A 105,327-nucleotide genomic window follows, 5' to 3' on the forward strand; every position below is an offset into this window, starting at 1 on the left:
AAAGACTCATTTTTATTTTGGATTATGTGCAGTAAAAACTTTAAACTTTAGTGAAGTACAGTTCTTGGGATGTATTGCATGTGGATATTAGCATTATGGGATAAATTATAGGGCACAGGGCAGGATCTTCACCTTGACAAGATGAAGATGATGGGAAGAGAGAGGCATTTATGTTTACTCACTCAGCAGTCAGTCTGATATGTTCAACTGTCTGTCTGTAAAATAATCACACTTGGTTTGATAAATGCTCCAGCGTCGTTCACTAAATATGAAATAACAGTTGTATGTGTGTTTGCATTACCAGGAAGAAAAAGGTTTTACCTTAAAGGGGGGAAAATGGAAGGAGTGATTCACAGTTGCGCATCATGGAACCACTTTGACTGACAACTTGTCACTGTGTTGCAGTGTTTTATTGAAATGCTGGACAGTGCAGGTTTTTCAGATTCCTGTTAAACCACATGGCCATTTATTTCAGAACCTGCTCAAACAAAGATGCCCCAGGTGTTGCACAGGGGTGTCTCCTTGCACAGAAAACACTATATATAGAGAGACCATAAATTGTTGTAAAAGCCAGTGACTCCTCGCTGCAGCTGGAGGATCACAGAGGGACCTCTAAGACATCACAGGTACCGTGGTCACGCTTTTTCTCTTAAACTTTCTCACAGTGTTTCTTCACTGCAAATAGAACATGCAGTTTACATTCAGGCAACCGTGCCCTCTTGTTTATTCGGTATTTGTACATAACAGGACTGTTTGTCTTTTACAGAGATGAACTGGTTTTTGTGCCTGATAGCTGCAGGCCTTTGCCTGTGTTTGCAAACCTGTGTGCATGCTGGTGAGTGTGATTTCTATCAAAATAATTCAATTAAATACAGTTATTATAGATGTGTTTAAAGCAGTCTACAACGCTTATTTTGCCATTTAGATAAAAACAGAACATCATAAATCGACATATGAGTTTATACAATAGTATTTCGCAGTAACTACTGAATTGATACTATGCATTAAAGCATTACAGCTCAGTAATCTATTAACAACATCAATATTAAAAGAGAATGAGAAACCAGAGTGAGAGGTTCTGTGTAAGACAGAAGACAGCACACTGACTGAAAGGCGTTTTTTGCTTTCAGAGCCACGTCTGAGCAGAAGTGTGATTGAAAAAGCTGTGATTGAAGCCAAAGCCACAGTGGACTCAGCCTATGAGTACTCCAGGAGAGTGTGAGTGATCAAACCAGCTGAATGGTTTTGCAGTGATAGAAAAATAAATGACACAAAGTGAATGCTTTTAACATCAAACGTCTTGACACAACACAGGAGCATTGATCGCGTGAGGAGGAATGTAGTGAGTCCTGCAGACATCCTGCGCATCTTGAAGCAGCCTGTTGGGCCAACCCGTTCTGCTGTGCGTGCTGCTGACTACATGGATAATGCTGTCAAACTGATCAAGAGGTCTTTAGAAAGACGTCAGAAACGCTCCATCAATGCCACAGGTCGGTATCCAAAGCAGGTTCTTTGAATTTTTCACATAGGTGGCTTCAAGTCACAGCTAAGATGTCTATTCTTTGTCTCTGTTAATTAGATCTGATCTCTGAGGAGGATCTGCGGGTCATTGCAGATCTGACAGGCTGCTCCTCCCGACATCGTGTCCCCTCCTGCAAAACGACTCCAAATTTAGACTATTTTCGCACTGCAGCCAGCGTCTGCAACAACAGGTAACCCCAGTTCTCTGTCTATTTGTTTTATTTTATCGCTCAAATAATGATGTAGAACATTCCTTTTGAGAAATGGTGCCAGCATTGTCATGACTGGGACATGCTATGTATGTCACACCCAGTGAGTGAGACAAAGACAAAAGAAAAGAAAGGATTTTTTTTTTTTGCCTAGGAAAAACACCCGCTGGGGATCCGCCAACACACCCTTCACCCGCTGGCTCCCTGCTGAGTACCAAGATAAAATCTCACTGCCTAAAGGCTGGGACCCTAATCGCAAAATCGGGAAGCATCTCCTTCCTTTGGTACTATATCTTCAGATATATAAATAAATAAATAAGTACAGTGGAAAGGGGTAAGTCAATCATGTACAGAAAAGATAAGAGTTCTGAGCAGTATATGGAACAGAAAAATCTAATCACATCCGCAGTGATGCTTGAGGTATTTTCTTATCTTTACCACTTTTCACCAACAAGATGCTCACTGTCTGCGCCCTGTCCTCAGGTGAGGGAGGTGTCCAACCAAATTCTGCGCACAGCAAATTCTGATGTGGAGAGCGACCCACTCTACACTCACCTGGTGACGATCTTCGGCCAGTGGACTGACCACGACCTGACCTTCACGCCTCACTCTCCTGTCATTCGCTCATTCAGTAACGGTATTGACTGTGAACTGAGTTGTGAACGCACAGAGCCCTGCTTCCCCATTGAGGTCAGTGTTGTTGCATTGCACAAGAAAAGATATGAATACAAAAAGCACACACACACACACACACACACACACACACACACACACACACATACACTGGATGCTAACTGCTTCTTGCCATCCAAACAGATTCCCGAGCAAGATCCTCGCCTTGACAGAGACTTAGAGGGGTGCCTTCCCTTCTTTCGTTCCGCAGCAGCCTGTGGTTCTGGCAACACAGGCCATTTCTTTGGTGCAAGCACCGTCCGTCAGCAGATGAACTCTCTCACAGCTTTCATTGATGTGGGACAGGTGTACGGTGCAGAGGATATCAAGGCTCGCTTCTTACGCAACCTCACCACAGACATGGGCCTGTTGAGGGTCAACACAGAGTACACTGACAATGGCCGTGAGCTCCTGCCCTTCACTGACATGTATAGCAACATGTGTGCTACCCGAGCTCGTATTACAAATGACTTTAATGTTGAGGAAGTGCCCTGCTTCGTGGCTGGTGAGTGGCAGCAAGAACACTGATGTATTTTATGACACATTGTGGTTGTCATAGTTAGTACAGCTTGAGAAAACAACTTTCAATTGTTGGCATTAAGAAGCACCGGTGTGCTTTGTTCACCAGGTGACGAGCGTAGCAATGAAAACATCGCCCTGACCTCTTTACACACACTGTTCATGCGTGAGCACAACCGACTGGCAGGTGCCCTGGCTGAACTCAATTCTCACTGGGATGGAGAGAGACTCTACCAGGAAGCGCGCAAAATCATGGGAGGATACTTCCAGGTTAGAGAAATTTAAATTGCAGAATTGTTGGTATGTCTTGGCATGGTTCATTCACCTCAATTTTGTTTTTTGTCTCTCAGGTTATCACTTTCAGAGATTACTTACTCCACATTGTTGGTCCAGACGTCATTGCCAACCAGCTGTCCACCTACCCCGGTTATGATGAAAACGTGGACCCCAGCATCTCCAATGTGTTTGCCACAGCTGCCTACCGATTCGCTCACCTGATGGTTCAACCTTTCATCTTTCGTCTTGATGAGCATTACCGGGAGCACCAGGAATTCCCAAGCCCACTACTGCATGAAGCTTTCTTTGCACCGTGGAGAATCATCTTCGAAGGTATGTCCAAGATCTTCAACTTGTTAGTATTCAACTTAATGAAATCAATCAATCAATCATTTATGTCTTCTTACATTGATGGCTGCTGCTTTATAATTGTTCATGTCTCCGGAAGGTTCTGGTAATCTGTGGTTTGTGGCTATCTGGAAACATCCATGCCATGTCACAAAAAAAATCTCCATGAGATCCAGGGTGCCCTTCCTTACATTCCAAATATTATTAAGTGCCCACTGGGGTGGCCCAAAAATTGAGAAAAACATGCTGCAGTACCATATAGGCTGGCCTACATGATAGTAAACCTTCTGCAGGCTGAGGCCCTGCCCCTCACACAGCCACAGTCTGTCACTGTTTAGGAGTAATGTCTGGTACAGTGTGATGCAGTGTCTTGGGTGCTAAATGCAGCCTATTTAGTTCTTTTGGGTTCCATTTACGCTAACTTAAAATGACCTATTGGTACCAAGCAGGATGGTCAATCAGCAATAGCTAGAAATTGCAATGAGCTGCAGAGTGGGGTCATGACTTCATCAGTGGGATCAGCAGAAGTAACTTGAACTTGAAATGTTCCTTTTTCTTGTGTTCTTCAGGTGGTTTGGATCCAATCATCAGGGGCTTGGTGGGTCGTAGGGCCAAGCTGAACACGCAGGATCACATGATGCCTGATGAGATAAGGGAAAGGCTGTTTGAATTCTCCTCTGCCTTGGCCCTGGATCTGGCCTCTCTCAACATGCAGAGAGGCAGAGACCATGGACTACCAGGTGTGACTCTCATTTAGTCTTTCTATTTATTTCTGTCATGTATCTCTGGAAATGTTGTCTGCGTTTGAGCCTCTGCAGGCATTACCAATCATGAACCAACTCTTACACATGGCTACATTTTCACCGTGTGTCTTTTTAGGCTACAACAAATGGCGCAAGTTCTGCGGGCTGTCACAGCCACGAAATCGGAAACAGCTGTCAAAAGTGCTGAAAAATGATAAGCTGGCCAGGAGCCTGCTGAAGCTTTATGGCAAACCTTACAACATTGATGTGTGGCTGGGAGGAGTCGCTGAGCCGTTTGTCCGTGGAGGAAGAGTCGGACCCCTGTTTGCCTGCCTGATTGCCACTCAATTCCAGAAAATCCGCCAGGGAGACCGGTAAGCACTGCAATTGCATTACTGACTGATATGTACTAAACATGTGGAGGTAGCGGTGTTAGCTGAACTTTTAAACATTAATTGTCAATTTCAGACTTTGGTGGGAGAACAGGGGAGTCTTCACTGAGGCCCAGAGGGAGTCTCTGAGGGAGACTTCACTCGCCCGCATCATCTGTGACAACACTGGCATCACTGAGGTACCAGAGCAGCCCTTCCAGTACCAGCACAGGGGGACTGGTTACACTAAATGTAGGGACATCCCTGCCTTTGACCTCAGTCCATGGAGGGAGAATTCTCCCTAGCAATCCTCACTGCACTGGTCTTACTGAAGACAGCTACTTCTCAGGGCATCTGATTTTACTGTGTTATATGAGATCTTTTTTCATATTGCTGCTGACTCCTCAAAACATTATCCACACAACACTGCAACTTTTAAAACCTGTGTCATTGTTTAAACGTAGCATCTGCCTGCTTTGCTGTGTGGAATTTTCCTTTACTTACATTAAATATATAAATGAAAGGACAATTCTTTCGACATGGGTATTTTATTAACTGCTGGAAGTTTATGTGACTCCTTTAGGTGCTATATCAGTTGAAATATGATATTTTTTTAGTTCCTTTTATGACTCCAAATGAATGTGAACTACTTGATCATTTCTAAATAAGGTACATTACAAGGTGTGTATTTTTCAAGAAGACATGTGGAATATAATTTTGTTTGTTGTAAGAATTGACAATTTACATAATCTTAATGGTAATAAATGAGTGTTATGCGAATAAGTGTGACGCAGCATTTATTTTTATTACAAGATGCTTATGTTCAATTTTTTCTCTGGTGTTTTACTGTGCTTCACTGGACCAGGACAAAACACATGTACTACACAGCGAAGAGTTGATCCATTGTTCAACTTACATCTGATTTCTTTTTCCCAGTCTGAAACAGGTATGGCTGCCTAAATGCTACAGGGATGACATTAGCGTGTAGCTTGTGTTTGCTCCTCGTTTTCGTCCAATTCCACCGACTGACACGGTGATGTCCGCCTATGTATGCATGTACCAGATGTGACATACCCTTGTTTTTTTATCCATCACTGTCTCGTCATCGTCCTCTTAATTCACAGCAGGTACAAAGTGGCCCCGAACACCAGAACTGTAGGTTATTGAAGGATCTTCTATTTCTTGTCTGGTAATGACATTACTAACCATATTGCAATGACCTTGCTTAGTGCAGCGTGCCTCCCAGTGTACCTCACTGGAGTCAAATGTTTTGGTTTGGGGGTGGGAGGGTCGGACAGTCTTGTGGGCTGCCTTGATGAGCACAGTGGCACTGAAAACATTATATGTCACACAAGTTAAGCTGTTTATTCATTTTTCAAAATGTAATAGGATAGTTCTACAAATAGTTTAGTTTGTATTGTATACCAAACTGAAAGCCTCATGTCGAACAGATCAGTACAAATACATGTATTGTTACACCCCTAGCACCTCATTTTTCTCCAACTGTCTTCATCATTCTGTAACCATAACACATTAAATGTTGAGGATAACAAATTGTTACTCCTGACACCTAAAAAGAGGCAAAAATTGTCTGATGTTATCAGTAGGTGATTTGTATATTTCTGACAGGGGGACAAATATCTCACAGATTTGATTGTCAGAGACGTTATGCATGCAACTGGTCTGTGAGTTTCCTGGTCAGCTTAACTAGCTACAAATGCTTTGGGGTATGGCGTCCCTTCTTGCCCCCCATCAGCTCCTGGGCAGTCTGTGGCAGTACTTGGCACCGTCAGATGCACCTTTACATAACGTCCCATAGGTGCCCATAGGATTTAGATCAGGGGAACGAAAGGGCCAGTTAATGGCACCCATGCCTTCGTCATCCAGGAACTGCCTACACACTCTGGCCACATGAGGCCGGGCATTGTCCTGCACCAGGAGGAACCCAGGGCCCACTGCACCAGGAGGAACCCAGGGCCCACTGCACCAGCGTAAGGTCTGACAATCGCTCTGAGGATTTCACCTTTGTACCTAACAGCAGTCAGGGTATTGTTGGCTGTGACATGGAGGTCTGTGTGACTGTGTGACCCTTCAAGGATACGCCTCCCCAGACCATCACTGACCCACCGCCAAACCGATCATGCTGGATGATGTTACAGGCAGCATAACGTTCACCACGGCGTCTTCAGACTCCTTCCCATCACATGTGGTTAGTGTGAAGCTGCATCTGTGAAGAGAATGGGGCAGCACTAGCAGACCTGCCAATTCCGGTGTTCTCTGGTGAATGCCAATCAAGCTGCATGGTGCTGGACTGTGAGCACAGGTTGCACTTGAGGACGTTGGGCCCTCATGCCACCCTCATGGAGTCTGTTTCTGACAGTTTGGTCAGAAACATGCACACCAGTAACCTGCTGGAGGCCATTTTGTAGGGCTCTGGCAGTGCTTCTCCTGTTGCTCCTCACACAAAGGAGCAGATATTGGTCCTGCTGCTGGGTTGATGCCCTTCTACGGCCCTGTCCAGCTCTCCTCATGTAACAGCCAGTCTCCTGGTATCTCCTCTATGCTTCTGAGACTGTGCTGGGAGACACAGCAAACCTTCTTGCGACTGCACATATGCATGTGCCATCCTGGAGGAACTGGACCACCTGTGTAACCTGATTGGGCTGCAGGTACCGCCTCGTGTTACCAGTGATGACAAGGACACTAGCAGAACACAAAACTAGAGAAGAATCAGTCAGGAAGGATAAGGACAGAGCAACTGTCTGTGGCCACCACATGTAAAACCATTCCCTTTTTGGGAGTTGTCTTGCTTTTGCCTCTCCATTACACCTGTTGTCACTTTCATTTGCACCAAAGCAGTTGAAACTCATTTACAATCACTTGCGCTTCCTAAATGGACAGATTGATACCCCTGAAGTTTAACTGACTCAGTGTTACTGTGATGATTAAGTGTTCCCTACATTTTTTAAGCAGTGTATTTAGTACACCCACCTCATCAACTACCTCTACACCAATGCATTTGCTCAATTATATTAGATTTCTTAGAGAAGGGCATAGTAGGATAAATAAAATGGGCGTCTTGCTATCTGAATGAAACAAAGTTGAAGGTATTTTAAAAACCTAAAAGAACCAGGGCTTTGAGAAATATTCCAGTCCTGCACGCAGCATGGAATTTTGAGTCTTCAAATGTTGAATATTGCTGTAAATAACCAAATACTATATAAAACAAAGGCACCTTAATATCTACACATGAGATGTAACATAATACATCATGGCATTATTTTTGAGCAAACAGGCTACACTAAAACACTGAACCATATAAAAGGACAGAGGACTACAGCATGTTTAGAGTTTGTGGGAACTAATCCTCGGTGCTATGTGTCACTAATAATAAATTAGTCATGTTTAAATATATTGTCTCCTTGTGAGTAACAAAACAATATGTTCCCAGATGGCTCTCTGTCAACCACACCCTCATCAAAGTACACGGATTATGTTTAGGTCAGTTAATAAATCACACAAATTGTCAGTCTGCGGTGTGACATAGGCTCTGTTACCTTCAGGTGACCCAGTATTAAACACATTTTACTTTATAGTGTGTGTGTGTGTGTGAGGGAGAGAGACAGAGAGAGGGAGACAATAATTAATGACGGGCTGCAGTGACACTGAAAGGTCAAAAAGGCGCAGCCCGACAAACTCGTGTGATACGTGCAAGGCTACAGTTCATTAATGAAACGACATTTTCCCCTTTTGGCACAGAAAATAACAGAATTTGTCGGGAAATATTGCAAAATGAAATCTGATTATAGGCTAGAGAACGTGCCTTTATTTTTCAGGGTATTTGATGTAAGGTAGGATTTATATTCTTTATTTGTTTAGTATCCAATAAGCACTTTATTCATTAAAAAACTGGACTCCTTTAAACTTTTATCAGAATATCCAAAACCCGCAGCAATTTTAAATAATCCGATTACAAAGTGAGTTCATTCACCAAATCCTCAGGTGTTAGACACACCGTCTATGTCGCGTGTGAATAAAATATGACAGCCCTTTCTAAAGGGCTTTCTTGTCGCCGGTCACGCAGTGAGGAGTTTCGTCCATTGTGTTTGTCAGTGATTCCCGTAAATGTTTCCACTACAGGAAGTTGTGGACACGCAACATATCTTGTCGAGCTTCTTATTGTTTATTTGACATCCCGAAAACGCTACCGTAAAGTCCGCATCGATCAACTTGGATTATAATGAGTTACGTGATGAAGTGGAATGAAATGTAGAGATACACAATAGGTATTCACACAGGTTAATAACACAAAAAAATGTGAAAAACAATTTAAAAAAATAAAAACAAAAATCATTAGTTACTCAGAAAAACACAAAAGCTACAATAAAAAATAGAGTTAATGAAGTTACATAATGAGGAAAAAATGGGGAGTGTGTAGTCAGTTGTAAAAAAATAAAATAATAATCAGGTGCTCTTCAAGGATGGGGCAAAGAGTCACTTTAAGATAGGACTGTCCAGCTCACCCAGTGTAAAAGTCCATAGTACAAGCAGTACAAGCAGGCAGTCCAAAAAATGTATCTGTAGTTATAAAAAAACTTTATTAATACACGAATAACCAACGCGTTTTGACTAGAGAGTCTTCATCACACCCTGATGAAGCTCACCAGTCGTTGTTTATTAATCTTTAAATGAAATAACAGATAATTGGATGTAACGTCAAGTTATGCAAAGGCTGTATTTATAAATCTTATGTGTGAGAGCAGGGTCAGAAGAATCTCTTAAGGTGCAGCGATGGAGCGCTGGTCCAGCATTATTACATTTGATAGGCCTATAGAAATGTAGAATTCATTTACAAATAAAATAAGAAATAGAAAATAAATAAATAAAAATTGACAAGCAAACAAACAATGAAATAAATGCATGACAAATACAATAAAATAAAATAAAATAAAATCTCAACGCAAAATGTGTCACTATGTTTAAATATTCCTTGCAGCTTGCTCTTCTGTCTGATATTAACTTCTCCTCACTAATACAGAAAAATCGTCATGTAATTTAAAAACTTTTACATTATATATCAATGACATTAATCTTCAGTGAGAGGATGCACCTATTTTTTTCCTCACTGCTCTGTTCCGTAATTGGCACTTGAACTGGCTCAACGGGAATGCTGCCGCTGTGTAGGAGGAACTATGAGGAAAAGATAAGTTACTGGCAAAGTTCCTGGCAACCTGCAGCACCACCAGGACTATAAATAGGCTCGGCATTATTATGAGCAGTAGTTATAGGTTAATAGAGCTACTGAATGCTACGGGACGTTGGAGTACACGCTTCTTAAGGTTAGTGTTCTGTTAGATCATTTTTATTTTTCTGTATTACTGTCTTTTTTTTTACTCAAATGATAGGCCTACGGTTAATATGCTATAGTCAACATAATAATAATATATTAGATTGGATTATTTTACACGATTAAGTAGGCTATTTGTTAAAAAAATATCGGAAATATTATTTTAGTTAAAATCATTTGACCAGTGCGTTGCTGACTGGAGTTTTTTTTTTCCAGAGATGAACTGGTTTCTGTGCCTGACTGCTGCAGGTCTTTACCTGTGCTTACAATGCCAGGTGAATACTGGTGAGTACAAATAAAGTCACTGATTATTTGATTGATTTAAAATAATGTCACACTACTTAATTATCCTTTTGTTTTTTTTGCATGAAACTTGTCAGATCTCATTTAAAATCTTTAAATTTGTGAAGAAAAAATTAGCACTGGGTGAAGGTGTTGGTGATGACAAGACAAATGCGCTAGGGCAAGCAGTCGAATAAGAATAAAAAAAAAAAGCATAAGTTCATGCTTTAAGTTGGCAGTCTGAAAAGCAGCCGGGGCATTCTTATTGTAAGTAAATATAATTTATTAGGCCCAATGCATGGATGACCAATGTTTAAACGCGCTTGTCATCTGTTTTATATGAATAATTAAGGATTGCCTTGGATGCTTTTGATATGACTTCTACACTGAGTGAGCTGAGCAGTCAGTGTTTTTTATTCTTATATTTAAGTTCATGTTTGGTGCAACGATAGCTATTTTGTACAACATATAGCCTAATATTTTGCAATTAAGTATGAAACTTAAAAATGTCCACATCAAAAACATTGGAATTGAAAATGAACCAAAAAAAATAAAAAAATCAAATTAAAATGTTTCCTCTTCTTCTTTTTCATCCAGCATCCCATGTGAGCAGGGCTAACATTGAAAGAGCTGTGGTCGCTGCCAAGGCTGCGGTGGACTCAGCGTATGATTACTCCAGGAGCGTGTGAGTAGATACAAACCTGTTGAACTGCTGTTCAGTGACTAAAAAAAAATGCTGTAGAAGACATTGTGAATGAATCCATTCATGTGACCTCTCCACGCAACACAGGAGCATTGAACGCCTCAGGAGGAATGTAGTGAGTCCTGCAGACATCCTGCGCACCTTGAAGCAGCCTGTTGGGGCAACCCGTACCGCTGTGCGTGCTGCTGACTACATGGATTATACTGTTAAACTGATCACGAGCTCTTCGGAAAGACGTCGGAGACGCTCCATCAATGCCACAGGTGCGTTCAATAACTCTCTGAACTTTCTCCACAAACAAATGTGTTGCAGCTGCGTTGCTCATCGGTTGCTTCTCTTAACTAGATGTGCTCGATGATGAGGATCTGGCCTTCATCGCTGAGCTGACAGGCTGCTCCCCCCAACATCGTGTCCCTTCCTGCAGGACGACTGCCAATTTGGACAAGTTTCGCACTGCAAGCAGCGTCTGCAACAACGAGTGAGGCCACTTTTAAATCTTTAATCTCCTTTCACAAATAAAGAAACTGGAATAGGTGTGGACAACTGCGCAGCTATCTTTCATTTAGTGTTAACTGTGATGTCACTGATTTAGAGATTGGGTTTGGACATTTGCTGCATGTCGTTCCCTTATCCTTTTCGCGAGACTTCCTTTTGGTTAGTGCAAAGAGCCGTGGCAGTAACCACACACAAAACACAGAGAGGATAAAGACAATGTAGTGATGGATGTATCTTTCCTTGCCTAGAGAAAACACCCGCTGGGGATCCGCTAACACAGCTTTCACCCGCTGGCTCCCTGCTGAGTACCAGGATGAAATCTCACTGCCTAAAGGGTGGGACCGTACTCGCAACGTCCACGGACACATACTTCCCTTGGTAACATCATCTTTACTGTAGCTTTAGCCTACTTGTAGCTTTACAAATCATTCTCTCCAAATTGCTCACTGTCTGCGCCCTGTCCTCAGGTGAGGGAGGTGTCCAACCATATTATGCGCACAGCAAATTCTGATGTGGAGAGCGACCCACTCTACACTCACCTGGTGACGATCTTCGGCCAGTGGACTGACCACGACCTGACCTTCACGCCTCACTCTCCTGTCATTCGCTCATTCAGTAACGGTATTGACTGTGAAAGGAGCTGTGAACGCACAGAGCCCTGCTTCCCCATTGAGGTCAGTGTTGTTGCATTGCAAAAGAAAAGATATGAATATAAAAAGCACACACACACACACACGCGCACACACACACACACACACACACACACACACACACACACACACACACTGGATGCTAACTGCTTCTTGCCATCCAAACAGATTCCCGAGCAAGACCCCCGCTTTGGCAATAATTCAGACCACTGCATGCCCTTCTTCCGCTCATCAGCAGCCTGTGGTTCTGGCAACACAGGCCATTTCTTTGGTGCAAGCAACGTCCGTCAGCAGATGAACTCCCTCACAGCTTTCATTGATGTGGGTCAGGTGTACGGTGCAGACAATGTCAAAGCTCGCTTCTTACGCGACCTCACCACAAACAAGGGCCTGATGAGGGTCAACACAGCCTACACTGACAACGGACGTGAGCTCCTGCCCTTCGCCAGCTTAGTGAGCAACATGTGTGCCACCCGAGCTCGTATCACCAATGACGCTAATGCAGAGGAGGTGCCCTGCTTCGTGGCTGGTGAGGCACCAAGAACACTGATGTATTTCTAATGACACATTGTGGAGATTGCAGGAGTTAAAAGCACTGGTCTGCTTTGTCCCCCAGGTGACGAGCGTAGCAATGAGAACATCGCCCTGACCTCTTTACACACACTGTTCATGCGTGAGCACAACCGACTGGCACGTGCTCTGGCCGAACTCAATCCTCACTGGGATGGAGAGAGACTCTACCAGGAGGCGCGCAAAATCATGGGAGGATACTTCCAGGTTAGAGAGATAACAGAAATAAAAATTGCAGAATTGTTAGTTTGTCTTGGCATGGTTCAATTATCTCAATTTTCTTTTTTTGTCTCTCAGGTTATCACTTACAGAGATTACCTACTCCACATTGTTGGTCCAGACACCATGGCGAGGCAGCTGTCCATCTACCCCGGTTATGATGAAAATGTGGACCCCAGCATCTCCAATGTGTTTGCCACAGCTGCCTACCGATTCGCTCACCTGATGGTTCAGCCTTTCATCTTTCGTCTTGATGAGAATTACCAGGAACACCGTGATTACCCAAGCCCACTACTGCACAAAGCTTTCTTTGCACCGTGGAGAATCACCTTTGAAGGTATGCCCAAGATCTTCAATTTATCATTTGTCTTAATGGCATTGGTTGTATTGACCACTTTACCACCATATTGGACAGAAAGACTCCAGATCAGATACAACTGCTCCAAACTATGATATAGTAGCACTGTCCAGCACTCACCCATTTCAGGAATTCTGTGCTCATTTAGAATGGGGGAAATGTTGAATCAATAAAGGAACAGGTGAACATCAGTCAGGAGAGAATTCATGACTTATACCACTGGGGTGTGCATAATTTCCCTCTTAAGTCATGTAAATTCCACTTGAAATTGCTGCTCACTGATATCAACACTGATGTAACCCAATGTCCTGGGTGCTGTAGACAACCAGCTTATGAAGTTCATGTTCTTACCATATAAACACATAAGTTGATACCAAACAGGATGGACAATCAAACCTAAGCAACAGCAGCTAAAAACTACAATGAGCTGAGGAGAGGTTTCATGACTCAGCGGCATTAGCCTGAACTTAACATGTTCCTGTTCCTTGTGTTCTTCAGGTGGTTTGGATCCAATCATCAGGGGCTTGGTGGGTCGTAAGGCCAAGCTGAACACACAGGATCACATGATGCCTGATGAGCTGAGGGATAAGCTGTTCAAATTCTCTTCTGACTTGGCACTGGATCTAGCTTCTCTCAACATGCAGAGAGGCAGAGACCATGGATTACCAGGTATTTATACCTATGTGTTGTTTATGTGTAGAATGAATTTTGCCTACCTATCTTTGCAGGCTTTACAATCTGCACACTTAAAACTTGGCAACATTTTCACCCTGTACATCCCCTTTTTAGGCTACAATGCATGGCGCAGGTTCTGCGGGCTGACGCAGCCACGGAATCTAGCAGAACTGACTCAAGTGATGAACAGCTCTTATATGGCCCAAAAACTTTTGGATCAGTACGGCACACCTGAGAACATCGATGTGTGGCTGGGAGGAGTGGCTGAGCCATTTGTCCGTGGAGGAAGAGTCGGACCCCTGTTTGCCTGCCTGATTGCCACTCAGTTTGAGAAGATCCGCCAGGGAGACAGGTATGTTACATAACATTGCTAAAGATACGGAGGCATGTGTGTTACCTTCACGTTTACATTCAGAGTCCTTACCGAACTGTCCAATTGCAGACTCTGGTGGGAGAATGACGGAGTCTTCACTGAGGCCCAGAGGCAGTCCCTGAGGGACACATCACTTGCTCGGATCATCTGTGACAACACTGGTATCACTGAGGTACCAGACCAGCCCTTCCAGTACCGTCCTCGAGGATCCGGTTACACCAGGTGTGAGGACATCAGAACCTTTGACCTCAGTCCATGGAGGGAGAATAGTGAGTTGACATCCTGAAATCCTCCCTGACACAATTGCCCAAAGACAATCAGTGCCAAAATTGGAATATCTTGAAAATACTGACTTCTGCCTTGAATTTTCTCCAGCACAAGAACCAAATGGAAACCAAGGACCACCAGGACCCCCAGGTAAATCTACCACGTTTCCACAAATGCTTGAATTGCACTAAATATACACACTAAATGCATATCTTTAAAATGCTGCAATGGGAAGGTCACGTTGTTATAATTGTACTCATATGTTTTTTTGCTCACAGGACCCATGGGACCACGTGGCCCCCCTGGCCCTCCTAGCAGCGTTGCAAATGTTGCCTTCACTGTGAGACTGGGCAGCAACTACCCCAGTTCAGGTGGGCCCATCGTCTTCCATGAACCAATCTACAATGAACAACACAGCTATAACATCTGGACAGGGTATTTTACGTGTGAGCATCCAGGTGTGTATGAATTCAGCTTCCACTGCACCATCTACAATCGCGATGCCGTTGTGGATCTGAAGCGTAACGCAGAACTCATTCTGCACTCATTCACCACCCGTCAGAACGGTTACGTCACAGCCAGTGGCAGCACGTACATTAAGCTCAAGAGGGGAGACAGGGTTTTTCTGGAGACCAGCCAAGGTAGCAACGGTCTGACACGTGACAGCTACTTCTCAGGGCATTTCCTGTACACTGACTAGGGGCCTGAAGTGCTGCAGGAGGGGTGAGATCCTTTCCAGTTTGCACAGTGCAGTTCCTTGCATTGCACTAAAGGTTGCACAGGTTAATGAAGGCATATTTATAATACACTGATACATGCACTAGTAATTTAATAGAAAGGGCATTGTTTATTCTACATATTATTTTGTGAAAACTATTTGACTTAATGTGTGCTTTTTTTCTAATTATCTTTTAAATAAGTCATGTATTGCTTAATATTGTCTTTTCCTCTTTTCTGAAAAGTGTACAGTATGGTTGATTTTTTACAGCCCATGAAATAAATAAATGCAAATGAATGTAAACTATCATGTAATCTCCAAATAAGATACAGCTGCAAGAACTGTCTTTTAAAACCTTTCTATTTTTTTATTTTTTGGAGCACACTTTTGGTTTCCAGAATTTGAGTCTAAGTCATGTTAAGTTTGACATTAATAAAGGATTGTTGTACAGATTAACTACTGCCTCTGAATGACATTTATGATGATGAAAACAAATGTAAAAGGTTTGTTTGCAGACCCAGAAAACCACAGTTGATGATGTTCCTAAGTGGACCAGTAGATGGCAGTGACATACAATGTTTTAAGGACAGGAAGGCAGGCATAACCTGTTGTCTTGGATGAATAAGTGGTCTGTATACTGGACTTAATGGTTCTCAAGATGAACTGTTGATTTGTAGATATAGCTCATTCTGGAATCATGTAAAAAACAACAACATATGTAAAGCCTCCTTTAATCAGTGCTTTAAATGCAGTCTCAAGTAGTTTTAGTTAAAGCAAGAACAGTAATCAAAATTAGTTTATTGCATGGAGGTAAATTAGGAAAAATATCATCCAGAAAAGATAGCCTATTTCTTTATATTATATCTGCAATGTCTAAATTCACCACCTTTGTTCAGTACAGTGAGTTCTTTCACTAAGCTGGAGTGCGAGGCAATTCCTTTCTGCAAAGCACAGTTTTTGTTACAGTTATAACAAATCATGCTCTCATTCAGTGAACAAATGATTTACAGAATACCATAAAGATATCCGCCTCAAAACAGGTAAAAAGTTCAGCTAACAGATACAATGATGCAACAAGTTTAGGTGGGTTTTACCTGCAGTGCATCTCTGTTGCAACAAGCCAGGATGCAGTGTGAGTTATGATGTGGGAGTGAATCTGTGCTCAGCTCTTCATCACGAGGAGGTGAGACGTCCTCTTATATCTGGAGAACCAACAACACATTTCTATCATAGAACAATAAATATTGTGTTTACCAGTCTTAGTTCAGTGCAAACTATTGACTTATTGTAACGTCTGAGGGATTTCAGTACTTGTTCTGATGCTCATTGGCAGCACTGTGTACCATATAAGTGATATTTTTTTAGGAACTTGTCACACTCTGACTTAGATTTCAGCATTTTGGTATTGTGCATGCTGGCAGGGACGTATCACCAAATTCTGGCCCCCATGCACCAGCAGTCTCTGCGCCCCCTTTTCTGTCTTTCTTTACATTTTTGGAACCTGATTTCCCTTTCTTCGGAAAAGATATGACAATTTATGTCACTCACTTGGCTCTAGCTGCATTTTAAGACGAATCCTAGTTTGGGGGCGACTAAACCATTTCATGCCTTTTGTAAGGGGTGAGAGAAGCCTCAGAGAGCCTCCACTATTTTTAATACCAATTTATTCAGCCAAGTGAAGTAATGGCATTAATTACTTCACAATAAAAAATTGCTAACAAAACCAAACTTTTCACTTGCCCAAAGGGGTAAGTGGTTCAGGGGGCTCCTGAGCCAGTGCCTCTGCTTAAAGTTGCTGTTATTATTTTTGTCAAAGGAGATTCATGTCAGCAATAGAGCCCAAAAAGTCCTAAAAAAGGAAAACTGAAGGAGGAGTGTAAACACTGACTTTGAAGATGCCACAAGAGAGAAGCCATCATGAAACATTTTGAGTGTTTATCCCCTCAGTTTAACTTTGAGGATGGGGGTGGGGTTATTTTATTATCTTATAATCTGTCTATGGAGAGAAGACAAAGTTCTTTGTTTGTAATATGTTTTACATTTAAGAAGCTCCTGTCTAACAAACAGTATATTTAGTGTCTATTCAGTCTCTCTGCTGACACAATAAATAGCCTAACATTTGACAATTACAGTAAATGAAAGGGAGTCGAAATACAGTGAAGAAAGGTTGACTGTAATTTAAAAGGTACATTATTGTGATATTATTCACCCAATTTACCAGTAATCCAAAAATGTCAAATTTCATGAGCCTAAGGGAAAAGCCCTGCAGACTGTTATAGTAAAATGGGGGCTTAGAGTGATATAGTGATATTCATAACTAACTTTTGAACTTTCTGTATGTCATTTTTGACCTTATATTCCAGGCCTCTTTAGTAGCTGCTTTAGTTGTTTCTTTTCTTGAAGGAAATGATTTAACTCCAAATCACAGCAGGCCTTGTACAGAGATGAAACCAACTGTCTGGAGCAAATGATGCTTTTTGATATTAAGAAATGAGGCTAAAGGTGGTCACTCCGCTGTAATTGCGGATGCCGACACTCCCCAGGGGGATCTGCATCTATGCCTAAATCCTAAATAAGTAAACAAAAAAACCGAGCGCAATATATGGCGATCGATGGGAGACGTGGTGGGTCGCATTAGCTCTGTTGTTTTCTACACAGTGGAGAGGAGGGACGGGAACCAGCTGCTGCGTCTCCACACACACACACGCACACACACACACACACACACACACACACACACACACACACACCAGCGCACCACGCCCCTCCTGACCTCCGTGGACACAGTGCCATCCACAAAGAGTGGCTCTGGGTGTCCCATGGGAGCAGGGGAATGCTGGAGAGGACGAGCGGCACACGATACCCCATTGTTTGGTTTAGCAGTCACTGATTCCCCCTCCCTTCACCTCCTCCCCTAAAAAACACACAGGCTGACCGTCTCAGTGGGTTAAATTGATTAGAAAGACGTTTGTGGTTTGACTAATCCCCCATTTTCGCACCGGCTCTCCGCTTCACCAAATTAGAAAAGCCACACATCTAGACAGCAAAGTCCTGCGGGTTGTGATGATAATCACGGCCGGGCCTGTCGCACCTGTGGGACTGCAGAGAGGAGAAGAGTTGGTGTGCAGCATGAAGTCAACTGCAAAACACACATGATGCATGATGGGAGGAATTTATATTGACTTTGTCTGCTTAAAATATACAACTCTGAGCCTACTTGAGTTTCAAAATACTAAGATAGATAGATAGATAGATAGATAGATTCTCCATTAAAGGTTAAATAATTGTGATTAGTGTCTTCTTTGGCAAGAGATTAAATTTTCTTCTGATATGAATAAACCCAATCAATCAATCATCCTCCACATTGTGTAATAAAACAAAGGTTGTCAGAAACCTGTTTGATCACAATATAAAAATGTAGCCTACGTGATGACTCCAATGACTTATGCCACTGCCCAACATTACAGTCAGCTCAAAGGGTATGCTCAGGTATTTACCGCCCCATTCCTGATTAATTGAAGTGCACTTCAAGTCCAAAGTGAATAAATATTTTTGCAGAGGAACCGAAGCTTTGATCCCTGTGAATGTAGCTACACTTGAGTTTTTGGAGCAAGTCACTGACCCCAGTTTTGTGTCTGCACTGGCTGTAAACTTTCATGCGGCGCTTCTCTTTAATGAGAGCCAATAAATCCACACAGAGCGCATCTCTGTGCATTTCACTGGAGGAATTTTATAAAAGTGTGTCATCATATACAGATTTTTCATGGTTAAGTAGAGCTGTCAGTCATTTCAGGGGAAGTGTGTGAGGGACACGGCGACAGGGCGGAGACTCGGCAGCAGGATTCCCCAGGACTGCTCTCATAATTGGGGGAACATCTGACTTTGTCCCGCGCTGGCAGATGGTGGGTTGAGGCGGGATCCAAAGGGGGGAGATTTACATCCATTGTCTGGGCGTGCAAACTCCACACAGAGACAATAGTATCAGTAAGAGGCAAAGAAGCAGGGTTGGAGAAAAAAAAACCTTTCCTTTTCAAAGCCAGACGAACAGGAGCGGAAATTAATTTTTGGTCTCCAAGACTAAAAAGCTCCAAACCATGATAAATTTTCGTTTTATTGGGCCTAAACACAAAACACAAATCCATTTGAATTTAGGAATTATTTAAACAATTATATTATTAATATAAAATGCATAGCTTATGAATTTACATCGACAAAACCTGCAGAAATTGCGCACTTATTATTGTGGCTTTGAAATAATCCAAATCAACCCTTGAAGAAACTTTGACCATATCCAAAAATCTATTTCCCTACATATAGGCTAACTTGCAAAAATAACGCCTTTATGTCACCTCTTTTTATCAGTGTTATTTCTAACTTGTCTCATTGGGTTTCATAAGACAGTCCGTTGTATTGATTAAGAACTCATTTTGGGCACCGTCAGGCAGCGGTCCAAACGCCAATCAGAGCGCAGCCCTGTCCGCTGCTGGCGGAGATTGATGGACCAACCAGACGGCCATTGTTGCGACTGACACTGATGCGATGCCTCCTCAGCGGAATCACTGCGTTCAAAGGAGCAGACGGTCGAGCTGCTGAATGCGCGCCTGTCGAGAGCGCACTTGTGTTAGATTTGACTTGAATGAATAGACCAAACAGGATTTGTTGTATTCAGGGCAGCACGTACAGGAGAGTTTAAACACATATTCAACAAGTAATTTTCCAGATGGACACATATAGCCTACTGTAAATATATAAAAATGAAGGCTTTTGTTATTTGTCCACAATTTTGAGGTTGAATAATATAAATAATAGCCAGTTTATTGTAACACGCGCACTCACAAAGAGGGCCTTTCATTTCAGCCACACCATAAATAAGACATCCCTCACTTTTTAGCCCAGCTGATGTGAGCTTCTGCGTAAAAATGTGCAACATTATGTGTTTTCCCTTCATCATCACCCGGGTCCAACTTAATGTGTGAAAAGTTTGCTGTAAAAGTCATTGGTTGGATGCTGAATCTGGCAGAAGTCCAAACAACGGATGCACTTTACACCAATGAGAGCATCCATTTCAACAATCGGTCCCCCATATGGCACTAAGGCCCCTCCTCCACGCTCTATCCCGGCAGAGGGTCTCATTCATGCTTCTAGACAGCGGTTCACTGCGAGCTCCCTGGCCCTCGGATCAACTGTTTTGATCCGATCTGGCCCTCTGACAAAGGAAGACTTTCTGTACACTCATATTTGACAGAATATTCCCACACGGACTCGCTGTGAAGTGTGTGAGGAGTTGAGCCCACCGAGCAGGTGATCTTTTGCACTCAGAGGACGCTGGAGATCTGCGCTTGGACAATGCTCGCAATTAGTGGGGGAATATATCTCTTATCATCTTTTCAGCCTTAAAAGAAAGTGTGCGTGGATTTTTTTTAACTGAAGCGCTTTCTGAAACATCATCATAAAAGCGTCGGTCATTTATTTTTCATAGCTGTGGAGGAGCGCAGTGCCTTGGGGTGGACCTTCTGTTGTTTGCCAAAGTGCTTCAGCTCTCCAGCGCAGTTTTTTTTTAATTCCTTAAGTTCAAAAAAGTGCACCGAAACGCACAGGACAGGGCTTAAATGTTCGGGATCCAGGAACATCTGATACGAGAAGTGAGCGGATTAAAAGAGAGAAGTCTTGGAGAGGAGATGGATCCGGTCCGGTCGTGGGTGCGTAATGTCGGGGTTGTGGATGCGAACGTAGCGGCGCAAAGGTACAGTGCAAACCCAGCTGATCTGCTGACTTTTACCTTCTCACCAGTTCCTCTCATCAGTTGTGCTCAGGCAACTTGACTGCATTTATTTTCATAATCAGCATCATGAGCACAATAATGTGTGAATATTAAACATACAAACAGGCGTCCTTTAAAAAAAAGAGCTGCAAACTACTTGTTGCAAAAGATGACAGGAGTCTCCTTTAATAAAACTATTTGCCTCATAACTCATGAAACATCTATATGACAAAAGAACACTACGTATTTTATATATATATATATATATATATATATATATATATATATATATATATATATATTTTAGGGGATATAAAAATATGTGCACAAACGCAAAGAAGGCCCATATTACCAACATGTATAAACTAAAAATCAAAACTCCTACACTTAAACACAAAGTCACATGTAAGGAGCATTTCATCAGATAATTTACTCTTGTACAAACTTTTAGTTTACACAATTAAATCTGATATTATTTCTCAAAATATGTATGTGACTAAAGCTATATATAATTTTTCCCAGACCAGCTGTTTTAGTTGCAGCAGCTGGAAAAAAAATAAACTCAGCGGCCACACACTTTACATTTATGATTTCTCATCAGCTGGAGTAAAAGTTTTTTCTATTGTTGAATCATTTTGTTTCAACATTCCCCAAAATTTTCAATCATCATCTTCACATTTTTAATTTCTTTACCAGCACACACTCACACACATCAGTGTTCTCATCATGACTCGTTGTGACCAAAGTTTTAAAACAGTAACAGAAAAGTCAGTAAAAGCCAAAACACAAGTTTTAATAGACATAGAATATAAATAGCAATTATTAAGTGATTTAACAGTGGCGCAGTTCCTACTGTATTTTGTTATCTGGTATCATGGATTGATTAAATAATAATTACGTTAAATATAATTTTGAATATCATGTTGCTAATATTTCACTCAGAAGAAAGAAAGAAATCGTCGTAGGCAAATTCTCCCTCTGGCGTTTTTTGTTCTTAAAAGAAACGTTTAAGGGTGCCACGAAATAAATCCATAAACCACTCCAGTTTTGACTTACCGTCAAAGATATATAATGGTCCGTTTTAGACCGAAGTTAAATTAGCAGGAAAAACTGTGCAGAGCTGCAAACACAATATGCCTCAATCTTTATTTAAATTTTTACAGTCACAGCCTATTACACTAAGTAACATGTTTAACTAAGATGCTCCACCACAGATCCTAAAGTCAAAAGTGCTGATTCTGTTTGTTTGTTTGTTGTTGTTGTTGTTATTGTTTTAGTTTTCAAGCTGGAACATACATTTGCAACAAGTTTTGCTTTTCCTGTTTTTCATTTTTGCCTTAATTTTTGTGCACATTTCAAGGCCACAGTACTTTCTTCCAGACAATTAAAAAGAACTTAAAGTTATAGTTAAAACAAATTATTTATTAATTATGTGTTTGTTAGTTTTTTTTTTTTTTTTATTTTTCATTCTTGCAAATTATTTATAATTATTATATAGATAAACTGAAGGCCTTAACAATTAAACAAAAAAACTTAACTTAACTGCTAGGAAATTACATGATTTTATATACAAATTAAAAATATGAATAACTACCTTTATAGTGCAATTAATTAAAACATTTTTGAGATGCATATTAATTGAGTTTTCATGATTCACTGCAGGATGAGCAAAGTCTTCAGTTTTGTTTTATTCAGATTTCTTTAAGACATATTTTCAACAATGGATCATAAACTGATAGAGATAAGTTCTTTATATTTATCAGTGTAAATCACTTCAGTGCAGTATATTATAACACAATGTGAATGTCTGTGCAGCTGACTGTCTCTTCCTGTTCTGTCCTCAGTGGAGTTGCCTTGTCAAGAGCTCATTTTGAGAAGCAGCCGCCCTCAAATCTCCGCAAGTCCAACTTCTTCCACTTTGTCCTGGCGCTGTATGACAGACACGGCCAACCTGTGGAGGTGGAGAGGACTGCCTTTGTGGACTTTGTTGAGCATGACAAGGTGTGTTTCTGAACGCCTGTCTGCCTTCATGATTGTTTGAGGATATCATCAATTCACTGTATCATCTTTACACTTCTTTCAGGGAAATTTTTAAACACTCAAAACCATAAATCTGAAGCAGTGTTGTCTGAAAAACTGTGAATAACAACATCAGAGTGTATTAGTAATGTGCCGTATTTCAGCTGTAACCAGGTGCTCAACTTGATCTTCCCCATCCCCAGTAAAGCCAAGCATATCGAACAGCTGACGGCTACATGTTTACACAAGCTCTACCCTCAATGAGCTGATGATGTGGGATTGAAAAAGAATATCTAATGACTAATTAGCAGCTTGCCTCATTAGGAGGACATCACTACTTTTTAAAATGCAAATTATGCTTGCTCCTGTTAAGTTATACAGTGAACTAATCATCAAAGTCTCTTTTCCTTCATGCCCCCCCTCCCTTACTCTAAATACTGCTGTGGGGGGGAGCTGGATTCCTCAGGTTGGACAAGACCAAAATAAGGAAGGGTGCAGTGTGGAGACAGAGTTAGAAAGAGACTGCCTGGAGTGGGAGCCTTATGCCCAGTGTTGATGGATGTTTCTGCCTTGTGGTGAGGGGAGCGAGAGCCTCCTAAACTGGCAACAGATCTCCCCTGTGAGAAAGACAAGGGGACACCGTGCTGTCAGCTGAAGTTCAAGCATAGTTTTACTATGAATTTCACGGGCAGCGAGGGAGAGGCAGGGCGGCAGTGCAAACGCCAGGGCTGAAAGCTGTCAGTGTGCTCCCCTTTGTGCCACACAGGCCAGTGTAGAGTAATATGACGGCAGTGGAGGAGTTCATTTTCTGCATGGTTACCCTGGCATCTGTTTTTGCTTTGTAATTATGCAGAGGTAGAGCGATGGCACCGCGAAATAAATGTTCCTCTGTGTATATTCACAAAACTTATGAAGCCAGGCATCCATCTATCTCCTGATGTTAAGTCTCAATCTCACTTTTGATATTAACTTTGGAGCTCAGTTACTTTCCAGCTTATCTTCATGCATCTTAATTTCCCCCACTTCTTCTTCTTCTTCTTCTTCTTCTTCTTCGCAACTGTCTCCTCTTCCCAGTTTCTCTTCTTCCCCAACCTCCTCGTTTTCTCTCCTCCTCTCTCGCGCTCGTCTCTGTGATGCCAGCCTCCTGGGTTATTGGACCAGAGAGCATTCCTTTGAGACCACTTAGAAAGACCAGTAGAGGTAGAAGAAGAGAAAGAAAGAGGGGGAACAAGAGACAGAGAGGGGGGAGAAGAGGAAGAAGTGAGAGGCTAGTGGAGAGCCTGGGGGAGGGAGGGATAGCAGAAAGGAAGTTTTTCTGTCAAGGTCGACTGCTGCTCAGTCTCACATACAGTACTTTCCCCACTTTCCACACACACACATGCACATGCACATATAACGATGCCTGTGCTACCTTGTTGCAAGAAGGACCGCTGCATTTGATCTTAGGGTTTTAGGAGTTTGCATCAGACATGATAGTTCAACCTCTACAAAGAACGTCCAACTCAAGGTTAAGCGCGTAAAGGTCCCACATGGGCTCTGAGCCTACAACCCTCTGATCTCAATTCTGCTCCCATGGAAGGGCAAGCTGTAGGATTAAGAGAGACTCGTGCTTAGCACTGCATGGGGATGCTCAGCTTATCCGTGTCTCAAATGTGCTTAACTGCATGCTCTGCATTTGTCTGTGTGTCTGTCCTCTCTTTCCAAGGAGCAGACGGGAGAAAAGACCAACAACGGCACTCACTACAAGCTGCAGCTCCTCTACAGCAACGGTGAGTAGAGTCAAACACGAGTCCTCAGATTATGGGTTGATTCTTTGCCCTTTAAGGTGTCTAATTTGATCATTTAGACAATGGCGTTGTAGGGGGAGTTGAAAAAGGTCAGCAGTGACACCAGTGTGCCAACATGACACACACTGTGAGTAATCTACCTCCACATCCTCACCTCACCTCTCCTCTCTAAGCTCATAAATTACCTTCCGCTCTTCGTCTAATCACTGGGTTTGTACAATTCAACGTTCAGCTATGCGAGGAGCCACTTCTGGGCCCCGTGTATGGGAAAATGAGGTACATGTTGCCACCCCAACCCCCCCATCTCTTCCCCCCACAACTCCTCCAACCCCCCATGGTGCTTCCACATCAGATCGGGGGATACACAGAGAAATTTGGTTCCCATGAGCCACTGCTGCCCCTACTCTGCCATCGCAGTGGCACCCATGGGAGAGAAGATAAAAGACATGTTCCAGAGCAACCCCCTTATACACCCACCATACACACACACATGTACATACAAGCACACCAAAAGCACTTCCTCTACATCCCCTCCTCTCATCCCCTTCCCCCAAGCGATATCAAAGGCATCTCAATCGAGACTTTGATGAGAGGAACACATTTTGAAAGCAATACTCTCCAAAGTCTCTATAAAAAAAAAAATCCTCGGGTAATATGCTCTTCTCTCAAGAAGCAATTCATTACATGTCGTTTCCCTATCGTGTGTGATTTACAGCGGAGATTTTGAAGCATCCAGAGGTTCAGGTGTTTCTGGAAATCTCACTCAGAGACACCTGATTACACAGACGCAAAAGACAATGTTAAAAAAAAGAAGCACTCGCTTGTCAGTTAAACCCCCTTAACAAACTGATCAGGTGCTGTTTTACCTGTTGGTGTGTAACTCTAATCTCCAGTCAGTCATGTAAACTCTTTAGTTAACTGAGGAGCAACCAAAAAAAGAACAGTTTGACAAATCGTGAGAATGTGGTCATAAATTCAGGCCTGTGATGCGAACATGACTGATAATCATCAAACATCAAATAACTCTCAATCCCCTCAGAAACCATCAGAAGGAAAATACGGACTGCATGCCAATCTTATTCCTCCATGTGGCTGGACAGAGTTCAATGCTTTCTCTGTGAGCTTGTCCAGAGTACGAGATATAAAAAGATTGATGTCATAAATCTTTCCATTTTATTTTGAGAATCCTCGGCATCATGTACTTTTTTATTGACTGGTTAGAGGGGGTTTAGGAGTTTAAGTGCACTTTCAGTTGCTTCATTTATGGATATGTACGTAGTATTTTCCAATTAGAGTCGAGTTTCTAGCTTGATCCCCCCCCCCCCACTCCCTGTTTCCTTTTAACTTAGGCACTGAGCATAAGAGATCTTATATTTATTTATCTCATGCCTAAAATAACTTGTTCAAGTTTTTGTTAACAACCAATGTCTGTTTTCTTTTTGCAGGGGTTCGCACAGAGCAGGATCTTTACGCAAGACTTATTGACTCTGTCACTAAACAGGTTGGTAAACTCTCCTCATAGCCCCTCTCCAACGAAAATCACATTGTAACCATGATCATATGGTGTTTTTTATATACTGCAAAACATATTATGGGCAAAATAAGCACTCAACACCTTTGAATTGCAGTGTACCAATGACCTTGTTCACACTTTGTTTTAAAATTCATCTTGGTCAGTTGGATCACAGGTAGCAGACTGTTCTCATGCACTGTTCTTACGTATACCTACAAAAAGATATACACCAGAATCTGTATATAAACCACATAATCATGAGCTAGTAATTTATGTATAACCCTCGTAATTGGGAAGGCTCATGTGTCCAATGCGCTGACAGTGGTGATGAAGAAAGCAGTATAAAAAGTTCAAAAGTCCACATATAGAGACAGATTGGGGCATTGGATGGGTCAAACAAACAAATGACTTTTCCATAGGAGACTGATGTTCATGTCCCATGTGACACCAAGCGAACTTTAAGTTATTTTAAGGTACATCATCACCATGTTTCTTTTCCCAACCTAAGTAACTTTACTTTCCTAAACCAAAACCATGTCACTCTAATTGCCTAAACCTAATGTAACTTAACGTTATGTATGTTGCTTCATGGTAAGTAGGTAATTGTACGTTAAATACATAATGTGACGATGCCCAACCATGTTTCCTTCTCCTGAAGCTAATCTAACTTTATTTTCCTAAACCAAACTACCTAACTTAAGTACTCAACTTTAAATTCAGTATGTAATTGGATAATGCTCAACCACATTTCTTTTCTTAAACCTAACCTACATAACTTTACATTGAGTACTTAACATTATGTTAAGTATGTCACATGACGACACCATTCATGGGGCCATAATTTGTTAGATATCACATGAACTGTTGTATGAGGGTATGCTGCAACCAAGTGTCAACCTCCAGGGCTGAAAAATGAAACTAACACGAAATTGCATGTTAGAAACATGTTTGCAGCCTTATACGAAAAACAGTTTTGGTTTCTATAGCTAATTTCCCCGTTAATGACAGCTCTACTTTTGGTGAATTTTTCTATAACTCACCCATTTTATTAAGGCTTAAAGTTTCACATAATTAATGGTGGGCCACTTTCTTAAGATTCTTTTTTTTGGGGTCTTTTCCGCCTTTAATGGACAGGACAGAGTTGAGGGTGTGAGGTGTGGAGAGAGAGTGGGGGTACAACATGCAGCAAAGGGCTGCAAGGTGGAGTTGAACTCGCAACCGCTGCAGCGAGGCATCATCTCTATACATGGGGCACCGGCACTATCCACTAAGCTACTGATGCCCCGAGGGTGGGCCACTTTGAGTGACAGGCTGTCTGCTGATAGTGTCATTGACTTCTCAGTCAAAAACACCCCTCACTTCTCTACAGCGCCAACCTCCCACCCAAATATGATAGTCCGGGCTCCATAAAACCAAGATGGTGACAGCCAAAATGCCAAACCATTATTATTATATTATCACAAACATTATTTTTATAGTCTATGGTTGCAAGTGGGCAGTGCTAAATACAAGTGTAAATGACAACCAAGATGCATTCCGATACAATAACTCAACCCACTTGCTAAGTTGGTCTGGGTGTCGCATGACTGTCAATCATTCTGCTTAATGGACGGAGACATGTTGGATTCTTTTGTCGGCTGTATCTCCAGCTGTACCGACACATCCGCTAACATGACAGGCAAGAGTGTGGATGTAATAACTGTGCACGAGGCCCTTTGACCTCCTGGCATAAGTAACCGCAGCCATAACAAAATCTGAGCACAAGTGGTCAGCTGGAGATGCATGATAGACAAAGATGTGGACGGCGATATGTCTCAGCTGTCCACTAGTGCTCTGATCTACGAAACACATTTATTTTTTAAAAACCTAGTGTGAACATGGTCAATGACATGGATTCAGATAACCAGGGTTTTATACGTCACCCATCCAAGGACCCAATCCTGCAGGGAGAAGCCTGGTGTAGCTACACAACGCTACTTTGCAGGCTAAGTTTCGCTTTCACTTTAACTAGTCTTACCAAACACCAGCTACATATTATTAGCTGTCAACTTTTCTATTGTAGAGAGCAATGAGCCGAGTCAAGATGAGCAGGTACACTTGAGCTGTAGGTGAACGCCTGAAGGGTAGGTGGGGATATAGACAGGGATAATTTACAGTACAGGCCAAAAGTTTGGACACACCTTCTCATTCAATGCGTTTTCTTTATTTTCATGACTATTTACATTGTAGATTCTCACTGAAGGCATCAAAACTATGAATGAACACATGTGGAGTTATGTACTTAACAAAAAAAGGTGAAATAACTGAAAACATGTTTTATATTCTAGTTTCTTCAAAATAGCCACCCTTTGCTCTGATTACTGCTTTGCACACTCTTGGCATTCTCTCCATGAGCTTCAAGAGGTAGTCACCTGAAATGGTTTTCCAACAGTCTTGAAGGAGTTCCCAGAGGTGTTTAGCACTTGTTGGCCCCTTTGCCTTCACTCTGCGGTCCAGCTCACCCCAAACCATCTCGATTGGGTTCAGGTCCAGTGACTGTGGAGGCCAGGTCATCTGCCGCAGCACTCCATCACTCTCCTTCTTGGTCAAATAGCCCTTACACAGCCTGGAGGTGTGTTTGGGGTCATTGTCCTGTTGAAAAATAAATGATCGTCCAACTAAACGCAAACCGGATGGGATGGCATGTCGCTGCAGGATGCTGTGGTAGCCATGCTGGTTCAGTGTGCCTTCAATTTTGAATAAATCCCCAACAGTGTCACCAGCAAAACACCCCCACACCATCACACCTCCTCCTCCATGCTTCACAGTGGGAACCAGGCATGTGGAATCCATCCGTTCACCTTTTCTGCGTCTCACAAAGACACGGCGGTTGGAACCAAAGATCTCAAATTTGGACTCATCAGACCAAAGCACAGATTTCCACTGGTCTAATGTCCATTCCTTGTGTTTCTTGGCCCAAACAAATCTCTTCTGCTTGTTGCCTCTCCTTAGCAGTGGTTTCCTAGCAGCTATTTGACCATGAAGGCCTGATTGGCGCAGTCTCCTCTTAACAGTTGTTCTAGAGATGGGTCTGCTGCTAGAACTCTGTGTGGCATTCATCTGGTCTCTGATCTGAGCTGCTGTTAACTTGCCATTTCTGAGGCTGGTGACTCGGATGAACTTATCCTCAGAAGCAGAGGTGACTCTTGGTCTTCCTTTCCTGGGTCGGTCCTCATGTGTGCCAGTTTGGTTGTAGCGCTTGATGGTTTTTGCGACTCCACTTGGGGACACATTTAAAGTTTTTGCAATTTTCCGGACTGACTGACCTTCATTTCTTAAAGTAATGATGGCCACTCGTTTTTCTTTATTTAGCTGATTGGTTCTTGCCATAATATGAATTTTAACAGTTGTCCAATAGGGCTGTCGGCTGTGTATTAACCTGACTTCTGCACAACACAACTGATGGTCCCAACCCCATTGATAAAGCAAGAAATTCCACTAATTAACCCTGATAAGGCACATCTGTGAAGTGGAAACCATTTCAGGTGACTACCTCTTGAAGCTCATGGAGAGAATGCCAAGAGTGTGCAAAGCAGTAATCAGAGCAAAGGGTGGCTATTTTGAAGAAACTAGAATATAAAACATGTTTTCAGTTATTTCACCTTTTTTTGTTAAGTACATAACTCCACATGTGTTCATTCATAGTTTTGATGCCTTCAGTGAGAATCTACAATGTAAATAGTCATGAAAATAAAGAAAACGCATTGAATGAGAAGGTGTGTCCAAACTTTTGGCCTGTACTGTACATATTGATAGATCTGCAAATACTAAATGAGGCAAAGGTGCAGAGTTACATCTTGGACATTTTAAGACATGAAGGGATTCTTTTCAGGGGAAAGAAAACTTCTAAATATGTACTTTTGATAAATATAGATGAGTTTTTAGGAATTTAATCAATGTCTGGAGACGAACTCGGCTATGGAATTTATGGGTTTGCCTGATTCTTCATGAAACTGAATCTGTCCCTTTTTTCCTCCTCTCAGCCCATATCGTATGAGGGACAAAACAAGAATCCAGAAATGTGCAGAGTTCTGCTCACACATGAGGTTATGTGCAGGTACGTTTAATACACACTCACTCTCACTCAAACCTTCACCCACAGGGATGAAATCCAAATATCCATTACTCTCCTTCACTCTGCTTTGTCTCAGTCAGCTTGAAATGTGGTTTTGAGACGACGCTCGGGGCTCTACTTTTTTGAAAACAAGACTGTGGTTGAACTATAAGTCTAGGCTGTCTGTCATCATCCTTGTTACAGTGGTAACCCCCTGCTGCTTCCTGCTGTAACGCAGCATGTCCCTGGCCGGCTCCTGTTTCTTCCTGGAGCTCTTCACTCTCCTGTCTGGAATTTTGCAGCCAGACCACAGTTAACAGCAGATTGGGGGAACAATCCGCCTTTCCTTCATCAAAATGTAACTCTAGCACTCCTGTTTAGCCAAGACATCGTGTCTGAACATTGTCAACATCAGATGACAAGTGTAGGGGTTTTATTTCCAGTAGTCACAGCCAGTTCTACGAAGAGTTGTTTTAACAGTAGGTTTAAAGAATTTAGTCGTGGCTTAGGGATTAGACGTTTTGGCGAATGAAGGAAATTGGTGAGCGTGGGGTTATGGATGGAGAAGAAGCTGAAGAGAGTGGTCTGGAAGTGGGGCAGTGACCCAGGATTTGAGGGCAGCAGAGGGAAGATAGGGGGCTGGGACACGGGAGAGGGGCTAAGACGGAGTGGGGTTTGCCATTGTGTAGCCAGCAGATGCCCGAATGTGACTCACAGCTGGCTAATAACAGAGCCGAAGAGGCAGAGGGCAAGCGTCACAGCTGGGGAGTGAGGCCGTCTGACAGGGGGGCGGAGGGGGGCAGGGCAGGGCCAAGCTGGGACACGAGAGGGGTGAGGCGAGGTGTAGGGGTGGCAGATGGTTAGGGGTGGGGGCACTTTTGTTATGCAGTGAAGGGGACTTTGGGGAGGGGGGGGGGGCTGGGTGGCCAGCAGGCTCCTCGGACAGGACTGCTGACGAATGGTAGGATGTTGTGGGACGGTGTGTGTGTGTGTGTGTGTGTGTGTGTGTGTGTGTGTGTGTGTGTGTGTGTGCAATGAGGCTGTGTGGGGGTTGAGTTTGATTTCGAAATCAATGTGACAGATTGCCTGGCTGGCTTTTCACTTCTGAATGGTCTCTCACTGTTTGTAGGGTGTGTTGTTGTACCTTTTCTTCCTCTTTAATTCTTTTGTCTATTCTTCCCCTCCCCTCTCATGCCTCCTTTGTGTGCGCCTGGATCTTGGCCGACTGCAGGGCAGAGTAGTCTGGGCCTGTGGATGTGGAAGGGCCAGACAAATGACGGCTCCTCCTGTTTAATTTGTTTGTTTTTTCTTCCCTCTCACTGACTTTTTTTCCTCCTTTCTGTCTCTTTTAACTGCCCACTCAGCCGCTGTTGTGAGAAGAAAAGTTGCGGCAACCGAAACGAGACGCCCTCTGACCCAGTCATCATTGACAGGTAATGAGATCAAACCACGTCCCACACAGTGTCCACCGTCTCAAACAAGTACCTCTTCATACTTAATGTTGAGGTCGCCCTTTCTTTGTACACATGCACCAACAAAGTCACAAAGAAAGATGGAGAGCACAGGTTGATGTGAAAGTTGTTGTAGTGACATATCACCTATCAGCTGTTGCATTTACACGAACCAAGTAGAGGCCCAGTTACAACACATACATGTAAGTATGTGTTGGCTGGATGTATGTATACAGAAATGTTAATGTCTGTGTGTGTAGTTCACATATAAATGTTTATATTTACAACATAAATGTTTCTGCCATGTCAGTTTACACTGCATCACTGCACAGCCTAGTCACCAGACAGACATACACACATCAAAAGTGATATGAGTTGACTTTGTCATTGGGAGGTGGAGTGAATGGTGGATGGCGTGTCACCAAGGTGAGAAACCTGCAAAGCTGCAGACCACTGTTCAAGACCAACAGACAACAAAATTTTTGATTTAGCAAGACATTGCTGTGTTTCCAGCAACACTTTAGGTGACAAAAGTGGGTGTTTTTTGGCAACTTGCTGCTGTTTTTCCAGCAGAGATAATTGCAAGAAAGGTTTTTGTTTTTTTGATCAAGACAGACTGCGTTTCCTGCTGGAATAGTGGCATGAAAAGTTGTTTTTGCCGAGACATTGCGACATTTCCTGGCGGGATAGTTGCTCAAAAAGTGATCATTTCTTACAGAGACATTGCTATGTTTCCTGCTGAGGTAGTGGCATGAAAAGCAGCTGTTTTTTACTGAGAAATTGCTGCTCTTCCATTCAGGATTGTGCCCCCCAAACCGGGTACTCAAAGGCAGAACACGATGGGTTTTGTGCCTCAATCTAACCCCACATTAACCACCGTGTTATTGAAACATAAAGTTTCAATGTATCTGCTACTTTATAACGTGCAACTTTAACATGTTTGACAACATGTACAAGGCTAACATTTTTTTGGCAGTTGGGTTTAAAGGAGGCTGTAATTTAAAGTATAAAGAATCTGCGTCCATGTCTGTCGTCCATGTGTTTCTCTCTCTTCAGCTTTCTGTTTATCTGTTGCTCAGCCTGCTGGGATCTGGTTCAGTTTGGTCACTTATTACATTTAACAGCCGACATTGCACCTGAAACCTGCCAAAAGCATATTCACTTTTTATCAGAAGCATGTGGATCTGCCATACCACCAGACACACATGCAGTAAATGTTCACCCTGACAGCCAGTTATCAGGCTTAAAGGCGGATGACCCCCACAGTAATCAGCGTGTGTGAGGGCCTTCACGTCCGAGGGATTTTGGAGGTCTCGCGCTGTCTGCCTGGCATTAACCAGTGTGATGAATGCTCATAAGCAGACCGTATGTGGAATACTTTCTCTGTGATGTCATAGATAGACGCAACCTTCATCTCCTCTCCTCTCCACTCCCTCCTCTTCTCTTTCCTTCCTTCTTTCCTTCCCTACAACTGCCTGTCTAGAAAACACTCACTTCATATACGTCAAGGACCCTTTTCTCTCCCCTCCTCAGTTCAAGCTGGCTGGCTGTTGACAGTGTGTCTCAAAGGATCTCCGCTGAAGATAGTTTTCATATAACGGAAAAAATCGGGCTGTTGTCTTTTTGAATTTTCCCAGAATACCTTAGAGCAGCTGCTTTTCTCATTTACTGTAGCACATTACTCTCCCAATAACCCCCTCCGCACCCCTTTTATACTTCCTCCTAACATGGGTAAACCTCTTTCAAATTTGTTTGGAAGTAGCTTGGCATGCTGGTGAGGAAAGAGTGATCTGTATCTCTTTGTGACTCCTTGTGTGTGTGTGTGTGTGTGTGTGTGTGTGTGTGTGTGTGTGTGTGTGTGTGCAGGCTGGTGTGCGGCTGTGAGGATTGATTTAAATGGAATCATTGACCTACTGTACTCTTTAATCACACTGGGCATATCCCGTCCTGATGGGGGCTTCTCTCTCTTGACTGGCCTGCAAAATCCTCTCCTCAGGGAGCAGCCTATTAGCAGCCAGTTAATTTCTGATAAGCCAATGGAATTTTTGCATGGCCCTGTGCCCTTTTATCCCACCTTATGTGCACTCTCCTATTCGACTGTGTGCATGTACACCACACACTGAAAAAGTCCAAAGATTGGCAGATGTGTGTGTGTTTGTGTGTGTGTAGAGCATGTATATGCTGTTTGGATGTATATTTTCATGTGTGTATGGGATCCTTGCACGTTTATTTATGTATGTATATGGATGTATGTGCGATTGTCTATGTGTCTTTGTGACCCCTACGATGACCTTTTTCCCTAGTCACCGCTTGGGTCTTAAATTATTCATGTGTATGTGTGTGTGTGTGCAGCCTATGTGCATTTGTGCATGTGTGTGTGTGTGTGTGTGTGTGTGTGTGTGTGTGTGTTGAGGAGACGGTCTGTTTCTGTGGCTCCAGTAATCAGCCTCCTGCTCCCAGCCCCAACACCTGTTCTCCAATTAACATGCAGCGTGCTGGGGCCCACTCGCTGCTATCGCCCAGCCACTGCTTTCTATCCCTTTCTCTCTCTCTTTTCTCTCACTTTCAGCTCCACACTCCCTTCCTCCCCACCTCGCCTTGTATCTGTACTCCTGCACACCCCTCTCCCTCTTTCTGTCCGCTCTCACATGCTCCTACCGCGCGCTTACTTTTTCACTTCCTATTGCTTAATTCCCTCGCTCCTCTTCTTTTCCCCTCACGTTACCATCTCCTCCACCACCACCACCACCAACCCCCCTCTTTCCCTTTAGCCTGTCTAATTTTGCCATAATTAGGCGGTGTCATTAGGACACCTACCCAAGCACAAGGGAGTTTGCAATTCCCCAAACGGCCCAAACCCCCTCTTTTCTAATCTCCTTTCCATATTGTTTCAGTTTTCTCTCCCCCTTCTCCTGCTGCTGCTGAACCCCCGCCCCTCCACCTCCTCTTCTCCCTAATCCTGATTTGAGTGAAAGGAGAGAGAGGAGATCACAGCTGATCCATAGGGAGGGGTGAAGGGATAGAGGGTGGAGGGACTGGGGGATGAAGAGGGCAAGGGCAGTCGTTGACAAAGAGATGACTCTTCAGTTGCCTATGGGAGAGAATTATCTAATGCCCTGCTGCCTGCTGTGTCTAATAGTTTTACAATTGTCTAATCTTAACACTGGTGAACTGCCACACTCACAGGCCTGATGTGACTCCTCTGATGGGAGAGTGTCTTATCGTTGATTGATGGACTGGCATGTTCACTGATTGGTTCAATGATCGATCAGTGGTCAGATAGATAGATTGATTCCTTTTGGCTCATCACCATAAATCTTCACTAACTCTTCAAACTCAGGCTGTCATTGTTTTTAATACATTTATATTTTGGAGTTACATTTTTATTGTTGGTCGTGATATTTTTGTATCGTGGCAAAACACTCTCACTCCCAACTCATCAATTACAGACTTGATCAGTGGCCCTATAGGTCAAACTGTAACACTAGGTACCCCTCCAGCATCAGTTTTGGATTCCTGGGGGACAGCATGTCAAATTACTCTCATTTAAAAGCACTGTGTCTCTTCAAAATAAAACAAGAATTTAGGTTAAAAAAACAACAACCTTTGTTTTTAGGTTTACTTCCTAAGTGGTGTAGAAAAAACCCCATCATGTTTTGGCTTTAAAAAAATATGTTGGTTACTGATGTAATGTGACATCCCGCCACTTGTGTCACACACGTCACTACGTTGTTATTTAAACAACACAACTAACTTTGGGTTTTACGCAGGAAATGAACGGCCATCTCCTGGGTGAAAGTCCAGGGTTTGTTTGACCCATCCACCTCCTTTCCCACCTGCCCTATGCAGACTTTCTTGCTCTTAATACTATGGCAGTTGCTCGGGGTGACAAAAAAAGCCACCGCTTTTTGTGTCTTACACCGGCGCTAGAGTGTGTCTTGGTGCAGTATCTGACACCAAGGGCCATTGAACAAGCGTTTGGATTTGACAAGTTGGGAGTGTGGCAAGTTTTTTTTTTTTATAATTAGTACGGAAACAAATACAAATAAGAGGATGAGTTGTTTAGCCGTTTGTCAGCGAATATATTGACAACAATTTTGATAACCGATTTATTGTACGGGTCATTTAAGCAACAAAGCAAAAATGTTTGCTGGTTCTAGCTCCTCAAAAGTGATAATTTGTCCCTTTTCTCTGTTTTACACTTTTGAATTAAATCCAATTACCCTATCAGTAATCACCATATCAATTAAATGAAAAATATAATCTGCCCTATGTACAATACTGGTATTTTTCACCAGTATTGTACATATTGAACATTGTATTTCTTTGTTGTTCTCCCTGTAAAGCTCAACTTCTCCAAGAAGTATTAACCCAGGCAGATCTGTTAATGGTGGCATTATTGCCATGCTGACCTCTGACCTCCAAGAAACTATATTGGTTCTGGGCCAAAGCTGGCCTCTGTATTTATGAGTGAACCATGGTTTTACAATGGAGACAAGCAGATGTCAGTATTAGTATTAGACTGTGTGGTTTGAATGGGAGGGGTCAGCGCTCCATGTGAGTGTGTGCTTTTATATTTGGCTAAGAAGCTGAGATCAATAGTTGGTCATAAGGAGTGTGTGGAGGGATCCATCGTACGGCAAGAGCCTTGTGAGGTGGGGGGCGGGGGGTTGGAGAGGGGGTGATCAATGGCAAGCACTATCTCACTAATTGATCGTGTTTCCAAGAGGGGTCTTTTTTAACAAGCCGGCACTCAGAGAAAAGAGGAATAATCAATAGGAATTTTCCAATGTTGTCAATATGGCGCTTCCCTCCCCTAGAGTCAAAATGTGCTCACAAAGACTCGTACATTCTCGTGCATATCAGCCTTTGATTTTTGAATATTGAGCTAAAATCAAAACCTCCATCTAGATTAAAAGTACCATAGTTTTGTGTTTTCTTTTCTTTTCTTTTTTCATTCTGCTTTCTGAGCTGATCATTTTACTATATGATTAGTCCTGGGCTTGACTTCAGATGCTCGGCTCTAACAGGAATCCATTACTCTTAATCTCAGGTTGTGGGCTGTATTGATCTGTTTGTAGTCTTGGTTCTAGTTATGTGCATGTACCACAGCTTTGTTTTTTCAACTAGTCAGTGCAAGGTTTTGTTTTGTTTTTCAGTCCTAATCGATGGGTAGATAGCTTTAATTTCAGCTCAATTACAAAATTACCTGGCTCAGATATTATTTGTTGAGTCCTTATGCTGATGTTAACTCTCAAACCCATTTTTCCTGCAAACAAACATCTTCCTGTTTGGTAACGTACAGACACATGTGCACAGAGGGTCTCAGTTCTGCAGTGCAGTAAAACTGTAGGTCTTTTTTTGAATCTTTTTTTTACGGATTAACACTGTCTGGACAGTTTGACAATAAACTATTCAGATATCATTTGTTGGTGGTATGTAAATGTCTGTGGCGTCTCAGTCTGACCATCTGTTTCCATGTTAGTCCATCCACCTGCTTGCATCTGCATCTCTTAAACTAATTAAAAAATAACAGTATATGATGACACGGGCCACTGAATGATCTCTTTCACTAACAGCAGGACAGATACTTTCTCCTTGTACTGCTGCTGGTGGGGAACACCGGCCTCCTCATTCTTTAGCTTCAACCAAAAAGAAAATAGAAGCTTCAAGTCTTTGGGAAAGGAACATTAAACTATCAGCCAAAGAATAAATGCAGTAACATTTGTTGGACTGTGTCAGGGGTCGAATTCCTCCCCTTTCCCAGATGCATACTCACACACTGCCGCCAAGTCGCTCTGTTAGGTCATCATATATGCACTTGAGAGTTTTATGTGTGAGACAACAATGTCATTTTAGGAGATTGTTTCTCATACTCCCAATAAGAGATTCTCCTTTAGCTGTAAAGAGGAACTCGTACTGTAGCCTTCTCTGTTGATCCTGGCATGATGAACCTATACTCCCATTACCTTTATTACCACACATTCTTAAAGATGACTTGTCGAGAAGTCTTTTAAGAGGTGAAAATCCTGATGCGCTGTTCGATCTTGTAGCCAAGAAGTAACGAAAATCCAGTGAAATAGATTTGAGTTCATTACTTCCCTTCTCTTTGTTTTTATTATTTTACTCTGAAACAGGATGTTGAGGCGGGGCAGATCGTCAGTAAGGCGGACTTCATGTGAGAATTAGCTGAGAAGAAGACTCTAACATCCAACTTACAGAGGATGTGGAGGAGGTGCTTTTTTAATCCACCATTTGAGTCTCTGGCCGCAGAACGAGCTGCAGATGATGTTGGCAAAGTTGTTGCAAACTGACACTCACAGACCCACCTTCATGAAAACGCATTTTTTATTGAACTGGATATATAAGCATTTATGGAGAAACACTGTATTCTCATTAATGGCAGTATCAAAAAAAATCTGGCACTTGCTTGATGAGTATATAATAATACATTACAACCTATCTGGAGACAAACTGAAGGATGTGGTGTGTTTATTTAAGCAGGCTGAGCGTGCATTCATTTTTGTCATTTGTGAGCACTAACTTCACTTCATAGTGTGTGACTGTAGCATGAAGGGTGTTGCTATGGTAACCTGGAGTTTAATATACCTTACACATTATGTTGCAGTACACAGTATAACTTCAAAGAATAGCAAACTCAATCACCAGAATAAATGTTGACATGGTACATTTCTGCAAACTACAGATTGTACATTATTATGTAGCAGATATGTTGAAAGGTTTCAACAAGGCTGTGATTAATGTGGTCATGATCAGGCACAAAAAACACTTTGTTACGGTTTGAGAAAGATCACGTTTTGGCTTTAAATACCCAGTTTTGGTTTCCAATGTCTTGGTTAAAAAAAAAAAAAAAAGGCTTTTCGTGCCACTGTCCCCTGAGAAAAAGAAAATAGCAACGGGTGGCTACAAAACACCGACATTTGGAGGCTAAAAAGCTGCTGAAGATGCACCAATGACTCGTTTAAACAGAAGTTGTTGTAAGGGCCCAGACATACCACACCGACATCAGAGAACAATTGGAGATGAAGGCCAACTGTTGTGTCACCTCACGTCATCTCTGTCTCCAGCCAAAATTTGCACCTGAACTCACAGCAGAGACTACAGCCAATGGCCAACTACCACATATGTTTTACACCTGCATGTGAGGAAATAACTCTCCAGGCAGCAGTAGTCAGTACTCGTCATTAAAAAAGGGAAACTGGAAGACCAACAAGACAGATTCAAGATGCTAGTTAGCCAGTTAGCACATTAACTATACTACTTGATGCTAAAAGACCGAATGATATGTCCACTAGCGAACAATTACACAAACAACTATGAACCGTTTCTGCTAAAGTGCTTAATGGCTAAAAGAAGAAACCTTACCTAATGTAACAAGTTTGCTTTGCTCTCACGTCCCCTTGACATTGGCCGTTTGTTTTCTATCCTTACTTCATTTTTCTTCTCATGCACTGAGCTGAGCTGCCAATCAGAATGATTTCATCACCTATTGGTTTGTGAACTGTCATTTCGAAGCCTCAATTTTGGCATTTTGTCTGTTGCCATCTTGGTTTTTTGGAGCCAGAAGTGACCATATTTGGATGAAAGGCTAGCAGTGTGGAGAAGCAAGGGGTGAATGTGACTCAGAGACAACCTGATCTCACAGAAATACGTGAAATGACCACGACCTATTAACACCGCATTCCAGGTTGGATGAACTGCAGTTTTTGGCACTTCTGCATGGGCTTCATTTTACACCCTCTGAGGTTGCCGCTTGGTCAGGGCCCTTATTTGTGAATATCCTCCAGCCAATCACAAACAGATATTTTATACTGTACTATGTTACACTGAATATTATACTGACCATAGTAAAAGCAAACTCAGTCGTTGGGATTCACTCCACAGACTGATCGGGTTGTAATATTGCTGGATTGCTCTCACAACCTGAAACATTCCTCTGATACTGATATTATTATGTATGCATAAATTACCTGTGTGCCACTCATACATTCATGCACAGACACAAAGTCAGACACACTGGTCCCTTCAGTCCGCTGTCACAGGTCTATCCCTGGTGGGGTAGTACTGTCCAGTCCCTCCAGACCCCCTGTCAGCGAGCCTCTCAGGCAGGGGGCCAGGCAGCGTGGCGACAGGGCCCTGAGGCTCCAGTGCACACCGCCTCACACAGTGGAGCGGCACACAGGCTGGACCACTGAGCAGCTGGCACAGGACCACGGGGATGGCTCCTCCCTTGGGGCAATGCAAGGGGGAGAATGACACAAAGACAGACAGGGAGAGACGATGCAATGTCTAGAATATCAAATCTACTGACAGGTACCGCCTCAAACAGTAAGAGCCTCACTCAGAGTTAGACTGGTGAAAATGAGTTCAGGGACCTTTTGTGGGGCCCGAGCTTTCTGCGACGTGCTCTCACGTGAACTGGGAAGATCCCGGACTCTAGTGTGCACAGGAAGTGTATAATGAGTGGTAGGTTATGAGCCGAGTTTGTGTTTGGTCACCTCTGCTCTGCTCCGGCCAGTGTTAGCTGTTGTGGCTTGAACTCTGACACGAGGAGTAGGCCTGGTTTGTTTTCTCAGAGAGAGCCTACAGAGGGGGCAATCGGAAACAGAGAGCAGTGGGGAAATGTTTTGAGAGGAAATGGGAATGGACTACCAATGGGCTAATGTGGAGGAACAGCAGGGGGACATTTAGAGTGGGTGGGATGCAGAGGGAGTGAAGGGGGGGCAAATTAGAAGTTTTGAGTTGCAGCTCATTGGCACTCTGAAAGGCCTCACACTCTCAGAGTAGCTGGGGCAAACCCTCTCATTTGTCTGGCCTCTAATAGGGTTCACCTTTGGTTGAGCGGTGTAGAGATTAAGTAGGGGCACTCAGAGGATCAGAAGGGGGCAGATTAGTGTGATTTAGAGGTACTTCACATCGCAGGCAAGTGAGCGGTATGTGGTTATGTGTGTGCGTGTGTGATTTGTATTTGTGGGTTTATTTTTCATGTGAAATTCCTGCATTTGCCATTTATTTTGTAAGGGGATCTTGTATCAGCATAATCAGGATCTCATGTGTGTGTGTGTGGGTGTGGAGTCAGAGGCCAGTTAGCAGTGGTATTTAGGAACAAGGGCTGTTTTCTTTGGCTGGATGCTGCCGCTGTGGGTGGAGCTGTTAGGGTGTGTGTATGTGTGTGTGTGTGATGGGGATAGGGCTGTTACGGTCTTAAATTTCACTAATGACTTAACAATGCCCCCTGGTGCTGAGCCGGCCCCGCTGGCCACCTTGTTTGTTTGTTTGTCTATTTATCTGGAATCTGGACAGACTATATGTCTCCCAGGAGTTAGATTTCTCTACAAATTCTCCAGCCTTTCACTTTTTGAGAACATTCTTCAACACTTATATTTACACATGTGCAGTATCTCTTAAATTAAATGTGATTAAGTGTCCTTATTGGCTTATGCTTGAGGCAATAGTTGTCCCTCCTGAGGGACATGGAAAAAGGCAAGGGTTTCATTTAGATACTGTTTTCATACAATAGATCTGCATTTTTAAAACTTATATTTGCACTTTAAAGCAGCAGTTGGTAACTTTTATAATTGCACTATGTTCACACAGCACTAAATGAGACAAATAATCTGTGGAAAAATCCTCTTCCTCTCCCTACTCTATTGCGTTGTAGCACTTCTGATGGTCGTACTGCACGAGAATGAAAACAAGGACTCTCTAATGCAGCTGTCAATTGTGTCAGTCGCACTTCCGATACCTTGGTCAAACTGTCAAACTAGGCTGCGCTGATCAAATATGAATCAAGATTCTGTTACTGCATTGCCCATTTCTTGCCTCAAATATTTACAGAAACATATTTTAGTGTACTGTTTAGCTGTAAAATGAGAAAGCTTATCCTGCCGCTGGGCGCTGCTTGGTGCCTCGGTTGACTGTTTCCAACATGGCAGCTGGGTCACAAACTTTCTCATTTTACAGCTAAACAGAACACTTAAATATGTTTCTGAAAACATTTATATATATGTCATCATCTAAATGTCAGTGTCAGGGTGTATTTTAGCTGGTCTTTTGAACTGTTTGTAGTTGCACCGCTTTTTTTTATGGTTCTCTTTTGGCATTTTTTAATAATGATTTCAGTTGTTCTTTTATCTCAGACATGTTAGGATGTTACATACCTTGACATGTTTCGGCAGAAACTTCCGCCTTCCTCAGAAGTGGTTGTCAGCGTGACCATATCAGCTGATTGACGCGTCACAACCACCACCAAGTGACACTTATGAGGAAGGCGTAAGTTTTCGCCAAAACATGTCAAGGTATGTAACATCCTAACATGTCTGAGATAAAAGAACAGATAAAATCATTATCAGAAACTAAAGACATAATGAACACCATTGAACTAGCATTTTTCAATGTACTTTTTAGTTTTCTTTGTTTTAATTTCATTTGATATTTTTTTGTTTCATATTATTTGTTTTTGAGTTGAATATTTTGTAATTTGGTCCATATGTTGTCTGACTGTAACTTATGTTGCTGCCTGTCTTGGCAATGACACTCTTGAAAAAGATTTTTTAACTCACAAGGTATTTCTGGTTAAACAAAAGTTAAATTAACAAAATTAAATGTGAGGCAAGAAACAGGCAATGCAGAATCTTGATTCACATTTGATCAGCATTGCCTCATTTTACAGTTTGACCGCACTTTAAGGAGAAATTGACATGACTGGCAGCTGCGTTGGAGACTCCGCGGCTCTGACTGGTTGTTTTTGGTGCACTAGGGTCAATTCTAGCAAATGCCATTAGAGAAAATAGGAGGAGGATGAGGGACACAGATTAGTTTAGTGTACTTCCTCCAGAATATAATGACACTTTTAGCAAATACGACACAAAGCTATTCTTATAAATGTTACCAACTGCAGCTCTAATGGCACCATGCTAACAGAAGAGTAAGGCACAGAGTGTGTGATAGATTTGTGCACTGAATTGAAGTATATGAAGTTGAAGCAAAGCAGAAATTATCGCTACCTCTTTTGTGTTTTGCTGGCTGAATCATTAATGCAACAGATGCTGTGTTTTCCTCATCATAGAGGGAAAGTTAAAGGAAAACAGAAACAGCAAATGCACTGTCACTATAATCTTTTGGATGCATGTATAAGTGTGTGTGTGTGTGTGTGTGTGTGTGTGTGTGTGTGTAATGGTCCTGATGAATCTGTCAGGGCTGAGAGCAGGGGGTGATGTGACTGCTGACAGGCTCCCAGCAGGCATGCTGAGAGCCCCAACAGTCAGCGTGCCCTCCCTTCAGCCTCCCCACCGCCTGGCTCCCCTTCTCCTCTCCCAGTCCTCAGCTCCACACATTTGCTGTGTATTAGGCACGGACAGTAAATTACAGCACCCTGGACCTCGGAGTGATTCCATTCCCATCTCTTCACACGTTCTTCCTCGTCTCCTCCTGCAGCACCATTATCCAGTTCACCTTCTCCTGCGTCTGTCTATCTTCCCTCCTTTTTCTCTCGTTTTGATCTGTTTCCCTCCCTCTGTCTGTCATATTCGTCCTGGCTCTTCGACTCCCTCAACCCTGTCAGATTTCTCTACCCTTTCTGTCTTTCTCTCACTTCTGCTATACTTCCCATCCTCCGTTCTTCTATTGTGTCACGCTACACAGCGTTCCCTCCCTTACACATCCCCTCCGCTCCCCCTTTACTTTCTTACAAGCAGGTCCCTGTTGTCTAGGCTTCACAGGTTTCTCTGCCGCTTCTCTCGCTTTCTTTCGTCCTCCTTCCTATCCCTCTCTCCCGCCCTCTCCTTCTCTCCCCCCTCGTTGCCCCCCCCCCCCCCTTCTCTCTCTTTCTGGAAACAGATGTTGTTTGTCAGATCTTATCATTACTGGCTAATTAAGAAGACATCTCTTCTCCTTCTGTTGTTGCTTCTCTTTCCTCTCCTCTCCCTCTCAGTGGCATCCATCCCAGATTCATTGTTCTTCTCTGAGAGAGGTTCAGGTCGAGCTTTGATATACACGTGTTATTGGTAAATCTGATTAGCGTCTGATTGATTGAAAGGGTATTGAGACTGCAGGATTAGTGTTGGTGTATTGCAGATGACCTTCTGGTATGTTTGAAATCTATTCAGCTGTAGAGGGTGCTCCGTGTCTCCATTTGACAGTTGAGAGTATATTTTGAATCCTTGTCCCTCAGGACACACCAAGCATGCTGGGAGAGGTGAGGCCACTGATGGGACTTCTATTCCCCGTCCTGGTTGTGAATTCATGTTCTCCAGACTCTGAATATCTATCCATATCCATCTATTTGGCAGGCTGACCGCGGTCCCATGTGGCTAAGCTTTGTATGCAATCTATGCTTTTGGCTTAGCTCGGGAGACTGAAACATTAATTCATTTTAAATTGTCGAGATGCACATTTAGCAGCTAGCGAGCGGGTATGCAGTAAAACACTTTAGCACCCAGGAGAAACCTCATTGAAACACTTGAGTGCCTCTTGTGTACCCTTCCCATCATTCCGCTTTCCTCCCCTCAGCCCTTTTTTCCTCGCAGCGCCGCCGCCGTGCCTCAGTCAGTTTTGCGGTGGCAAGCCTGAAGGTTTTACAGCGCTACCAAGCTCTATAAATCAGCACTAGTGGTTTAAATGTTTGGCTTTGTCACAGTTCTCAAGTTTAGAGGCGGGGTGGGCTGGAGCTGAGGTTGCAGGGGTGAAGCCAGCCTAATGGAGAAGAGGCCAAGAGGGGCACAGCCAGTCCACCAGGCAAATTTATACAGAGCTGAGTCCCCCCCGTGCTCGCTGTCTGCCTGAAACTATACCTGGAATCCATTTACCTGCTGATTCTCTTACCACCAGTCAAAGAAGACTGGGTTTTTTTAATTGTCTGAAATATTGCAGCTTTTTTAGCTGAGTTCACTGATATCAAAACAGTACTTTTTCAGATTCCTTACTTATAGGCATGTAATATTTTTTTATTTAGCAAACTCATAAACCTCTCAAATATGACCGTGACTGCCTCCAGCAAATGCATGACACTTTTCATCCCAATTGCTCTTCAGTAAACATCACTATCATCAAATCTACCACTGAACTGTTCAAATGCATGAGAATGTACATAATAAGCAAGGTGTTGTGTTTTTCCCAGGGGGAGTGACAGTTGAACTGTCTGGCTGCACACACGGAGAGGGAGTGAGTCCACGAACATAAATCTTCAAATGTAATATCTCTTTTTAAACACTTAAACCTTCAAGCGGAGTGTAAAACTTTTGCCGCTTCGTGTGTCTTCTTGACGGAAATTGCCAAACTAAATGTGTCCCCTCACAACATGGTTCCTGTATCGTGTTAATACAAAACAAATCAATATTCATGGAAATAAATCACATAAATAATATGTGTAGATATCAAATAGCAACATAAATCATAATTATGGCAGTTAAAGTTACATTTTGTCCACACACAAGCAGCCAGACAAGAACTTTGCAAGATTATTGTTCAGTTTAATATAGGCAAATTATTATGTAGGCCTGAATCAGTAATTGTCTGAATATGCAAACAACTTAAAAACAACTTTTGGTTGTTTACTGTTTTTGATACTATGTGCAGCAGTCAATACCAAAAGAGTTATTACTCAGCCCCTCAGATGAATGAACTGGTATTTTGCCAGCAGTGGAAGTAACTAAGTACATTTACTCAGCTACCGTGCTTATTTGCAATTTTGAGGTACTTGTACTTTGAGTATTTAGATTTTTTTCTATTATATACTTCTGCTACATTTTGTAGTCATTTTACATTTTACTCAAAGACTGTCTAGAAACAATAGACATAGCCGCCATGACATCACCCATTTGTTTGTGGAGTTGATATATTTGACCATATTTGGGCGAGAAGGTGGAGCTGGATCTGACCTTAGACCGCTACCTCACAGATAGCCTGTTGCACAAAGTGGCCACGCCCTTACATAATGCATAAGTTAAAGCAGTAATGACATTTAAATGAGTTGTATAAAAACTGAAAATTCACCCCCTGTACAGTTGTCATGAATGGGGGAAATTAGCTGATTCTACTCCACTATCTTTATGTGAAATGTGTAGTTACGTTAAAGATGAAGATTTGTACAGCCATAACACAAAATTATTCATCCATTCACCTGCGTAATTAGTACTTTTACGTACATGAAAGATCTGAATACTTTCCACCACTGTACTGTACTTGGCTGGTTTAAGGTGCATGTCAGCATGTGGGCACAGATGGTGCTTGAAGTCATACAGGATAAGTGCTGATGTCACTGAGAGGCTATTAGACATCAGGGTAATGTGGTGACCATTCGTTTGCTAAATGGTAGATGGAAGTTTCAACTGGGACAATCTTGTAAAAGTGTAGAAAAGCTGTTCAGCTGTTCTATTGATGACTGGATGTGCGTTATACAAGCTGTTACAAAATGGTAGAAATGGAGTCAGTGTGGCTGCGAGATGTTTGCTGTTGAAAGGCAAGCGAAGCTGATGCCACAGATATCCCTGTATGTTTTAGGACAAGAGGGGGGGAGGTTGACTGGGAGGTTGGTGTGAAAGGTCCTGTGGTGGTATGCGACAGAGGGGGTATCAGTTCGTGGAGGGTTTTCTGTGCCCCATTAGCAGTGTCAAAGGTCATGTGCCCCGGGTGTTAACCCTGGTGACCAGTCTAGCTTCCAGTCTGCCAGGGGACCCGGGTCCAGGGGTATTTATTACTACCCCCCCACCTCCTTGCTTCATCCCCCAAACACAGCTCTCCCCATGGAGGAAAACAAAACACCTCCATCCCTCCCCCCCAGCCGTTCCTCGGCCTGGGTACATGTACTAATTGGATGCATATCCATACACTGATGCGTGATGACCCATCTGTAGATTTGTGCCTTGCTGTGTAACATTCTTAGGTCAACACTGGTTTATCCAAATCCAAGCACATAGCTGTGAGCCGAAGTGTGTTTTTATCCCATTACTTACATGTTTTATTAAAAATCAGCTTGCACGTACAAACATATGACTTTTAGCCGTTTGTTTTTGAGGCATCATTTTTGCTAATGTGTAAAATTTTTGCATGATTGATTGTGCACACATGGTTGCCTGCAAGACGGTATTTGTCTTTGTTTATTTTCCTGTGAAATCACGCGTGAATGTGTGTGTGGTTTGTACGGCCAGCATGTGACACATGCATGCATACGTGCACGTATCGGGGCCTGCTGTATGAGTTAGTGCTCTCAGTGTGTGAGTGTGGCAGAGGAAGGCCCTCAGCATGTCAGTATGTTTTAATGCTTCACATCTGGTTTCCTAATTTTCCTCCCACCCTTGCAGCCCTCCCCTCAGCTCCCCTCCACCGCGATGTCAGGACACTGTTTTGTTTTTTCAAGCGAGCGGGGGGGTGATGAAGGGGATGTCTGATGAGTGATGGCCCTGAATACAGGACATCAACATTCTCCCTCTCTTCCTCTGTCTTTGCCTCCCCTGTTTTCCATCTATCTGTTTCTCTATTGCTCTGTCTCTCGTATTTCTTGCAATCAATGGCTATTGAGCATTATGGAGGGGATTAGAGCTACATGGATGAGGAGGAGCAGCTCCCTCTTCTTTGCTGAGCAGCAGGGCATCCACGTCCGCTGAACAAAAAATATGACCTCCTCCTCATTCTTTTCCTTAAATTTTCCCCTCCCATATTTTTGTATTAAAGCATAAATTTGTCGTCTTTGGTGCAGTAACCCCAAAAACTGGAAGGCCAAAGCCAAATCCCAGAAAAGGAGATGAGTGGAGAAAGTTTTCTAGCTGTGCTGCTTCTTGAACTCTGTGTTAAAGCCTTTTTGCATCACATGCTTCAAGAGCTGCTGCGACCAGTAAACCTTCATTTACAATGAGCACAGAGGGCGATGTGTTTTATGTCTATGTGAAAAGGCAGTTTATGTCAACAGCGATTAGTGCTGATGAATGGCTATGAAAATTTTTGTTAGGGGTCCTGTGCTTCTTAGGTGCTCGTTGCATGATTAAGGCCATATGTAACACTCAGTGTGTAACACTTATGCGTAACAGATGCTCGAACGGACTGAGAAACGTGAAACTAAGGGTCTGTGTCGAGGGGTGAAATATTTACAAAAACTGAATTTCTGCTATTGTCTCCAGTGCCGTGACTTGCTGGTTGGTCGTTGAACTAGTTTAAGTTAAGCATGTTGTCACCATTGGGATGGCTGCCTCACGCTGCGAGGCCTGTGTTTAGTCTTGGGAACTGAAGCAGATGCAGACAAAGGGGATTGAAGGCCTTGACAGAGATGCAGAAGTGAAGACAGAAAAAAAAACAGACTCCCTGTGGTGCTGCAGTGGAAAATGATCCCAAGGTTTAAGACTTGGGTCTATGTTTTGTTTGTGTTTCCTGTCTTAAGTGTGTCTGTGGAGGGTAGATGTTGTGGAAGACACTGCTGACTACAGATAAGACTTTCAAATGCTTTTTAAATTTGTCATTGAACAAAAATCACAAGGAGTTTGTGCTTATCAAGTTTCAGTGTGATATCAGTTAGTAATCTAATGTCACAGGAGAATATTCTTCTAAAATAAGAGAATAATGTTTTGGCTTGTGCAACAAATTATTTATCATTATATCTGACAGGGTAAAAGTTGAAAGGGGTTTCCCAATAGCTTTATTTACACTATGTTCCTCACTTAGCAGCGTATTAAACAAACAGAATCACCATTTTACACCTGCTCTATGAAACAGAATATTCTGTGAATGTAAAGAACAAGGCACACATTAAATATAAACACATTTAAGCTAGTGGAGTTTTTTGAAAATAGTCTTTCTCTACAATTTCCATGTGACATGAACATCACCTCCAATTCTTTACATGTTCTCCTCATCTCTTCCCTCTGGATGGGGAGGTGTGTGGGTGTATTACATTACCAAAACAAAAACAAACAACAGCAATATTAAACTTTTGCAACCACAATAGAGGAGGGGATAAAAAACAGAGGGTCCTCGACTTCTTATTAATTATGCAAGATTAGTCTAATTATAATTCAGCAAATGAATGTGTGGCAGAAGGTGCGAGGCGACGGGGCTGGGAGATTTGCATGTTAAGTGGGCAGGGGGAAGCGGCTAATGCATGCTAATATATGCGTCAATGTCTCGCTTTAATTTCAGCATTTGCAGCTGTGTGCGTCCGAACTGAGGGGGGTGAAAAGTTGACTCAATGGGTTTTTGGAAGGGGGGGCAAAGGTGGGGGTGTCGGTGTATTAGAGTGTGCATGCATGCATGTGAATGTGTGTTTCTGTGTGTGTGTGTGTCTGTGTGTGTGTGTGTGTGTGTGAGGCATCTGGTGTCATACAAACAGCGAATGATGAGAAGAAGTCAACAAACAAGGTCAAGAACCCTCAGAAAGTGCACAAAGCCTGAGATGGATGTAGACAACCCCTCAATTAGGGTTGTGATATTGCTATCTGAGGCATCACTGTAGTCAGTCAGTCAAATGAAAGATGACTGCTGGTTAGATGAAAATTAAAGAAGTTAGTATTTCACTGCTGGAAAGATGCTCGGTTCATGAAACTGGGCTGTCCACGCAGTAGAAAGATGCAAATACATTTGAAATTGGTGCTAAATGACAAGAGAAAGCAGTCAAAAAGGGCTGTAGCATTTGCTTTTGCTCAAAAGGGAGAAAATCTACGACTACCAGAATGCATTGCACCCAGATGGACCAATAAACACTTCCACTAGTGGGTGATGTAATGCGAGCTTGACAGTTTTTTTCCACAGGACACAATATGGCGGCTGGCTGGTAACAAACAATCTGAAATTACAGTAAAACAGTGAACTAAAATGTGTTTCTGTAAACATTTCAGGTGAAACAGGCAGAATCTTGGCTCATATTTTATCAGCACTGCTTAGTTTTAATGTTTGATCTCAGATTGGGATTGGGATTTTTTTTTAGCCTTCGTTTTCACAATACAGTAAACAGTATGGCGCCCGCTTCTTGCTCACAAATTCTCGCATTACAGCCAAACAGTGCACTGAAACATGTTTCTGAAGACATTTTAGGTGTGAAATAGGCAATACAGTATCAGAATCCATGGTTATCCAGAGTGCCACACTCTTCGAGCAGCAGAGCATGCCCTGGGCACTCGTTAATTCATTTAGAAATAGAATGCTCCATTTCTTTGAACAACAGCACTCTCATTTTAGTGTCAGATTGGAATTTACAAATGCACCTTTTGTCAGTACTGCCTAGTTTTACCATTTGGTCTGTGTTTGGGAGAGCGGGTTGGCTCTCTTCATCTGCTTCTATACTCTTTAACCCATAGTGGTGGGCATAGGAAAATGCCCCAGTTTAGCAGAGAGGAGCAGGGAGATGGCTGCTGGTGAGATGGAATGAATTTTAAATCCATGCATGCTACCCACTATGTTACGATACAAAGCTGGTTGAAAATCACTAAAGTATCTTTTTAAGTGGCCAACAAGCAAGTGGCTAGGGAACTATTGTGGCTAAACCACAGCCAGACCATGGACATAGGTACTGAAACCAAAAACGCGGTCCCTGTGCTGACTTCCCTCCTTATAAATCACAGCGAGAGCCTTTAAAAATGAACCATAATGTAAGAATCATTGCCAGGATAAAACATACATACAGCATAACCCCCAAAGGAGGCAGTAAAATGAAACAGAACACTTTTGAATATGGCCCTTTTTCAGAGGCAGGAAACAAACTGTATAACTTTCCTCATGCAGCGTACTGTATATATAGTGCTTTTAAATCATGTTAAACTGATACTGTCATGGTGTCCAACAGACACATGTAAGGAAAAGTCAGACTGATGAGGGAAAAAAAGAAAAAAGGAAATGGGAGAGGCACAAATGTGTACTTGTACATGTTTCCACCCAAAAGTGGGGTCTAGCGCAGCTTTAAGGTTGGAGGTCCGAGCTCTCACTGATAAATTATAATCGCCCTTTGCCAACAACAATATTGATTGTCCTCCAACGAAATAGCTCAAATCAAGAAATATTGGACACACTGTTGGAACTGAGAGCTAGTTTGAAGCCAGGTCCTGTTCGCATGGGAGGAAGCTGGAGCGAGTGATGGAAGAATAGCGAGTAAAAGCTGTCAGAATGAGGGAGAGATTAGTATTCGATGGGAGGGTTCAGGGCTGTGGGGCCAATATGAAGTTCCTCTCCAAACAAGCGCTCTCCATTAAGATGACTTATATTTGCAGAGAGCACGGTGTGGGTGGGATTGGAGCTAACCATGTAGCCCAAAAACTGCTGCCTCCCTCTGCAGCATTTTTCTCCAGCACTGTTGTTGTTTGTTTAATTGGAACATTAATGGATGTGTTTTTCATTGGCAAGACAGAGCTGTGTTCTCTACAGAGTGAAGTGGACATCTGGTTTGAGGGCTGTATATTTGCCAGTTGCCATAATTCTACCACAACGCTGCATCACTTCCAGGCTCATTTTTCTTTTCTTTTGATTTAACACACATCCTCTGCCTAATTTCTCTTCAGTGTGAGATTTGTGTGGATCCTCTCAGCCTCGTCTGCACCTGCCCTCTTTATATACTTTCCTGCATCTCACCTTGCCAAGTCTCCCTCCTCGCTGTATTTCAGTGATGGAATGTGTTCTTGTTGTTGCCTTCCCTCTTTCCCATCGCTGTCTTTGCCTCTCAGCATGGGGACTTTGGGATTGCGGCAGAGCTGTGTTGCCATGGCAGCGGGCTGTGTTGCCGAACTGTGTACACCTGGGATTTGGAGTCTCTCTCCGTAGTCTCCCTCTCTCCTATTTATTCCACCTTTCTCTCAGGTTTTCTTTGGTGTAGCAGAGGCTATCAGCACCCCGCTCTCTCTCTGCTTCTCTCAGTCTCCACAGCCTATCACCCTCAAAAGTACACTCACATACGTAATGAGACACATATACTTGAAAACAAAATTCATGTCCATACCAGTGCCTGTGCCTCTATCACTGCCTTCCTCTTTCCACCTCCTCATTTCACTTTCTCTGTAGTTGTCTCTACTTCGTTCCCTCTCCATTCCCATGTGGGGGTTCAAATACGGCATTGCGGGATACCACGGTCCCCTGAGTCCCCTGCATACATCACTGTCTCTAGTTTACTTTGAAACACAGCAGCGCTTTTCACTGGACTGTGCTTCAAATTCTCATCACTTGATTTAAAGTGTAATAACATTGACTTTAATACTAAGCTAAACAGCTGGGATTGATGTCAACGCTCTAATCATATAGATAAGCACACACAGGGACACACACACCATCTATAAGACGTGTCTCTGAAAAATAATGACTGTCTCTTCTGACTGCCAGCATAGCAAATAATCATATACACGACTCTTTCATGTGATTTCTTCGTCGCTGATGTACAAACATGTGTCCTCTTGTTTACCTTTGCAGGTTTTTCTTGAAGTTTTTCCTGAAATGTAACCAGAATTGTCTGAAGACAGCAGGAAACCCGAGGGATATGAGGAGATTCCAGGTACGTAAAAGACGGAAAAAGAAAAGCATGTATGTGTGTGCTTGTGTGTGAGTGGGACATGTGGAACTGAATTTAGGAAAAAATATTTTACAGTCATGCAAAATATACCCCCTTCATGCCCCTCCATGTTAATAGAACGCTTCAATAATTAATTTCTTGTCTGTTCCTAGTAGAGTTTATGTCACAAACTCTTACATAGTAAAGCTCTCGAAAAGATTTTCCAGTGGAAGACATGGAGGAGGGAGTTAGAGGTGAAAGTTAAAAATCAATAAGGAGTCGGAGAGACGGAAAGACTTGAATGAAAAGGAGGTAGATATGTGGGAGACTTGGTCGTTGGGGTGCTGGGGTGCAGGAAATAGGTTGAGGTGTTTCAGGAAGTTGTCAAGAATTGAGTGATTGGCTCCAGATGGAGGAGGTCATGCTCCGTGACCCAGGAAGTGGTCACAGGGGACACTCCCGCCCCACTTCCTCTGCCGTCTTTCAGCACTAGCGGCCCCTGTCTGGCATTCTCCTTCTCCCAGCAAAACCCTCCGTCCCTTCCCCTTCTTACGTGCTCCCTCTGTCTTCCACCATGTTTGCTTTAACTCCTGCGATGTGACACATGCTGAGAAGTTATGAGCACACGGGGCGCTCCAAGACTCTCATCTCTGGGTTAAAAGGTGATCAGAGCCGGACAGGAGTCTGCTGCTTGATCGATAATTTACAGTTATTTTCCTTTAGGTTCACCTCCCTTTCCACCGCCTATAGCACATATGCTTTTTCTCCTTTTCTTTCTTATGTTCCCTCACCTGCAAAATTACTGCCATGTGTTTATTTCCAAGGGAGTGCCAGGTTTTATCTTTGCTGTCTGATTGTCTAAAAATGCATATTATAAATAGTTATTGTTTACTATGTAACTGGAGATGACATTTCCTCACTGACTCATTCCCTCTAACTCTCAAAAACACGCTCTTAAACACAAACTCATTATCACATTCAGAAATAGTATCACATCTACACTCATAAATATCCACAGAGAAAAACCTACAAGTATCCTCTCATTAATTATATGTGTGTCGTCCATGCGAGGCAGATGTGGGAAGGGACACACACATGCTGCGGCCAGAAAATCAAATTAGGGCCACCATATATCATCCACTGCTTTAACGGCCGGCAAAAATGGGAGATCTGGTCCATATGTTTGGTGTCATTGAAGGATCAGGAGGAGACAGCAATGAGTCTGCTGCATGCTGTATGAATCAAAAAGTTAGGCAAGAGGCAGTGGAGAGGCCATATGGAGACCTGATGGAGGAGTGGAGGGGTGTATGAGCAGTGTCATCACCAGAATGCAGACATATTATGAAGAGCCCGGCGATGTCACATTACCTATTGAGAAATATTACCATCACCTGTACGCCGAAACAAATTGTCGCTCAGGGATTTTTTGCTGTTGTAACCGGAGATTGTGACTCGCAGCGTGCTGTCTAAGTCATGCACACACACTCATGTATCTTCCTCCTCTTATACTTTCAGGTGGTCTTGTCCAGCACTGTGAGTGTAGACGGCCATGTCCTGGCGGTGTCCGACAACATGTTCGTCCACAACAACTCAAAGCACGGTCGGAGGGCCCGCAGGCTGGAGCCAGGCGAGTCTGTGGAGAATACGATGGAATATGGTGAGACGCTGACACTACAACACTACAGTGTCACACCCCATTCATCTTTTATCTTGTTTTATTACATGTCTACTTCATCATTCACACTCAGAGACATATACTGTTACAGCAGGTACTTGAGTTGCTTAATGTCCATTCATAATCACCGTGATATATCAAACATAACCAGTGGTGCTACTGAGGTCATTAACTGAGCTAATTAATACATTAATTAAATACAGACTTGTCTTCACATAAAGCAAAGATGATAATAAAATCTTACCTTAAATCAATTTCTTTAAGCATGACACACACACATTTATCCCTGAACCAAGAAATACACAATAAATTGTGCTGGAAAGTTCTGTAACTTCATGATTTTACTCAAATACTGTACTCTACTCAGGTATCTAATAGTTCAGTACAATTGTCTGATCACACTTCAGTAGTTTTACTTAAGATCTGAATGCAGGACTGAGTATTTATACTCTTGGTAGTTTAACTTAAAGTGACAGTTCACCTCAAAATAAAAAAAAAACATATTTTTCCTTTTACCTGTAGTGTTATTTATCAACCTAGATTGTTTTGGTGTGAGTTGCCGAGTGTTGGAAATATCCACTGTAGATGGCACTCAGCTTGTGGTGCTCAAAGTGCCAAAAAATACTTAAAAGCAATGTCTCTTTCCAGAAATTATGACCCGGTTACCCAAGATAATCCACAGACCTTGTTGTGAGCAGTTTCATTTAGAAACTATTTTCCAAACTACACCCGCCAACCGTAAATGTGCATAAGAAAAGCTGCTTCTACTGCCAGCTCACCCAGAACCACTGAGCTAGCTACTTTTACAGCTCAGCCTCATACCTCCAGGAACGCTTTAAATTTTCCCCAGTGGCCACTTGTGGTATTACAGTGAAAAAAATCCTCTTCAATCCATAGACCACCATTATAAAGGAGACGTCTATAAACGTGTTCACAAGACGCCGCAAACTGCAAGTGAGTTTTCGATCCATGATGGTTTCATATTTGTAAAACTTAGAAAATAGTTCCCACATGAAACTGCTCACAATAAGGTCTCTGCATTATCAAACATATGTTTTTCAAGCATACTTTATTGTTGCTTTAAGCTAAGTGCCATCTAGTTACATTATATTGGAGACAAGGCAGACATCTCTACGGCTGATACCTCCAACACTCCACAGCTCACACCAAAATAATCTAGACAAAAAAATAGCACTCCAGGAAAAATGTGTGATTTGATTTTTGGGGTGAACTGCCCCTTTAAATAAAGGATTGGAATACTTTTTCTACCTTTGTGCCCTTGTACTCTGCACACCATATTCTACTGCAGCTTTTTCCCACTGTATATGATTACAGGTCATGTGATGTTTGACCTACATTTGATATGGATGAGATTCTGTTCTTCATGCAGTTTGTGTTGTTATTCATGGATAAAAGCCACATAAATAAAATTAAGTATCCATGAAATAGTATTAGCATTTTAGTTTTGGCCTGAACAATGTCTAAAGTAAACAGATTTGAAGCACACTCTATCCACTCATCTTTTAATTTGTGTAACCCTGTGTTGGAGCCCTCAGAGTTACTCTTGCTCTGCTCTCTTGTCCAGCCACCCCGTGTATCAAAGCCATCAGCCCCAGTGAGGGCTGGACCACCGGCGGGGCCATGGTCATCGTCATCGGGGAGAACTTCTTTGACGGGCTGCAGGTGGTGTTTGGCAGCATGCTTGTGTGGAGTGAGGTAGGAATTGTCTCCAAAACATCTCACTAATGATGGTACACTCTGAAGCGTATTTTGAAATGATATATATAGCATATGGCTTGTCTCATTATTTAGATGATTAATGGGCAGTCTACACAAATTAATCTTTCCACAGTATTGTGTTAGCCTAAATATTTACAAGGTGTGGTGGGGGGGATAATTTGTTGCTGTTTAGTGACACAATTTCTGTCTTGTTCCTCAGCTGATCACACCGCATGCTATCCGTGTCCAGACACCTCCTCGACACATCCCCGGGGTCGTGGAGGTCACACTGTCTTATAAATCCAAACAGTTCTGCAAGGGAGCACCTGGACGCTTCATCTACACAGGTATGTAGACAACACATTGTACACTTTGCTTAGATTTCACAATGGCACCTGGATTTTCAATGGTTTTTAGGGTCTTTAAGCATAAGAATTTAATGAACTCCCTTCAAGATTTTATTTGTAATATATGTTTCTTTTCTTCTTCTATTTCAGCCCTAAATGAGCCAACTATAGACTATGGTTTCCAGCGCCTTCAAAAGGTCATTCCCCGACATCCTGGTGACCCAGAGAAACTAGCCAAGGTTAGTGACTCCTATAGAAAAGACTTAAACATGGTCATGATGATTTTTCAAGGAACCCTGCACACCACACTCCTATCAAGATGTTAATGTAATAAAATCTGTTCTTTGCAGGAGATCCTCCTGAAGAGAGCGGCAGATCTCGTGGAGGCCCTGTACGGAAATCCACACAGTAATCAGGTGAACAGCAACAGCTTTGGAACACTATCCCAAATACCTTAAAATTACATATTTGTGTATATAAAACATGCAGATATGTAGAAGACTACTCCAGTAATTTTGCATGTTTTAGCCCATTAAATATTAATGGTGTATGCGCTACATTACTGCTGACCATTTTCCAAAGCATACCATTAATGTATAAACTGGCTTCCTACTTCCGAGGCAGCCACTGGTTTTCCATTCATTTCAGTAATTTAATTGCAGAGTGAAACCAGCATGATAATACAGTTCAAAGCAGATAATAAGTTACTCAGTGTTATCCCTGTTTTCTACTGCATGATTCAGCTTGACTCGACTCACTTTGGGTACCAGGACTTCTCTCTATTTCATTTTCCACGGAGGATAGAACCCCCTTGGTGTAGGCAGGATTCTCAGCTGATTGCCATAGCAACGCTGCGTGAAACTGCCATGACAACATCCTCAATGCAACACTCGCTGAATTCTTTAATCGGCAACCAAACAGTCTACACTTCGTCAATTGTAGTGTATGTAGTGTAGAGTCTTAAAATCTGGATTGACTTTAAAAATGAAAAAAATAGCTGTCATTATGGAAGGTAACTTGGCTATTTTAAAATGTTAGATATGTGCACAATGTCTCGTGTTGTGTGACAATTCGGTTGGTCGATTGGTTTGGCTCACTTAGAACCTCGACCAGTGTGGTACCAAAAAAATGCTAGGTACTATCCACAGCTTTTGCTGATGTAAAACCAAAAAAGAGCGAGTTAAAGTAGAGCCATGCTGTACAATGCAGTGGAAATGTGGCATTAGTTTGTCCGAAAGCTTCAACATCTGAGATTTGACTCAGCTGCCAAAATGTGAAGTGGACTAATTGGACATACTGTAGCTCAGACATACTCGACTTTGGAGATTTTTTAAAGCTCACCTGCTCCCTGTGATATCTTGACAGTCTAAAAAATGCATCACCTGGCCTCTCTCTATATCTGTGACACTGCCAGTCATCGCTAATTTCCATGTCATTGTATCTCCTGTAGGACATGCTGCTGAAACGTGCGGCAGACATCGCCGAGGCACTCTACAGTGTTCCCCGTCCTCACAGTCAGCTGCAGGCGCTGCCCAGCTCACCGGCCCACGGCAGTGTCATGGGCCTGGGCTCCTATCCTTCTCAGTTAGGCGTCAGCATCGGGGAGCATGGGCAGAGCAGCCAAGGTGAGCAAAATGAAACCAATTACTACTTACCTTTTTTCCTCCACTAATGAAGCTCAGAGCTGACCCAACCTTTTTATTTTTCACTTCAGGTTACATTCGAAATTCCAGCAGTTTGTCTCCAAGGGGTTACCCATCAGCCTCCACTCCTCAGCAGTCAAGCTACGGGGGCAGCGGAGGGATGACCGGAGGCTATGGGACAGTTCCCATGACCAGTCTAGGAGTACCTGGCTCTCCTGGTTTCAGCAGTGCCTCCCCCACAGGCTCTCCCTACAGTAAGACTGTATAATGATCTAATACATAGAGTGCTGCAGGGATGATGTTTTTTTGTGGGTCAGCCTGGACGTTAGCATCACCCTGGTTCCCTTGACAAAAAGCCAATGGGATTTTTAAATTGGATTTTGGATTACTGCAGAAAATCAGTTCTGTGGCAAACAAAAGTTTATGCTACTTACACATTTTGTTCAGCAACATAATTTTCTCAAATTAAAAGCACTTTTCTGATTCTTTTAAAACCTAAATACAATAAATGTTAATGTTAGGCTATAAACAAACTGAACTATGGTCATTTAATGTCGCCACACAACAAGGCTGTGAAGCTGTGTTCGGTATGATGACATTCTATAGTCTCATTTAGCAACTGCCTTTTTTAAGACATGTAAAAGCCTAAAAATTCACAAGTGGAGTATTTACTGACATGTTGTAGAGCACAATGTTAGAGTCTCTTAAGATTGTGTTAACCACAGACCTTACTTTAAGCATCTAACCAAAAATTAATTTAAAAAACCCACTGACTTCAAGACAAGAGAACCGCAAGTGCAAAAACAAATTTCTGGGTTTTATGACTCATTCCTGCAGCACCCTATTTGTGTACTAATAAACCTCACATATCTGAGTCCGCTGTGATGTTCAGACTTTAGACTGACTGTCGCTCTCTCCTCCACAGTAATGCCCTCCAGCCCCACTATACCTGGGAGCTCCAGCTCCTCATCGTCTCTCTTGCCTTTCTCCTCCTTCCCGTCTGCTGCTAAACAGAAGAGTGCTTTTGCTCCCGTCCTCAGGCCCCAGGGCTCTCCCTCCCCTGCCTGCCCTGCCTCAGGGGGGAACAGCTTCAGAGGTAGCCATCCAACTCACTATTTGACCCCCCTGTCTGAACTCACGAATGCAGTCTAACCCCTTGTACTAACCGCTCGAAAGCTTTGACTGAACAAGACAGGGGAAAAAAAGTTGCTGGATGTACAATAATGCAAGACCTGATTGATTAGAATCATAGATTTTGTATATTTTTTTCTCTCCAGCGATGACGGGCCTGGTTGTTCCCCCGATGTAGCAAAGCACCCGCCCCAATCTACCCCAGACCACTGCTTCACTTAGCCCCTCTTTTGGCATTAAGAGGGAAGGGAGAATGGAAAATTGATCACTAGTGACCATGTATAAGTTTCCCTCCTGAGCCCCAACGCCATTTCTTAGTCTCGTTTTCATCCAGGTGGATGAAACAGGACGGGATACGAAAATGTCCAAAGACCAGCCATCTACTCCAGAGGCAGAGCACATTACTTCACCCACAACTACAGACAGATAAAGCTCCTTAGCTAACAGCACCAGACTGGACCATATATCGCTGCGTGTGTCATAAAGTGTCTGCATTTTTGAAAGGAAACAAACTCAAGCTTTGAAAGCATCTGTATTTACCTCTGGCCCGCAACCACATGCAGTATCTATTCTTCAACAGCCTGCCCGAACCTCGGCCAGAGACGTACGGGATGCGTTTGCGAGAGCACTGACGGACAACTCTGGTATAATGTTGCAGCTCTAAGAAGCAGGGTGCTATTTGTCTGAGTATGGACACCTTAAATGGCATGTGTGTACACTGTCTGTGAGTTAGCGAGAGGTTTTTTTGTAGTAGACTTTTTTGAAGAAAATTTACATTCCAGAAAAATAGACCCTTTATTTTTTGTTCTGATCTCTACGGTTTTACAAGGGAGAACTCTTTGTCTCAATGGTTATTACGAAAGGAATTCATATATTGATTTATTTAAGAACAAGCAATTTAACTTATTATAGGTAGTTTAGGGAATAATATAAACGTGTTTTTATAAAGTGGTCCTTTTCCAACTTTTACTGAAATGAAGTTATCTCAACAATTGCTAATTAATTTGCTAAATGATCATAGGGAATTGCCTTTTTTTGGGTGGAGAAGATAAGCTCTAACACACTCTTTTGGAATAAAACGTCCCCAGTTTTCAGGTTCTTGCATAACAGAAATCTGAATGTTATGCCGGCATCTACAGGAGGGTATGGTCCTTGTGTAAAGGGGAAATGTTAGTTAGCCTTATCCTTTTTAATTTCACTTATAATGCATGCTTTGTCACATCGATGCCCTGATATTATTTCATTCCACGTTGCAAAGTTGAATTTACATGACTATAACTTATAGATTTTACAGCTTCATTTTAAATGTCTCAACCCAGTACAGGTCTCTAGTCACTATGCAGTACAGGAAACGAAAGCACAAACTGCTCAATTGAAAAGAACAGGGCGTATTAGGTGTTCATTAACCCACATCATGCTGTTCTTACTCACTGATTTCTATCATCACAACACAAACTTCATTCTCAGGACGTGAAAAACAAAGAACACAAAGAGTAGATGACATTTTTGCAAATTTTGTTTTTAGAGTTTGGTTAATTTTATTTATTTAAAAAAATTATTAGCAATTTAATATTATGTTTTTTGAAGCCATCTTTCTTTGAAACGGTACAAAAAATGGTGCAAATGTGATTTGTATATCTCAAGGTGTAATTATATTTTGTGCTCCAAATAAAACAAATAAGAAAAAAGTCACAAATGTTGTTTTAAGTTATTTGTAGAGTAAGTACGTCTTTCCTCACACACACACTCACACACACACACAATTTCCTGGACATAAAGATTTTCCTCCACATCTGAGGGTTGTGCTGGATCTATTTCTGAATGTGCCCATCACCTGTGTGCTCGTGCAGCTTGCTACACTGTTTTGTATACATAGCTGATGAGCCGCAGCATCTTAATTGTGATGCGAGCGTTAAAGACTGAGTAGAGCATGTCAAGATAAACAACAACACCCCCCCCCCCCCCACCCCCCCACCCCCAATCTCTCTCCTCTTCAATAAGCCTGCTTTTCTCTGAGGACCGAGCCTCTGGGGGCCCGAGTGAGAACCACATGAGTCTCCCTCCAACGTGGCCTCCTCCTCTCTGTCTCTTTCTCTCTCTTAAAACACACACACGCCTAGACATGTGCCTCACTACTGCCTTGTTTTCCGGTCTTTGTTTGGTACTGCTTCATCCCGTCTTTCTTTCTCTCCTCTCTTTTGCTCCCCTGAAATGGCCCTTCTCTGCTAATGTAATTAGCACTGGTAAAGAAGGGCAGTTAATTACCCACTCTATTTTGATCGGGTAATTAATGTTATGCCAGGAAACAGCAACTGTTTCATTAACATAGCGCTCAAAGCAGTGAGGGGGCAGGGTAGCACCCAGTGGATGCACGTCTGTGTGTGTGTGTGTGTTTGTATGATACATGTATGGACAAACAGTGTATCAACAACTCAGCTCGGAGACAGTGAGAGACATGTGGACTTCAAACAGCTGCTGACACTGTCTGAAATCTGACCCCAGCAGTGAGTCACTGTTTCTCTCTGAGCTGTCTTTGTCACCATCAAGTGGCACGTGTCAAAAAAAAGCTCAGACTGCTGCCTCTTCCTTCTTCTCCTCCTCATCTCTCTCTCTCTCTCTTTTGATATGCTGTTAATTTGACAAGTTAAAGTTAGCTTTGTTCCCAGCACCTCAGCATTCATCTTGCTGAGTGCTCCTTCTGCCCAGTGGTGCAAGAGCCATATGCTTCTCTTCCACATGACTGTTTTGTTGTTGCTGTTGTCGAGGCTGCGGCGCAGCGCCATTTACCGTCTTCTGATCACAGTTTGGATAAAGACAGGATGAGATGCCACCTGCCACCGAGTCGTTCCACATCACACTGCGTGCTCAGCTTCAAAAAGCACATCAAGCTGCTGGGCATATGAGAGCAAACACCATGTCATCTTTCATTATCGACACTGCTTAAGTACTGATGTGCTTCCATGTTTAAGTTACAGTATTGTCTGTCTAACAATACAGGGAGCATATAGCACCAAATACACCCTTCCCCTCCTGCCTCTCAAGGGATGTGTTTGTGTTTATATACCCAATTAGCCCTCCGGCCACAGCATGGCCATGCATTAGGCTGACATTAGCCCCGGGTGTATGCATCGCCTGTGTGTGTGTGTGTGTGTGTGTGTGTGTGTGTAAAATACAGTGCACCCCTTTTTCATTTGAGGCACAATTTCAGGGGTGTTCGTGCCTTATTAGGCAGACGGAGGCAGAGCTTGACAGGGGTGGCCCACTGTTTTGTCAAATAGATTGGTAGATTGGCTTCCACACACCCAGCCGGTGTCCTTTGCCTTTGGCCCGTCAGTAAAACCTGCATTGTTGCCCATTAGACCACTGGACCCCTGATTCCCTTTTTCAAAATGAATCCCCCACCCTTTCTGCCATTCCCTTGGGTGTCAGTAGAGTGGGGTGGCAGATGGGACAGACACAGAGCTGCCCCATGAGACCCCCCCACCCCCCACCCCCACACCACCCCCCCAACAAAATACACACACATATATACACACATGTAAACACACACAGCCACATTCACATATAGGGGCACACATAGGCTCAGACATGCATGCATGCACATATGCATAAGTGCACACATACACACACAGAGACACACGCACACACAACAGCAGCAGCAGCAACACATAGCTCCCCTGCCCCCCCACAAACACAAACCTCATCTGTCAGCCTGCTGCTTTTGTCCAGACCGCAGGAGTATGTTCTGTGAACACAGAGTGACGTCTCTGTCCCTGCCTCTCAATCTGTGCTCCGTGTACCTGTGTGTGTGTGTGTGTGTGTGTGTGTGTGTGTGTGAGGGAGAGACAGAGCTGCACAGTAACAGCTGCACAGGGTGAGACGTGTAACTAGAGTGATGCTTCCGAGATAAATTACATTTTAAAAGTCACTGAATGTGTTCCTCCTGTTTCTGATCCTGTGTGGAAACTTTTATCAAACCTAATGACTTTTATCATTTTAAATATGTGAATTCTTTATCATCCAGGTAGATGTAAAGGCTCATCACTTATTTTTATAATATTGACTTTATGCACATTAATAAAGACAGTGAAAGACACAGATATTATGCATGTTGCATGTTTCTGATCATAAGTTAACATACAGACTCCTGCATGCATGTAAACTGTCAACAGCATTAGTCAGAGGAGAGCGGAGTCATTTTGCAAGTGTTTCCATTTCCTAAAAGAAATGTGTGAACAGGTGCTCAAATTTAGACTGCACTTTAAAAAAAAAAATCAATTTAAAGTATATTTTTTAGCCCAGAATAATGTGTCCCAACGGACCCAACCCACTGTCCCAGGGATGCTGAATTTTGGATACAAGCACTCCTTGTACATTTTACAAAATTGTGCCTTTCATGTTTGGGTTAGGCTGTAAAACGCTTAATAAACTGTTCAATAAATCTGTGTTTAAATTAATTTTTAAGGTGTTTTTTTAAAGAATGTGCTTCCTTCGTTTGAGTATCATTTGCTGTATTTAAGCCATGCCGTGTGACAATGTTCTGTTATTATTGTATGTAATGTTTATGCTCTGTACCAGGTGGTATGGTCATGAGTCAAATAAATGAAATGAACTTACATTGTTGGCAAACAGCTGCATCTATTAAGAGATAAGATTATTTCATAACTGTTAAAGTGGTCTGTGAGTAATAGGTTATTTCATGCACAAAATGTCCCAACTGACCCCGCTCTCCCCTCATTAAGTGGTGTCTGTTGTGCAGATATATACTATACAATATTATAGGCCTACTATACTATGCTATATACCTAACTGTCTCTTTTGGTTTCACTATGTCTTAGGTGTGCCTTGTTAGTACATTTTCCAAACATCCTCCTCTTTATAAAATATGCAGTGTGCATGCTGTATTGCAGGATAGATGTTTTTGCCAGTAGAGAAGACTTTTTATGTCACGATCTCTCTCCTCCTTTGGGTATAATATTGACAATTAGCCAGATCAGAGGACTGGGGATGTAATTTGGGCCAAACGCACGTATTGGCTGTTTGTGCGCGCGCCGGTGTGAGGTGAGAAGGCCCCACACTGGTGATTAATTACAGCCAGGCCGCGTGACAAAGGTGGGAGTTCTCCCGGTGCTGTCTGCTGCCGACACGGAGGGAAACCCAGCCTGGCTAATTGACCCGGCTTCTGTAAGGCCATCCATCAACCGTGGCCCGAGTGGCCCCGTAAGAAACACATTATTCAGAGGTAAGTTAGTTAACCAACTAGCGCTCCACCATTCATTAATGGTATTAGCTGCTCTCCTGTCTGTCTCCGCGAGCCTGCGCGTCCTCAAAGCTGCGCTTCAGTAAATGAATTTAGCAGGCAGCAAATCCAAAAGCAGGCTTGTGGAAAGTTTTATTTTGTGTTTCGTGCTCGTTTTGATTGATGTTTTCATAACTTGTGACCCTTTTGGCGGTGAAATGCAGCTAAGGCAGCTGCAGGCCCAGAGTGAACAGCAAACGCCATTTTGAGTCTCATGGTAGGCTATTTTGAAACATCAACTAGTATATCATTAAAATGATCTTTCTCCACACCATTTATTAAACAAGTGCCAGGAGCAGTATTATTGTTTTTAAATAGAAGTCCTGGATGCAGAAATTTAAGTCTAAAATTAACTTTATGACAGATTTCCATCTGCTTAGACAAAAACAAGATTGTATGACTCAGCAATTATTTAATTAGATTTTTGTAGAATGGTCTAGACAGCAGGGGAGTCCTTATTTCCTGAAAGTGGAGGCATTTGATGTCTCTAAATGGACATCCACTCCAGATAGAAACCAAAATACATGACCCTTGTCATAGGTGATGATGTGCTGTTGATCTGTTACTCAAAGCCCCATCAAAAACACCCTTGTAATCATAGGCTTATATTTCATGGGGGACAAAGGGGACACATCCCTTGTTAATATTCAGAACATTTGCATTTGTGCTCCACAGTAAAAACATGAAAGTAGCTGAATACTTTTGACAAAAATAGACATTTACACCATGAATTGATGCAGAAAACGCACAAACTGGTGCATTAAAATTCATCAGAATGCAAGAAATTAAGTGTTTGATGCACACAATTTCCAAACAGAGGAGCCCCAAACCTCCTGTTTCATATGTGTTCCCTCAAACAAATCTTTCACCCTCTCTTGCAGTGAAAGCCCTCCATCTTACCTAAGTGGCAAATAACCAGTCTTTCCGATGGACTGCTATTAATGCTGTTGAAGTAGGCTAACCCTAAAAATCTCCGAAACCATTACCACACATCAGCCGGTGCCGTAGCTGTCAGTCTTGTCTGTTATTGGATTTCTCTTCCCTCTCCTTTGCAAACCTATAGACTGAACAGGAGAGACAGGTACAGCAGTGTCCAGATCAGCTGTCAGAGCACTGTCTGGGTGGTGCGGTTATGGCTAAGTGAAAGGTGGAGGAGGCCTGAGGTCTCTGCTCTACACACTTGGTCAAGGCCCACATGTGCTTTCACTTGACTTCCTCACGAAATATCCCTCCAGATACCTCACAGGAGAAGAGGAGAAGACATATGGAGACACACATTAGAGGACGTTTTGGTGCAAGCGGGGAGAAATGATTTCTCATCCCCAGAAGGTGACTTATCATACTGGAGTCTCTCCACAAATATCCGTCCTCCTCCCTCCCTGCGAGTGCTGTGGAGGCAGAGAGTAATTGCAGCTGGGTCACATCTAGTTGTCACAGTTGACCCTTTGCCAATGAAGTTATAGCTCTGCGTGCGTGCATGCGCGTGTATGTGTGTGTGTCTCTGCAGATGCGTTGCAGCTTTTTATCGCTGCTTTAAACAGATGTGAGTTGTCTTCAAACCAAAATTTATCTTCAGACTTTTAATGGCAACTTTTTTGTAATTTTCAAATTTCAGTGGGTGCATCAGTGCTGCTCATGATCATTCATGCAAACTGTGGCTCCTGTGTGTCTGAGGCAGCCCCATAGCGCCACCTACTTGTAAAAGAGCAAATCTTTCCTCTCCCCTGAGCTCCAGTGTTCTTCACTAGAATAATTTTGACTATAAGAGACAGCGAACATACAGCATCTCTTTTAGTTACAATATTTTTCTCAGCATGATTTGTTGCAGGCAGCATCAATTGGGTTCGTATGTCAAATTCTGTCACATGCCAGCGGTGGCAACACTGTGACAACAACCACAAACAACCGTTTTATATGTCTCACCGTCCTCTGTATACCAGCATCCATAAATATGCAGGAGGATATCTAATCAAATAAATCCATTCATTAGGAGAGCTGCTGGTATTTCTGCTTTTGCATTAATTACATAGTCATTACCATATCAATTAGAAAAATCAGAGATCATGTAATTAAGGTTTAACCAAAAGCACCTGCTGCCTCTGAGCTCTGTTGTGGTCTATGTGTGTATGTGTGTTTGTGTGTGTGCGTGTGTGTGTGTGTGTGTGTGTGTGCGTGAGTGCGTGCGTCAGTCCTAATCTAATCTCTGGCCTTTGACAGGACTCCCCTTCATCAATCCTGAGCTGTCGGAATTTAGCTTCTTTTTTTGTGTGTTTTGTTTTGTTTTTGTTTATAAGGGTGGGTAGCGGCAGTGGTGGAGGGGGCGTCATGCAAAGTGTTGTCATGGCGATCAAATTGATTGGCAGCGACGCCTGATTAGAAAGGAAGAATAGGAGACAGGTGGAAGGAGGCGGGCTGTACATCTAAGGGAACAGATTGGGACAAAGTGAGGAGTCGCTGGGTGTCAGGAGGGGAGTCACTGTCTGTTTTGACTCTGGTTATACCTTGTAATTACTCTAACGGTCCACAGAGGGTATTCCAGTATTCTGAGGTTTCAGAGGTTGAAACAGTAAAGCCAGATATTCTCGTATTTTGCTTTGATGTAATTAAACTGAATCAAATATTTCAGAAATTTGCTCCAGTGACAGATTAACAAGTTTCCGAGGCTCTGACCGCAGAGGGACGATGTGTGAATGGAGGTGTTTTGCAATGTTGGTTCGCCACCTGTGAGGAAAAGATGAGTGGAGCTGAGAGGAGGATGGAATAATTCTTTTAATGAAGGGGTCAGAGGAAGCCATGTGTAAGGAATCATGGGAAGAAAAATACACAGAGGAAAAGGGACGGAGCAGGAGAGGAGATGAGGAATGAGAGGAGGGAGGAGCAAGGGGAAGGGAATGGGACTCAGGGGGACTGACACCAGCCTCCGGCCTCCTCCTCCCCTGCACTTCCTGTTCCATTTCCTTTCTTCTCTTAATTCTCCCTCTTTGCCTTTTTAACTCTTACCTGTTTTCACCATTGAGGTCAGCTCCACACCAACATGAACACAGGCCTGGTCAGATAAGTTCAAAAGGCTAAGAGAAAAAAACAACAGTTCAGGAAATCTAATAAATATACTTATGAAACAATATAGGTCACAATTTTGCACGTTTTAGCCCCAAAGCTATTTATCTTATTTGTAGCTTATGAATAAGACTTAGCATTACAGCTGATATTTCCTGAAGCATTTAGTTTTTTGTTTTTCTAGGAAGGGCTGGGTGATATGGAAAAAATCTGATTATATTTTTGATCAAATACCTCTATTTTATATTGCAACAGTTTGAACAGTTGAAGGGTGGGCTATTGATGCTTTCACAAAAATTTACACAGTGAAATTATGGATAAATAATCATCAGTAATGTGGATATAATGACTAAGTGCGTAAAGATAAATAATAGAACAGCTAGAATAGTCTGGTAGGTTCAGAAAAATACATTATTTTACTGTAATGAAGCCTTTAAATCCAGGAAAAGACAATTTCCAAAATTTAAGACAATATCCAGTCTCATGTCATGTGATATTGATATAATATAAATATATTGTCCCTCTCTGTTTCCAGGGAAGCCATTGCTTTTCAAGGGTCTAATTATAGGGATATCAAAAATTTATAACACTGTTTTGCACAAATTTGAGGAACCGTCATATTGCATTTCACTGAAATCATACTCTCATGATTTCATGTGACAAATAAATTGATTGTTTGAATGATTGAAAATATGTCCCTGGTTAGTATTTATGTGAAGTCCAACATCGCACAGTCATAAAGTCAGATTTTTTAAACGCAAGAAATGCAAGTTATCTATCTCAGTAGTTCTCAAACTATTAACCCCTTTGAAACTGATGTTTCAGATGTTTAGCATCTGTCACTAAATTTGCAGCAAACCCAATTTTTTGTCACATTAAGATGGCATTGTATTTGCATTGAACTGCGTCTTGTGGTAAATTGCACGTACAATTTAGAGATATAATTATGCCGGGAATTATGCATGACTAATATTTTTTAAATGATCATAAAAAAAACCCAACTCACGTAGCCCCTGCAGTACTCAAAAGTACCCCTAGGGGTAAGCGTATCCCAATTTGAGGAGCACTTAGAGTATCTGAACTTGAGGACAAATGTGCAAGTTGATTTTGACAAGCAGCCAGTCTAAAACTTGGTGTGCTTCATTTAAATTAATGTAATTACATTTTTTAGTGAACGGATTAAAACATCCACCATATGGTTCATTCATGAAAACAAAACCTGTCCTATTGTTTGGGTTTTAAAAAGCATTGAATGTGTTAGATTGATGGTGATTGAACACCAGCCCTCAGCACACATAAAACTGTCCATCTGATGTCTGCAGTGATCCTGTGCCCTGATCAGACAACCTTCGTGTCCACATCGTCTCTCACTGTGTGTGTCAGCTCAGGATTAAGGTAATAAATCTTTTCCCCCCTCCTGTCCCCTTTTAACCTTTCTCATAACATTCCTTTATCCTCACATCCCATACCCTAATTGTAGTTTAGTGCTGTGAAAACAGACCAGTCACCAGGATAAAATGTTGGCATTGTGTGTTTCTGCAAATGCTACATTTGTAGGTTTCATACATATTATGCAGATCAGAGTACATGTATGTGAGCTGAGCTTCTCATCAGGGTGAGGAGGGGCTGGTGGATGCTATGACACTTAGGTGAGATGGCTGCAAAGTAGAAGATGGCGACAGACAACTGTTCAAGACCATTAAAAGTGTATGTTTTTAAATGATAGTTCAGGGCATTTGTTGCGATAAATCCGGGTATTTTAGGCCATTTTTCTGACCTTAACCACAGCCTTGTCACAACATAAAGATGAAAATTAAAACAACTAAATGTAAAGTTTTAACATATGTACCAGGTTTGCAGAAAAATGCAATGCCAACATTTTTTTCTGGCGACTGGGTTGGTGAGAAACACTGGTTCTCTACATTATTGACTCTAAATGATAACATCTCAGATTTTTTGGTATTATTGAGCTGAAAGAAAGAGATTCATAAATATCATGTCACCAAAAATAGTACCTTTCTTACCATAAAAACATGAAACCAAAACATTATACACTTTTTCTGTTTTTTTTTTTTACCTTTTTGTTAATCAGCCCTATTTTAACACCAGGGCTCCTGAGGCAAAGTCTGAGAGCAGTCAAGGGTTTTTCTGATGGCATACAGTAGGTAAACAACTGCTAATAAGAAATGACAAAAGATGATATATAGAGACAGCTGTGCAGTAATAAATAATTCAATTTATTAATCCCCTTTGTAGAATTTCTGCCCATCAGTCAGCACCCAAGAGTTATCACTAGCTTTGCTGTATGTAGAAGTGACATACACTATGTCACCACTAGATGGCAGAAGTAAACTGGATATAAAGTCTGCCCCTCAGCTGTTGCAGCTCCATGTTTTGAGTAGCACGCTCAGCTTCCTCTTCATGTTTATCCTCTGAATGTTCATTCATTGGTCAGGCACTACAGTATGTGGAAAAATGCTCCACTTAATATTTTGGGCATCACACTCTGAGTCACTCAGAGCTATTTTTTCCTCTTTGTGTTGTTCTCCAGAGATCTTTCAACACTGACAGTAGTTTGTTGGACACTTTGATTGATGAAATAGTGCCAGTGTTCCTCCAGCGATACAAATAGTGTTTTTAGTAACACTTTGCCTGCACGACTGAACCTGCAGCTGCTGTACTTCACACTTCACAGATGGCAGCTTCTGTTATTTGTGGTCAGAGATTCACCTTAATGATTTACAAAGATGAGGCATTTCAATTGAGGAGCTATTTTTGTGACTCTAATGAAGAAATGCTGCAGACTCATCACATCTCTTCCTCACAGTGAAAGAGGCAGTTATGTAATTGTTACAATCATTAGGCGAGCCTCCTTTAAACAGCCAGTTGAGAACAAAGTGTTGCTTTGCCTACACACGGCTGTGCTGTGCTTTGACAGATCCGCTGTACACAACAGCAGCGATTGTCAATCTGCCTAAGGCCATTGTCATTCCCAGCTGGTGTGACGGTGAAATTCACTGCTGACTCTGCGGCTTTGAGACTACTCTGAACTGCTGTTCACACCAGCAAGCTGGTGATGGTGCAGCGTCAGTAACACTCGTGGCATATTTACACTGAGCTCTGGTCTACATACTTTACACATAGAGATACATACATACAGATACATACCCTAGAATACAGAGCCAAATCAGATGAGCCCTTTAGATGAGGTGGCAGGTTGCCTGAGCCGCAGCACAGTGTGGACATGAAGCCTGCCCTTGGTTTGTTACCTGCCATATGGCTTTCCCAATCAGTGCTCTCTCTGCTGGTGCGGCGCCAACAGAGAGAGGGAGAGCGACGCAGAGAGACAGGGAGAGAAATCTTTCTGAAGGAGCATTTCAGGTCTCTGAGCTAACCTGCTCTATCCTCCCTTCACGCTCTACTAGCCAAGTGTTAGTAGGGGAAAGATTACCACAAAAAATCCACCAGACATTACACTTACTGAGAGTGTACAAAATACCAAGAGCTACCCTAAATACAGTACAATTAATGCAGCAAATATTAGTTTAGTGAACTTTATTACATTGAAAATAAGCTGGTCTCTGTCAGAGAGGTGTTGATTTTAACTTTTTGTTCATTTATGAGTATGTAGTTTGTGGTGTTGTATTGGATTACATCATGCTCTTAATAGATATTAGTTAAAATTCTCACCTCCTGTAAAGATGTGGACCTGTTTAGCAAGCTAAGTCTGTCTTGATCCAGGTTGGACCCCTTTTGCCCTCAGAACTGCGTTAATTCTTTGTGGCATAGATTCAACAAGGTGCTGGAAACATTCCTCAGAGATTTTGGTCCATATTGACATGATTGCATCACGCAGTTGCTGCAGACTTGTGGGCTGCACATCCATGATGTGAATCTCCTGTTCCACCACATCCCAAAGTCGCTCTATTGGATTGAGATCTGGTGACTGTGGAGGCCATTGGAGTACAGTGAACTCATTGTCATGTTCAAGAAACCAGTTTGAGATGATTTGAGCTTTGTGACATGGTGCGTTATCCTGCTGGAAGTAGCCATCAGAAGATGGGTACACTGTGGTCATAAAGGGATGGACACGGTCAGCAACAATACTCAGGTAGGCTGTGGTGTTTCAACCATGCTCAGTTGGTACTAAGGGGCCCAACCTGTGCCAAGTAAATATCCCCCACACCATTACACCACCACCAGCAGCCTGAACTCTTGATACAAGGCAGGATGGATCCATGCTTTCATGTTGTTTGAGCCAAATTTTGACCCTGACCCAGAAATCCAGACTCATCAAACCAGGCAACGTTTTTCCAAACTTCAGTTGTCCAATTTTGGTGAGCCTATGTGAATTGTAGCCTCAGTTTCCTGTTGTTAGCTGCCTGTTGTTTTTTGCAGAGATGGTCTTCTGCATACCTTGGTTGTAATGAGTGGTTATTTGAGTTACGGTTGCCTTTCTATCATCTTGACCCAGTCTGGCCATTCTCCTCTGACCTCTGGCATCAACAAGGCATTATTGTCCAGAGAACTGCTGCTCACTGGATATTTTCTCTTTCCCAGACCATCGTCTGTAAACCCTAGAGATGGTTGTGTGTGAAAATCCCAGTAGATCAGCAGTTTGTGAAATACTCAGAGCAGCCCGTCTGGCACCAACAACCATGCCACATTCAAAGTCACTAAAATCACCTGTCTTCACTTCAGCAGGTCGTCTTGAACATGTCTGCATGCCTAAGTACGTGCCTTTTTTTGGTCATGTTGTGTGCCTTTGAGACCATTTTGTGTCTCTTTGTGGTTGTTTTAAATCTCTGTGGTCTTTTTGTGTCTCTTTGTGGTAATTTTGAGTCTTGTCGGTATGTGTTAATTTAAGTGGTCCTGAAACATAAGGCCCCTGGGCCTGTGCTTGGGAGGCCCTTTTAGTAATCCATCCATGGTCCCATGGGTTTAAACATAGCTACCTAGCCTGACCAAGGGAGTACACTGCATATTCTCTTCTACAAATTCATCCCTCAGTTAGTTGTTGATGAATTGTTTAGTCAATAAAATGTCAGAAAAAAAAATCTGTACATCTGACAAGATGGAATTAGCAAATGTTTGTCATTGTTGCTTGATAAATAGCTTCCATAATTGCTTATCAAAACTGTAGTTTTTGTCCATTGACTGTCCATTCTGTACATAGTGTCGGCAATAATTAAATACAAATTTTAGTGTTCATGTTCACATGGGATTAGTTTCCTCCTGTCTATTTAGACACGTGATTATATCTGAAGGGTGCGCTCTCTTATCAGAGCAGCACTGAGCTGTGCAGTCCTGTGGTGTTGCTCTGAGTTGGCTATGTGCTGCAGTGCAGTGTTGAGCTCTGCTGTGCATGTACACTCACTCACAGTACTGCAAGATGAGCCTACGGGGGGCACTGTGATCCACGGTGTAATCATTATTATGGATTAGTCCTCATGCTACCACACTTGTTGTGTTTGTCCTGTTAGTCCTGTAAATTTTGCCCTGTAAGATATCAGTGATGTTGGTTGTTGTAACTGGTGAATTTCTCTATTATGTTGGTTGATTCAAGGCTCCTAAATGAACACATTTCAACAGCAGGTTGCTACCAGGACCCCTCATGTTCGACTGTAAAGTCGTGCAGTGAATATTCCTGTCCCTCCGTTGCAGTACTCCCTATTGATCAATAGAGAGTGCTGTCTGACCTCTGTTTTTCCCCTACTCCATGTTTATTGCCTTTCCAATTGATCTTCTGTGACGACCAACCATAATCTGTTTCACGTGGTTAAAAGGGCAGTATTATGATCCTTTGATCCACTTAAAAATCACAAAACGGTCCTCAGTGTTCATCCATACTGTAGAAGCACAAATACAGCAAGGGTTTTTGTTCATCCCATCATCTCATTTTGGCTGATAGTGACTAACACTGCTGCTAAAATAACTCTATAAGCCACAGTTGATGGTGCAGAGGATGGCCTGCAGAATACTGTATCTCACTGTAGGCTGTGGACCTCTGCCAGCAAACACACCAGAGACTCTCTAAAATCCTGAGGTGGATTCAACATGAGCAGCATAGTAAAAACCAGCAGCATCTGCTGTATCTGTACACAAGCTACTGTTGCAGCTGATGTGTTAATATGACTGATGCAAAGCAATAAGATGCATTATTAGCTTTCCTGTCATTATGACTAACTGATTTAATGAAATGTTTGAGAAGTATTCTCCAGACCTGTGTGTCCATGTGACCGGTCCCCGATGATGAGGATGACTAAATTAGAGCAGGAAATGAGAATACTGTCCCAGGAGTTTCACCTGTGGTGTGGGTGTAAATTAGTGTAAAGCTGACATTTACTTTCAAGAATGACTGGCCAGAAAGTCCAGTCCAAGGACAGTGTACTTCTCACTTGTTAACACACACACACTTGACCTGCCGAATGTGGTATTTCTAGAGATGGAAACTTATTATCTGCTTCCAGCAAAGCGTTACTGTTTCAGTTTCAAGCTCGAGCATGTCAGTAAATGTCACAGCAAAATTTCCGGTGTTGCATGGTATTAGTTTGGGCATCTTTGAGTTGGTTGATGTCAAAGAGGGATGGGTGAGGTTTCTACACTGAAGCAGTTGATTGGACTCTACACTTGTTAAGGGTTAATTGAACTTCCGGTCCTTTCAGTTGACTCCGGATTGTTGTAGATACAACAGGCCCTTTTCACAGCAGAGTTGGAAAAGCACAGTTGTAACATTAAAGATGGGTCCGTTCGATACCGGCTCTGACTTTGTAAGGTAGTCCTTTATTTACTTTTTAAAATTTTCATTATTTACCCATGTGATAATATCAAATGGTGAATAAAATGCCCCAGGTATGACGTTTTTCTGTAGGCCGACACGAAAGTTAGCTCACACTGGTTCCAGCGTCAAAAAGCCTATGGTTTTTCTATTGGATTTTGGATTATTGCCAAAAGTAAGCTCTGTGGCAAACACTCATTTATGATACTTAAATGTTTTGTTCAACAAGATAATTTCCATAAATAAACACTGCTTTCATGATCATAGAAGGCTATAAACAAACTACACTGCGGTTGCATGACCTAACGTTGCCGCCATAACAAGGCACCTACAGTAATATTGAAGCACTTATGAAGGTTAGGCGGCATCAGGTTTCAGAAACAAGTTAAACAATGAGGAGCAACTTCATGTAAAATGCTGCTTCAGAGGCTTTTATACCCTGACCAGAATACAGTTCTCTGTTTTAAAAAAAAAAAAAAAAAAAAAATCAATGTATACTTCCATCCATCCATCCATCCATTAGGGCCGTAACGGTACATGTATTTGTGTCGAACCGTTCGGTACGCGACTTTCGGTTCGGCACGACCCTGTACCGAATTATTGGGCGCAGAATATTATTTTATTTTATTTTAATTCCGTTTTTGCGAGCCCAACCATTTAAAATATCTAGTTCCCCGACGGACATAATTGAGTGACGGACCGAGTCCCGTAAATCTCCGCTTTCACTTTGTGCAGCGCATTCTCGCATTTTGACAACATGGCAAGTGAGCCTGACGAACCTGAAGACCCACCCGCAAACCTTAAGTCCTCTGTTTGGGAACACTTTGGTTTCAGGTAAAATACGAAGATGGAAATAAACAAGTTGACAAGACAAAAGCAGTGTGCCGACACTGCAGAACAGCGGTCGGGTATGTACTTGGAAACATGTCTAACATGCTAACGCATCTAAAGCGACACCACCCGAGTTTGAACGTTAACCGGCACGACTAGAAAAAGCAATCTGGTGCAAACTACGATATCGTCGTCGTTTAAAAAGAAAGAGCATTTCCCTGACCATCGCGCTAAAGAAATAATCAACGCCACTGGAGTTGAGTAAAATTGTTTAAGCTGCACTTTAGATATAAGCATGTTTTGTTTACTGCACTTTAACAAAGTGGGAAAGCTAAGTAAGTTCCTAGTAAAACTGAATCTGAGCAGGCTTTAAAGCTGACCAGCTGCACTATACTTTTTATTTTAACTGAGTAAAACTGTTAAAGCAGAAATGTATATTTATATTTTTCATTCAAAAAATGTGTTAAAAAAACAGCAGGATTTTATTTTTCACTTTTATATTTCTATTTTCATTCAAACAATGTGAAAAAGCAGGATTTTATATATATTTGTTTCATTCAAAAATTGTGTAAAAAGAGTTAACTGCTGTGGTGGTATGTTTTAATAAGGTTACCAATAAGTAAAAGATATTTAATAGTTGTCTATTTTTTCCATTACTGTACCGAAAAAAAACAAACCGTGACTTGTGTACCGAACCGAGATTTTTGTGTACCGTTACACCCCTACCATCCATCCATCCATCCATCCATTTTTTATCCACTTTGCTGCGTCTGGGTCGCGGGGGCAACAGGCTGAGCAAAGTACCCCAGATGTCCCTTACCCCAGCGTTACTTTGCAGCTCCTCCTGGGGGATCCCAAGGCATTCCTAGGCCAGATGACATATACAATCGGTCCAGCATATTCTGGGTCTACCCCAAGTCCTCCTACTAGCTGGAGATGCCCAGAACACCCCTAATGGCAGGCGACCAGGAGGCATCCTGATCAGATGCCTGAACCACCTCAGCTGACCCTTTTTGACATGAAGGAGCTGCGGCTCTACTCCGAGCTCTACTCTGGATGTCTGAGCTCCTCACCCTATCTCTAAGGCTGAGCCAGCCACCCTCTGGAGGAAACTTAATTTGGCTGCTTGTATCCACAATCTCATTCTTTCAGTCATCACCCAGAGCTCATGAGAGTTGGGACATAGACGGACCAGTAAATCGAAACCTTTGCCTTCTGGCTCAGCTCCCTCTTCACCACGACAATCAAACACAGTGCCCACATCACTGCAGATGCCATGCTAAACTGCCTATTCATCTCAGGCTCCATTTTACCCTCACACATGAACAAGACCCTGAGATACCTGAACTCCTTTGCTTGGGGCTGTAGCTCTGTCCCAGCCCAGAGGGGGCAATCCACTGTTTTCAAGCAGGGAAACATGGCCTCAGATTTGGAGGTGCTGACTCTCATCTCGCACATCGCTGCAAACTGCCCCAGTGCGTGCTGGAGGTCACCATGTGCTGAAGCCAACAGAACCACATCATCTGTAAAAAGCAGAAATGTAATTCTGAGGTCCCCAAACCAGACCCCTTCCTCCCCTCGGCTCTGCATTGAGATTCTGGCCATAAATGTCACAAACAGAATCTGTGACAAGGGACTTCCCTGGCGGAAGCCAACACTCACTGAGAACGTGTTTGACTTCACGTCGAGTATGTGGACACAGCTCTCACTTTGGTCATACCTTATTGGATGGCTTGTATCAACAACCTCTTACCCTGTAATCCCACAATACCCCCCAGAAGACCCCCTGAAGAACGCAGTTGTACGCTTTCTCTGAGTCCACAAAAAACATGTAGACTGGATGGGCAAACCCCAATGACCCCTTCAGCAGCCCTGTAAGGGTGAAGAGCTGGTCCTCCTGAATCTGGAGTTTGACAGTCAGTTGGGGCCTCCTTTCCAGCACCCTGGAGTAAACTTTCCCAGGGAAGCTGAACAGTGTGATAGCCCGATAATTGCCGCACACCCTCTGATCCCCTTTTTTTGAAAATGGAAACCACTACCCTGGTATGCCAATCCACAGGCACTGTACCCAACCTCCACACGACACTGAAAAGGCGTGTTAGTCAAGATAGCTTAACGATGTCCATAGCCTTCAGCATCTCAGGGTGAATCTCATCCACACCTGGCGCCTTGCTGCCAGGGAGCTTTTTGACTACCTCAGCAACTTCCGCCAGCAATATGGACGAGAGTTCAGACTGAGTGGGACTGAGAGACCTGCCCTCCCCACGGAGGACGTAATGGCTGGGTTCAGGAGTTCAACAAAGTCCTCCTTTCACCACTCAATGATACCCCCAGTCCTTCTCCATATCCTCCCTGAACTTTTTGCTTCACTGACCACCACAGCTGCAGCCTTTCTGGCTGACCAGTACCCGACTGCTCCTTCAGGAGACCCCTCGGCTTAATTCAGCTTGATGGCCTCTTTCACCACTAGGGTCCACCAGCGGGTTGTTAGGTTGTTGCCACGACAGACACCGACAACCTTCTGACCACAACTCTCAGCCACTACCTCCAGAATTTAGGCTTTGATCATGGACCACTCGCCTTCCATTTTCCCAACCTCCTCTGGGAAGCACAAAAAAATCTTCTGGAGATGGGAGTTGAAGACACCACTTACTACATTGTTGTGGAAAAACTTCTTATCCCCTGCCAGGGACCCAGCTTCTTAGCTGCATGTGATGAACTATTTAAATCCTACCTAATGTTCAGTCTGTCCTATGAAGACTCCCTTGCCCACAGATGTACACCTTTGTGCAGACAGTAACAGAACAGTGACCTTTGAACAACGGCTGAGACCCATGGTGTCATAAGCTGCAGGCAGAACGTCTCAACTAGAGGTAAGGGATGTATGTTAAGGAAGTTTTGGTATTTCATTAGTCAGACCTTGCATAAAAACAGCCAGTAGGTGATATCTAAATTAAGAACTTGTTGTTTCTATCTCAGCTCGAGGTTTAAGCTTATTTAGGCACACACTTGACAGTTTTTAGTTTTCTCTGGTTTCAGTTTTTCTCCTGCCAGGTTTTATATATGAGCAGCAGTTCTGAGCAGGAGCGAAACAGGCTGAAAGTGCTTGTTTTTCCACTGAGATGCTCATTTTGTTATTCTAAACATCTAATAACATGGAAAGGATCATTACGGAGAGAGACAGTTTTTTAAAAAATAAGATCTGTTTTGTTTTAGCAGAAACAGGCTCGAAATCTCTTTCACCAAACTCACCATACTTCATTTACATGAACAATAATTTTATCATTGTATAACATACTTCACTTAATAAAACTCACAAACAAATTGGTTTGGCTTACCACTGTTTCAACAATCACAAACTCTGGTTAGGTTGAAATAAACCCTCAATTCAGCCAGTTAGATGTGAAGGTATGCTGGCTTTATACATGATCAAATTACTGTTTATTTAAATGTATCCTGATGAAGTTGGCAATTGCGATTTCAGGGCTGTTGCTGGTTAAAGAAAAAGGATCTTACTCTTTAACAAAAAAAATCTTTCTCTGTTGGGCTGTAGGCAAGCCACATTTTTTGCACCCTCACATTAATTGTTTTCAATGTAGACACTCGGCAGGTGCACTCAAGCGCCAGAGAAACGCCGTCACAGTGTGCACGCTTTCCCAAGTGCCTATTTTTCAGGGCACGATGGTCCTGTGATAACCTGAGCTCAATTTTGGAATGCAGCAGGGTGAACTGCATGTCATGTGATGAGGAACAACCAATCACAGCCAGCAGATATTTTCCTTCTTCCGTAAATATCAGTCCATGGTAAATCTGAAGGAGAGGTTAATTATTGTAGTGCAGGGCTACTCAGAGCTTTACATCTGTCCCACAGACAATATTTTTGGCCTAATACACACTTACAATATAACACCTTGAAGAACATTAGCTCTGCACTCAGGATTTCTGGTAAGTAGGCTATGATACGGTACTGGTTAGGGTTGCATAGCAACCCGCATGCAACCTGCCTCCACGCCCTTGAAAGTTGGCACACAGAAGAGCCCAGTGCCCAACCTCATGTTTTCCAGGCAGATAAAGATGTAGCACATGTACGTCCCCTTTGTGTCCTGTCTATAATGTTGTAAGACACCTATTATTATAATCTGAGCCTGACAGTGGCAAAAACAAACCCTTTTAGTGCCTCTGCCGGCTGCAGCGGTCTTTTCAGTAGTGGACCACTTTCAGTTATTGTTGTTACCATTAGTCACTTAAACACAAAAACATGGGAAAACAGGGTCCAGGTTAACCCTCACACATACGCTATCTTATCATTGGGAGACATTACCATAAAAATACTTAACATGGACCAATAAAACCATTTAGTCTGAGTTAAGTGGATAGTAGTGAGAGGTTGGCAATATTGCTAAAGTCAGCATCCATAAAGACATTTACTCAGCTAACTGGGTAAAGCTGAATGAGATTGAGGGAATTCAGTGAAGGTGATATACCAGTGTCCTCTGACATAACTGAGATACCTAAGGTAGACACTGTTATTATCTTTGCTGTCGATAAGCTTTTGATTGACCATTTTGAACATAAAAATTGTCATGCCTATATGGTAAAGTATTAGACAGAGAGCCATCAAAGCCAACACTGCAGATTTACAAACTTTTGATTTACAAAGTTCATATGATTCAGATGGTGGCCAGTCTAAAATGTTTTAAAATCATGTCTACATCCTTCATTCTGATTTTCTTTGATTTTATAAATGTATCTCCAGGACAGACTTGAAAAACTGAATCCTTTCAGTCCTTAGTATGAAAATACCGGCCTTACACCAAAGGACTTTTTGAGGGATCTGACCCAGCAACCAGCACTTATTTTTGTGAGAAACCATAATTTTTTAAATGGTCTGCTCCTTCTAAATAGCACAGCTTATAAATGGAGGCTGGTTGCGAGTTCAGGTGAAACTAAAGCTGATAAAAAGTAGATGTCAGATTGAAAAGAATAATGTCGACATATGATGCAGTTTACATTGTGATTCTAGAGTTATGTGTTTTTGTGGACATGTAAAGAGTTGTCAATGTTTCATGTTTCTAATGCTTGTTTGGCATATTATTTTCCTCCATCTAGCTGTAGTCTAGCAAATAGTGACCCTGCAAGAGTCTTAGTCTCTGCAAAATCTTATAGTCGGTGACTAAAATCTCACATTGTCTTTAGATGTGAGAGGATGTCAGAAATAAGTCTTTTAGTCGTTTAAAGGTCCTCTAGTGTATGAAAGGCACAAGTTGTTTTGTTAAATATTTGGTCGTCAGAATTACTTCTTTAAGTCAGCTTCAGTAAGTTTGCTGGAGAAAATCAGGCATGTGAAGTAATTTTTAGAATGTAGTTTAACTTCTTGGTGGTAAATAATAAAAAGTATTCAGTACATGTTACCATTTCGGTTGTAAAGGGGGAATCAAGGGGTTAACACCTTAAGTGCTGTTGATGCTTACACTTAAAACGTGCAGTGACACTGAATGCTGAAAACTTAATTTAACAGTTCATAAACACTGGGCCAGTGTGAGCTTTAACTCCATTGGAATTGAAAGTATTTTTCTGTATACACTTAAGCAGTCACATGACTGTCTGTGTCTCTATTCAGAGGGTCTGGATTTGGTAGTGAGGTTACATACAGTATGCTCCCATGTGTTCAATAGGCTGCCTCTTCCTTCTCCTTTCACTGTGGTGAGTTTGCATGTGGGTCTGCAACGGTGTGTATGTGTGGCTCTGTCGTGTCCCGTTCACTGTTTTTTGAGGAGCACTGGAGCGGCTAATATGCTGGCGGGTGCTGGCCGTCACACTGAAGAGAAACTCGGGCAGTAGCTGTGTGTTTCTGTCTCCCCCCAGGTCCACACAACCTGTCCCTTTGTGTCCCAGGCAGGACCACCCCAGGGACAGTCAATATACAATGGGTGCACTCTGAAACACAAAACAAGGCTTATGTGTTTTTGCTTATGTGTTTTTTTTTTAAGTACATTCCAGTGGTTTAGCATGCTTAGGGAAAAATTTGTATGAAGATTATTTTATACATTGGTGCATGTTAAAGGGACAGTTTACCCCCAAATTGAAAATACACATTTTTCCTCTGTGTGCTTTTTATTTATCTACATTTCTTTGATGTGAGTTGCTGAGTGGTCGAGATATTGGCCATTGAGATGTCTGCCTTCTCTACATTATAATGGAACAAGATGGTACTCAGCTTGTGGTGCTCAAAGCACCATAAAAATACATTTGAAAATCTCAACAGCAATATCTCTTTCGAGAAATCATGACCTGGTTACTCAAGATAATCCAATTTCCATTTTCCTGAACATGTGAAAAAAGTTCATTGTTGACCTTGGCAGCAGCAGTTTTTATGCCAACACAGATAAGAAGTCTTTGAAGTACTCAGAATTAATAGAAATTTAACATCTAAATATCATGTTGGACAAACTTCATCTGCCAACAAAGATGATTTGATTCCATTAAAAGACCCTGAAGCCTATTTTACCAAAGCCACTTCTGAGCACTGTTGATATTCTGATCTCTAATGGAAGCAATGTCACGTTTTTCAAATGATAGGTACCCACAAATTGCTAGTAAAAGTCCCACAGGGTTCTAGCATGTGGTTGCATGTATGGCATTTGTTTTGATTAGTGAAACCTGTCAAAAATGAACAGGAGAGGAAGTGGTTTCATATGGCTGTGAGGGTATGGATGTTTTCTTACCCTGGTTGTGATGTTTATTACATCTTCAGTAGTATCTGCTGCCTTACCTTTGACACAGAGTTAAGAGTCCATTTGCTGGCTTGAGTAGCTCGGTCTTCGTCTTTGCTTTCTGTGGTGCGGCAGCTTTCAGTGTTGATATGCTATTACTTATGATGTACAACCAATCAAAGTATTGTGAGCAGGACATTGAGCAAGGCAAAAGAGGGGCTGCATCAGAGCCAAATAAGGGCATTTTTCAGTGAATTATCGGGCCCAATTTGGGCCCAGTGGTAATGACGGTAGTTTCACATAAGTGCAGTGTTGCGATGATGCAGTTGTCGTCACAGCCCTATTCAGTGGGTGAAACTGACCCCAGAACAGCCACTAAATCATCTATTCAAATGTTTTTTCCAAGGTCAAATTATATCAAATTGAATAAACTGGGATGTTGGTTGAATGGTGGGTTGAACTCCTAGTTAGATGTAATTGGTTGTAGCTGTTGTCAGGTTATAGACATTTGTTGAAAGTTCCAAATGTGTAAATTTATTATCGAGGCATACTTTATATTGCTACCGTCACTCTCCCAAAGCCAAACTTAGTTTTTAGATTAATTTACTAGTCAGTGGTTTCCATAAAATTTCAGTATGGCACATTAATTTCAAGTTAAAGCATTAATACATCACAGTAATGCAGCTGCAGTCATTGAGTACTTGAAAAACATGTGTTACCTCTCCCAGTGACAGCGTACCAGCTCCGAACTGTGGTTGGGAACACACTGTCTTATTAACATTAATTTTAGCTTGGCTCGTTATTAGCTGGTAACTAGCTTCTAGCGCTCCGAACCACCCTGCAGAAGGAAGGATGGCGAGGTTTTAGGATGCCGTAAAAGTAATACCGTTCACAACAGTGGCTTTATTGCAGTCTTCACCACAATACAATAAACATGGCCTTCTCATGCGGTTAAGGTGTAGCCCTGAGCTTATCTAGACACTTAATTCTACTGCTATCATCACTCTTTGCCGCCTGCCATCTTCACTGTGACACCCCGAGAGAGCTGCTTCCCTCCATATACACGATGAGGTGCACATCACACCCTCACAGGTTACCCACAAATCCACTGCCCTTTAAGGGGTAAAAGGGTGAGCCGGTAACACATTTCTTTGTTTCTGCATCCATGAAAAGGTTTGACGGTAGGCAGCCAAAAAGCACAGAGTCAAACAGGGATTGAATCTGGTGGTTTGAATTTATTAAACCATCGCTTCTAACTATTAGGCTATCATGTTTCTTGTTAGTATGTGATGGGTGTGGAACGCTCTCTTCTCTCAGATGATCCAGCTACTATAAGAGGTCCTACAGGCTGTGTTAAGATCCACCGTAAAACTGCCCCTCCATTAGCAGAGCAAGAGCATATAGCATAACAAGACCTATTTAGTTGGCTAAGCAAAAACTTCCTTATTACCCGTGCAGTCAGTCCCGCTGGTGATTCATTTAGGCACATTCCCCAGGAGTTCAATATGGTGATGGATCTCTTGCCACAGAACTGTCAGCCCGTCAGTATTTGTGTTTGTTTGTGTCATTGCTAGGCCACATGAGCGAGTGATTTGTGTAGTAGCATTGCAGACAGAAGGCAATATCACCAGTCCTATTCATTAGTATGCTGCAGTATAGAGAGAGAGCTGCTATCAGATCAGGGGAAGCCTTGGCAGGAGAGCAGAGGGAAAACAGAGAGAGGGAGAGAAAGACATAAGTATACAGATATGGACAGGAAGCAGCAGCAGATAATGAGTGAAATGTACCAGGAATGGCTCAGAAAAGATGGCTAACAGTCTTTGCTTTGTTAACATAATTTTGGCTTTTAATAATACAAACAACCATGACTAACCCTAATTTCATTTTCTGAAGAGCACTATTCTTTCAAATCGGGCTCAAAATCATGAGTCATTCAACTGATGACTGTCAGAAAAGACCTGATAGTTACTGCAATAATAGGACAAGGATTGGCAGATTGGGACAATAGGATGGAGAGTGATAACATCCTGCTTGTTTTTGAATAACTCATGGAGGAGAGGAAAAAATAAGCCATAAATTAAGATGTGGCTGCAGAGCACTCTATTAACAGCCATTCACCAACTGCCCCCCCTTTTTCTGTGTGAGTGTGCGTATATATGTACTGAAACACGTGTGGTGGCATGCGTGCTGATTGTGTGTGTGTTTGTGTGTCTACTGTATCAATGTGAACTGTACGTGTGATGTATAGTGAGCTGGGAAAAGAGAGATGTTAAAGGATATTTTTTGCCTGCGTCAGCAGCATTGCAGGGAGGAGGGGAGAGGGGGGGAAGGAGGGAGGAAGGGAGGGAGGGGAGGTAGGGGGAATGAGAGAGGCAGAGCAATACCAGTAAACAGGTGCTGGCTCCATCAGCACCTCTCTCCCTATGCACCTCTTTCTCACTGCGCACATATCCACACATACATTGTACATGAGCACAAGACACAGAATCCACTCACACTATAATATATTTATTCACACCACCCTTTCTTGTATTGAATGAAACACTATAACAAGGGATCAGGGGAAGAGGAGAAAAGGAATGCAGAAAAAGAAGTCAATGAAGCAAAGCTTTTGATGTTACTGAATCACACTTTACAATAGATGGCCAGGGAGAGATATGGAATAGCCTTTTATTGCTCACAGCCTCACTCTAATAAACACAAGCACACTGCACCAACATCCTTGCATGGGTACCAATCCTGTCTGCTGCAGCGCTTGAACAGTAGAGAGGGAGAAGGGAGCAGAAAGAGAGGGGGAGAGTAAACGAGTAAGAGGCAGCTTTTTTTTTCTCATGCATGTTTTAGATTTTTTTTTTTTTTTTATTTCCACTGGTAACCGTGTGTGTGTGAGTGATTGCGTGATTGGCTGTGGCGATGCCGGGTTCCCTGTGCAGCCTAGCGAGCCTCCACAGATGGACACACAGCAGGACTATGAGATACTGAGAAATTAAATACAGGAAAAGGAAACAAAATCAATGCAATGAGAGGAAGGAGAGCTGACTTTGACTCAAAGCTGCTCGGGCTATTCCTCAACTGACTGTCAGTTCATCCCTCTTTAATCTTTGTTGGGGGTGGGGGGGGTCAAAGCAGTTTCACAGAACGTCAAAGCAGTGAAGGGAAGAGAGATATAGAGAAGGAAAACAAGTCAAAAAGAAGGAAAACCTGTTTGTTCACTATTAATCTTTTTTTTCCTCCCGCACAGAGAATGAGGGAGAGGAGAGAGGAAGGCAGCAGAAAAACTGAAGGAGGGAAGTGTACATAAGCGATTGAGAGAGGGAGAGTGCGAGCATTGGAGAGTGAGAGAGGGAGAGAGAGCAGCGCTGCAGTAGCATCCCACAGCAGACGGCTGAGGACTGCCGATGTGTGTGTGACTGCACTGCTGAAGAGGAGGAGGAGGAGGCAGAGGGTGAGCACGCTCGCAGACTCTGCAGGGCCATAGAGGAGCACAGAGCAGCAGCGGCAGCGCTAGTGTTGGCCTGCGCCAGGTAGAAGTCCCAGCGCTGTCGCCCCGCAGACCACCGCCGTAGGATCTGGACACGCCAACGCCACCGAGACCCCCACCACCAACACCATGGCACAAGCTGCCAAACATCTCCGCAAGAACAAGGATTTAGAAGCCCAGCTAGAGGCGGAACGCAAAGAGAAGGAGGAGGAGAGGGTCAAAAAGAGGAGTCGCTCACGGGATAAAAAGCGCAAGGTACTGGGACTATTCACAGGTGGGGTAGTCAGGGGTGGAGTGATGGGGGTAGGGTGGGGAGGGAGGGGTGGCTGGAGAGGGGGGCAGGAAGGTTGAGACGCCCCCCCCCACCTTCTTTCTCTGTCATGCCAAGCTCTGGTCAGGGGTGCCGGGGCACACATGGAAACTCAGTCATAAGTGTGTTTCTACTGTGTGTGCACACAGTCTCCCTGGCACACATGTATGTCCTGTGCATACAGACATGGGGAAACGGTACAACACACTGCATGCTCTCCTACTCCTCTCGACTGCTTTATATCTGCTTTATTGACTGTCCTGTCTAAGCCGTCTGATAAGGCAGTGTAGTACTCTACCTCTCACTGTGTCTGTCCCTCTTCACATCTCTGTCTCCTCTCTTTCTTTGTTGTCACACTGCGGTATGGTGTTAGTGAGCAAAATTACACTACAGCACTAATTATCCACGAAAACTGTGAGCTTGCCAATTTCCACAAACAGTCGTTCTCTTCTCCTCTCAGCTTTTCCTCTATGTGGCATTTTAATGACCGCAGAGCAATACCTGCAGACTTGCATCTGACTGAGAAGTCCCAAGCAGAGCTGGAGCGACTAGCAGAGCTCATTGTAAACAATAAATCTCCTCTCCGCCAGTCGCCGACTGCAGGGACGTATCACCAAGCTGCCGAGTCTACTTTATTCCTCTGGCCTCTCGTCGGATTTCACTCATTAATGAAAATGAGTCATCCACAGACTGTGCTGTTGTGTATTGGTGGCAAATTGGTCCTCAGCAAAGCGAGTATGAGTCCAGCCGCCCTGTGAGCCTGCACCGTGCCAGGCTGGCTGTAAACCAATCTGATGCTGATGCAGTAGAGACAGTGTTATGGACAGAAACACAGTACAGCTTCCACTTTCACAGAGAGGGGAGGTAGGGCTGAGAGGCTGGTGTAGGGGATTAGATTTTTCTTTTTGTTGTGCATGAAAGAAGAGAGGAAAAGGTGGTATGACTCAGATACACCTGGGGTAGATGTCTCTCAGTAGGGGTTTGCTCTTCAGCGCTTTTCGTAGAAGAGTCAGACACAATCATTTCATCACAGACACACACATGTCACCACTCTGTCGGCGATGACTGACATGAGCCAGTGATTTACTGTGGTGTTCCTCCATATCTTCAACTCTAACCTCTTTAAGAGACACATCTTATCAAGCTTTTGCTAAATGGACCAGGAGTGTGAAAGTCGGTGCAGAGATGCTTGTGTGCGTGTGTTTCATGCATGTGTTGTATGTGCATGCTGGACAAGATGAGATTTAAGAAGGGGAAGCCTGCAGCTCTTACAGTATGGATGACGCAGGGATAAGATATCTGGCGAGGGTACTAATGCATCCCAACTTTGACTGAAAGTGTATGGTTTCAGAGGATCCCATATCACTTACGTAACCATGCAGCTTAAGTCTTTCAAATAAGCTTCCTGACTCCCCTCCAGCTCCCCCTCCCAACCTCTCTTCCTTTTTTAACACCGGCTTACAGCCATTCCTGGTTTCTGGAGCAGATGTTAATACTGGGGGAATTCTCTCTCTTTCTCTGTCTTTCTCTCCAGTGCCTTCTTTGTTTCCTCTTTGATGCCCGCAGCAACGTAGTCAATTTCTACAGTCTGTAGTTCAGAAGTTTCCTTATATTGCGTGGTGGTTAACAAAACCGCCGTCGCACTTAGTTTTTTTTCTCTGCCACTGGAAGCCTGTTTTTTTTTTTTCCCTTCTTCTTTTTTTTTTCAGTAGTTGTGCCATCAGCTGTGAATCGACCTGCACCTCGGGAGTGTCCCTATCCTCGCGGTGCAGGCAAGGTCAACACTTCTCTCTGTGACAGAGCCACATTGTTTTTTATTTAACCACACAATACATTTTGCTCACACACATGTATACTCACCATTTTTTTCCTGTATCATTTTGTTAGCAGCAAATCAGGATCTTTGTTATGTAAGCCTCAGTTTCCTTCTTCACCGAAGGCCTTTCAATCGTTTATCCTGCACTATAGATGTGTATTAAGTTATTAGTTTCCTTTATTGATCTTTACATGTCTTGTACATTGAATTGTTTCAATTTATTGTGATTGATGTATTATTGCTCCGGTATTTTTAATTGCAATAGCAGAGCGCAGGGCTGGGAATAGATGACAGTCAGCAGGTTACTGTAGACCAGTGATACTCAATTTGTGGCCAGTGGGCCAAATCTGGTCAGTGATAGGGTGCTGGGTGGGCTTCCATGCTTTACTTTGAATGTAAATAAGGTGCCAGAGTCCATAAAAAAAAACAATAAAAAGAGCTTTTTTCTATAAAGAAAAACATGCTAGGTGAGGATTCCCTTGGACCGCCTGACAGAGGTCCTGACTACGCCCCGCATGTCCTCAAATCCTAGTAACGCTCCTGCTTATACCTGACCTGTGCAGGGCTGCTGCGACTGGATTTGCTTCTTGTCAAAGATGAGTGTGGACAGCAAATGTCAAAAGGTTGAAAAGAGGAAATTCATTTACTATATATACTGATAAATTTAATTGTTTGTATATTAACTGACCCTTGGGCCTCGGTCATTTTGCAAAAGCGTCCCCTTCGACAAAGCAAGTTGAGTATCCCTGCTTTAGACTGTCACTGTGCTCTGGCTTTTTTGGTCCAGTTGGTCTTATGGCCTCTAGGAGCTGCTACCTCAGCCTTTATGGTGAAAAGCCTTATTTATTTTCTAGTATTTTATTTATTTTATCTTTTAAAGACATTGTTTGATTTGCTTGTCCTCTTTATTGTTTTAATCCCTTTATGGCTGCCCTTGTGACTAATGTATGCTTGGTGTTTTACATGATTATTTCCATCCCTGTGGGGGCATGTCCAGAGTCATAAAGCCAACAGTTCATCATCAAAGGGTGAAAGTGCTGTTTTAATTGGCTTCATGGTGTAGTGATATTATACAGCACAGGTCAGTTGCTGAGCAGTGGCTAATGCTGTCCTCAAATTACTTTTATTGATGAGTTTGCTCCGCTTGAAAAATGAGCATTGTCAGGATGTGAACAAAGCCCTATTGTCCTAGTCAGCACCTATTCTCACCTCATTCTGTATGTGGGTTTGTGTCTACATCTACAGCTGCTTCAGTGTGCAGTGGTTTACCTGGCCATGAAGGAAGGAGTAGTGCTTTGCTGTGTGTGTATTGTTTGTTTCATATCAACGTGACGGATAAAAAATGTATCTGGTGCAATTTTCATTTGAGGCTGTTTACTTATTTAAAGATTCAGGATTATTCCAAGGTCATGGGAAATGTGCACCTGGCATTTCTTTCTAAACAGACTGTTTGAAGATTGAAAATATATCAACACTCCAGGGCCGCATTTGTTCATTCTGTTTGAGTGTTATTTTGGCTTTTGTGTTATTTAAATATTGGCTGCTTAATTTTAGGAGTTTATGGTTTATCGCTGTTTTTAATACAAATGTGGAGAGACAAGAAGAACCATGAACACAAACAAAACAAGAATCAAGGTCTTTCTCTTCATGGTATTTATGCAAGTTACAAAATAGTGCGAGTTCAAATTGAACATCTAATTGCAATTTCTTAAGAAAACAATAAACTAAATTTGTCTTGCGAGCTGGTAGTAAAAGCCAGACAATTATTTCAGTCGGGCTCTTAATGACCATTTAGAGATCTGCTTCCTCCTGTTTCCAATTGTTTTAGTGCTACAGTACGTGATCAGTGCTCGGTGTGCCCCCAGGGTGGTAAACAAATCCAATAGTGTCATGGAGGATGTATCAGAGCAGTATTTCTGTGAGCAGCAATATGGATTTATCTCTGAGGTCATTCACCTTTTGCTTATTTGAGTGGGTCATGAATGAGTTTTATGTTTCAGTGAGTTTTAATGTGGCAACAATGTCATGAATGCACATATAAATCTCATGCACCTATTGCAATTGTAATGGTTATTTTTGTGATAGGGCTGCAACATAAACGTAGATACCGGATCCGATGATGGCACCTGTTCATTCAAATGGAGTTGCTCGCCTGGCACATAGGCCAAAAACATGTTTCTTGCTTCTGGTTTTACTTATGTGGTTTGCAGTCCACTGAATAATCACAAATCAAACATCACAAATCATAATAGAAAGAGTCATAATTAACTTTGTTTGCAGTCTGACTTGTCCTGTCAACAGTTTTACAGATGGCTTTTTAGAATGGTAGCCTAGGGGGAAAGTGCTTTTTGGAAGGCAGGGTTATTTTGTCTGCTGCAATACCGTGAGTGGCCACTGGGAAAAACTGGCTGGGCTGCAACCAATGATTATTTTCATTATCAGTTATTTTCTGCCATTTTATTTTAGTTTATTTAGAAAAACAAATATTTACATTTGAGAAGCTGAGAACCAGTGACTTATTGGCAAAAAAGAAAGGCTTCCATAAATAATCAATTTATCAAAACTGGTGCACATTAATTATTTGTTAGTTTCAACTCTAGTGGCAATTTTAAACAAACTATGTAAATATCTCTAAAGGCAGTGGGGATGGGCATTTTAAGTAACTTCCATATTTGAGTGCACATATTAAATAGTATAGAGTACTCGAGTACTTGGAAATTGGAAATTGTCCAACAAAAAACAAGTGCAATTTGAAATCCATTTGTTGAACAGCCAGGCTTCAATTAGCCTATTAAACCATAAATTCAAAGTTATCATAAAGAAATTGATCAAAGTTTCTGATGCTGCTGTTGCATAGGTTAAAGGCAGAACTTAAGAACAGTCTTGGGAGTCTGGAGCCACTCTCTAACCCTAACCCTAACGTCAGTTTAATGTCTGCCCAGTTAGCACAAGGTAAAACAGTAGCACCGGCTAACATCCAACACTGAGCTGTTAAATATTCCAAAAATCTCACAACAGCACCAAACAGCCTAACTCTGTCCCATTAATAACTGTTTAGGAAACATTAGCTGTGTGATGCTAACAGTTAGCCCTGTCACTCTGTGTGTGTGTGTGTGTGTGTGTGTATGTGTGAGTGAACGGACCCTGACCAACTGTTTCCCGGTGCGGAGCTCACACTCCAGCAGTAGTTCCATGATAATTGGAGTATATTCCTTTTGAGCGAAGAAATACACTGCACCCGCTAAAAACAAGTTTAAAAGTCATGTTCACATGTGGGAGGTTGGGCAGCGATTGAGTAACACCTTGAGAGTATACTGACAACTACTCGAACACTCATGCCCATCCCTCAAAGCTTTTTCTGCCAGCAAATGTAACACTGTGGCATGCTGGGACAAAAGCTGCTTCTTCCAAAACAAAACTTAAAATTATTTGTTATAATCTGGCAATTATTTTCTTTTTTTTAATGATTATTCCATTAATCTATAAAAAACAGTGAAAATGGCCCATTAGAATTTCAGAGAGGCAAGGTGATGTTACATTTTGCTTTGTCCAAAACCCAAAGATATTCAGTTTACTTCAGTTCACTGTAATGTAAGACAAGTCCAAGCAGCACATTCTCACATTTAACAAGCTGGAGCCATCAAATGTGAAAAACAGTTAATGAGAACATCTGCTGATTCGACTAATTGGTATAGGACTATAAAACTGTACTGTAATGTCAGTGTTGCAAGATCATATGTGAAGCCTGTATCTGATGTAGCTAAAAGGTCACCGAGTGTTCACATCCAGTTTCTGTGTAGTCGAGCTTGTCTGTTACTTGCAAGGCAGTGAAGTGCAGAGAAAGAGTCGTAGCAGCTAAGGACTGACCACTTAGTGGTGCTGGTACTCAGACTCATCAATACAGTAAGTCTGGTCAGGATGCACTGTGGCTCCTTTTGTTGCTGTATATTGTCTGGCACTCAGAGGTGTTGGCTGCAGCTGCATATCGCAGCCCATCAGGCATCCATAAGGTATGGTTTTCTAAACAGCAGCTGTGGTGCAGGATTGTGCAGCTAACATGGCTGCCGGGGAACATTGCAACGCTGAAAGTACTATCTAAGTGCCATCTCCATCTTCATATAAAGCAGAGGTGGCAGCAGAGGATCAGCATTCCAGCCTCGTCTCTGTCTGCCCTCCAAAATCTCTCACCCTCCCTGTCTGAACAGGAAGCTGAGCCTTCACTGAGGTTAATGTGTCGATGTCTGAGACAGATTGCTACCTTACTGCTGTAGATGTTGATGCCATGTTAAAGTGTATGTATGGCTTTGTGTTTTTTGAGTGTGTCCAGGTTTGGTGCAGTGGATTAGGGGTGCTGCAGCAGTGACTAAGCCCATCACAGGCAAATCTAGCACCTGTCTGCCGATCAGCCCTGCCTGCCTGCTTACCTGTTCGCTCTTTGGCTACTGTGATCAAAGCGATGAATTTTAAATGGCCCATTCCTCAGGTCAAACCATTGGGAGATAGTAATCAATTTAATCAGTGGCTGCTACAACGTGTAAATAGTTTATATGTGGATCGTTGTCTTTCATCTGAAACTTGGCTTCAGTCGATATCCATTTCAGGCTCAAGACAAATAAACACTGGCCTCTTGTTTTACCTCAAAGAGATATTGGCTAGTCCAATAAGGACTGCAACTAACAATTATTTTATTATCAGTCAAACAGATTATTTTTCTGATATACTGAACATGCCATTAAGACCTTACAGGAATTTGTAATTTTGGAGAATAAACCTATTCATTTTCTTGCCAACTGATGAGAAGATCAATGCTACTCAAGCTGCTGGACTATTTCATGGCCTGGGCAATAACTTCCTGGAGTCTCTGGTGGTTGCCATGGTGAGTACCAGACTTCAGGAAGTCACTGCTCCTGGCAAAACTGTAGCTTGTTATTTTTACACTTTGTTTTCTGTACAGATTAAAAGTGTACTATGAAGGATTTACCAAAAACACAATGTAAAGACAGAAGTTTGTGTGGTGTATTTATCTGCAGAGACTCTGCCCTCTGCCTGTATTTTCTCATTTTCTTCTTATGTTGCAATGCTCAGGACGTTCCCAAACACAGCACGCAGGTGAGGTCATGACTTATAGGTGCCAGACTGTAAGCAGCACGCATAGCTAAGGATAACATTGACACAAATATAGTGAACAAGAGTGAGTCTGGGGTTGGCTCTAACTTTCACTATCCTTTTTAATGTTACAAACCATAACCAACAATTTACATAGTAGGGGTGTGCCATATCATCTTGTTCATGATAATACCGGTATAATTTTTAATATCGTGAAAAATGAAGTCTACTTGTTGACATATTGACATCATACTGTTACCCATGTCAACAACAATTATGGATGAAACCAAAATTATTACCGACTCCGCGGTGGTTCCAAAAAGGGGCAGTGTCAGTAGTGTGGAATAAACTGTGGTGTCTTGAATGTTTTATGAACAGCCCCGGACTTCTCAGACTCTTACCACTCAGAGGGAACTCATTCAGCAGCTCCGCTGTGATGTAGTCATAAACATTTTGTATGGTAAACCTACGTAATGCTCGTGGCTCGACAAAAAACTACATATTTGTGAATGTGCAATAGTTATCATAGCATAACAGCCTGTCACAGGTTACAGTGTGATGATTAGAGGAGAAATAGCAGAGCATAAAGGTCCAGGTGGGAAAAAAACCCCAACTCTATCATTTAGGATTTTGCTAAAAGAAGGAAATCGCCTGTTGATTTATTTATATATAGATCCTTTGTATTTGGGAGCTGTTTAAATGTGTGATTTGTAGTAGATATTATTTTAACTATTAATATTGTATACAGAATCTAAATCTTACTGAGTTACTGTTGTTGTTCACAAACTAAAGAAACAAGAGATTATTTTATTTAGTTTTTACTGAATATTTGAAGGTAAACTGTTAGGTTGACATGTTAAACTGTATTACTTATTATATCATCAGAGAATATGGTTATTGCAAAAATACCCTGAAATATCGTGATATTATTTTAGGGTAATATCACCCACCCCTTCCACATAGTATACCTTTAAACACACAAGATATAACGGTTTAATCAGTAAACTTCTGAGGTGCTGGTAGGCATATTTTGTTACCTTTGAAATATGCCGGGCTAGTTGTTTCACCCTGTTTCCTGTCTTGTGAAAATGGACCTTTCAGTGATGTACTGTAGGAGACCTCTTGTGTCCAACACAATTGCACATTCATAGATTATGTGTTTTTGAATTGGGGGAACAATATGGAAGACACATACCACAGAAATTGCAGATCGTTTTTTTTAATATTATACCCACATATTGCCTACTGGTCCACGAGACCACCACCAAAATGGTGGCTAACCCCTGCTTTAAACTTTGTGATAATTGTATTTAATTGGATATTTTCCCGTTCAATTCGTCGTTGGGGTTTTCTAGAGGAATATGTTGTGGCTCTAAAACTGCATTTTCTTCCAGATAGATCTTGGGTTTTAGATTTCTTTTAGTGGTAAGATTATGTTTAGTCTTTCTAAGGACACTAATGTGATGGTGTGTGGCTGCAGCCCAGGTGACCCTGTGGAACCCCTCAGACAGATGACTCAGCAGGCCTGGCCAAGGCACTCACTCATGTTGATGGAGCCTGGGAATGAGTTTCAGTGAGTCCAGCTCCTGGCTCTACAGTAAGTGCTGCTGGGGCAGGTTGGCCGGGAGCTGCAGCCTACTCTCCTTTAATTAAAGCAGGACTGGAAGGCGCATGTGAGGCAATTCACCAACCCCCACCTCTCTCCTCCCTTGTCCTCCCTTTACCAGGGCGATGGCGGGTCTTTATTTATGAGCTAGCGAAGACTGAGTGATTCCAAAGCAGATAGCCCACCACATCGAATCAGGTTTATTTGATTAGAGAGACGAGACGACTCCCCTGCTCAAAAGTTACTCTCAGATCATTGTTAAAATAGAAAAAAAGAAAAGAAAGCAAAATAACATCAAGCATCCAGCAGGCACTCCCTCTCTGCAGGGGTTTGGCTTCCCCAAAACTCCAAAGCCTGGGGGTATTTTTAAATTGTTGATCAGTGATAAAGATTTCTCATCATGTTTTCAGTTTCATCCTCACTGCAGTGATTCATCCTTTCGATATAGACTGAAGCCACGAGCATCAGCATCCACTAATTTTGTGTTATCTCCGTAATCAAAGAAAGCCTGCGAGACACAAGCATTTATTGGTGTTTCTCGGCTGATGATTGTAAATGAAGCTGAACTGACACATAGGACTGCAGTGCTTTCAGTAAAGCGTATAGTCTTCTCACAACAGGCTTGTGTAAACCTCCAAAAAATATTAACAGTAGCAGAATTCGTCTGCGTTCGCCCTCCCACTGCACGGTTTAATCTATTCATTTGTGAGACAGCACGTGAAATGATGTGTCATATTTTGAGGGGCTTCCTTAGATTTCCCTTCTATTGCCTCCCTCCCTGCTTCATCTTCCTCCTATCTCTCTCCTTGGCCGATTGCGCTAATCTCTCCTCCCAATTGTTATTCTAATAGTGCAGCTGTTACGTAACTCCCTGAAACAAGAATTGAGAGATCAGGGTTATTGAAATGGATCCTCATCATGCCCAAATAAAAGAGAGAGAGAGAGAGAGAGAGAATGAAGCGAGGTCTTCTTAAATGAATTTTATAGGTCATTGCTGGACAGCTTGTTGTGAAAAAAGGAAAGCTTTTGGTGTCTGTTACCCAACCTGAGCTCTTTCCCTTTAAGCTCCTTCTGGCCGATGAGAGAGGAAAGGACAGGAGGTGGTATGGGAGCTTAGTGCGGTTTGATGTCCAGGTACTCTGAGTCCTGCCTTGATATCCTCAGACTCTGCAGCATCTCATGGACTGATATGTGCGATAGCTAGGAGCCTCTGCAATGTGCAGCCTACCACTTATTGTATTGATCTACTCTGTTTTGCTCTGGAGAGAAAGATTTTATTTGTCCTGTGTGTTCGGCTTTAAACAACAGGGCGTATAACTTACAACAGCAGGTGTTTGCTGCAATTCGATGCATTTTCTATCCCCAACCACCTTTTACTGACCTTATGATTCTATCATTGTCTTTCCTTTTCACATATGCCTTACCTCATGAAAAGAGAATGAATGAGCAAGGTTATTATGAATGATCATTATTGGTTTGCAGAGACCTTTCCCTCGTAGCATGGCACTAGGGATGGCAGTGTCACTCCGCCAATTTGGATCAGACCAAAGAATATAAACTTTCTGACAGATTGCTATGGAAATTTGTCCAGACGTTCATGGTCCCCACAGGATGTATCTTACTGACATCAATCATCCCCCGGTCTCAGAGCTGATTGGCTATTGGGCTGAGGGGTGAGGGCCAATATTTCAGGAGATCCGGTGTAGCCAGCAAATACCCGAGCCAGGACTTCCTTTTCCATGCACCAGAGGTTTCAGCTAATCTCTATATGCAGATATCTGCATATGAATGCAGATGGATTTTTTTAAAAAGCTAATATAAAACTAGCTTGTCATTGAAGCATAGCTGATGGGTTAATTTCTACGAATGTGTTCTGCCTCCCTACAAGGACTCTTTACCTGCTGTTCAAACATGATTGGTCAACACTACCCGGACTGGAAACCAGAACACTTACAGATACAAAAATCTTTTCCCGACACATAAAGATTCTGCATACATATAGAGAATCTGCAGAAATGAATGTTCCTCTGACTTCTCATCTAACAGTAACTACTAGTACCAATACCAGCAGTTACAATGTTACAGTGAGTGTTCAGTGTGAGCTACAGTTTGTCAGAACCGCCAGACCAGCGAGGCTATTTCAGCGGCTTGTAGAGAAATGTTTAAGCGAGTTCTGCGTCACCTGATCGGCATTGCGACTCTTTAGAGCAAACAGTGTTGGGCTTGTTACTCTGAAAATGTAATATCACTTCATTGCTCGTTACTCTTTTCAAAGGTAATAAAATGACTTTACTTATTACTTCCTGCCAACAGTAATTCGTTACACTACTTTTCTGTTACTCCCCATTAAATTGGTAATTGCGTATCTCCCCAAAATTCAGATGTGTGCCTTTGAGTGAGTGTCAGGGTAATCACCGGTAAGTGTAGCTAAGGCTAGATAGCTTCTTTTTTACCTGGGGGTTTTCTGTTGCCTCTGACGGGTATTTCCCCAAGGCTCTACCCGAAAGATGGAGAGTCGCTCACAGACAACATTTCATCCACCACATATCCATCCACATGCTTCATCACTTCTTTGTAGCTGCAGCTGTGCACGAGTAAAATTCAGTTTTGGGTGTTTAACCAGTGCAGGATTACAGCCAACCTCCGCAGCCGCAGAGGGCTCACCTTTGGTGGGGTGTATTTCCTGGAGCTTTATGTCTGTTGTAGTAGCCAATGTGTTTCAGACAGAAGGTTTTTGCTGTGGAAAGAGTTTTAGTCCGACTACATGCAGTGAAAGTGTTTTTGTCATCTTTCCTCTTGACAAAATCAAAGTGATGGGAATACTTCCATGCTAAGTTAAGTGTTTTCAACTAGCTAGCTGCTTTGTGACGATAACTAAAATGAGTCCGCTGATGTGATGTTGCATTTCAAGTCATTGGTGATGTGAAAACAAAAGTAATGCTGTAACAAGTTCTTTGGTTTTGGAGTAACCATAATATTATTACTGAAATTTCATTAGTAATTAGTTACACTACTCGTTACTTGAAAAAGTAATGTTATTACTGTAACATGTTACTGCCCAATACTGTGAACAAATATCGTCTGATAATGGTCGGTGGCCGATCAATTGGAGCACCCTTATCTTGGGATGCTGTAATTTATAATCCTCACCTGTTCCTGACTCTGGCTGGTCAAAGCAGAGATAGTGAGTTGATTTCGTATGGGGAGATTTTGGGAGCGTATCTATGTTTCCAGGGTTCTATGTTTTCCGGGTTCTATGTTCCCCACTTAACCCTGCAAAAAAGGTTCTATGTTCCCCGCTTGCACAAAAAAGGTTCTATGTTTCCAGGGTTCTATGTTGCCCGCTCAACCAAGCGGGAAACATAGAACCCTTTTTATGTAAGCGGGGAACACAGAAGCTTTTTTGCATGGTTAAGTGGGGAACATAGAACCCGGGAAATACAGAACCCTGGAAACATAGGGATGACCCCGAGATTTTCACTGATGCTTTTGTTTTTCCCAGGATATATTGTGATAATTTCAGTGATCCCTGACTTGTCATCTAGTGCCGACTTCTGGTCGAAATTTCTACATGTCCATCACATTGGTTTATACCTGCGAAAGTAATCACATTCTCATCCACCTCCCCTGCACTTAATGTTCAGTAATTAGCAAACGTTAGCATGTTTAGATGCTGAACTAAGATGGTAAACATGTTAAAGATTACACCTGGTTAGCATCAGCATGATAGTGTTGTCAAAGCTTATAGTTAGGGCTGGCTCAGACTTGCCCTGTACCAGCCCCTAGTTAGGCTGACTTAGGCCTAGTCTGCCGGAGGACCCCCCTATAATACATCGGGCACCTTCTCTCCTCTCTCTCTCTCTCTCTCTCTCTCTCTCTCTCTCTCTCTCTCTCTCTCTCTCTCTCTCTCTCTCTCTCTCTCTCTCTCTCTCTCTCTCGTATTCTATTACTGCATCTTGCTAACTCGGCCATTCTGGATGTCACTAACTCGGCTTCTTCTCCGGAGCCTTTGTGCTCCACTGTCTCTCAGATTAACTCATATCACAGCGGTGCCTGGACAGCGTGACATGTGTGGTTGTGCTGCTGCCATCATTAGTCATTAGTCATACTTCTACTGTTATTATACACATATGACTATTGTCACACATGTATACTGCCAGATATTAATACATACTTTCAACATATTGTACCACAGTAGCCAGAACTATAACTATAATATTATTACTTTCAATAATGTTGTTGTAAGCTACTGTCATTACCTGCATTACTGTTAATTTATTATGCTGATCTGTTCTGTACGACATCTATTGCACGTCTGTCCGTCCTGGAAGAGGGATCCCTCCTCAGTTGCTCTTCCTGAGGTTAAGGACAGAGGATGTCGTATGCTGTAAAGTCCTGTGAGGCAAATTGTGATTTGTGATATTGGGCTTTATAAATAAAATTGATTGATTGATTGATTGAGAGCATGCTGATGTGTCATTCAGCTCAAAGCACTGTTATGAGTCACTGAGCTGCTACCACAGCTGTAGATTCAGTCTTGGCATCTCAGATGGTAAAATATGGAGGTCTACATTTTAGAACATGTATTGTTGCAAGTTTTGCATGTATTTCTGTGTTCAAGGCGAACATGCCAGTGAGGGACTACATTTGTATGTGTGTGGGAGGCACCTTATGTGTTAGTGATTGTGTGCGAGTGTTTGGTGTGAAGACGAACGCTCAGACTGAAGGAATATAGCCCAGGGGTAGAGCCATAGAAGAGGAGAGTGAAAGCAAAAAGGATCGAAATATCAGAGGAGTATGGGTGACCCCAGGGTGACTCTGCGCCCTTTTCCTGTGTATTGAATGACGGGTGTCTTATTTACCTGATTGATATGATGATTCCTTCTTTTCTGTCTACCGGAGGGAAGGGGAATAATTAGATTCAAAACCCAGCAGTACAGTAGGTCATTACAGCAGCGCAGCTTCCCGGCTGTAATTCTCAGTTCCAGTTGTCTGAGTGCGGACAATAGAGAACGTCTGATTCATTTAATGCGATGGGAAGGAGAAGATTGAGTTCATGATTGGAGTCTGAATTTCCTGACTGAATTAAACCTGCATAGTCCAAAGTGGCATCTTGAAATACAGTATATATATGTTACAGCAGCTTAGTAGGGCTTCTGAAGGAAGGGATCCAGGTTTAGTTTTTATGACTATAGCAGTCCTTTTGGGTAACAGATGATGACATTTCAAGACCAGGACTTTGGCCTTGGTGCCTTGGAGTATCACTCTGTGCTCCCTGATGACAAATCTTACTTAGTGGAGTGCAGATTTCTTGAGTCATCTAATCCTTGTGTCAAGTGTCATCATAGTGTTGTAGTGTCATGGACCTGTTATTAAAAGCTTAGCCATTTGTCAACCCCTTCATCTGAATCCCCCCAAGGCAGAGGTGGTGTCACTTTGATTTGATCCTCTTCCTCATCCCACCCAGCAAACACAGTGGTGCTCTGCTCTCCAGGAGGATGGCCAATAACATGTAGAGACACAGAACATAACAGGACCTCCATTCATTCATCCGTGCCTGTGCTGAAGGTGCTACATGTGTAGTAGCACTAGTTAATTAATTAGCTTGGCTGAAATATTGTGTTGCTTCTTTGCCAAGTCTGTAACTAAAAATTCTTTAAAAGTTTCACACTGCAGAATTCAGTGTGGAGGCACAGTGAATATTTTTTGCAAGGCTGACATTTGTTTTCACTAATTACACTCAGTTCTCAAACGATGGGAATGTGGGAGCGATTTGATGATGTTAAAATGCTACATGAACAGTGGCACCTTTTTTAAAATTACTCTCAAGGACATCCTGCATCTCTCACACATGGGTTCTGATATCAGGCTCCATTTCGTAGAATTACCACAGTTACTAAGCTCAGAGTTTGACAAATCTCTTTCTCTGCATAGGGATTTGAGGATGAGAAGGTGGATGGGTCAAACAAATACAGGACTTTTATCCAGGAGACCGATGTTTGTGTCAAGTGTGAAACAAATGTAACAGTCACATGAGATATATCATGTTATGTTACGTTGGCAACAAACATACTTAATTTAAGCCAAAACATGATTTTTGTAAACCTAACCACATAGTTTTGGTACAACTACAACGGTTTCACAACGTTTAGGATTTTTGAAGTGGAGCTGTATGAGGTACATATCTATAGTCAGTTAGGGTTCAGTAGATGATGGTTGGTGTGCTCCCTGTTTGCAGAAACAGACAGGACTCACACCCCAGAAGCTCAGCAATGCATTGCTGTGAATGGGGGATGACACCAAAACGTATTTTAGCCACCCAAAACAAAAGGCACACCAAAAAAATTCACTATGACTCTAAGTGGATGCTACATTGAGGATATTTTCATCACTTTTACTCACTGCCAGACAGCCCTTTTCTCTTTTGGCACTACATTTTCTCAACCGTAAAATAATGTCTTCTGTGTTGCCGCTGCTGTGCACTGTATGACTCCATAGGTCAACTGCTTTTGGGTCGGAAAATGCTGTTGTAAAATCAGATTTAAAAAAACCTTTACTTTTGTAAATACCAGTATTTCAAAGATAGTGTGCGCTTGTGTTTTTCCGGGCTGTCTAAACAAAGAAAAGTCCCGGTCATCACATACAGTTCACCCTATTACCTTGATTGACATTACATTAATACGCTACCTGCAGCCTGAGACAATTTTGTGTGAACATTTCTCTTCAGAGGATTATGTAAAACCATGGCCAAATAAGTGAGAGAGATGCTTGCTGAATGTACTGTAATTTCCCATCACACAAGTCGTACATACAGTTATATATCCGGATATAAAATATGAAATACTAGGTTAGGCTACGGTTATCACAGTACACCAGTGGCTATAGAGTTTGTGATTCCAGCTTAGTTTCCCTCTACACATGGCTAACACAAATGCGTTGATAAGATAAACATAGCCAGTGGCACTTTGGTTGGTTTGGTCTTTACACAATAGTACTGAGAGCCAAAAATTTACATTGACAAATAATCATTAGGCTCTTCTGGTCTGGAAAGTTTTTTCCAATTTATCTCGAGATAACTGAAGAAGGTCTGCAAGACACCGCCGTTCAGTAAGGCAGGGAACTCTGGATGGTTGGTAATGCTGACTTTGTAGACTGTATGTAAAGCGCTGGAATCCCTTAATTCAGAAAGATCCTGCAGTTGTGTTGCAAACAAGTCCGACTCATGGCAGCAGTAGCTCTCTAGGTCCGTGAGCATGCATTTACAGTTCACAGTTAGCTTCCGGTCTTGTCCCTACAGTCAATGGCGCTTTGTTGTTACTGTCATAATCAGTTAGTTTTACTTTTTAGTATTTGTTGTGTCTTCCATAACCCGCTGACAGTCTGACCCAAACAATAGACCTGCAAAGCAATACAGCATGCGGCAGTGGCGGCAGTTTAACGGTTGAGAAAATGTAGAGACAAAAAAAAGGGCTGTCTGTCAACAAGGAAAATTGGTGAAAATATCCTCAATGTGGCATTCCACTTAAACTGATACTGATTTTTTTTAAGTGGGCTGCATTTTAGGAGGCTAAAATACGTTTTTGTGTCAACCTCCATTCACAGCATTGAATGGGGGTTCAATTCAATATACTGCTGAGCTTCTGGGGTGCTAGTCCCATCTGTTTCTGCAAACAGGGAATAGATAAGTACCTCATACAGCCTCACTTCAAAAATCCTGAACTGTCCCTTTAAGGCTGCCACTGTTAGCAGATACTAGTTATTCTGTTGTCCACCAGTAGTGGTGCTAAGTAAATGACCCTGTGTGTCGTATTAGAGGGTAGGAACATATGACCTATGTGGCCATATGGGTTGGAAGACTTGTTGGTCTTGTCAGCTGGGACATGAGCCCTCTCTAATCTTGATGTATGTCAGTCATTCCAGGGCTGATTGAATGACATAAATTAATGCTCAATCTCTCAGACACATCTGCCATTAAAGCAAGTAAACACTTAACTCTCTGGTGTTTAACTACCGCCAATTTCACTGAGTGCTTAACATTTTTTCTGTGTGTGTGTGTCATCTTGCTTTTTTGTGTGTCTCTGTACAACCTCACACGTTCATTGAGCAGTGGCACGTGGATTGTCTTGTGGCGCAGGATTTACTAGCTAGCAGGGAGGATAGTGGTGTCACCCAGCCTCTAATTGGCTGACCCTAGAGATTTTTCTCGAGCAGATGCAGAGCCATGTGCCCACCCCCTTCCCTTTCTCCCTCCCTCCCTCCCTCCCTCCCTCCCACAATACATTCCTCCATCCCTCCCATAATCAATTCTCCTGCTTCAATATAGACTACAACTCCCTCCCTCTCTCCCTGTTTCTGCCGCAGTTACTGGCGGCACATTGCAACACTGCAAGACCATGCTTTCGATTCTTAACACCTCCCTCTCTCCTCTCACAGCCTCCGAGTTTGCACTAAGCTATGGATCTCACATTTAGAGAGAGAAACAAGAGAGATTAAGTGAGCAACAGAGAGAGGCGGGGGGGGGATGGAGCATCAGTCATTTTTACTGTTACGGCAGCCTAATGTTTTCAGTAGGCAGGGAAAAGAAAAGAAAATGGGATTGCTGTGTAGGTAGATATGGAATAATCAACTTCCACCACACACATTTGTAAAAGCTTTGATTTAGCAAACAGAAATTTGTTCAGATAATGTTTGAGCTGCATTTTTCCCCGCCATATTAAATCAGTTTGGATCGAAGAGGAGGGGGGTCGGTCCTCGGGGACTGTTGCGGTATCAGCTCAGGATGAAGGAGAATCTGCGTGTATGCAGCAGCTTTACAGTACAAGGTCAACCGCACCTCGCACACGATCACATGTAAGCACACATGTATGTAGACCTGGCACACGCACATCCACTATCAGCCAGCCCTTAGTCAGCACAGTGTTGGGTGCTCTGTGAGAAAGCTGGATGTCGCCACCTAGTGCTTACACAGAGGACTTTCCAATCACTATATGAACACTGACATCATCTGATTTATTCTCTCATTTTCTCCTCCTGTCAAATACTCCTACACAATCCCTCTCTGTGCCACTACTACTACACACATCCTCCTCAAAAATGCTGTCCTTTAACTGTAGCCTACACGCCAACAGTATTACACGCATCCATATTTCATTTCCTGTTCAATGACCGAAAATCCATCATAACCATATGGATCGGGTCACAACAGTTGAGCACTTCTTCCTCGTTTGTTTTCTCTTTTCCAACCCAGTTTGTTCAGAGGTACATGCAGAGACTGACAGCTTCAAAAAGATAATCTGACATGTTTTTATTGATGGCTGGAGATTGCTTTGCATTCAACTACATTCACCATGTCCTCGTCTCCTTTCTGCTCCTCCAGTCCAATCATACAGTAGCACTCCCTCCACCCCTTTCCCTCGCTCCTGTGGTCACTCTCCTTTTCACCCATTTCCCCCCGCTGCCTCCACGCAGAGTCTAAGTGAGAGAAAATATATAACGGAGCTCAAGGCGGTGCAGGACAGTTAGTCTGCTGGTAATGGAGAAAATGTTTGTCAGAGCATAGAGCACGGTGACTTTGGCCTCAGCACCCCCTTAGGCACAGACCTTTAATTGCCTACACACTGCTGAAATGCTTCTGCATGTGACGCAAGTGTGTGTGTGCGTGTATGTGTCTGGCCATTGTGGTTTCCTCTTTGTATGACCGTATTTGTCTAGGTTGTTCTTTGTGACTAAAATAACTGCTGGATCAATATTTAGCCTGTGTCCTTTTTCTCCTTATTCAAAGAAAATGAGTGACAGATTTACAGTAGATAACTTAAATGCACTAGATATAGGACAATATGAAAATTTCATGTCATGATTATTCAAAATGACTGCAATTCATGATATTATCCTGATGCTCAAAACTCTTAAAATAATGCCAGAACATACTGAAATCACTTTATCCTATACCTTGTTAGAAACCAGATATTTTTATTGCCTCACAGAGAGGACACACATCTTTTATTTTTACTGAACATCATCATTTTTACTTAGCATTTTAGTGAAGAACAATCTTAATAAGCTAGGCCTTTCAGCAATTTGAAATGACATATCTTCTAATAAGAAATACGCCAATGATTGATTAAGATCTTGTTGTGTTTTTTCAGGTTGATGCATATGCAGCCTGCTTTTTGCAGAATCTCTTTATGTTGGTTGCCCAGCACTCTCTTTGGGTACTACTGGACTTATTGTGAGTGCTTTTAACGCAGTCAAAAATTCTTATCCCCCTATTCTGCACTTCTAAATGTTTACAAGATTTTGGACCTTAAGGTTGTTGTCGTCATATAAGTAATGATTTAAGTCCAGATCCATAGAACATATCTTTGTAAACTTCGGTTTTAAGGACTTAGGAAGCAAACAGTCTGGTGTTTCAGCTGTGAGATCTTCACTGTTTGTGCTCACACATAATTTGTCAGCATGCATTAAGAAAAGAACAGCAGACACAAGAGCAGTTTTGTTTAGAGCTGAAATGATTCATCAACAGATAATCAACAGTTTTGATAATAGATGGGGTTTTTTTTAAAGGAAAAATGGCAATAATTCCCAGTGTCTCAAATGTGAGTATTTGGTGATTTTTATTCTGCTACGATAGTAAACTGAACATCTGTTTGTGAAGACAACACTTTGTCTCTGGTAACTATTATTATTTGCAACAATGGAGAAAATAATGTGGATATTAATCGATAATTTAAAAAAAAAATTGTTGGAGTCTTAGACCTTTTAATGTCAAATGAAACTTTCTGCATCCCAGAGAATAAATGACACCACTTACATTTTGTATTTTGGCCTCAGCTCAACCATATTTTTCCCCAGTGCAATAACTCACACAATTTAAAATGACACCGTCCACATCCCCCTCTTGTTTATTCCATCTCTTGTTGTGTGTCCTTGGTCGGAGGCTGAAGGTCATTGTAAAGCAACTTCCTTGAACAACTTGCTGTTTTTCCATCATTCATCAGCTCTCTTACCCCCACATCCCCCACTGTCACTCCATTCTAGTCACTTTGGCATTCTTGCTTCCTGCTGAGTCGATGAAACTGAATCCACTTCAACACTTACTCACTCTTTTCTTTTTATATAATTCCACCCCCTTCTGTCATCCCTCATGCTGGCTTTGTCCATATTCAAATCTGTGAATAATCTTCATCTTAATAACCTGGTCATAATTAAAATGTGAGATATTGTGTGTTTAATATAATAGTGTTAAAGGCTTCTCTACTCTGAGTCCACTACACCAAATTTATGTTTACTTTGCAGTGTCCTGTGTAAACTTTATATGTATATTTACATCTAATTTTGGTATGTCTGAAATGCTTTGTAAATGTTGTTTAATTGTAGATTTTATTGTTATTGGGTTTATTTTTTAC

At 42.4% G+C, this 105,327-nt stretch overlaps 4 protein-coding genes across 20 annotated transcripts in view; all 4 read left to right on the plus strand.

The window, feature by feature from the left end:
- The first annotated feature begins 528 nt into the window (after positions 1–528).
- On the plus strand, positions 529–5,442 carry LOC117252842 (eosinophil peroxidase-like). Its single transcript, XM_033620059.2, has 13 exons — positions 529–626; positions 767–835; positions 1,131–1,218; positions 1,315–1,490; positions 1,580–1,712; positions 1,885–2,014; positions 2,214–2,420; positions 2,547–2,907; positions 3,031–3,191; positions 3,272–3,530; positions 4,115–4,285; positions 4,425–4,662; positions 4,757–5,442. Exons 2-13 carry the CDS (start codon positions 769–771, stop codon positions 4,962–4,964), a joined length of 2,199 nt encoding a protein of 732 aa, XP_033475950.2. The 5' UTR covers positions 529–626; positions 767–768; the 3' UTR covers positions 4,965–5,442.
- A 4,474-nt stretch (positions 5,443–9,916) lies between these two features.
- Positions 9,917–15,772, plus strand: LOC117252841 (eosinophil peroxidase-like). 2 transcript variants are annotated; one of them, XM_033620058.2, is made up of 15 exons: positions 9,917–9,998; positions 10,223–10,291; positions 10,886–10,973; positions 11,079–11,254; positions 11,337–11,469; positions 11,735–11,864; positions 11,954–12,160; positions 12,305–12,665; positions 12,753–12,913; positions 13,004–13,262; positions 13,782–13,952; positions 14,073–14,310; positions 14,401–14,600; positions 14,707–14,748; positions 14,877–15,772. In XM_033620058.2, exons 2-15 carry the CDS (start codon positions 10,225–10,227, stop codon positions 15,296–15,298), a joined length of 2,655 nt encoding a protein of 884 aa, XP_033475949.2. In that variant the 5' UTR covers positions 9,917–9,998; positions 10,223–10,224; the 3' UTR covers positions 15,299–15,772. The 2 variants fall into 2 exon arrangements, with proteins under 2 accessions (XP_033475949.2, XP_078026829.1); XM_078170703.1 differs by having other exon boundaries at positions 9,939–9,992; positions 10,221–10,291.
- A 4,676-nt stretch (positions 15,773–20,448) lies between these two features.
- ebf2 (EBF transcription factor 2) lies at positions 20,449–60,621 on the plus strand. 4 transcript variants are annotated; one of them, XM_033620600.2, is made up of 16 exons: positions 20,449–21,059; positions 22,922–23,078; positions 24,802–24,865; positions 26,329–26,384; positions 30,419–30,492; positions 31,854–31,922; positions 52,332–52,413; positions 53,926–54,067; positions 55,671–55,801; positions 56,025–56,151; positions 56,302–56,390; positions 56,502–56,567; positions 57,602–57,776; positions 57,866–58,048; positions 58,720–58,890; positions 59,072–60,621. In XM_033620600.2, exons 1-16 carry the CDS (start codon positions 20,926–20,928, stop codon positions 59,101–59,103), a joined length of 1,752 nt encoding a protein of 583 aa, XP_033476491.1. In that variant the 5' UTR covers positions 20,449–20,925; the 3' UTR covers positions 59,104–60,621. The 4 variants fall into 4 exon arrangements, with proteins under 4 accessions (XP_033476491.1, XP_033476492.1, XP_033476489.1 ...); XM_033620601.2 differs by having other exon boundaries at positions 24,808–24,865; XM_033620598.2 differs by having other exon boundaries at positions 58,720–60,621.
- Positions 60,622–84,347: 23,726 nt separating this feature from the next.
- Positions 84,348–105,327, plus strand: part of ank1a (ankyrin 1, erythrocytic a) — a 119,093-nt gene continuing 98,113 nt past the window's right edge. For 10 of the 13 annotated variants that reach the window (XM_033618906.2, XM_078170709.1, XM_078170716.1 and 7 more), the window contains exon 1: positions 84,348–85,339. In XM_033618906.2, coding sequence (XP_033474797.1) covers positions 85,214–85,339 — 126 coding nt within the window. In that variant the 5' untranslated portion in view covers positions 84,348–85,213. The remainder of the gene's footprint in view (positions 85,340–105,327) is intronic. The other 3 variants (XM_078170714.1, XM_078170725.1, XM_078170717.1) reach the window with 1 other exon arrangement.

This window comes from Epinephelus lanceolatus, chromosome 9 (assembly GCF_041903045.1).
Source record: "Epinephelus lanceolatus isolate andai-2023 chromosome 9, ASM4190304v1, whole genome shotgun sequence".
NCBI lineage: Eukaryota > Metazoa > Chordata > Actinopteri > Perciformes > Serranidae > Epinephelus > Epinephelus lanceolatus.

Excerpts from the sequence above, each read along its gene's own strand:
- LOC117252841 (XM_033620058.2), top strand. The coding sequence starts at position 10,225 with ATGAACTGGTTTCTGTGCCTGACTGCTGCAGGTCTTTACCTGTGCTTA. Across the intron at positions 13,953-14,072 it reads CAGAGACCATGGATTACCAG|GCTACAATGCATGGCGCAGG; the intron begins GTATTTATACCT and ends TCCCCTTTTTAG. Across the intron at positions 14,311-14,400 it reads AAGATCCGCCAGGGAGACAG|ACTCTGGTGGGAGAATGACG; the intron begins GTATGTTACATA and ends GTCCAATTGCAG.
- LOC117252842 (XM_033620059.2), top strand. The coding sequence starts at position 769 with ATGAACTGGTTTTTGTGCCTGATAGCTGCAGGCCTTTGCCTGTGTTTG. Across the intron at positions 1,219-1,314 it reads TATGAGTACTCCAGGAGAGT|GAGCATTGATCGCGTGAGGA; the intron begins GTGAGTGATCAA and ends GACACAACACAG. Across the intron at positions 3,192-3,271 it reads TCATGGGAGGATACTTCCAG|GTTATCACTTTCAGAGATTA; the intron begins GTTAGAGAAATT and ends TTTGTCTCTCAG.
- ebf2 (XM_033620598.2), top strand. The coding sequence starts at position 20,926 with ATGTTCGGGATCCAGGAACATCTGATACGAGAAGTGAGCGGATTAAAA. Across the intron at positions 24,866-26,328 it reads GCAGCTCCTCTACAGCAACG|GGGTTCGCACAGAGCAGGAT; the intron begins GTGAGTAGAGTC and ends TTCTTTTTGCAG. Across the intron at positions 26,385-30,418 it reads TTGACTCTGTCACTAAACAG|CCCATATCGTATGAGGGACA; the intron begins GTTGGTAAACTC and ends TCCTCCTCTCAG.